Source organism: Podarcis tiliguerta (assembly GCF_965153285.1).
Source record: "Podarcis tiliguerta genome assembly, chromosome: 8".
Lineage (NCBI taxonomy): Eukaryota > Metazoa > Chordata > Lepidosauria > Squamata > Lacertidae > Podarcis > Podarcis tiliguerta.
Window position 1 is genome coordinate 23723699 of NC_139541.1, and position 117436 is coordinate 23841134.

At 47.0% G+C, this 117436-nt stretch overlaps 7 protein-coding genes across 11 annotated transcripts; 3 read left to right on the forward strand and 4 right to left on the reverse strand.

Annotated features, from left to right (window-relative positions):
* Window positions 1-4606: 4606 nt before the first annotated feature.
* On the forward strand, window positions 4607-13445 carry LOC310682926 (chymotrypsin-C-like). Its single transcript, XM_083452266.1, has 8 exons — window positions 4607-4743; window positions 5432-5520; window positions 6050-6147; window positions 7945-8067; window positions 9533-9669; window positions 10707-10852; window positions 12229-12378; window positions 13390-13445. Exons 1-8 carry the CDS (start codon window positions 4704-4706, stop codon window positions 13405-13407), a joined length of 801 nt encoding a protein of 266 aa, XP_083308392.1. The 5' UTR covers window positions 4607-4703; the 3' UTR covers window positions 13408-13445.
* Window positions 13446-14283: 838 nt separating this feature from the next.
* Window positions 14284-27891, forward strand: LOC310683520 (chymotrypsin-like elastase family member 2A; the record flags this gene model as incomplete). The annotated part of the gene is made up of 8 exons (XM_083453453.1): window positions 14284-14356; window positions 20467-20555; window positions 21113-21210; window positions 22433-22561; window positions 23439-23575; window positions 25455-25600; window positions 26601-26753; window positions 27730-27891. 8 exons carry the CDS (start codon window positions 14284-14286, stop codon window positions 27745-27747), a joined length of 843 nt encoding a protein of 280 aa, XP_083309579.1. The 3' UTR covers window positions 27748-27891.
* Window positions 27892-28340: 449 nt separating this feature from the next.
* Window positions 28341-43601, reverse strand: CASP9 (caspase 9). Of its 2 annotated transcripts, XM_083452213.1 has the most exons (10): window positions 43326-43601; window positions 42025-42238; window positions 40252-40341; window positions 39899-39936; window positions 38552-38728; window positions 37600-37689; window positions 35105-35252; window positions 32182-32340; window positions 31124-31233; window positions 28341-30184 (listed from the first exon to the last, which is right to left on the reverse strand). In XM_083452213.1, exons 1-10 carry the CDS (start codon window positions 43455-43457, stop codon window positions 30092-30094), a joined length of 1251 nt encoding a protein of 416 aa, XP_083308339.1. In that variant the 5' UTR covers window positions 43458-43601; the 3' UTR covers window positions 28341-30091. The 2 variants fall into 2 exon arrangements, with proteins under 2 accessions (XP_083308339.1, XP_083308340.1); XM_083452214.1 differs by lacking the exon at window positions 35105-35252.
* A 31-nt stretch (window positions 43602-43632) lies between these two features.
* DNAJC16 (DnaJ heat shock protein family (Hsp40) member C16) lies at window positions 43633-72876 on the forward strand. 2 transcript variants are annotated; one of them, XM_083452116.1, is made up of 15 exons: window positions 43633-44057; window positions 48273-48458; window positions 49654-49720; window positions 51530-51869; window positions 54367-54551; window positions 55568-55672; window positions 57360-57518; window positions 58370-58500; window positions 61171-61354; window positions 62589-62771; window positions 63118-63194; window positions 64275-64355; window positions 65832-65927; window positions 67005-67172; window positions 68676-72876. In XM_083452116.1, the coding sequence occupies exons 1-15, from the start codon at window positions 43648-43650 to the stop codon at window positions 69067-69069; spliced, it is 2766 nt and encodes a 921-aa protein (XP_083308242.1). In that variant the 5' UTR covers window positions 43633-43647; the 3' UTR covers window positions 69070-72876. The 2 variants fall into 2 exon arrangements, with proteins under 2 accessions (XP_083308242.1, XP_083308243.1); XM_083452117.1 differs by having other exon boundaries at window positions 43633-43898.
* Window positions 72877-73482: 606 nt separating this feature from the next.
* AGMAT (agmatinase (putative)) lies at window positions 73483-81430 on the reverse strand. Its single transcript, XM_083452186.1, has 7 exons — window positions 80874-81430; window positions 77828-78030; window positions 77065-77113; window positions 76571-76766; window positions 75523-75702; window positions 74315-74399; window positions 73483-73971 (listed from the first exon to the last, which is right to left on the reverse strand). The coding sequence occupies exons 1-7, from the start codon at window positions 81413-81415 to the stop codon at window positions 73898-73900; spliced, it is 1329 nt and encodes a 442-aa protein (XP_083308312.1). The 5' UTR covers window positions 81416-81430; the 3' UTR covers window positions 73483-73897.
* Window positions 81431-82444: 1014 nt separating this feature from the next.
* PINK1 (PTEN induced kinase 1) lies at window positions 82445-96178 on the reverse strand. Of its 2 annotated transcripts, none has more exons than XM_083452150.1 (8): window positions 95625-96178; window positions 94199-94495; window positions 92151-92254; window positions 91370-91552; window positions 89982-90145; window positions 87767-87894; window positions 86928-87164; window positions 82445-85467 (listed from the first exon to the last, which is right to left on the reverse strand). In XM_083452150.1, the coding sequence occupies exons 1-8, from the start codon at window positions 95973-95975 to the stop codon at window positions 85207-85209; spliced, it is 1725 nt and encodes a 574-aa protein (XP_083308276.1). In that variant the 5' UTR covers window positions 95976-96178; the 3' UTR covers window positions 82445-85206. The 2 variants fall into 2 exon arrangements, with proteins under 2 accessions (XP_083308276.1, XP_083308277.1); XM_083452151.1 differs by having other exon boundaries at window positions 82445-86279; window positions 86774-87164; window positions 95625-96103.
* Window positions 96179-98598: 2420 nt separating this feature from the next.
* CDA (cytidine deaminase) lies at window positions 98599-106042 on the reverse strand. 2 transcript variants are annotated; one of them, XM_083452309.1, is made up of 5 exons: window positions 105898-106042; window positions 104100-104757; window positions 102332-102443; window positions 101049-101106; window positions 98599-99505 (listed from the first exon to the last, which is right to left on the reverse strand). In XM_083452309.1, exons 2-5 carry the CDS (start codon window positions 104263-104265, stop codon window positions 99392-99394), a joined length of 450 nt encoding a protein of 149 aa, XP_083308435.1. In that variant the 5' UTR covers window positions 104266-104757; window positions 105898-106042; the 3' UTR covers window positions 98599-99391. The 2 variants fall into 2 exon arrangements, with proteins under 2 accessions (XP_083308435.1, XP_083308434.1); XM_083452308.1 differs by having other exon boundaries at window positions 104100-105100.
* Window positions 106043-117436: the final 11394 nt, after the last annotated feature.

Consider the following 117436-nt stretch of genomic DNA (forward strand, 5'->3'; position numbering starts at 1 on the left):
GATGCCGGGCCGTCGAAAAATTGACCTCCACGTGCAGCAAGCTCATGAGCTTCCTCCAGAACCTGGAAGTAAATTGTTTCCCGCGGTCCGAGACAACCCTCAAGGGGGCGCCATGCAGCCGGAAGATGTGTTCTACAAACAACTTCGCTGTTTCTTCCGCTGTGACTGCATGTGAACATGCTACAAAGTGGCACATCTTAGTTAACAGGTCCACTACTACCATGATGGCCGTCTTCCCTTTGGATTTGGGCAGATCCGTCATAAAATCTATTGATACCGCCTCCCAAGGCCGTTCTGGCGTGGGTAGTGGTTCCAATAACCCTGCCGGCGCCCTTCTTTCCCCCTTGGCCCTCTGGCATTGGTCACACCCTCTTACATACTCCTTTACATCTTCCCTCACCTTGGGCCACCAAAACTCCCTGGTGACCATCCACATGGTCTTGTGTTGTCCAAAATGTCCCGCCGTGGGACTATCATGCAACTGCTTGAGTACCCTCCCTCTCAATTCACCTTCTGGTATATACAGCGCCCCTTTGTAATACAATGCCCCATTTCTTTCTTCAAAACCCTCCGGGCTCTCACCCTCTCCCCTGAGGCCTCTGAGCTTATTTTGGGCATATTCGTCAGTTTCCGTTTCTTCTACCAGCTCTCGTCTCCCCACCAGCGCCGCCCCACACACCCAGCGGTCCTCAGGAATGACATGTCTTTCTTCGCTTGCCCCCTCCCCTTCCAAGTACTCTGGTTTGCGTGAGAGAGCGTCCGCCCTGACGTTCTCTGGGCCTGGTACATAACAAATCTCGAAGTGGAATTTGGAAAATTCCTGTGCCCATCTCACTTGTCTTTGGTTGAGTACTCGAGCTGTTCTCCAATACTCCAAATTCTTGTGGTCGGTGCACACTTGCACCTTGTGTTGTGCCCCAATCAATAAATGTCTCCACCTCCGGAACGCTTCGTGAATGGCAAGTAGTTCCTTGTCATACACCGTGTAGTTCTGCTCGGACTTATTCAGCTTCCTCGAGAAAAAGCTACACGGTCTCCACTCCGACGTATTTCTTCCCGGCTGAAGAAGCACAGCCCCCACCGCTCTGTCTGACGCGTCTGTCTCCACCCTCATGGGCTTCTGTAGGTCCACATGCAGAAGTTGTTCTTCCGAAGCGAAAGCCCTTTTCAGTTCTTCAAAAGCTCTCTCCGCTTCCGCCGTCCAAACAAATTTCTTCTTGCTACTGAGGCAGTCGGTGATGGGCGCCGTCAAGTGTGCAAAATTCTTGATGAACTTCCGATAAAAGTTCCCAAACCCCAGGAATCTTTGCACATCCTTCTTGGTTTTCGGTGTCTTCCATTCCAGCACCGCCTGGACCTTGCCTGGATCCATGGCCAATCCTTGGTTTGACAGGCGGTACCCCAGGAATTCCACCTCCTTGGCATGAAACTGGCACTTCTCCAGTTTCACCCACAGCTGATTGGCTTGCAGCCGCCCCAACACTTCTCTCACGTCCCTCACATGCTGCTCTTCATTTTCCGAATACACCAACACGTCATCCAAAAAGGCCACACAATTCTTGTAGAGCAACGGCCCCAGGACGTGGTTGATAAAACTTTGAAAACATGCGGAGCCGGCTTGGAGACCGAAGGGCATTACGAGGTATTCAAATGCTCCCAAAGGGGTGAACATGGTGGTCTTCCATTCATCCCCCTTCCTTATTCGTATCAGATTATACGCCCCCCGCAGGTCCAGTTTTGTAAAAATCTTCCCCTTCCTCACCCTGGTCAGAATGTCATCAATTCGGGGCATAGGAAAGGCCAGGGGTTCCGACACGGCGTTTAGGGCCCTGAAATCCACTACAAGTCTCGGCTTATCTGTGTTTTTTTTGTCCACAAAAAACACTGGGCTGCCCCCCACCGCTCGGGACTCTCTGATGAAACCCCTCTTCAGGTTTTTGTCAATGAACTCCCTCAGCTCCTGCATCTCCCTGTCTGACATGGCGTACAGCTTGCCCACTGGGAGTTGAGCCCCAGGGAGCAGGTTGATTTGACAGTCAAAGGGTCTATGCGGCGGCAGTTTGTCCGCTTCCCTTTCGCTAAATACGTTGCTCAGATCTGCATATTGCGGAGGCACCTTCCCTTGCTTCAATACCTCCATCCCAGCTAAGGTGAGCTTGGCTCCCCCTGGATCCTTCCCCTGCTTGCAGTGTTCCAGGCAATGCGCTGACCCGAAGGAGACCACCCTCTGGTGCCAGCCCACCAGAGGATCATGTAGTGCCAGCCAGCTCATCCCCAAAATTATGGGAGCTCCTCCCAATGTGGCCACATTAAACGCTATCCTCTCGGTGTGCCTTGCCACCCTCATTATCATAGGGACTGTCTGTTGGTTCACTTCTCCTCCCAACAGCTCTCTGCCGTCAATTGTGGTCACCTGCAGGGGTTTACTTAAGGGGAGGGTTTGTATCTGGTGCTCAGCTGCGAACTCCTTACTCATAAAATTACAGGAGCTGCCTGAATCCAGCAGGGCCTTGATCTGTAGGGGGTGTCCGTTTGGCAGCTCTAGCAACACCTCTATCACTAGAGCAGGTCTGGGAGGTTCTGGTGCGGGCACTCTCACTGCTTTTGAGCCTGGCTGCTGTGCCCCGACGGCAGCCAGGCGTTGGCTTTTACTTGCTCTGTGCTTTCCTCCTCCTCTCCCCCAACAGCTCCCGCCATGCCTTGCCATTCCTTTCTCCGTGGACAGACTCTGGCAAAGTGTCCTGGCTGTTGGCAGAGATAGCATTTCTTCCCGCCCTTTCCCTCCTTCTTCCGCCCTTCACCGATGTTTAAAACTGTGCGCGCACGCGCCGTTCCCACTTCCATCGGCTCTGCCGGCGGGAAAGGCTGCTCTGGAATGTCTGGAATGCGGAGCTCCCTCCAACGTTCTCCTTTCCCCTCCCGCTTCTCCAAAGCCCTCGCTTCCTGGCGCGCTCCTATGGCTAGCGCGGCTTTAGTCAGCTGGTCCATAGACTCTGCTCTGGGGTTCCGGGAAAGTTCATCTTTCAAGGAGGAAGACAGACCTTCTTCGAACAGCATTTGAATGGGCTCAGAAGTCAATTCCCACCCCAAACGATGAATCAACATGGTGAACTCAGTCCAGTACTCACGGACAGTCCTGTTTCCCTGTTTGCAAGCCATTAACTGCCTTCGCACCCCTCCCTGCTCAATGTCACTGGAAAACATCAGGTCCATGGCACGAAAAAACTTCCTTGTGTCCTTTAGGATCTCATTATTTGCTGCCATCAAGGGTCTAACCCAGTCCTTCGCCCCTGATTCGAGATGGCTAATTACAAAAGCCACTCGCGATTCCTCATCAGGGAAGTCATCAAATTGCAGATTGAGAGCATATTGCATCTCTGTCCTAAAGGCATGGTAGTTCCTGGGGTCCCCCCCAAATTTCTGCACCAATCCTGGCATCTTTCTGTTGAGTGGGGTGGCTTTCTCCCTCCCCCTCTCTGCATCCTGAGCCCTCCTTTCTTCCAGCCTCGCCGTCTGCAAGGCAAGCTGGATTTCCAACGTCCTATACCTTTCCTCCAGGCTTGGACCTCCTCCAGCTGCCCCTCCGGTTCCTGCTGGTTCGCTCATGATGCCTCTCCCTGGCACAAGCTAGCTGTCGATGACTTTCGGATTGCTGTGATGGGATGAAGAGCTGCTTGTGTGTAAATTGCAATCCCTCAGAGTTTGAACAGCTTCTCAAACCTCTGCCTGTGACGGAGCCCCTCCAGCATGGCTGCGTCAGTCGCTAGCAGAATCCGAAAGTGGTTGCTTTCGGAAACGTTTCCAACATAAAAGCTCCTTAACGGAAACACGTCTTCTGGCCTCTCTGCGTGACAGTTTCCGGCGAGGAACGGGTGTCCCTATAGGTGGTTCTGAGACATCCCCACTATTTTCACTGGAAGCATCTCTGAGCCATTCCTCCGACTCTCCTTCCCTTGACATTCCTGTTCGCCCCCTACTGGTTCCTTCTTCAGGTGTTACGTCTCCCTTTCCCTCAGAGAGCCTTGGCACCTCCGGTGCTGCCGATGGCAGTTCCCTGACAGGCATGTTTATATTTTATGACACCTTCATTTAAATTTCTCTCCCCTGGCAATGCCCCTCACCAGCTCGGCTTCACCCCCTCCTTGATGTTTTTCTGCCTGGCCGGAAAATGCCCCATGAACTCTGATCTTCCTTGCATAGATGAGGGGTGTGCTGAATGTGTGTAGAAAGTAGCCTTCTGCAAAGAGGTTGCATCTATATTTATTGCCCCACCCACTTTTCCTTCTGGAATGTGGACCCCAGAAGATGACCCAGAAACTAATGTGGCTCTCAGGCTTCAAAACCTTCCCTACCTCTGATTTAGATAGATAGATGAAAAATTCAGGCTCATTTCCAGAGAGAACGCCACCCTAGAGGCAATTTTTGTTGCTGCTTAAAAGAAAATGTAAGCTTAAAATAAAAGGGGGAGGTCTCAGGCCTGTGCAAAGGACTTGAACAACATCCCTGCTGTGAGATGTTTCAGCAACCAGAGTGTGGGATCCAGTCAGGGCCTTCGAGCAAGCTGTCCCCTTATTCTTTCTATTTGCAAAGCGATAACTTGGCAAGGTCAGATATAGCCTGTTATTTAAGTTTGGTTTAGGTCAAGGCTGGTTCCCATTATAAATACACTGACTTCACCCCTGGATCACCATCACTCGGTCACCATGTTCAAGTTGGTCTTCATTGCTTTGATCTTGGGCTACGGTAAGTGTCTTTGGTGCAGTTAAGTTGGGGCTGTTTGGCATGCAATTCGTCTTTTCATTGATACAAGACTCAGCCCAGCCCAAAATAGTTCTTTGGAAATGCAATGAATTCAGTTTCATGTCTCTGGTGAAGTAGCCTCTCTCTCCAAGATGAGCTTCGTCGTGGTTCGAGAGCATACAAATTTGCACAAAATGAACATAACTTTGGCACTCCCTACCTATTGATATCAGGGAACAGCTTTCACTGTACTCTTTTCGGCGCTGGCTGAAAATGTTTTGCTTAGGCAAACCTACCGAGACATGTAGACCGTTGACACCTGCTTAATCTGGTCTTTAGCTTATCATTGATTTTAATTATTATTTTTTGACAGTTTAAAATGGTTCTGCTTTTTAAATGGTGATTTCATTTTTATTCTTTTTGTAAGCTCCTTTGAGGTTGTTGTTGTTTACAATCAAGCAATATATAAATTCAGAAATAAATGAAATAAATAGCCTCTGGTAGCTTTTTTTAAAAGGATGCTTCTGCCAAAAAGCCACGAACAGATTCATTAAACCAATAATGGACAAAACCAGTGTGTCCAGCTCTGGCTCCCTTGTGGTACCCAAGATGCTCATCTCAGTCTCTGTCTCTCTCCTCCCTCTCCCTAATTTTCTCTTTCATCACCCCCACACCTGCTATCTTCTTCCAGCCCACGGCTGTGGCAAATCTGCTTATCCACCCAACATTTCCCGTGTTGTCGGAGGTGAGGACGCCAGACCCCATAGCTGGCCTTGGCAGGTAAATCCGCAATGTTTTTCCCCCATGTGTGGTGCAAGCGTCACGTTTTCTTTTTAGGAGGGGAGAAATGGCCCAGTGTCATCCTGCGAAACATCTCGCCACCAGAAGTGGTAGAAGCGACTGCAGGTTCTGAAGTTCCCAGGCCCAGCCATGGACAGGAAGATGATCACGGCCTGTTAGCAGAGTGGATGATCCAGCACGGTGGGCTGGATCTATATACTGAAGGGGAGAAATGGTTTGTCGGCTGTTGCCACTGCCTCCCATCTCCAGCTTTGGAGGAGAGACAGTCACTACCTCTCAGCCCAACCTACCTCGCAGGGTTGGTGTGTGGATGAAATGGGGAAGGCTGCAGAACCAGGCATGCTGCCTTGAATTACTAGGGGGAAAGGTGGGGATATAAATGCAGTGAATTGATATATAAGAAATGTCAAGGTGTGGGGCCAATATTGTGTCGACACATCAAAATATTTGTTCTTGACCCGTACAGCTAACAGCCATCTGCCTTGGGGGGGGGGGGTTTGCTTTTCAGGTCTCCCTCCAGTACGACAAGAACGGCGTCTGGGCTCACACATGTGGCGGAACCCTGATTGAATCCAACTGGGTCTTGACAGCTGCTCATTGCATCAGGTAAGCAGCACCCCACCAACAGCAAGGATACTGCAGAAACCCATCAGGTTGCAATGGTCCTGAGGTTGCAATGGAGCGGTCACCTAGCAATACTGGAACACCCACACTTAGGGTTGACATATTCCCCAAAGTGAAAATCTGGACAAAGTTGTTGAGCATTTTTTGAGAGGGATCTCCCCCTCCCCATTTAAGTTTTTGGACTTTTGGGGGGGTTATAAAAGCATTTAAAATAAAAAACAAAAAAATGCCCTACTTGCCACATGTACAGGTTTTCCCAGACATTTTGCCGATTCAGCAAAAACCCACCTGAACAACTTTTTGCAGCCCAATTCCCGGATGTGTCCAGGAAAACACAGACATATGGCAGCTCTACCCGCGCTACCATTCAAATTTCCTTGTTTCACATCAATGTGTTCCACTGAACCCTGAGCCGAACCTTTTAGACTTTTTTAAAAAAATAAAAATGCAAAATGGGCAAGCCAACTGCAGGAGGTCACTTTTTTGTGACATAATTTGAGAACTTGTTCAGAATGGCCACATGATTTTTCTGGATGGAAGGAGTCTATAAGGTCCCTCTGTTCAAGCTGAAAAAAATACCAACAAAATCATGCTGCACTCTCAGGCCAAGAGCGTTTTGTTTGACATGTCTGATAGAACCAAAAGCGGTTCATTCATAGCTCATCACTGCTAATGAGAATTTTGCAAATATGGGGTTGGAGATCTGGGATAGCTCACTCGGTCAAACATGGGGCTCTTAATCTCAGGGTCATGGGTTCAAAAGGGGGAGTGATACACACAATCAAATGTCTTTCAATAAAATGTTGGTTTTATTTATTTCATAAAAAATTATACACTCCATGATTGTAAAAAACAAACAAAAAGCCAACAACCTTCAAAGCAGTTTACAAAGGGGGAGGGGGACAATAAAATTTTGATTAAAAACAATGATTTAAAACATTCATAAAATTTAAATTAACAATAAACTAGATGCGGGTGGTGCTGTGGGTTAAACCACAGAGCCTAGGACTTGCCGATCAGAAGGTCGGCGGTTCGAATCCCCGTGACGGGGTGAGCTCCCGTTGCTTGGTCCCTGCTCCTGCCAACCTAGCAGTTCAAAAGCACGTCAAAGTGCAAGTAGATAAATAGGTACTGCTCCGACGGGAAGGTAAACAGCATTTCTGTCCGCTGCTCTGGTTTGCCAGAAGTAGCTTAGTCGTGCTGGCCACATGACCCGGAAGCTGTACGCCGGCTCCCTCAGCCAATAAAATGAGATGAGCGCCGCAACCCCAGAGTCGGTCACAACTGGACCTAATGGTCAGGGGTCCTTTTACCTTTACCTAAAAACAGATTAAAGCACACACCAACATTCTTCATCGCTGGGTAGGCTTGTCTCAGCAAAAATGTTTTAAGCAGGTGCTGGGAAGAGTACAGCAAAGGAACATGCCTGGTGTCAATAGGCAGGGAGTTCCACAGTGTAGGTGCTGCCACACTAAAAGATTGATCAGGTGGAACAGATATTATATGGTGCTTGTAACCGTGCCAGTTCCGTGGATCAAAGCAGTCAACTGGGTAATAAAGGCATTTTGCAGGTAAGCTAGTCCTAAACTGCTAACACCTTGAACTTGGCCCAGTAATAACACACAGACACACACCCTGCCAAAAGACCCTGCTCATTTCTAGGAAGACAAAATACTCAATGTACAAAGGAAGGAAGCTTTTCAGAAGGCATCAAGGAATCTGCATTTCTATTGATATTCATACACACACAACATCACTGCCTGTTCCTTATGTCTGTAGCTCCAGTCGGACTTACCGCGTCCTTTTGGGCAAACAAAACCTGGAAGTAGAGGAGGCCGGCTCTGTGGCTGTTGGTGTGGAAAAGATGATCGTCCACGAGAAGTGGAACTCCTTCTTGGTCATGTAAGTTGACGTGGGATCCAGAAAGTCAGGCAACAGCTGCCCAAGTCCTGATCCTGCCAAAATAATTCCTGCCGGTATCTGGTTTTGCTAGTGAGAGAAATCACATAGGAACTTGAGTGTGTTGCTGTTGTTTTGGGGTGTGTGTCTGCTTACGGGATGACCTGTTAAATTGGTTTGCCATTGCTGACAGGCAAATTACCAGCACTGCCTTAAGACATACGATGATGGCTGTGTTGGGAATATTCCATTCCACCTTAAGGAGTAGACATGGAACTGTTGCGTGTCACATGTCTGTTTACATTCCAGCACAGCTTGCTGGGAACTTCTGTTGTGTGTATAGCTTTTGCTTTTCTCTGTCTCTCTGAGAAGCCAAGAGAGAGAGAGAGAGAGAGAGAGGACATGTTTCTTTCTTTGTCCTGGTTTATGATTAATAAATCCGTAGTTGTAGTATGCTTCCACAAGCCTCACGCCTATTTTGTGTGCGCAGTTTGCTGGGCTGATATAGTGTGCCCTGGCTTTGAAGCCTGGGTCGCTGATTTACGTTAGTGCAGAGGCCGATGGGTCTTCGCAGTGGGACGGCTGGAAGGAGACGACCCACCTGGGGCTAGCCAGCTGGCCTTGCGACCCTCTGCATGCCGACAGGCTGCTGGCTTAGAAAACTTGAAAAGTGGATTTAACAAATGCAGGCAGTGTTGCAGAAATGGCGTGCCTTTTCTCCTGATGGGACGCGGGTGGCGTTGTGGGTTAAACCACAGAGCCTAGGACTTGCCGATCAGAAGGTCGGCGGTTCAAATCCCCGCAATGGGGTGAGCTCCCGTTGCTCAGTCCCTGCTCCTGCCAACCTAGCAGTTCAAAAGCACTTCAAAGTGCAAGTAGATAAATAGGGACCGCTCCGGCGGGAAGGTAAACGGCGATTCCATGCGCTGCTCTGGTTCGCCAGAAGCGGCTTAGTCATTCTGGCCACATGACCCGGAAGCTGTACGCTGGCTCCCAAGGCCAGTAAAGCGAGATGAGTGCCGCAACCCCAGAGTCGGCCACAACTGGACCTAATGGTCAGGGGCCCTTTACCTTTCTCCTGACAAGAATTGCATCTCCTGTGGGTATTCTGCTGCAGGGGTGCATACGCTCATGTCAGGTGGTACCAGTCACTTCTCTCTTTCTTCCACCCCTTTTCTCTCTCTTTTTGCCACCCTGCCCTGTCCTTTTTCCTGACACCCCCTTCTCTCTCTCTTCTTCTGTCTCTCAATCTCTCGTTCTCTCTCCCCCCCCCCCCCCAATCATTCAGCAAGCTGCCAGGGGAAGGACAGATTTCACCCTTTTGGGTTGATGGCAGTTGCAGTCCAAACATCTGGAGGGCATGAGGTTGGGGAAGGCTGGAGAATATTAAGTTTGACTCCTCTGGGTGAAAAGCTGCTTTCGAAAATGAAAACATAAACCTCTGTGCCCTCTTGGCTTCACTTTTCAGCAACGACATTGCCCTCCTCAAACTGGCTGAGCATGTGCAGTTCAGTGACACGATCCAGGCCTCTTGCCTCCCTGCCGCAGACGCTGTGCTAGCCCAGGATTACCCCTGCTACATCACTGGATGGGGACGACTCTGGAGTAAGTTGGGTGCTCTCTGTCCTGGGCATGAGCATTCTGGAAACAGCTGGACAAAAACCTTAGGGGTTGCATACAATGCCAGTCCTACTGAGAGTAGATCTATTGAAGTTCATGAACACTACTAACTTCATTGGGTCTACTCTGAGTACAACTTCAGTTGGATACAAGGTACCAAAGCTCCCCCAGAACTTCTCGAAGGATTCTTCTCTGTACACTAAGAAGGAGGCTCACTTTTTGCAGTTCAGTGTCTGTGTTGTCTGCCTTTAAGAAGATGGGAGGAATCTGTCAATTTGAGATTCTCTCAGTTTCTCATTTTTACAGTCTTAAGTTCAGTGTTCCACATTTCCGCATCAGTTTGCAAATTTCTTTTTTAAAAAATACCTATGGAAAACCATCAGCATTTTAGAGTGAATTTATCTTAAGACACACATTCTTGGATGCAATTTCCCCTTACATACACATTTATTTCTTTTACCAAACAATTTCCCCTAATAGAATATATATCTCTGTGTTGTTTTTACTAATCTATGCATTTTATGCAAACTTTCTCCTAAGATACACTTTTTTTGCACACCGCTTGTTTGGAGAACTATAATACAACTTTCAATTAAGTGTGAATACTGAAGAGTAGCTGTGTTTCAGTCTGCCTATTGATTCAGAAAAGGCAAATTGGATAAGTTTGCATTAAAATCCAAACCAAGCCAAGTTCCTCCTCATCCCTACTCTTAAGTGTCTCTCTGTTGACTGTGTGTCTGTGTGTTAAGGGTGCATGGTTGTGGGCTTTCTCGTCCTGCACACGGGAGGGGGGGCTAGTCCCACCCACTTTTGAAATGTGGTCCCCAACAGCACCCCAAGGAGTAATGTGACCTTCTATCCATGCAGAGTTGCCAGCTTTTGATTTCATAAATTCAGGTAGCCTGGCAAAGGCCAGATGGCAGATCAAAGTGGGATACGGGGGCAAGCAGGTTGTGTGTAAATGTGGTTTTGACTCTTTGGGGAAGACTCCTTACCACTTTCCTGTCTGTTCCACTCTGTAGCCAATGGCCCCATCTCTGACAACCTTCAGCAGGCCTTGCTTCCTGTGGTAGATCATCAGACTTGCACCAAATGGGACTGGTGGGGCTCCATGGTCAAGACCACAATGGTGTGCGCAGGAGGCGATGGTGTCGTTTCAGGTTGCAACGTAAGTCTCCCCAAACTCTTCCTTCCTCATAGAGCCTTCCCCACTTTCTCACTCTGAAGAACGTTGCTTGTGGTTTCATTAGTTTGCACATTTTCCTCCATGAAAACAAAGAGCGGTCCTTGCTTGAATCCCGACTCAGTCCAAGTGACCCTTGCCAAGCCACTTAGGAAGTTGTGTTAGCAGATCTTTGCAGCTTAGGTGAATTAGATTGGAATAATCACTTACCCTTTCTGGAGTTCAAAGGCTTTATTCATGCAGGAACTGTTTGTGGAATGTGTGAAGACGAGACAGAGAAAATAAGAGACATATTGTATGGAGAGAGCAACAAACAAAATGGCTCAGCTTTTAGGGGTGCAGTTAACTTAGGCATAGAAGCACAAGCTAGTTCTGGCTAGAATGCTACACAACCAGTTTCCTCTGGTGGTTAAAGTAAAACATGCATTAGCTAAAAGTGCAGGAGAAGGAAATGAATTTGCTTTTCTCCAGCATTTATAATGTGCTTTAAACGTATGGTGTATATGCAGGGATGGAGAAACAAGGTGTGTTGGACTCTTTTTAAGGGGATTTGGATAGTGGCAGGGGTGAATGGGGCCAAAGGACAGAGAGAATATATGGCAGAAATGTTGGGTGCAAACACCAACCCTGAAAGCCCTACCTACAAGTTGCATTGCAGGCAGAAATTCAAATAGTTTGGGAACTGCTGTAAGGCAGGGATGGGGAATCTGTGCCCCTCCATCACACACTAACACTCCAGATATTGTTGAATTGCCATCATACCCAGCCAGCCTGGCCAATGTTCAGGGATGATGGGGGGTGGGGTTGTGGTCCAGCAACATCTGGAGAGCCACATGTTAAAAAGGTAAAGGTACCCCTGCCCGTAGGGGCCAGTCTTGACAGACTCTAGGGTTGTGCGCCCATCTCACTCAAAGAGGCCGAGGGCCAGTGCTGTCCGAAGACACTTCCGGGTCACGTGGCCAGCGTGACATCGCTGCTCTGGCGAGCCAGAGCCACACACGGAAACACCGTTTACCTTCCCGCTAGTAAGCGGTCCCTATTTATCTACTTGCACCCAAGAGTGCTTTCAAACTGCTAGGTTGGCAGGTGCTGGGACCGAACAGCGGGAGCGCACCCCGCCGCGGGGATTCGAACCGCCGACCTTTCGATCGGCAAGCCCTAGGCGCTGAGGCTTTAACCCACAGCGCCACCCGCGTCCCCCCAGCCACATGTTAAGCCTGCATAAAACAGACACAGAGACCTATGGACCCTGTCAAGCACAAATGTGAGCTTTGCCAACCCAGGACTCCACTTCCATTTTGCCCAGCCCTTGGATCATAGTAGGGAAACAGAGGTATATGCATCCTGTTTTCTTCTGGCAGGGGGATTCTGGAGGACCCTTGAACTGCCAAGGCGGCAGCAACTGGGAAGTTCATGGCATCGTGAGCTTTGGATCAGGGTTGGGCTGCAACACCGCTAAGAAGCCGACCGTTTTCACCCGTGTATCTGCTTACGTTGATTGGATTCGTGAGGTGAGGTTCCCGTCTTTTGCCCAGCAAAGCTGCGATGGTCTGGATGGAAGGCTTAATTCGTACTTGTGCAGCTGACTTTTCTTTTTCGTGAATGCCAGTCTGGGAAACTTTAACATCTAGCGTCTGCATAATTTCTTGTTCAGAACTCAAAAGAGTTCCCAGTGTCCAAATGCTGAAATCCAGCATTTGTGTTTTGTTAGAAACTGAGAAGCATCTTTTATCATTTCATTGTGAGCAGTTTGGAAGTGGCATTCCAGCTTTAGGGCACAGTAGATGGTCCCCAGTCAAATCATCAACATTTTGGCATATTCTGGTTTTATTTTTTTATTTTTTGGGGGGAGAAAGATTCAGTCCAACTGATTAATTGCCACGCTTAATTGGGAGTAACCCCATTTGAGCTCAGCAGGGCTTGTTTTTCAGTAGACATAAGTAGGACTGTGCCAAACTTTGCAACTCCCTGCCTATTGACATCTGGCAGGCACCTTCACTGTATTCTTTTCAGCACCTGCTTAAAACATTTCTGCTTAGACAAGTCTACCCAGGTATGTAGAATGTTGACATGTCTTATAATCTGTTTTCAGTTTATTGTTGATTTTAATTAACCTTTGCATGTTTTAAATAGCTTTTTTGGGGGTTGTCCTTACTGGTGATTACCATATATTGTTTTCTTTTTTGCAAACAGCTTTAAGGCTTAAGGGTGTTTTTTTAAAAAATAAATAAACCAAGAGGGTATTTTTAAAAATATTTAATTAATTAATTGAACTTTGGTTCCATTGAACCCACTGGGATTTAAGTCAAGTCATGACTTACCGTAAGTTTTATTTTCGTCAGGGGCCAAAATCCCCACACTAAAATGCAGAAGGAGCATTTGGTCAGCCGTGGTTTAGGAACAAAGACTGAGTTCAGCAAGCTGTTTGTTTCTGGCCCATCCTGGCAATTACTGTATTCTGATACCTAAATTCTAATGCCCAAATTCACATCTATATTTTTGGTCTCTTTTTCCTCCTCTAGAAACTGAATGAGAACTGAAGGCCCACACCGTGACCTTGTGGATCAATATGAGAAAATCCAGAACTGCAACCAATAAACCATCACAACTGCTCTCGTGTCAATGCATTGTATTTTTTTCCTGCTCTCACTTGAAATGCTTGGAATCACTCACACTGTTTGGTGTGCGGAGCCTTTTTTGAGTCCAAAGGCCGCATTCCTTTCTGGGCATCATTCTGGAGGGCCACATGCCAAGGCAGGGGAGGGCCAGAGGCATAAGTGGGTGGAGCAATGGGTGCGAATTTTACCTTTGAACAGCAGGCTAGTTTCCATATGTAACGCTCTCTCCCCCGCTCCCAGAAAAGCGAGAAATATTGTCAGAGTGCATGGACACATTGCAGGCAGGCAAACACACTCTAGGAAGGCACAAAGCAGGGTGTGGCCTTGGAAGAGTTCAGAGATCCAGAGATCCAGTGGGTCACATTCAGCTCCCAGGCCTGAGGCATCCCTCCCCACCTCCCCAGTTTACACCCTTTCCAGTTCACAGGAGAAGAAGGCTCTTCTTGGGCATATACTTCAGCTGACCCTATATACCACAGTCTGTCCCTCTTTTCTCATTGACTGTATATCAACGCCATCGAATTGCAGCCAGTGAAATTATGGGGCACCTCTGAATGGCGCTAATGGAAAGCAGGGTGAACCCAGGGCAGTGACTCATCCAGAGACCCAATGGGCAGCCTCCTCTGTGACTGGATGGCGTTTCGTTCAAAGGACCATTTCTTACTTGAACACCTTGATTTCTTACAGCACACAGGGGCAGCTTCTTTTCAGCACGGCTGTCTTGCTCCAGCAAACAGCTTGGGCATTCACTGAATTGCAGAGTTGGAAGGGACCCCAAGTCTAGCCCAACTCTCTGCAATGCGGGAATCGGACGGCTTTGGAAAGTCTAAGCAAGAGGGGATGTTACTCCATAATTGTATGCGGTTGTCGGGTACAGAATCCTACCCTTTGTCCTGAAAAAAAGAGCCAATTGAAAGAGTTTCATTTGGAAGAAAGGGGAGGGAGGGAGAGAGAGAGGAAGGAAGGAAGGAAGGAAGGGGAGGATAGAGTTGTGTGCACCCAAGTATCTAAATGGCAAGAGACTCCTTGGGATGCCTGCATTTACTCAGGGTTTAGTTTCTTTGAAATAAAGGTCCCCAGAGTGATATGTTTTTAGGATACAGTGGTACCTCGCAAGACAAATGCCTCGCAAGACGATAGAGTTTTTTGTTTTTTGAGTTGCTTCGCAAGACGAATTTCCCTATGGGCTTGCTTCGCAAGACGAAAATGTCTTACGCCTTTTTCTTAAAACCGTCAATGCATTCCTATGGGAAACCGTCAATGCATTTCCTATGGGAAACCGTGCTTCGCAAGATGAAAAATTCACAAGACGAAAAAACTCGCAGAACGAATTAATTTCGTCTTGTGAGGCACCACTGTATATGGGTTTGTCTAGACATACAGTGGTACCTCTAGTTATGAACTTAATTCATTCCGGAGGTCCGTTCTTAACCTGAAACTGTTCTTAACTAGAGGCGTGCTTTCTCTAATGGGGCCTCTTGCTGTTGCAACGCCGCCACACGATTTCCGTTCTCATCCTGGGGCAAAGTTCTCAACTCGAGGTAACTCTTCCAGGTTAGTGGACTTTGTAACCTGAAGCGTTTGTAACCTGAGGCGTTTGTAACTCGAGGTACCACTGTAAATACAACCAGAGCATCAGAGGGAGGAGCTCACAGCCCTAACACCCCAACAGATTAAAACCACACTCAAGGCGGCTTACAACATGAAAAGATTTACATACTTACAAAAGCAGTCATCAGCAATAAATAAAATACATCAAAAAGTACACAACAAGATTGAAACCATTATCACATAAATCGTAAGACCTCATCATAAAGATACTGTACAAAAAAAAGAATAATATCAGTAACAGCAACAAAAATGCCGAACAAAACCACCTAAATAATAATACCCCAGCCCTGTCTATCTGTCTATCTGTCCATCTTCCAGCATCAGCCCAACTCCAGCCCTCAACTCTCTCCTACACAGCCCCCTTGGCTCGTTGCTCTCCATCCATCCAGGTGAGGTGGAAAAAGGCCCATCCATTTATCTCTATGGCAATAGAGGCACCTCTTTGGATATGGCAAATAGTGGTACTTAACTGGCCATTACCCTAACTGAGAAACTGGTTTGGCTGGTTTAGCAGCCTTTTCTACTGAATTCTAAGCATCTGGACTGACTCCCCAAACTCAGGAGAGGTAGGGAGGTTAGTAAAGCAAAGAAAGAGGTGGGTGGCGAGGGGAAGGAAGAGAAATGAAAGAAAGATTCTCTCCCTGAAGAATAGCCCATGGAATACAAGCTTCACCTCCTGCTCTGATTTGAATTTCAGACTTTGGTACTGTGTACGTTTCCCCCTCGCTGCTGAATACCTCTTCCCTTAAAAGCTACAGCTTTTAAGACAGGCTTCAGCCCCATGATCTCTCTTTACAGTAGCCGCTGCAGTTCAACAGGATTACCGTATTTTTTGCTCTATAAGACTCACTTTTTCCCTCCTAAAAAGTAAGGGGAAATGTGTGTGCATCTTATGGAGCGAATGCAGGCTGCGCAGCTATCCCAGAAGCCAGAACAGTAAGAGGGATTGCTGCTTTCACTGCACAGCGATTCCTCTTGCTGTTCTGGCTTCTGAGATTCAGAATACTTTTTTTCTTGTTTTCCTCCTCCAAAAACTAGGTGCGTCTTGTGGTCTGGTGCGTCTTATAGAGCGAAAAATACAGTAGTTCCTTCTCTAGAAAGAGGACTCTATATGTTTCTTGGAGTGCTTCCAGGCAAACTGTTTTCTCCTGTGTACACTCCATAGATGTAAAGCACACACACACACAGACACACGCACACACAGACACCAAGAATCCTGGGAACTTTAGTTTATCCATCACAGGGCTACAATTCCTATCACCCTTAATATGGCAGAATTTGTTCCTTTAAAAAAGAAAGAAAGACATGCTTTAAATGCATGCTGTGTGTGCAGAATACTGGCTATTACCTAGCTATTACCTAGCATTACCTAGCTATAATAATTCGTGCAGCTGTCAATAAATTTGGGAGCAAGTTCTTCATAGCCTGCGAACCTTCCACCCCATCATAAGTTGATAATAATGCTACCTCTGGACTTTCAGTCAGCTTTAACCTAGTGATTTCTGTTATCTCCATCTCCTTGACATCTGATGGGAGGGTGTTTCATAAGGTGGGTGCCACTACCGAAAGGTTGTCTGTCAAACCAACCATGCAACATCTGTGTGTGTGTGTGTGTGTGTGTGTGTGTGTGTGTGTAGCCAGAGACCATACAATACACTACAGGCACCCGAGGAGCTAGGTCACATCACTCCTTTCTGGCCAGGCATCTATAGAACATTATTCCCTCCTCGCTAAACAAGCAAGTGGATGAATTAGCCAATGGAAACTGAGGCTGCCTCCAGATGTAGTAGAATGTTGCACACTGTGGAATAGGTTCTTCGCAGTGTCTGAAAAACTTCGTTGTCATCAAAACCCCCTTTAGAAAATGGGCTCCAGTCCTCATGGTTCAAAACAAAGGGGCTGATTTAAACAGGAGCAGCAGAAGAAGCAGCCTACAGCATTGCTCCATCTAAGCCAGTGTTGACAGACAGTGGCTCTGCAGGATTCAGGCTGGGAATCTCTCCCATCCCTATCTAGAGATATGAGAATTGAAGCTGAGACCTTTTGTGGGCAAAGGAGACCCTCTGCCACTGAGACAGCAATTCCTTGAAAGGGGCACATCTTAATTTGGCGGTGCAGTTTTCCAAGCAAACAAGGTCTACAGAAATTTATAGATGGGTACCTTCCAGCATCTTGACTCCCCAAACCGGAACTCGCATCTTCCTATTCGACCTGCACAAGATCACAGAGCCCCAAACACGTCCTTTTTTTCAGGCTGTGCTCTCACATGTTTTGGGGCGCCGCGCGAGATTGCAGCCCCGAAAGAGTGCTTTTTCAAGGCAAAAACTTGGGGTGGAATCACGTGAGATCACAGCACTCAAAATACGGTACAAGCATTCGGCCCCCCTAATACCGGGGTTACATTCCGATTCCTTGTGTGCATAAGTGAAATCTCATAAAGTGGGGAGCACCCTCTAAAAAGCCTCTGAATGCCTATTCTTCCCTGCTCGTCAGCTCTATCAACAATCCAGACCAAAATATCTAGAGTTGAATCTCTAGGGTTGGCTGGAGGCTGGAGGTCATGTGGCTGCTTCTGCTGTGCTACCCCAGGAGTCAGCTATTAGGCAGGGAGGCTGAGCAGCATAAACAAAGCCCCACTGAGCCTCTGGTCTCTTTGGGGCTTCCTCCGCCCTCAATGACATCCTCTTTGAGTTCTGGGGAGGGTCCCTCTGTGAGCCATAAGGACTCTCCAGCTCTCTCCCACCATTTCTTGGTATGATTCTATTTATTCATTAATTTCCAGGTGTCACGTGTATACAGTGGTACCTCGGGTTAAGAACTTAATTCATTCTGGAGGTCCATTCTTAACCTGAAACTGCTCTTAACCTGAGGTACCACTTTAGCTAATGGGGCCTCCTGCTGCCGCCGCGCTGCCACTGCACAATTTCTGTTCTCATCCTGAAGCAAAGTTCTTAACCCGAGGTACTATTTCTGGGTTAGTGGAGTCTGTAACCTGAAGCGTCTGTAACCTGAGGTACCACTGTACATGATTGTGCATGAATAGAACATGTTTAAGGGGTGGGGGTGGGGTGCCTGTTCTCTAATGCAGGGATGAAGGTTCATGTGTCTGTCTAGACACTGTTGGAGTCTTACTCCCCATCCAGCATAGCCAATGCTCAGGGATGATATGGGGTGTCTTTCCACCTGTTGGGCCGCAAGATGGCTGCATTTCAGTTTGCTCCTTGTTCCAAAAAGTGCGGGTTAAAACAGGCTTGCTTTTAGAGGTGAACGGACGTCAATTGCTGCCCCATTCCCTGCCCTTGACCCTGAGTGCTATATTTAGGCCACGTTTCAAGGCTGCAGCCCTCCTTACGAAACACCCTCGCATCACTCCACCTGCGGGGTTCCCAAAAGGTGACAAGAATTCCTCGATAGTTTCTGTTTCGTTGCTGAGCTCGGCAAGGTCACAGCACACCTCCCTTTTCTTGTAGATAGGAAAGTCCTGCCATGTGTTATGTTTCCCCTGACGCTCTACCAGTGGTGTAGCATGGGGTGCCAGCACCCGGGGAAAGACATGAAAGGGATGGAAGCGTCACCATGGGGAAGGGGGCTAGCATGTCGCCATGGGTCCTCCTCCCCCATTTTTAGTGCAACCTGCGAGATGCAGGCTTTCTCGGGAGGTGCAGGACATGGATTCTCAACCGTAGCCCCTCTGTTGCCAACCTGCTCTTGTCCAGGCTCCTGAATGTACAACAGACACACACCCAATCTTCAGTACACACCAAAGCTCTGACTTGGATGGGAGAACAAGCAGCTGTGGGGGTATTTTGGCACGACCTTTGGGAGGAAGGCAATGGAAACTTTCTGATTGCCACGTCTCCCAGTGGCACACAACCAATGCAGACCTTTCCATGCCACTGATAGCATTATCAGCTGGACCTGCCACTGATAAACCTGCCCAGAATATAAGACCATTGGATGGAGAGCAAGACTCTTCTCAACAGAGATGTCCTCAGCCATGATTGGAGTCCGCTGCTCTGGCGTTGGCCTACGGGGGTATGGGTCAAACTCAGGATAAATAAGAGGATGTAATTGCCTGGTTCATAGCCACAGGGCATGGAGGTGGCAGGCCTAGACTCCTTTAGATGGCTTTCAGAAAAGGAGTATCTAGATTATGAATGAAGGAGAGCTCAGCCCAGTGCTTACTGGCCAGGAGAGCAATAATAATAGGAGAATTTCCACATGCTGAGACATTCTCTTTTGGAGGGTCTGATACTAGGAATAAACCACAGGGTTTGTCTCATTTATTCCGGCTCCTTAGGGGCCTGGAGACACATCACTGGGCAGATGGACCTCTGGACAGAATTGCAAAGCAAGTGGTGTGTTTGAATGGGAAGCCTGGAGAGCAGGTCAGAGTAGACCGTCCTTGGCAGGCTGGGGAGGTGCTCTCAAAATGCAGTGCAGAGAGATGGCAACTCAAAACCCAGTTGGAGCAATTATGGTCTAGCAATGAAGAATTGTTAACAGCAGCAGAGTAGGATTTTTTTTTTACAAGCTGCTTATATGCTGTTTGAAACTGCTGTGCACTTGTCAAGCAGATAAACAGTGATGTGGTTTTTTTAAAGACATCTGAAGAAAGCCCTGTTCAGGGAAGTTTTTAGTTTGTGAGGTTGTATTGTGCTATTTCTACTTTTTGTTGGGAGCTGCCCAGAGTGCCTGGGGCAACACAGTCATGTGGGCTGCATATTTATTATTATTATTATTAGTAGTAGTAGTAGCAGTAGTAGTATTAAGATCATGCAAGCCTCAAAACAAGATGCACAATCGATTCTACCAGGAGATGTGGAAAACCTCTTCGGATGCTTTTCTGATATGTATCAGGCACTGAAAGCCATTTTGTGGGCTCTCTATGGAGATATGGTGGGATGGGGAGGGATCTGCATTTCCAACTCACTCAGGCTGCATACACAAAATAGCTTTGAAGCACATTCAGAGCACACACACACACACACACACACACACACACACACACACCCCTGCAAAGAGTTCTGGGCACTGTCATTTGTAAGAGTTGGTGGAAACTGTGATTCCTTGAGGAGTGAACTGCTGTGCCCAGAATTCTTCAAGGGGAGAATGTGGCCTGAAGGTCTAGTGTATGTACACAGCCTGTACAGACTCAGCAAAAACTCATTTCTTTCACACACACTCTGATTTCCAGTCGCTCAGCCACCACCAACCCCCACCAAACCCTACTCTTTGCGTAGAGTCAAAGAGGGTTCTTGCAACAATATAGGCATTCTAATTTGTAGCCTGAGAATTTTGCTCCCTTGAGCATCATCCATCTGTTGCGCTGAACCTTCCAAGAGTGTCTGCACTGTGTCCTTTTTGCAGCCTTCAGTTGTGGGGTCCCGGCCTACAAGCCCAATGTAAGCAGAGTTGTTGGAGGGGAGAATGCCCGGCAGAACAGCTGGCCCTGGCAGGTAAGATACAGCCTTGCAGTCTTGTTGTCCAACTAATCGTCTGTCTCTCAGCACTGAAAAAGATTCCTTCCTTTGGCTTTCCATCATGGACTCTCTTCCTGAGAATTGGGGGTGGGGTGGGGGTTGACTCCTCCCATCCATCCCAGCTGCCATGTTCTGCTGTGTGCTCAATTTCCAAGTCTCAGAAAAACAGGATTATCTCTGTATTTTGTTGTGGGGGTGGGAGCTCCCATGCATGCCAGAGAAACAGGATTCCACCACAAATTCAAGAAATTGACCCTGTAATGAGAGAGGAAACAGCTCCAGGAAGTTGCCCCATCTCCGGTTTGTCAGCTATGAAAATGTACCAGGTATCAAAGTCAACCTGCCAAACTCCTAGTAATGAAAGGAGAGAAAAAATCAGAGTCAAAGTCATTTATTACAAAATGAACACTCAGAGCGTCTGGAAAAGGGTTTTCAGGAGCAAACTTGTTTCAGCTCTGATTTGGGTAACATTAACGGTGGTCCAGGGTTGGGCATCCTTCAAGCTCATCCTGAGACTTGCCTCTCATTCTCAGGCTTCCCTTCAATATTTGTCCGGTGGGAATTGGCATCACACATGTGGCGGGACCCTCATCGCCACCAACTGGGTCATGACAGCCGCTCACTGTATCAGGTACGTCAGCACCCCAATAAAACAGCTGCTTTCATTTAAGACTCTGGGATTCTTGGCACTCTGGGAAATTGGGCCACTCCTGGTGGTCTGTGTCCTGTTATGAGCACCACAGTTGAAGAAGGATATTGACAAGGTGGGACGTGTGCAGAGGAGGGCGACCAAGATGTTCAAAGGCCTGGAAACCAAGCCTTATGAAAAACAGTTGAGGGAAGTGGGTATCTTTAGCATGGAGGAGGCTGAGAGGGAATATGACAGCCATCTTCAGATATCTGAAGAGCTGTCACATGGAAAATTCAGCAAGTTTGTATATGCTGCTGTTCCAGAGGGTGGGACCTGAATGGATTCAAATGACAATGGACTAAACTTTAAGAAGAACTCTCTGATGATAAGAGCTGTTCAACAGTGGAACGGACTATCTTGCAGTGTGGTGACTTTCCTTCATTGGGGGTTTTTAAGCAGAGGTTTGATGTCCATCTGTCAGGGATTCTTTATTGATCCTTGCCTTCCAGTCTGCCTGGAATACTGAGAGTTCTGACCTCCCCCTGGCTTAGACCATCACATATTGGTCACTGAGAGAAGAAGATATTGGACTAGTTGGGTCTTTGGCCTGATGCAACGAGGCTCTTCTTGCAGTTGGCAAAATGAACTGTAGCCCATGAAAGTGTTTGATATGCACAAAAAACTGGGTTGTATCCATAATACAGTGGTACCTCGGGTTAAGTACTTAATTCGTTCCGGAGGTCTGTTCTTAACCTGAAACTGTTCTTAACCTGAAGCACCTCTTTAGCTAATGGGACCTCCTGCTGCTGCCGCGCTGCTGGAGCACGATTTCTGTTCTCATCCTGAAGCAAAGTTCTTAACCCGAGGTACTATTTCTGGGTTAGCAGAGTCTGTAACCTGAAGCATATGTATCCTGAAGCGTGTGTAACCTGAGGTACCATTGTAATTTAATAAGAGCTTGTGGCCCATCTAGTCTAGCATCCTGCTTTCACAGTTGCCAGCCGGATGCCTGTGAGAAGCCAGCAAGCCGGACACTCTAGTGTTAGTCTTACTCAGAGAAAGACCCACTGAAATCAAGGCAGATGACTCATTCAGGTCCATTAATTTCAATGCGTCTATTCTAAGTAGAATGTAGTTGGATACAACCCAACTCATTTGATTTTTCGTCTTCATTATGCAAAGAAACACTCTCATCCCTCACTCTTTTTCTCCATTTCTTCAGTTCTGGTCGGACTTATCGCGTCTTCCTTGGAAAGCACAGTCTCTCATCCAGCGAGAGAGGATCAGTTGCCGTTTCCCCATCAAAAATCATTGTTCACCCCCAGTGGGACGCAAGTAGACTTACCAATGGGTAATATAATAGCTTTTCATGAAGCAAGAATAGAAGAAATTATTGTGGCCAACAGTGGTGGTGGTGGTGGTGGTGGTGGAGGGGAGATAAAGTTAATTTTCTATATTATTATTTTTCAAATCAATGTTAGTATTTGGCATGCCATCAAAGTTATCCATTTATTTTTTCTGAGTAAATCTTGCATTTTCCATGTGAAAGCCAGCAGCAGCAATAACAAGCTGTGCGGTTGAATTACATTTTCTAACCAAAAAAAATGAACCCCTATTCGTCAACTGATGCATTGTTTAATCCTGCTTTCTAGCTGCAGGATCATCCCATGTCTTGTGGTTTGAGGGGGGAACAGCCTCACCAGCAAAAGTTGTGGTGGGTCACATTTAGCCTCTGGGCCAAAAGTCCCCCACCTATTGGCATGGAGGTTTGTCAGTTAATCCAGAGTCTTTGCATTCATTTGCCCAAACCCTAGGAAATGTGGGAAAAATCCTGGGCAATTTATCCGGAATCCCCTCGGCGCGGTTTTCTAGTTTCCATGCACACCATAAGCCACATTCTCACCTTACATTTTAAACCATTATAAGACTAACCAGTCATGGCTTCCCCCCAAAGAATCCTGGGCACTATAGTTAGTAAACCCTTGTTCTCCTCACAGAGCTACAATTTCCAGAGTGGTTTAACAATCAGTCCCTCTTCCCAGTAAACTCTGGGAACTGTAGCTCTGTGAGGGGAATAATGACACCCAGCACCCTTAGCAAATTACAGCTCCCAGAATGCTTAGGGGGGAAGCCATGACTGTCTAAAGAGGTATAGTAATGCTTTAAATAAACGGATGGATGTGGCCTGCTCTTCATGCCCATTTTTCCTCTTTCTCCATCAAAACCAGGAACGATATTGCACTCATTAAACTTTCTCAGCATGTCACCTTGAGCAACAGCATCCAGACAGCATGCCTCCCAAAAGCCAACAGTATCTTAGCTGCTAACTATCCTTGCTATGTAACTGGATGGGGAAGGCTGATAAGTAAGTGTCGTGGTGGATTTTTTAAATTAAAAAAATATTATTATTATACTTAATTGCAAGCAGTTTGCGACTCATTGCCCTTTTCAGGAGCATAATACGCAGCAATGCAGTGCAGTGATACATTCAAGTGCAGGGTCCTTTCATGAGAGTCACAGCTATGCCCCCGTCTAAGATTATACAGTCATCTTTATAAATATAGAATAATAACAACCATGGGTGCATTGCAATAATAAACAAAGGTCTCCATGTGTTACATTTCAGCAAGATCTACTATTTTCTGGGCACACTTCTTGGTGTTTCTCTCATGTGATTTCTCCAGGTGGACCCTTTAGTGGTTGACTCAGCACCTGGATAGCTCAGCTGGTTAGAGTGCGGTGCTGATAACACCAAGGTTTCAGGTTCGATAAGGACAGCTGCATATTCCTGCATTGCAGGGAGCTGGGCTCTACAATTCTATGAGTCAGTGGCGTAGTGTGGGTTGTCAGCACCCGGGGCAAGGCAAGTAATTTGCGCCCCCTAACCCGTGGATTTGCGCCCCCTAACCCGTGGATTTGCGCCCCCTAATCCTAACCCCCAGATGTTGTGCCCCAGTGCAGCCGGCCTCCCCTGCACCCCCCACGCTACGCCACTGCTATGAGTCGATTCCTTTCATTCTGATTGGCTCCAATCAGCACCAAGAGTGAGAAGACTTCTTCTCAGGTGCTAAAATTCTCCCCTTTCTTGCCCATTGGGCATCTCTAGGTGAAATTCTCATGCATGATGAGCAGGGTTTTTGTCACACTCACTTGACTTTTGAGGTAGCTACGTTTGAGATGTTTGTTCTGCAAACCATCTTGCTCTGCAGTTTCCCCCAGCTCCCCATGTTTCAGTTAGAAGTGCCCTGGGAACATCAGGAGGCAACACTTCTCAGGGGGCTTTTCTCAGATCAGCAAGCGTGGGCAGTCCGGGGCAGTGGGCAGGGGTGCCAACTTAAAACAAAATATTGGGGAGGCCCAGGTAAACCCCACCCCACATAATCAATCACGGGATGCATTGCATACACACCATTTGAATGGCAATGCCCATCCACTGTGGGGGCTCCCGGCCCCCTCAAATATTTTGTGGCCCCTCAGCCCCTAGAAGTTGGCTCCTATGGCAGTGGGTGGAGCTGCAGAATCCTGCAGAAATGTTTCCTGGAAAGAAAAGCACCTCCAACACTCCCTGCCGTCTCACAACCACAAGGTTACAATATAAGCAATACAGTGCTAGGGGGATGAAGACAAGGGGAACTACCAAGTAGTTTCTAAATCTTCTAAATAAAAATTAAATAAGTAAACACTGCACACACCAGATTTCTAAAGTTCCCTGACAATGAGGCAGAAAACTGGAAGTCTCTTTCACAGGAAGAGAACTTTCAAACAATGGGAGGGCTTTTTTTTTTTAAGCAAAGGACTAGGACACCTATTGTGGGGACGTGGGTGGCGCTGTGGTCTAAACCACTGAGCCTCTTGGGCTTGCCGATCAGAAGGTTGGTGGTTCGAATCCCCACGACGGGGTGAGCTCCTGTTGCTCTGCCCCAGCTCCTGCCAACCTAGCAGTTCAAAAGCATGCCAGTGCAAGTAGATAAATAGGTACTGCTCTGGCAGGAAAGTAAACAGCATTTTGGTCTCCATTGTCCCAGAAGCGGCTTAGTCATGCTGGCCACATGACCCTGAAAAACTATCTGTGGACAATCGCCGGCTCCCTCGGCCTGTAAAGCAAGATGCGCCACAATCCCAGAGTCGTCTGTGACTTTGACTTAACTGTCAGGGATCCTTGACCTTTACCTTTTTAGGACGCCTATTACTTCCTTGCTTGACATTGCTCCATCTCATAACTCTCTTGCTTTTGTCTCTTCTAGCAAATGGTCCATTGCCAGATATCCTGCAGCAGGGGCGCTTGCTTGTGGTGAATCATGCCACCTGCTCCCAGGCCAGCTGGTGGGGCAGCTCAGTCAAAACCAACATGGTCTGTGCAGGCGGCGATGGCGTGATCTCCAGCTGCAACGTGAGTGCGTGCATGCATGCAGGTGTCAGGGTAGGGGCAGCCCAATCCAGTGGCCAGAAACAACATGCCTTGCAATCGGAAGGAGATGTAGCAAAGAACCAGATTTGCAATGCATAACTCATTCTGGCATTCGCAAGGGGTGGAGGCGAAATTCAGCTGGGTTTGCATTTGAGTCACATTCCCCGAAACAATAATATGAACCATCCTTCCAGCTCAAGATAGCCTGCACTGCCTGGCAGCAGCTTCCCAAGCCAGAGGGGCAGGACTGGATTTAGGTTTGATGAGTCCCTAAGCTACTGAAGATAATGGGACCCCTTTATAGGTCCAGCTGTCCTTTGTCAACAACAAATTGTTGCTGTTTTTTGTGTTGCATATATGCTATATGGTAATTTATGGACCTAACAGGTATCTAAAGCCACTTGCACATAACAAAACATGTATTTTTTCAAAGTAATTGTTGAACTGAAATACAATTAAGAAGTATATTAATAGTGAAATAATTATTAAGCTCTAACTTAAAATGATTTTTTTACTCATAACAAACTTGATAATGCAAATACATTGGCATCTGGCAATAACAAAAGTTCCTTTAGAAACACAAGTTACAAAGACTCATAATCTAGTCTCTAGAAACTTACTATCACATGAAATAATAATTGTAGGTTTTATTTTATTTGTTTTTTATCCTATATTTTGGAAATGTACATCGTTTTTTCCCCTTTAAATTGGGGGGGGGGGCAAGAGAGTGGAGCCCTAAGCTATAGCTTGTTTAGCTTATACATAAATCTGGCAATGCTGAGGGGTCTTTCGCAGCCCTTCTGGAGCAGCCAGAGGTTGAACCTTCTGCATTCAAAGCAGGTGCTCTAAGCACTGAGCCTCAGTTTCCCCCCAATCAATTATGCCCCTGTACTTTCCCATTCCCCAGCGCAGAGCATTCAGGGTGACCAAGAGCATCTCCTTTCCCAAAAGCTCCATCAAATTTTCCTTGGCTTGTTTACAGGGGGACTCCGGTGGCCCACTCAACTGCCAAAACTCTAGTGGGAAATGGGAGGTGCACGGAGTGGTCAGTTTCGGTTCCTCTCTTGGCTGCAACTACTACCGCAAGCCGTCTGTCTTCACACGGGTCTCTGCCTTCAACAACTGGATCGCGCAGGTGAGCAGCACACCTTGAGGCCGGTCCGTCATCCTTGCCGCTTAATATGGATGCTGCGCCAAGAGTGGGCTTCAGTAGAGACAGAACACATTTGGGATGAAAGGCGGCAGGGGAAGATCTGCCTTTCGACTGAGGCTACACCCACATTTTTCTCTGGATTTCTGAAGCGTCCAATTCCCTGGCTCTGTTTCCGATGTGGATTTGGTGCATTAGGAACACACGCACCTCCCCCCCCCCCTTTTCATTTCTGCATTTGATTTCTGCAGAGTGCAGCCATAGGCATGCAATTCAAATTCATTCCACTCAAAATCATTTACAAAATATTTTGCCCCTTTGAGCCCTCCCCAAAGTAAGCACTCCCCATTCAGTCTGGAAACGGCCCTCAGATTCAGCTGCCAGTCTGGGCAGGTTTTGTACATGGAATTGGAAGTGTGTGGTTTCTGCAGAGGAGGGAGGAGATCACCTTTGCCTCAGGTAACCAAAGGTCTCTGGGCAACCTAGCAGGCATCTTTAATGCCTCTAATCTGCCCACCCTGCTTTTAGAACTCAAAGCAAGGGTGGATATGGGCGAAAGACGGCTGGAGAGATTTTAGTTTTGAAAGGGAGGGTCTTTGGCAGCCAATCCAGGTCCCCACTCATAGCCATTATATGCATCTCAAGCTCCTATCCCACCGTTCATGTGAGACAAATGGGATGAAGGGAGGGGGAAGGGGGACATGCCACAAAAAAAGCAATTTACAAGTTTTATACAAGGCTTGTTTTTTAAAAAACAACAAAAACCACCCTCTAAGTGGCTTATGTAAGAGAAGGTAAAATATGCATAGGATATGAAATCAGCAATCATCATAAAATGATCAAAATACAGATGAAACCTTTTTAAAAAATGAATACTGTATATACAAAGGCAAATAAGCCAATGCTTCTTGCTTTTTGAGACAAATGCTCACACTTCCTCTTTCTTTTGCATTGTCTGTAGGTGATGGCGCAGTATTAAGGTGAGGAGCGTTGAAACCCCGAGAGAATCGGCCAGGAACGCTGTCTTAAGAATAACATCAGTTGCGCAATAAAACAAAAGCAAACATTGCAATAATCCAAGCAAGAGTGTTCAGTCCCAGATGCTGGGAGCACCTCTTTTTTTTTTGTATCTACGATCTCCTCTTTTCAATTCTCTGCCACTTTGTCCAATCCAACATGTTAAATAGCAGTTTCCAGTTGTTCTGATGAGGGGTTACAAAATTCAACATGTGCTGCTTAGGTACATAGTGGCATCTCCTGGCTGGCTGATTTATGGTGTTTTATTCAGTTCTTATTAACACTGATTTATTATTGGCCTTCTCAACCACTGTCCCGAGGTGATTTAATAGATGAGAGAATTAAAAACAATCAGAAACACACAAATAGAAAAACTAAAACCTTTGGCAGAACCAAAGGTTACTTTCACACTGCATGCATCTGCTTCACCCACACACCAACAGAAATTTCTCCAATACATGCAAAGGCAATGACCACGTTGTCTCAACAGAGACAACCAAGGTAACTTGTCAGGAAGGGATGCATTTGCCAAAATGAAAGAACTCTCCAAGCAGCTTTAAGTCAGAAACATCATGTTTTTTATTTATATAAATTTATATACATTCTGATTGTAAATTTTTTTAAAAAAAGCAACCCTCAATGCGATTTACAAAAGAATAATGCCATAAAACCATCAGTAAAAACAGTTGAAAATTGAAAACATTTTAAAAAATAAATTAAAAACAGATTAAAACACCTGTCCACATTCTACATATCTGGGTAAGTAAAGGTAAAGGGACCCCTGACCATTAGGTCCAGTCGTGACCGACTCTGGGGTTGCGGCGCTCATCTCGCTTTATTGGCCGAGGGAGCCGGCGTACAGCTTCTGGGTCATGTGGCCAGCATGACTAAGCCGCTTCTGGCGAACCAGAGCAGCGCACGGAAACGCCGTTTACCTTCCTGCCGGAGTGGTACCTATTTATCTACTTGCACTTTGACATGCTTTTGAACTGCTAGGTTGGCAGGAGCAGGGACCGAGCAACGGGAGCTCACCCCGTCGCGGGGATTCAAATCGCCGACCTTCTGATCGGCAAGTCCTAGGCTCTGTGGTTTAACCCACAGCGCCAGACTTGCCTAAATAAAAGTTTTTTAGCATGCATCGAAAAGAGTACAGTGAACACACCAGCCCCATGTCAATAGGCAGGAAGTTCCAAAGTTGTGAGCGCAGCCACACTAAAAGATTGATTTCTTACAAATGCAGAATGAGTATTATGTGGCACCTGTATCAGTACTAGTTCCACAGAACTAAGCATCTGAGTGGGCATATTTGGTAAATTTGTCAGACAAGCACCGTAAAGATGGCTCAAGTTTCATGTAAAGCAAATTCTTGAAAGTTTCAGCAGACCTTCCAAAAATAAACTGAAACGGGCATGAACAGACACCACAAGGGCATGGAATTATCAAAATTATCAGGATGTGGGATGCTCTTCAGATCATGTTCTGTCCTTGCTCCTGCCACTGAGCAGTTTCACAGACAACAAAGTCTAAATAAGGAACAAGACAGACTGCAGAGAAATATAGATTTAATTGTGCACATACAACGTACACATCCTCTTCCCCCAACGAAGTGCTTTTTAAATTATTGGGTTGTAGCTGACCAAGTCCTACTCAGACTAGACCCGCTGAAAACAATGGATCTAAGTGAGTCATTTCCATGGATCCACTCTGAGTAGGGCTAAATTTGAAGACAGCCCTCTGTTATTCATCTGCGGCCTGTTTACACCTCCAACATGAGCTGGCTTAACAGCCGCAGCTTCCCCTCAAGCACTTTTGCAAAGGAAGACGGGCAACTGGAAGAGGTAATTTGGAATGCCTTCAATACAGACACAGGGAAAAGTAAGAAAGAGGGATCTTGAATTGCTGGAGGACACCTTGGAAGGAGGCAGGCTTTTGATGCAAACTGGTTTCCCTGGCCATTTTCTCCGGGGATCGATGGGTGATTCAGAAACCAGAAAGAGAAGAGGAATCTTTGTAGAGTGATGAAATTTGCTCTCCTGATGGCTTCAAGACGAAACAAATCCATAAGATCTGGAGATACCGCAGCTCTCTAGATATTGTTGGGACTGCAATTCCAATCATCCCAGACCACTGGCCATGCTGGCTGGGCATGATGGGAATTGTAGTCCAACAACATCTGGAGGGACACAGGCTGCCCTTCCCAGCCACAAGACAGCTGCTTCACCAGCATCTGGCTGCTTGACATCTTCTGTGAGGGGGCTGGTATCTTCCCTTGGGTTTGTTAAAGGCAAAGCTTCACCAAGGCTTCTTCATTTGGCTGTAAAGAAGAATCGCTTCCGGAGGAAGTTAAAACAGCCAGGCATCTGCTTATATTCCCCTTTTGCAGAAACGGCATTTGCTACCTGGGTGAGAGAAGGGAGAAACCATTTGCTCCACCTGTTCTTACACACAAGCATTGCATCAACAAAAGGGATGTTTCAAGCATCAGACAACAGAAAGATGGCTAGGTGGCAGGACCACAGCTCAGCCTTGGTCCGACTTTGTCCAAATTTATTTAGAATCATAGAATTGTAGAGTAGGAAGAGACCCCAAGGTTCATCTAGACCAACCCTCTGCAAGGCAGGAATCTCAGCTAAAGCATCCATGACAGATGGCCAAAGAACCTCTGCTTAAAAACCTCCGAGGAAGGAGATTCCACAACCTCCCAAAGGAGACCGTTCCACTGTCGAACAGCTCTTCCTGTCAGAAAGTTCTTCCTGATGTTTAGCCTAATCTCCTTTCTTGAACTCGAAGCCATTGCCTCAAGTCCTACCCTCCAGAGCAAGAGAAAACAAGCTTGCTCCATCTTCCATGTGACAGCCCTTGAGATATTTGAAGTTGGCTATTATACCTCTTCTCAGTCTCCTCTTTTCCAGGCTAAACTTACCCAGCTTATTCAACCATTCCTCCAAAGGCTTGGCTTCTAGACTTTAAATTAATTCTGACGTTAAGCCACAATATTTTGGGGTTTTTTTGCTTCACAGCACACGCATAATTCCACATAGAAGACTTCTGAGCCCACACACAACCAAGTTCTTACTTTTTTCAACATAATTAGTAAACAAGCTTTGAATCCAATACATTGATAGTGAGAAGCCTCATTTCCATAGGGATCAAGTTATCCAGTTATGAATCCCAAGGATCCTGCTCTGACATTGTTCTTGAGCCAACTGTGAGGAACGCTGAGGTTGCATCCTGCACTGCAGATTCTGTACTGAGAAGGAGGCTAGGGGAGATTGTAGAGTTCTTTCCAACTCTATGATCCTAAGCCAGGCCTCCCAGCTCAAACATGCAGCGCTTACCCTCAGAAGCATGTTGAGAAGGTCTTCGGAATGGGCATATTGTTCCAACACGTGATCCAGGGTTTCGACATACCAGGAGCCTGTGCACTTATTCCTCCAGGACACAAAACCTGCAAGGAAGGAATAGGGGGCAAACCTGTGAGAAGTTGTGCAGATCCCACGATCCCACAGAATTCTCTCTGTTTCTGTGTGAAACAGAGAAAGCGGAACTGGGTGCAGAAAGCCAGCTTCCTAAGAATCTCAGCAATATTTTGTTTTTAAAAAATCAAGCGTCTAGTCCTTATTGAGAATACATTCTTGAAAGCAGGGCCAATCCGTGGTGGTGAGCAACAGAAGAGCTGTTTGGCCTCGGGCCTCAACAGTAAGGGTAAAGGGAGCCCTGACCATTAGGTCCAGTCGTGGACAACTCTGGGGTTGCGGCACTCATCTCGCTTTATTGGCCGAGGGAGCTGGCGTACAGCTTCCAGATCATGTGGCCAGCATGAATAAGCCGCTTCTGGTGAACCAGAGCAGCACATGGAAACGCCATTTACCTTTCCGCAGGAGTGGTACCTATTTATCTACTTGCACTTTGACGTGCTTTCGAACTGCTAGGTTGGCAGGAGCAGGGACCGAGCAATGGGAGCTCACCCCGTCGCAGGGATTCGAACCGCCGACCTTCTGATCGGCAAGTCCTAGGCTCTGTGGTTTAACCCACAGCGCCACCCGCGTCCCGCCTCAAAATTAGACACTTGTGAATTTTTTGCTATTTGGGAAGTATCACAGACCAACACCCCTTTCACCCCTCATAGTATGCAAAGGTGCATCAGATGGATAGAGGGCTCCTTCTCTGTGGCCCATACCATCCAAAAGTTATGGGGAAGCACCTGGTTTTTTTGGGGGGGGGGCAGCTTCAGCCTACCATGTGCCGATCAACTCTGAATCTATCAGTCAGGGAGCATCTGTGATGCAAGGCAGAATCCTTACCACCACCACCCAAAAGCAAAATCTGAAAGAAAGAAACTGCAAGCACCTGCAGCTTTTTGCCTCCCTTCACTGCTGCTGCTGCTGCTGCTCACCTGGAAAAGTAGAGTAAGACACCAGGATGTCACTAGGGGTGGGCAAGCTGGCAACAGCATCTGTCTGATCAGAGCCTCCTGCAGGCACCTGGATGGGAGATGCATCCGACTCGACCGCAGAAGGGTCAGAATCCACTTCAAACCCTCGGTCCTTCTTCTCTAGAAAACCCAAGCGCACAGACCTCTCAAAAAACATCTACAATACATGAACCACACAATAGCATGTTTAAATGTTTTTTAAAAAACATTAGTATGGAAAATAATGGCCAAGAGGAAATAGGATTGGAAGACACAGAACTGGATGTGAATTAACTTCCAGTTCTTCCAATAATTAACTAATTATTGTATTCTACAATAGGCAAATAAATATGGAGTGTTGTTTTAATATATAATTACAGGGTAGACACTGTTAACAAAGACAAAAGGATTTTTTGTTTTGTTTTTCTTTTTTATTATAGTTCTTATAATGCAGCACTACTACAATGATGTGTTCAAAAACAAACAAACCATCCATTAGCAATTTAACACGACATTCAACATACATATATCCAAATATTATTATTTATTTCCCCCCTCTTTTTCCCCTGTGACTTCCCTCCACCCATGTTTGGCGTTATAAGCTTTATTACGGTATCTTTTAAATTGTGTTTAATCAGTATATTATTGCTATTGACCATGAAATCTTATCCGTTTTTCCTCTTAACTTTGTGGTTTTCAGTCTAAACATTATCAATAAATCATTTTTGGAACATCGTTTTGCCATATATTAATCTACGCCTACCCATTCTTTCTTTAAATTTTGATAAGATTGCAATCTGATTGCTGCCATCAAGACGAAAGGATTTGTTGTTTTCCAATGCAGAGGAACAGTTCCTGATGTTATTGGAGGTAAAGTTGCTATGTCGGAGTGCAGGAAGAGGACTGCTGACATTTGGACTTTTTGTGCAGAAGGGGAAATGAATGAATTTGAGACATTTGGGTCTGTAGATTGGGAAATCACTTAGCAGAAGCAGGAATAGCTGAATGTCACCCTAGAGAGAATACTTCGAATAATATTTTTATCTGTAAATGATGAGCGGAGAATCAGAAGCCCTTTTTATTTCTCACTCCCCCCACCCCCATTCTTATTATTTTTGGTGTCCTCTACTCTGGGTCATGGGACATGGGTGGTGCTGTGGGTTAAACCACAGAGCCTCGGACTTGCTGATCTGAAGGTCAGCGGTTCGAATCCCCGCAATGGGGTGAGCTCCCATTGCTCGGTTCCTGCTCCAGCTCACCTAGCAGTTCGAAAGCGCGTCAAAGTGCAAGTAGATAAATAGGTACCACTCTGGCAGGAAGGTAAACGGTGTTTCCGTGCACTGCTCTGGTTCACCAGAAGCGGTGAAGCTGTACGCCGGCTCCCTCGGCTAATAAAGTGAGATGAGTGCCGCAACCCCAGAGTCGGCCACGACTGGACCTAATGCATAGCTGCCAAGTGTCCCTTATTTGAAGGGATAGTCCCTTATTCCAGCGCCATGTCCCGCTCCTGTCCCTTATTGATAGCTCCTCTCCCTCCCTCCCTGCCGGCTTGGCTGTGTTGCTCACCCAATAAGAAGTCTAAGAACAACGGGGGGGGGGGGTGGAGCTTGCATGCCTTGTGTGTGGCTAGTTAATGCAAGCTGAGGGGTTGTTTGAATGCTGGACGCCATTTTGTTGCACGTGCTGCTGCAAACTTTGCAGTGCAAAGCCAGGCCGGGGAGCCATCTTAAGTTGAGGCTGCATAGGCCTTGTGGCGCATGTGATTCAGATTCTATTCAGTTGAACCTCTGGTTACAAAGTTGGTTGGACAGTGTTCTCGAAGCTACCAGCATGAGTTTGACGAGACTGCAGGAGGACAGGAAGACTGGAGTGCCCGGAACAGGTGAGGCCGCAGGTCCCTTATTTTGGCTGCTGGTCCCTTATTTTCAAGGCTGCTGGTCTCTTATTTTCAAATCTGTAAGTTGACAGCTATGCTAATGGTCAGGGGTCCCTTTACCTTTTACTCTGGGTCACTGTGGGGATTTTACACACCTGAAGGTGGTGCATAGTTGACAAAGGACCCTGTGTGAGAGGCAGGGAAGGGAGGATCTCCCAGGGTGGGAGGCTGGGAGAAGAAATGGAAGCTCCCAGGTGAGAGCTTAGAGGGAGATCCTCCTTCTGTGGAGACAAGGGTTAAGATCTACCTTGGAGAGAGGACTTTCTATTTCCTACCTGCCCTCTTTCTTTTTTGGGTTTTCATTTAGATTTGTTTGTTTTTTCTTGTACGGCATGATGAAAAAGTTCCATTAAAAAAAATTGGGGGTGGGGGAGAGGGTTAGACAAATTCATGGAAAGGAGGGCTATCAGTGACTACTAGCCATGATGGCTATGCCCTGTCTCCATGGCTGGAGTCAGAAAAACTTCTAAACAGCAGTTGCTGGAAACCACAGGAGGGAAGAAGGCTCTTGTGCTTGGGTCCTGCTTTAGTTTTTCCCATTGGCCTCTGTGAGAACAGAATGCTGGACTAGATGGGCCATTGGCCTACTCCAACGGACTCCTCTTAAGTTATTAACTCCCTCCTCATTCTGAAACCGCCTTCAATCTTGAACGCAACCTAGTTTCAGTGACACACTAGCCCCTTCCAGTCATTGTTTTCTGTTCTGGAAACTAGCCCTTTGTTTCCTTTGGCCTGCACACCTGTTTGTGGTCCTCTTAGAACAGCCTTTCTCAACCTGTGGGTCCCCAGATGTTGTTGAATTACAACTCCCATCACCCCTAGCTAGCAAGGCCAGAGCTCAAGGATGATGGGAGTTGTAGTCCAACAACATCTGAGGACCCACAGGTTGAGAACCACTGTCTTAGAACAACTGCCAACTCCCTCCAGGTCCTGGACTCTGAGTTCCCAGAGGCCTATCAACACACTCACCTCCTCCACAAGCTTGAATGAAGAAGAGCTTGGGTTTCCCCCTCAGGCTAGGGCAATGGGTCCCATTGAAGTAGCTGACAATCTTTTCCACAGCGATGGACCGCCCATCTGTGCCATAGATTCCACCGGGAAACTGAATGTGGCTTGCCTGCAAGGAGAGAACCGGTGGCTGGCAATGGTATCCAAAGAAATTGATGCCAACTTCCAGGTACCAAGCCTTCTCTGATGTCTCTTTCCTTGCAGGTGGCCTTAAAAGATGTCATATATTTAACAGGCTAGCAATTCCTAGACCTTCCACAATGGCTACTGCCATGCACCCTACATGGGGATGCCCTTGAAGATGGTCTGGAGGCTACAGCTACGCAAAAAACATTGTGCTGCCACCAGTGTTTCTCCTACTCAGAGTAGACCTATTGAAACTGATGGGCTTGGCTCACTTGGGTTTATAAATTTCAACAGGTCTATTCTGAGTAACATTTAGGTGGATAAAACCATTTACCTGGCTGGAGAACTGCACTGCAAAATTTGGAGAAGTGTGAATTTCAACGGATGGAATATTGTTTGGAAAGTGCCTGTTAGGTAGGTTTGCCTTTAAATGCAAACCAAATTAAATTCCTTAGTGCTCCTGTTCAGGGTTGCAGCCAGCCACACCCTTTTCCAAACTACGCTATTCCATCCTTTTTTCCTCCCTTCCTCAAACAATCAGCATTCCATGTCCACTGAGCATGCTCCATCCTGTTTTGGGGGTCCCCATCCTTATTTCTCTTCTACATTTACAGTGGTACCTCGGGTTAAAAACACCTTGGGTTACAGACTCCGCTAACCCGGAAGTAGTACCTCAGGGTAAGAACTTTACCTCAGGATGAGAACAGAAATTGCACGCTGGCGGCCCCATTAGCTAAAGTGGTATCTCAGGTTAAGAACGGTTTCAGGTTAAGAACGGACATCCGGGACAAATTAAGTTCTTAACCAGAGGTACCACTGTACTTTGGCAAACCTTGGGGTCTCCCCTGAACCCTGCCAACAGTGCCCTCATGTGGGTGAATGTTGCCATCTTGGCAACAAGAAGGATCAATTTATGAATTGCTCCCCATGGAACATTCTAAAGCAACTTAATAAAATTATAAAAGCATCAACAATAAAAACAAATTTAAAAATCTGGGGCGCAAACTAGCTTTTGCCTCATATGGAAATATATGCAGAATCATTCAATTACAGTGGTACCTCAGGTTAAATATGCTTAAGGTTACATAGGCTTCAGGTTACAGACTCCGCTAACCCAGAAATAGTACTTCGGGTTAAGAACTTTGCTTCAGGATGAAAACAGAAATCGTGCTCCAGTGGCGCGGCGGCAGCAAGAGGCCCCATTAGCTAAAGTAGTGCTTCTGGTTAAGAACAGTTTCAGGTTAAGCCCGGACCTCCAGAACGAATTAAGTACTTAACCCGAGGTACAATTGTATATAAAAATGTGGTGGTTATGTAAGAAAATACAGGTATTCTGGAAGAGTATTCATTCAGAATTGCAAAAAAATGCTAAAGATCTCTTTTAATAGAAAAGCAGAGGCCTATCTGCTGGGAGTTATAGATTTGGATATTCCGCAAAAAAGATGGCTATCTCTTTATACGCAATGGTGGCAGCAAGAGTTCTCATCGTGGCAAAATGAAACAGTATTGAAATTCCCTCTGTACATGAATGGATCCAAATGCTGACAGAATATGCCGAATTAGATGGTCTATCAGAAAAAATAAAGAATAAATCAAAACAGGAATTTGTCTCAAAATGGGGGGTTTTCAAATAATATTTGAAATATAGTAGTTTAAACTTTGTTGCAGCATTTGAGAAACTTCAGTAATAGTTGCAAGTTAGACATAAGAGTTAAGATATATTAAGAAAAAGTTAAATCATGATAAAAGTGTGTATTGGCAATAAGTAATATGAAATTGAAATGAGGAATAGATAGGAGATCAGGTCTATAGTGAATACCAACTTATGTTTTATTGTTTGTTAAGAAAAGTTTATGTTTATAGTGGTACCTCGGGTTAAGTACTTAATTCGTTCCGGAGGTCTGTTCTTAACCTGAAACTGTTCTTAACCTGAAGCACCACTTTAGCTAATGGGGCCTCCTGCTGCCGCCACACGATTTCTGTTCTCATCCTGAGGTAAAGTTCTTAACCCAAGGTATTATTTCTGGGTTAGTGTAGTCTGTAACCTGAAGTGTATGTAACCTGAAGCGTATGTAACCTGAGGTATCACTGTATTGTTATTCCTGTGTGTAATTCTGTATCTGTGTTTTCTCTTTTTTATTTTCTTCCTGTATCAATAATAATAATAATAATAATAATAACAATCATATAAAAATGGATCAACTAGAAGACAGGCGATTTAAGTTTTCTTTTAAAAAGAATTTTGAAGAGCACCATTTTACAAAGAGACAGGTCTCTGCCCCAAGGGTCTTACAATCCTAGGATGTGAATGGAGCACCAGCCTCTCTTACCTGACAGCCATGGGAAAGGAGGACGACCAGGCAACAATCGAGAGAGCTGTGGTCTCGCGTGGCCAAGCTCTGAAGCTCCGCGACAATCTCCTGCAGATATTTCCAAAGGTCTCACGTTAAAGACACCCACATCAACACAGCTGGTAACCTCAGCTCTGCCCCCTCTAGAAACCCCACCCTGGTATCAAAACTGCTGAAAGAAAGCATCAGGTCAAACCCTATGGGAAAGGACACACTCCTTAATCATGCAGGTTCTCACACTGTAGGCTGGAGATGATGGATGAGGGGGGAAGTGCCATCATCTCCTTTCCAGCTCCTGTTCCTTATTTGGGTTCCCTGTTTGGCTGTGGGGCTGGAATTCCCACTGCAAGGAAACATTCCTTGGGGGCTTGAGATTGTCAAGACTAGTGATTGCTAGGGAAATAAAGCAGAAGAGACATACTAGATCAGGCCAAAGGGATCCTATCTAGTCCAGCATCTTGTCTTTCCAGGGGCCAATATATATATTTTTAAATCTGAATCATGAAATCATTGTAACCAGCCCTGAGACATGCTGGTGAAGGGCAGGTAAATAATAATAATACAGTGGAACCTCCGAAGTCGAACAGATTCCATTCCAGAAGAACTTCCAAAATGTTCGTAAACCAAAGCGTGGCTTCTGATTGGCTGCAGGAAGCTCCTGCAGCCAATCAGAAGCCGTTGAAGCCCCGTCAGACTTTCATGTTCTAAAGAATGTTCACAAACCAGAAGAGTCACTTCCGGGTTTGTGTCGTTTGGGAGCCAAAATGTTTGACTCGCAAGGCATTTGGGATCCAAGGTACAACAATAATAATAACAACAATAATAACACATAACAACAACAACAATAATGAGACCTGAATGTGAGAAACAGCAGCCCATACAGTACTGCTCAAGGCTGTGTTGTTTTCTGCGTTGGTTCTGAAATTCTCACCTGAGCTTTAAGATCCCGTCGGGTCAAGACCTCAAAGCGTAAGGATCTAAAGCGTTTCTCCAGCTTCTCACAGTCCACATCGGACCCAGCCCGGGAGGATAAGCCAGAGGTGCAGCTGAAGTTCACATTGTTGATGATAAGGCAGTAACCATAGGGGTCCGTTCTCAGGACGTAAACCTGTCAAGCAACATTGGAGGTGGGAGCTAGAACCAGCTTGTTTGCCATCAAAAGCGTCCAGGAGAGAAAGGTGAACACAAATGGGCTGTCAATCGATGGGCCTGCCCATCAAATGTGGTCTGCGAAGCTGATCCTGGTAACAATCTGGCCCATGGAGCCAAAAAGGCTCCCCACCCCTGAGCCTAGGGAGAGCGCTGCAAGGGCCAGTTAGAGAGGCCAGGAGACATGTATTTGGGCCCTGCACCTGAGGTTGCCCACTGCTGGTTTAGCCGGAGGTGGGAGGAGACCAAGTTTCCATATATTAAACAACCCACAGGAGCAAGGCCCAAGGGTATGTCTCAGAAGGAGAGGTCAACAGCTGAGGCTCTGTGAGTGGGAGGCCCCAGAAGGCAGAGGGCCTTCTTGGTAGTGGCACCCGCGCCCTGTGGAACACCCTCCCACCAGATGTCAAGGAAATAAACAATTATCTGACTTTTAGAAGACATCTGAAGGCAGCCCTGTTTAGTGAAGTTTTTAATGTTTGATGTTTTATTGTGTTTTTAATATGCCCGGAGTGGCTGGGGAGGCCCAGCTAGATGGGCGGGATATAATAAAATTATTATTATTATTATTAATCCCAAGCATCCCCATTAGAAAGAGTTTCAAGGAGCAGTGCATTGCAAGGGGTTGAATTAGATGAGCCGGGGGGGGGGGGTGTCCCTTCCAACTCTACAATTTTTTGGTTTTAGGAAAGGCCTCTTCTTGAGGTATGTTAGGCAGTACTGTGCCATCATGGGACAAAGGCAACCTTGTTCATATGTTTGCAAAGGTTTTTATAAGTGTGTTCTAACAGACAAATGGGATACCAATAAAGAATAATAATTTTCACCCAGTTCATCATCATCATTTATATCTAACCCACCTAAGAGGCTGGGTTTCCCCAGCCACTCTGGGCGGCTTAACAACAGAAGGTTAAAAATACATTAAAACATCAGTCATAAAAAACTTCCCTAAACATGGTCACTAGTGATTCTGGCCAACGTACCACACTAGCCTAAGCACTGTATGTGGGATGCCTATGAGCTGCCACAGAAAAAATTAAGGTGCACAAAAATTAAGGGGGCTACCCATCCCCACCCACCCGCAAGCAAACCCTAAATATGCTGATTGCAGAAATGGTAATAAGCTAACCGTTTCAGTGTTCCTTCTGGTATTTTCTTCTACAGAGCCTAGAGAATGAGACAAAGATCAAAATATAAATATTTAGAAATATATTTTATATAAAGCAGTGGACCCCCCCCCCCCCCGTTTTTCAAAAGCCAAGCCATGGACACCCTACTTTTGAAAATTCTGATATCTCCATGGTAGTTTTTGTTATGTGGAGGGATACAGGTCGGAGCTAAACAGTATAAATTAAGAGCATTTGCAGATAGTTTTTGTTATGTGAATGGTGTCGCAGACCCACTGGGTGAGTTACACACCATCAACTGGGAAATCTTTGTAAGAAATCAAAATCTAACGTAAGAAATCTGATTTCTCCTTACCCCGAGTGGCCGTGATGTCACGGGATGGTTTCTGGCGTCTCTCATTTAGTTCTTGAACAGGAAAAGGCAAATTTCCAGAAGTCGTAATACCTGCAAGGATAGGGTCTGCTGTGTTTCTGCACAAGTTTCACGTGGTGCCAAGATTTGGGGTGTGCACGCATGTACTCCAAGTAATTGCTCTGTCATTATGGGTTCAATGCATTTGGGATGCATTCAGACTGCAACAATTATAGGCCAACCACAGTACAATTAAACCTGACCATTAATGATGAAACTGGTATAAAGTTTCCTATGAGCAATGCAATACAAGCAGCCAAATACTTCACTTGTAAACACTGCACAGATGCTGCATAGCAGCAAGAATTACCGTATTTTTTGCTCTATAAGACTCACTTTTTCCCTCCTAAAAAGCAAGGGGAAATGTGTGTGCGTCTTATGGAGCGAATGCAGGCTGCCAAGCTATCCCAGAAGCCAGAACAGCAAGAGGGATTGCTGCTTTCACTGCACAGCGATCCCTCTTGCTGTTCTGGCTTCTGAGATTCAGGATATTTTTTTTCTTGTTTTCCTCCTCCAAAAACTAGGTGCGTCTTGTGGTCTGGTGTGTCTTATAGAGCGAAAAATACGGTATCTACGGCAGGGGGTGGGAAACCTGGTGCCCTGCAAACGTTGATCAACTACAACTCTCATCTTCCATGACCTTTGGCCATGGGAGCTGGAGCTGATGGGAGCTGGAGTCACAGGTGAGCCACCCCTGCTTTAGAACAGCCCCCGGGACCCAGTACCATAGTGTAACTGAGCAAAAATTTGCTTAATGGAAATAACAGGATTTTCTCCTCCTCTCTAGTCCCATCCTCTTTCTCCTTCTGACATGTCCTTGCATCTGTTTTAAACTGCAACCCCTCTTGCATAGGAAGCCTGTTCTTCATAAAGCATACTGATTTATATTCTACAATAGACCCCCTGACCATTAGGTCCAGTCGTGGCTGACTCTGGGATTGTGGCACTCCTCTTGCTTTATTGGCCGAGGGAGCCGGCGTACAGCTTCCGGGTCATGTGGCAAGCATGACTAAGCCGCTTCTGGCGAACCAGAGCAGCGCACGGAAACGCCGTTTACCTTCCCACTGGAGTGGTACCTATTTATCTACTTTCACTTTGACATGCTTTCGAACTGTTAGGTTGGCAGGAGCAGGGACTGAGCAATGGGAGCCCACCCCGTCACAGGCATTCGAATCACTGACCTTCTGATTGGCAAGTCCTAGGCTCTGTGGTTTAACCCACAGTGCCACCCGTGTCCCTTTTATGTTCTACAATAGCCTTCCTCTAACAGCTTCCCATCCTAGCCAAATAAGAGGGATGTATCAAGCATGCTCAAAATAATCTGTTTGTAGAAGTTTTAAAAAAGAATAATACTGAAATATAACAATGAAAACATGCAAGCAAGGTGCCAGCCATGTCCTTTCCCAAAAAAATCCATTCCATTTACCCTGCCTCTCCTGGTTCCCTGCCCCCATGCTATATCTGCATTGACTGTTTTAAGTGTGTGAAGAGTATAAGAAAAGGAGGGTATATGGCATGGAGTGTCTTGGGAAAAGGTATGGCTGGTTGTTAGCTTGAACAGGAATGCTCTACACCGCAACACTGGGTTGCAATATTAACAACAAATGGCCTCTGTTTGTTTTTCACCCTGATTTCTATAGATACAGTTTCAGGACCATGGAGGCATGCTAAAATGAGGTTATAAAATCCCCAACAAGATCAGAGAAGAAATCATACGTGGATCCCTTGGTTCAGAACGTGGACGGATTTCAACTGGCTTTAGATCAGCTGGGTGCAACTGTGGCTGGTCACCTCCTGCATGCAGCAAAGCGGCCAGGTCATTCTGTCCACTTTCTTGGAGACACCAGATGAAAGCAGGGAACGCTCGCTTCCCACGAGTCTGCAGGTCAATGACCAGCTGCCTGGCCTGGTCTCGGCGTGTACCTGCTTTCTGAAGACAAACGAAAGTTATTCCTCCTGGCATTTGTAAACCAAAAACTTCACAAACAGTGCATGCATACTGGAGAAGAAAACGGAGGACAAAGGGCTAGGCAGCAATATTGAAATCTAGAGCAGCCTTGCAGACAGCAAGCAGTCAGCAAGTCAGGCCTTTGTTGGGGCCGGTGTTGTTCAATAACTTATATATAAAGATTTGGATGAAGGAATTGAGGGACGGCTCATCAAATTTGAAAATGACACCAAACTGGGAGGGGTAGATAGTCCCGGAGAAGGTAGAATCAGTACGACCTTAGCAGATTAGAGAACTGCGCCAAATCTAACACAACAAATTGCAATAGGGACAAGTGTATGGTTTTACAATTAGGCAGGAATAATCAAATGCACAAATATAAGATGGGGGACACCTGGCCTGACACATGAAATGGATTGAGAGATCTTAGTAGACCACAAGCTTGACATGAATCAACAGTGTGATGCAGCAGCACCTTCACCCAACCCCCACCCCATCTTGCCGGACTACATATCCCATTATCCCTGGAGTCAGAGTCCAACAACACCTGGAGAGCCACAACTTCCTCATCCCTGGCTTAAGTCACACTTTCAAAATGATGTCCATTTTCTGGGTGATAGTCTCAGTAGTCTCAGTAATGTTTTGCTGAAAACAGTTATGTTTTCAAAATTTTAAATTCTGGACTATTTGTAACTTCTGCATTTTTTTTACTGAATGCCATTCTGGACAGGCGCTGCCCCCAGAAAAGCAGCCTAAAATATTTAAGGCACCCCTGAAACTTCTCTCAGCAGCACAATCCTATCTGTGTTTACTCAGAAATAAATACTATAACAATGGATGGCGCTCACCACCAGATAAATGAAAGCAGTCCAAGAGCCAAAATAGACACAAGGCAGAGTTCAACGGGGCTTACTCTCCTGTAAATGCACATACAGGATCACAGCCTCAAATACTCCCAAGCACTTGAGGTAGGATCAGCCTTTTAGGAAGTGAAACTTGGGGAAGGCTGGAAGAGATCCCTTGAGAACAAAGGGGCCGCTTGTGCGGGGGAAGGGAGCAAAAGACACACCTGGATCTCCTCGATCATATCCGGGGTGAAGATCTCTTGGTGCAGCAGCAGATCCCAGAGGGGTTCCACTTGCAACTCCTTCACTAGGCGCAGCCGAGCCCGCCGCAGCGACTGCCTATGATCCTCCTCCATGGCACCTGCTGCGCCGCTTCTTCCGGGAAGGGAGATCCTCCCTTCGACACATCAGGGGGCTCCGCCCCCTCTGACGTCTCAATTCATATAAGGACACGAGAGACTGACTTGCTATCGCTTGCTTGGCATCCTGGGCGACGCCCCTTTAACCCTCTCACTCCCGGAGCCTTAACGAGGTTTAGGACAGGGGATGGGGCTGCGGCTTCCTACGCATGCGCATGAGTTCCCGAGCGTTCAACCTCTTTTCCCACCATGCACCGCGGCGGCACTACCAGCGCCCCACCTCCCGTCGTTTACCTCCTTCTCTCCCGCCCGTCTGTCAAGGGAGGCGGGCCTTCGCCGCGCCGGAAGTGAGGGCTCGCTGCGCCATCTCTATGGTAACGGCGGCCAGAGGCGGGGCCGCCGAGCCGGAAGTTGGGACCGGGGAGACAGGAGCCTAGGGTGGGTATCTGCGAGCGCCCTTCCTGCCCACTCCGCCCCACAGAGGCGCCCCCTTCTCTCCTCCCACCCGGCGGCGGCGGCGGCTGTCCTAAGTAGCCACGTGACTTGGGGGTTGAGAGGGAGGGATGACTCTCTAGCCCTCCCAGGCCCTTCTCTCTGGTATGGAGGACTAAAGGTGTGGGGATAATGGGGGGGGGGGAGACGAAACCGTGGGGAGGGTAGAGTCGAGTGCCGTGGCGGGGGACTGCGGGAAGCGCATAATGGGGGGCAGGAGAGAAGGGGCTTAGCCCTGGTGCGATATTGCGTGGTGACAGTTGCAGGGCGGGGGGGGGGGGGAGGTCCCCTCTTGGAGGGCAGAGGCCTGTGGAGGGGGGCACATACCTGTCTTGCATATGTCCTTTTCGAAACCGCCTCCTGCTGAATTCCCGTCCAGGCTTTTCTCGGAGGAGCTTAAGCTAAGGCGGCATTCATGGTTGTAGTGGTTAAGAGCTGTAGACTTGTAATCTGGTGAACCGGGTTCGCGTCTCTGCTCCTCCACATGCAGCCGCTGGGTGACCTTGGGCTAGTCACACTTCTCTGAAGTCTCTCAGCCTCACTCACCTCACAGAGTGTTTGTTGTGGGGGAGGAAGGGAAAGGAGAATGTTAGCTGCTTTGAGACTCCTTCGGGTAGTGATAAAGCGGGATATCAAATCCAAACGATTCTTCTTCTTCTTCTTCTTCTTCTTCTCCCTGACTTGAGTGGGGATTTGGACCTGGGTTGTCCCAGGTCTCCCCTCAACACTCTTTAACCATTTAAGTGTGATGGGGGTGCATCTGTCTTATGTGGGGGTGGGGGCTTGCTGTGTTTAGATCCTTGGTGAGGACTGTCGCACCATGATCGTTAATGGAAACCTCCGCTCTCACCCTAATTTTATTATTTCTGTTGGAGAGGCTAACAGCCTAGTTGACGAAGCGCGCACACAGTTATAAAACCCAGTACAAATGTTTTATGCAATTATTTCAGTTTTACAGAGCTATGAGTTATAGCCATTGAATACAATATGCCGTTATGAAGTGGGCGAAAATACAAATGGTCATGGGTAGCAGGAGTTCTGCAAGTCGGGATTCTCATTGAGGGGATGGGACTCTCTCTTCCGCGTCCTGCTTGTGTGTGGGAAGCTGTCTTGTTCCCAGTCTGCATTGGTTTGTGTAACTCAGTCTTGCCTATGCCAGTGTTTTTCAACCTTAGCTTGCCTGATGTTGTTGGACTGCATCACCCCTGACTATTGGCTAAGCTGGCCTAGGATAATGGGAGTTGTTGTCCAACCTAGCCTAGCCTGGTGAATAAACCTGAACCTTTCTCCACACAAAACATGTGCAACAGATGCTCCTAACACATGTAAGAAGTTTCCTTTCAATGTACCAGATCACTGGGACATCTCACTCAGTGTTGTCTACATGCTGATAGGGAGTTGCTTTGCAAAGCTTCAGACAGGGGTCTTCCTCATGCTCCCATCACACACTCACACACACATCCCTATTGATTGAATCTGGGATCTTTTGCATGCAAAGATGATTCTCCTGAGCTACAGCTCTTATGTATTTTGTTATTAACCATGATCAGGAGGGGATCTTAGATGCTGTTAGTGACAGCAACAAAGGAAGGGTCTGCTTGTGAGCTTTCCAGAGGTAACTGGCTGGCCTGGAAATGGAAGTTTGGAAGAGTATCTACCATGATAGTTTAATGGAATGGAGCAGGGATGCTTCTTAGGACTGGGTGCTGAGGGCTGTTTGCACAAGAAAACAGTTGCCTTCATGGGCTTTTTTGTGAGACTTGTAGAACCTGCTGGAAGTCAGAATGCAGGATTACATTGGTTTCTGCATGAAAAGAATGTTCTATTGATACTCGTACCGTTTTCTGTTTCCAGTTTATTCTGTAGCATAAAGTACCAAAACTGTAGCCAGACTTTTGAAACCTGTTTTGGTGGTGAGGATGTTCCAAGGGGAAAAAAACTGGAAATGTTTCCTATCTAGATTAGAGTATTTTCTGATGCCCTACAGAGTAATTTAGTTTAGCATGTTTATTTTTAGGGATTTTTTTTTGGTGGAAAAATGAAGGCCAGTGTTTATTGCTGACATCTCAAAGTGTGAAAACCCCTGCCCCAATTTGAAAAGATTATTTTCTCATACATCTATATATTTCAGTAGGAATAATAACTTCAATGCAATTGCTCGTATTTGATGACTAGTCCATAATATCTTATGCTGTATAAAATTTGTTAGTCTATGCCACAAGATTCTTTGCTATTTTTGCTGCAACATAGCTGCCACTCTATAAATCTCTTCTATGTAACACTGGCCAAACATCAATCTTCTTTGGGTTTGGGATGAATGTTTTGCCATTTCGTCTCCTGCCTGTAGTCCCTGGCTTTATGTATATTTTTGGAGTGAAATCTGTTTTAGGATCATTCTTAGAGGCAAGTCTCATTGAGTTCAGTAGGAATCATTCTGGGTAAATGTGCATAGGATTGATACTTTAGCCATCAGGTGAAATAAGTTTTTTTTCAGTGTTGTCATTTTCCTATAAAGTTTTGAACTGAAACATTTTCCGGTGTCCTGAATTAATTAGGATAAGTTTTGGCATAGTTTACTTACATTAAGTAAACAAAAATAATACACATGCCATACTCATTTTTCACACCATGTAAGTATTTCAAAAGATTTTTCAATGCCTCAAATCAGCTGTCCTCAAATATTTGTGTTTTCTTGGTGGGGAGGAGAAATCAGCAAAGCACATTTTTAATGTGGTTTTATATGTTCAAACAAATTCAGAGCTTGGGTTGGATGTTATTATTAGTGGACTGTTTGTCACTGTTTTAAGGCATGGCAACTCCTAACTTCCTTTACATTAGTTACATTTTAAGGAGACGTTGGAAATGGTTAATGCACTCCTTTTAGCAAAAGAGGTGAGAGGCTATTTATGTATGCTTCCTAGGAATAGTCACCTGAAAAATGTTAATTACAACGTTTGAAAGTGCCTGGTTTGATTGGTGTTGGCTGAGTTCACAAGCAGCCTTAAAATTATGGCTTACCAATCATGGATTTGTTCAGCCTAAATAAATCACAACCCTAGCTTTAGATATAATGCAAAGCTACTCCTTTCTTGGTTTATTGATCTGCTCCTGCCAAGGGAGAAGCAAAGGGGAAGCAGTTGGGCTGAGTGTGCTGGCACATAGTATGAACGCATTATGGTTTATTCAGCTAAAAATCTTGGCTTACTGTTATGTGCAAATGCAGTCATTGTGTCCATTCATGTATCATTCATTATAACTGGTTTGATGAAGATGCATTTCCAGAAATGGAAGTTCATCCATAGTGAAATAAAATGGTGGAAAATATTCTGATTTCTGATGCCACCAATTGCTCTCCTTAGTTACTGTTAGGTATTCACCCCCTTCCCCCTCAGTTTCCTTGACTGAGGACCATTTAAGCTCCATCCAGGTGTCTGCTTGGCAGTCCAGTCTTGCAGCTCACATGTAGCTTTGGAAAAGGGATAACCCCTGTGCTCAAAGTGAGAGAAGACAGCGATTTGGGCGGTTAGGCCAGACTCAGGTATGCCCCCTTGAAAAGAAGCAGGATGGTAATCATCATCATCATCATCATAAATTATTTATACCCCGGGCAGGTGGCTAACATCAAAATATGAAATACGTTAAAAACATAAAGTCAACCAATCAATTAAAATACAGCTTAAAATCAGATTAAGATCAAAATAAAATCTGATGGCAACCCACGAATTATAACTATAGGGGGTTGGGGACATTAAGTGCTCATCAGGCCCAACTGTTTGTGCTGGTCTTATATGGGCCGGTCGGAGGAGTTAGGGAGGCCACTTACATGCAGGGTCTTATAAAAGGATCTTATGAAAGGAGGATCTTGTAAAAGGTGGGGGGTCAGACTGGGCCCTGACCAAAAGCATGGTGGAACAGCTCTGTCTTGCAGGCCCTGCGGAAAGATGTCAAATCCCGCAGGGCCCTGATCTCTTGTGGCAGTGTGTTCCACCAGACTGGTGCCAGGGCCTGGTACCCAGCCTCACCCCACTTCAGTGGCTGGGATGGCCTCAGTCCCTCCAAATCTATCTGCGTGGGGGGTCAAAATGAGTTTTAAAAGAGGAAGTGGCAGTGTTGACATCAGGGTTCTCTGAAAGGCTGTGGGAATTGTAGGAGACTAGAATGGAATCAAAGTTTCAGGGCCACAATGGAGGTGAAAGGGAAGGTGGTGACCATTGCAGAAAGAAGCAGCCAGGCCTAAGACTTGGGACCTTGAAACACCTGTATTGCAACTTTCCAATGTCTCATCCTAGATTTTCTCCCTTTGAAATCTCTCCTGTACAGGTTACCTGCAGGGGGGGAAATGGAAATGAAACGGCTAAGCGTCTCCCTGGTTGTGGTTTTGTTCCTTGTCCTGGTCCTGCAGATCTTGTCTGCTGTCGATTTTGATCCATATCGGATCCTTGGAATCAGCAGGACAGCTAGTCAGGCGGACATTAAAAAGGCCTATAAGAAGCTTGCCCGGGAATGGTGAGTGATTCATGAAATGGAGCTGGAATCACAGTGTATCGTGCTTAGCTGCTGTGCTGAAAAACCGCCTGCCTCCTTCTTAAAGGCCTGCTAGCCTTTCTTATCATGTTGTGCACAGCTGTAGACAGCATGAAAAATGAGTGTTAGTTGGGGTAAAGAACCCAACCTGAGCCTAGAGGTCCATAGATGTTGACTTACTAGCGAGCCATTATTTTGGGTTGCTGCCAGTCCTCCACCTTCTGGCATGCACAGAGGGCTTAGGAGAACATCAGAGTTATTCCTCATTTGTGCGGGGTATGGAGGAGTTAAGAAACAGTAAGAGTCCGGCTGTTTCTTCGCTGCTGAAGAGCTTCAGCTGAAATTAGACCTTCTGGGTGTCCTGCTTGCCAGATAGCCAGATAGCTGGATGCACTTGCTCCTGTTGAGCTGCTATATTTGTGGTTGCCTGCACAAGCCCTAAGGATAGAAGCAGCTCTGTACTGGTGGTAAAAAGGGAGCCAGCAAAACAAGGTGCCTCAAGGAGGAATACTAGGGAAAGTACTAGGGACGCGGGTGGTGCTGTGGTCTAAACCACAGCCGCTTGGGCTTGCTGATTGGAAGGTCCGCGCAATGGGGTGAGCTCTTGCTGCTCTGTCCCAGCTTCTGCCAACCTAGCCGTTCAAAAACATACCAGTGCAAGCAGATAAATAGGTACCACTGTGGCGAGAAGGTAAATGGTATTTCTGTGCGCTCTGGCACTCGTCACAGTGTCCCATTGCGCTAGAAGTGGTTTAGTCATGTTGGCCACATGACCTGGAAAAGTTGTCTGTGGACGAACACCAGCATCCTCGGCCTGAAGCGAGATGAGCATCACACCTCATGGTCGCCTTTGACTGCACTTAATTGTCCAGGGGTCCTTTAACTTTATCTACCTTTCTAGGAAAAGTATGTGCTGGTGGGCAAAGACAGGGAGACCCAGGTAGCAGAGTCTGGTAACTCTGTCTTTGCATATGAAATGTTTGTGCCTTAATTAGTTCCAATTCTCTCTTCACATCAGGAATCGACCCCCTGTAGTAAACCTGTTCAAACATCAGATTAAGCCTTAGTGACATATTCTTTAATTAGTGTCAGTTCTACCTGCACAGTGCCAGGGTTGAACTAAACCCAACAGCCTTGTGATCAAACTGCTCATGGTCTTGTTTTCCTTCCATTCCAGGCATCCTGACAAAAATAAGGACCCAGGAGCAGAAGATAAGTTCATACAAATTAGCAAGGCTTATGAGGTATTGGGCACACTTTTCTAACTTTCATATTTGTTTTCATATTTGAGTATTTTCATATTTGAGTGTTTTCATATTTGAGTGTTTTCATATTTGAGTATTTAAGGCTTCTTTTTTAAATGCAGCCTTTACTGTAAGGATGGGCAGTCCTGCCTCTTCCCTGCCCTGGGTCTGGTGTTCTAATTTAATACCTGCTGCAGTTTTGCCCTGGCTTGCCACACATGTAAATCCATAAATGTTACAGTGCCCAAAGTGATCACACTTGGGAGTAAAATCTTACTGAGTTTCAATCAATCATTTTATTTTTGTACATAATTACAAAAGATACATAATTAGCAAAAGTAGTCATACACATTAAATAAAACACCAAAAAGTACACATTGAGCAATTTCCACTTAAATCATAAAAAGATGGAAAGTAAAATTAATATCAGTAACAGCAGCAACCCTTGCCTCCAACAAAACTCCCTAAACAATACCCCAGGCCAAGAGTCTGTTCAGCAGCCTCGGCTTTCGTAGCTGGAGTCAGTCAGGGCCCCTCCCTCCCAGGCCAGGTGGAAAAAAGCCTGCAGGGCAGTGAGCAGGTCTTCCAGGACTCACAGGTAAGGTGGTTCAACAGGACTTGCTTCTTAGTTAACTGGGTATAATTATGGTCTAAGGGGCAAATTAGATGACTTAACAAGAGATAAGAACAAAGGAAGATAGCTGCCATGGCAATATCCATTGATAGTCCCATCTTCCTAGGGTTTGTCTTGCCTAGGGGTAGCCAACGTGGTGCCCTCCATATGTTGGACTACACCTGTCATCATCCCTGGCTGGGGTTGATGGGAATCGAACTTCAACAACTGAACATTGGTTAACTATAGTCTAATCCCCTTTTAAAGCCATCATCTTGTGGCAATGAGTTCCATGAGTTAGTTACATCTTGTGTGAAGAACTGCTTTCTCTTGTCTGTCTTGAATCAGCTGGCAATCAACTTCTTGAGTGATACTTAAGTTTTAGTATTAGGAGGGGGTGTTCTAGCCCAGCTTTCCCAACCGTTGATGCTTTCCGGATATTTTGCACTACAGCTTCCATAATCCTGACCAGTGGCCATGCTAGCTGGGGCTGATGGGAGTTGTAGTCCAAAATATCAGGAGAGCACCATTTAGATAATGGGCCTGTTTTAGTGGTGGCGAAATTTAGCCATCTGGATAAAGTTCACCACTACCAAAACAGATCTACTTTTGCAGATTGGAAAAAAAAGAAAAAACCCCCCACAAAACTAGGATTAATATGGAAATATGGTAACTAGGATTAATATGGAGATCCTGGCATGGAATTTTCATCTTGTAATGTCTTTTGAAAAGTAGTGTTTAAAATGTTATTATCACAGCAATGATATTCCTCCAAGGAACTCAAGTTGGCGTACATGGTTTTCTCTCACCCCATGTTATCCTCACAACAACCCTGTGAGGTAGGTAGGTTAGGTAGGTGAGTGGCTGGCCCACGGTCACCCAGTGAGCTTCATGGCCAAGTGTGGATTTGAACCCTGATCTCTCTCAGGTCCTAGTCCAAACACTAACCACTATACCACACTACCTGTTCTATTTACATAAGGCCATCCAAATACATTGGGTTGGATCCAGGCTGATTTGGTTGAATTTAGACCCTGTCGAAATAGGCAGGATGCAGTCATGACTTGTTGCAGACTTATTTCATTGGGATGCTCATTCAGTTAACTTAACCTAGACCCAGCCCATCGCTCCTCAGTATTTCACAAAGCATAAACCGGTAACATACACTTAAGAGCGTTGGTGTTTGTCCCAAACAGATCCTGTCCAATGAGGAAAAGAGATTAAATTTTGACCGCTATGGCGATGTGGGGGAGAACCAGGGCTACCCCCATCAGCAACAGTCCCAGCACCGCCCGTTCCACCCCTTCCACGAGAGCTTTTATTTCGACGAATCCTTTTTCCACTTCCCGTTCAACTCGGACCGCCGCGACTCCTCCGACGAGAAGTACTTGCTGCACTTCTCACACTACATCAACGAGATTCTGCCCGACAGTTTCAGAAAACCTTACCTCATCAAGATCACGTCGGACTGGTGCTTTAGCTGCATCCACATTGAGCCTGTGTGGAAGGAGGTGGTCCAAGAACTTGAAGGGCTGGGTAAGAAGAGAAACGTGTTTGGATTAGCATCACCTGCATCCAAAGGGTTTGGGGCAGAAAAATGCATGATTCTACCCTCTCCCTGGCCAGTTTTGTGGCATTCCCAAAGCAAAGGAAGGATTAGACTCTGATTAATAGAAGACACACAGAGGCTTGACCAGCAAGACTCTGGGAGGGGTGTGTATAATTCCTGTCCACCCTCCGGCTCAAGTTGTTTTATTCCCTTTTACACAGTGTACGTAAAAATCAATTAGATTTCCTCTGAGCATTTCAAAAAAACCCCACGTGGGGACAAAGTTAAACTACAAAGCTAATTTAAGCATGCATACTTCTGGGGTAAATAAAACAGAACTAAAAAGGAGGAATGCATTCAGCAACCTCGGAGGTCATAAACAACAATAAACATGATAGGAAGGATGGCAAGGAAGATAGGGATCTTTATCACTTTCATGTGAAAAACTATTTCCTGGCCCTAAGATTAACAAAATTAAGTAAGGCTACATCAAAGAAACTGCCTACTATCTTTTATGACCCAGGATGCATGCCTGGCAAAGCAACTGGCAACTGGCCTGTGTCCTATGGTGCTTATACATTGCTTGTCAGACAGAGAAATGGGCAGTAGAGAAAATGGCCAGAAATGCAGAGGCTTGTGGGATTTCATCAGAAATTATTGTCAATGAATCGAACCCAGTGAATGCCATGCTTTCATAGCTGACACAGTGGCTTGACGCATATTTTATAATTCCTCATAATAATCCCACCTGACCCCCACACTCTGGATATTTGCACTCCTACAAGTTTGAAGCCAGTTTGCTCAATAGAAGATGCATGGACTTAGGGTTTAGCTAATCTCCAAAGGGCAAGCCCCCCGCACCCTCTTGGTTTACTCATAAGGTTGTGGTGGAACATAGTGAACAGAGGTGGCCTCATAGGGTGCTGAGCAAGGCAGCTGAGGGCTTTGCAGGACATCACCATCCATTTGTATTTGGCCTGAGTTTTTCTTTCAGAGTCTGGCTGCGTCTTCCCTGGGCTGCAGCTGCAGTAATTCAAAAGCAGTGTGCTCTGAGAGGGCCACTCCAATGTGCCTTGTGAAATAAATGAATTGAGTTACAAAAGGCTATTGTGGAGCTAGTGTGCTCACTCACGGAAAAGGTTTCCCGCTGCATGGCTGCATGACTCCCTGTTCTGGCCTTGCCTGCTTCCAGTCATCCTGTACTGAGGATTGTTAGTTTCTCTCTCTCTCTCTCTCTCTGCGCAGGTGGTAACTGGATTGTTCCATCACTCCCAATTCAGTGACAAAACAAAACAAATCCTGCCCAGAGAAGAGGCTTAATGAAACATCACTACTCTGGGGCATTCATCTAACTTCCTTGCATTACATATTCCATTAATATAAATAGTGTGGGTTGTATTTGGCTGGGTCCTACTCATATTAGACCTGCTGAAATTAATAAAACCTAACTTGGTCACATCCATTTCATATCACCTGCACAACTGACTTCCTTCTTCACTTGTTTCTGGAATTCTTACTGTAAAAGCAAAACTTTCAGGGGCAAAAGTGTGCCTTGGCTCATGGAAAATTGAGTAAACGCTGCCCTGGTTGCTGCATCAAGCCTCTGCATCAAGTCCAGTTCTGTTGGAGCTTGAGGCTTGCCAAGGAAGGAGGGAGTGCCTAGTCACTGGTCCTAGCCAAGCAGAGAGTATGCAGGACCTTGGACAGCTTCAGGGAGCCCTGCTATGGTAGCTATGATGTTAAAGCAGTGTTTCTCAATGTGGGTGACATCACACAATTTTTGTTCTTTTTGAAGAAGTTCTTTTGCAACCCATTTGGGCCATAAGCCACCATTTCTTCTCCTTTGAGGTCTCCTCTTCATATTCTTACATTTGAACAGGAATACCTACCTGTTTTGAACCTGTATAATGTGGTCTTTGAAGGTGCGCTTCCATCACCAGTCGGCAGGTTGGCACAGAAAGCGCATCTTCAGAGGAAGTTGATTTGACTGCCAGCCACCTTGCCTGCCAGACCTCCTTTGAACATTGACACATGTCAATCGCCTGCTGTCATCAGGTGACTGATAGGTGGGTGGTCCTTCCTACCTGTCAAATGGCCCACAGGGGGACTTGGACCCAGTCCCCCACCTCTGCTTTCACACAGAGCTCAGTCTTATTCATAGGAAGCTGCCTTCCATTGAGATTGGCTATTGGTTCATCTAGTTTGGTGCGTTGACTGGCAGCAGTTCAGCAGAGTTGAAGATGTTAGGAACTGGACCTTTTTTATGCAGTACTTATGCTCTACCACTGAGCTACAACCCTTCCGTTTCTGTTTCTGCTGCTGCAGAGAATGCACTAGCAGTTAATCCCTGTCCCTTGAGGCTCCTAGATGCTACAGTAAACATGTGATCACAGACTTCCGATGTTTTAGATTCCCTGAAGTTGTTAGAGACCATAGGAGAGAAGATTAATTCTTCTTTATGGTATCCTTCCTTCCCTCATTCAGGAGTGGGGATTGGCGTTGTTCATGCTGGCTATGAGAGGCGCTTGGCACATCACCTAGGAGCACACAGTACACCATCCATCCTGGGACTTATCAATGGGAAAATTACCTTTTTCCACAATGCAGTTGTTCGGGAGAATCTGCGGCTGTTTGTGGAAAGCCTACTTCCGGGTAACCTTGTTGAGAAGGTGATTATTGCCTCCTGATTTATTTTAAGCTCCTTTTTGCTGTTTTCTGTTTTTGTTTTCATTAGCATTTTATTAGAGACTTTGTAATTCCCCCCCCCCCCCCGCAAGACATGTACCACCTAACATCTTTCCCAACGCTTTCAGATCTTCTGTGGATATTTGGAGGGTCCCTTGTAGTTTTCGGAATTACTCTGTTCTCTATGCAGTTGGGGGCTACATAATAGCCAGAACAGGGAAATGGGTATTGATGATTCAGTCTCATGGGATCCTGGGTTTAAAGTGAGTTGTCGCCAAGTCTAGAAATCCCATCCTTTGGTTAACAAAGCTCCTGTAGCAACTCATTGGCCAGGTTTGTACAGAATGCGAAAACCAGGATCAGTACAGGATCAACCTCACAGATAAGCAGAGTTACCGTGGCTTGTTTTGCCTAAGGTTGGCTTTGTTTTTCTAGCCACTCTTGCTTGGCACCTCTGTAGCTGAACAAGCATTTGGGTCAGGGTGCTGGAGCAAACCAGTATAAAGTCAAAGTCATGGGTTTTGAGGTAACAAAGAACCATGGTTGAGGCAAGCCAAGTTTCTTAAGCCAGCTTCAATCCATGATTTTGTATTGTGGTTTATTGGCCACAGGCAAACCATAGTTAACTGGCTGAATAGGTTTGGATGTATAAACAAACCACAGTTGAGCTCAATAAACCATGGCTTTACAATACTGTTGTGTCATTCTGTGCTGCATTTAGTTGGCACTGACATCAGGAGGCCCATGTATCTCCTGCCACAGTATTCCCCAAATGGTGGCCTCCAGATATTTTGGACTATTCAGCCCCAGCCAATACAGCCATTGGGAGCTCCAGTCCAAAACATGAGGAGGACACCCGGTGGGGAGAGGCCATCCTAGCATATCATGTCATTTGGCCCTTAGATGCAAGTTTGCAACTTACCCTTTGAAAAAAATCTGAATCTGAAGCAGCATTCAGTGTTTGATGACTGAGACTGATCATCTCTGTTTTACGTTGAAGATTACAGATAAAAACTACGTCAGATTCCTGTCGAACTGGAAGAAGGAGAACAAACCCCATGTGCTTCTCTTTGATCACATGCCCCTTGTCCCTCTGTTATACAAGGTAAAGGCTCTGTTCTGTACCTGGTTTATCCTACTTAGTATGAAATGGGGCAGGGGAGGGGAGGTCCTTTGGCTTCCTTTGTAGGTGCGCAGCTGTATTGAGATGTTGTACCAAAAAGAAAAGAGTCTCATGGCACCGTAAAGACAAAAAGCTTACTTTGGCATAAGCCATCCTTTCCCAACTTGGTGCCCTCCAGGTATCTCGGATTACAACTCCCATCAGCCCCAGCCAGCACAGCTGGGGAAGGCTGGCAAAAGCTCTGTGGACCATTTCATTAGATCCCTCCTTTTTGCAGACCTGAAAGTGCCTGGATCCTCTGAAACAGCCTTCCAGGGGTTCAGTATTTTACAGTGGTGTGCAGCAGTGGCATACCATGGGTTGCTGGCAACCAGAGCGGGGCAAGTGTTGCACCCCCTGGTGGACCGGGCAGCTGGAGTGGAGGCGCATTCTGGGGGGCATGTGTAGAGCCCGCAAGGCACGTGGCTTCTGGCGCTGATGGTGGTGGTCATTGCATGCCTTCTTAGCTTGGCAGCTCCATCACCTTCTGGCATGGCCACCTTCACCAACCACAAGGAGAAAGGGGCGCCACCCCAGCCCTGAAGGCCTGGCCTGGGCGTGGCTTTGCTCCAAAAGGCGACAGAAGCTCAGCCACGCAGCCTTGATGAAGGAGCCTGTCATGGGGGCTCCTGGTTGCACCCCTCAGAAATACACCCAGAGCCACTGCCCCCCACCACCGGCCACCTCCACACTACACCACTGGAATAAGGGACCACAGAACAGAGGTAGAGCACATTATATGGATTCCAGAGGCCACAGGGATCAATCTCCAGCTATCAAAGTAGACAGTACTGGACTAGACGGACAGTAGAAGGCAGCTGCATATGCTTGGTTATTGCCGTGGTCAAAGAGACCCTGCCCTAGTGTCACTGGGGGCTAAGAGGTCCAGAGGAGGAAATTGTGAAAGCTTTGGAACGAACATAAAACAAGGCTACTGAATGACTGGCCCATCCAGTCCAGCATCCTGTTCTCACCATGGCCAACCAGATGCCTGTGGGAAACCCGCAAGCAGGACCTGATCACAAGAGCACTCTTAAAGCCTCAACCCACCCTGTGGTTTCCAGCAGAGCTTGGCAAATCCCTTCCTCTGCCATCAGCCCCTGGTCTGTATTCTTTTCTGTGCGGAACTGCATGCACACAACTAGCAGGCACATCTCTTTGTCATTCGCTTCCTTGAATGTGGGTATAGCTGTAGATCAATGTTGAAGCCCATAGCTGTCAACTTTCAGATTTGAAAATGAGGGATCAGCAGCCTCAAAAATAAGGGATCAGCAGCCTCACCTGCCCCGGGGAGAGTCTACAGGATATCTAAGAATCCGGGATAGCAGCAGGAAACGGTGCTGGAATAAGGAAATTTCCTGCAAAAAAAAAGGGAAGGTTGACAGCTATGTGAAGGCCCCAACTTCAATCCCTGGCATCTCCAGGTAGAACTGAGAAAAAGACACTGGAGAGCCACTGCCAGTCAGTGTAGACAGCACTGAGCTAGATAGACCAATAGCCGTGACTTAGTAGAAGGCAGCTTTCTATGTTCCTGTGTAACAGTAGAGTGAAGACAGAGTGGGTTCCTGTCTATGCATTGCACGTAATGTACCGTGTAGCCCAACTGCATCCACCTCCTCTTTCTTTCCAGCTGACGGCGTTTGCTTACAGAGATTACCTGTCCTTTGGATATGTGTACGTTGGGCTCCGAGGTACAGAAGAGCTGTCCAGCCAGTATAACATCAACGTCTACACGCCCACCATGATGGTGTTCAAAGAGCACGTCGATAAGCCTGCTGATGTCATCCAGGTATGGTATGGCAGCCGCCACGCAAGGCTGCTTATGCGAGAACTCTGGCCCTAACAGGCAGGTGGCCAACGCTCAGCCTAACTTGTTTCTACGGTGTTGATAAGGATGCTTCAGATAGCTCCATCAGTCTCCATGACAACTTACAATGTCTTGTAAGCAAAGCACAGATCCTTACCTTAAAGAAGTTGCAATCCAAATCTAGACTGTTGGGGACCTGCAACAAAAGTTTGCAGTGCAGATGGATCCCGTGTTAGTCCTACTCATAGGAGACCCACTGAAATTAATGAACATGACTAACTTAGGTTCTTTAATTTCAGTGGGTATACTCTTGTGTAGGACTAAGACTAGATACAACCCGCTCTGTTTAGGACTGCAGACCTTACTTAACTAGGGCTGCAATCCTTACCAAGTTACATGGGAGTAAGCACCATTGAATTCATTAGTACCTCTGAGCAGACATGATTAGGGTTACACTGTTTAGTCATTAAACAATTCTGAAATAAAATTAATCAGGAAGTTCATATTTAAGGGCATTCTGGCTCCCCCACCCCACCCTTTGGCCAGTTTGGTTTGGGTGTGTTTTTGTGGGACAAAGAACAATGGGGCTCGCCTTTTAAATATATATATATATATTATTTCTATCAACACATAAGTAGTTTTTGTGTTATTAAATTGTGAGTTTATCTGGCAATTCCTTCCACATCTCAAAAGGGTGTATACTTTGATGGTGGTATGTAATCTGCTGAAGTATTTTGGTAACCTGCAAATGTATTTAAATGGCACATGAATCATCAGCTGAAAATTCTGTGGTTGGTTGACAACTTGTTGGGTGTGTGTGTGTTGTTTTCCAGGCCCGAGGCATGAAGAAGCAGCTTATTGATGACTTCCTGTCTCAGAACAAGTTCCTCATGGCATCTAGGCTCACCAGCCAGAAGCTTTTTCAGGAGTTGTGTCCTGCAAAAAAGTCTCACAGGCAGCGCAAGTAAGGCTCGTGGTGGTAGTGATGCTCCTCCATAGTGTGTTTGGTTTTGTAGGGGTTATCTGGGGACTTTCAAGTCCCTTCTCAGAATGGGATACCGAGAGCTGCTGGAGAATCTAGGCCTAAAAGAATTTGCAGCTGGAAAAGCAGAACTCTGCAGCTGTAGATGCATTTCCTGAACCAGTTTCAAGTATTTTTGGGGTTGCACAGTAAAATTATTGGGCAGGTTTTGTAAGGTAAGGTGAGTTCAGAGTGACTTGACTTCCCTACCTTCCTGCCCCCGCCCTTTTAAACGTTCTGCAGAGAAGGTATTTGGGGGTTTTTTTTGCGGGGGCGGGGTAGGAATTTAATAAGAGAGATTAGCTTTCACTCTCTTTCTTCCATAAACAATTCTTTATATGAGCAGAGTCCAGATTGTCCCAGTAGCGTGCGGGAACTAAGAACTCAAATTTGCAAATCCCTGTCCTCACGTGACCTCCAACAAAGCAAGCCTTGCTCTTGCTGAATGCTGAAAGAGAGCAGAGTGCTGATGCTGTTTCAGCAACTGTCAAACTTGGACTGAGGCTTATATAGAAGCAGCAGGGTCTGTTCTGATTGCAAAGGGTTCAGCCCATTCCAGCAGTCTTACTCAGGCCGCCCAGGGAAGAATCTGGTTGTACTGGGTCTTCTGTGATGGAGTTCTTGTAAGTCAAAGAATGGCTATGTGACATCCTTAGGCCAGAGGGGCACGGGTACCATGGGCTCACTTTGTGGACCTGATTCTGGGTGTGGCCTTGTGTGCAAATCCCCTTCTGACTCAGGAATCCTCGACTTCAGCACCTGAAGAAAGACGATCTGACTCAAGGGTCATGATAATGTTGCCATTCCTCTACCAAGCCAGTAAAGCCTACAGAGGGTCCCCCACCTCGTTTCCTTAGTGCGTTCCTGTGCAGCCTTTCTGCTGCTCGGAGCAGCTCACAAAAATAAAAATACTCCAATAGTTAGCAGCAAAGATGTGTGAAAACAGCATCTGTCAAACAGCTACAAAAAGCACACAGCCTTAAGCTTAACGTGCCAGGAAGATGAACACAGCTAGTGCAGGGGTTGATGAAAGGGGAGAGGTGATCTCAAAAGAGAGAGGGGTCCCCAGGGCTTTAGAAACCAGGTTGGGCTCAGAAACATACTTGCATCCAGGGTGATGGCTACAGTCTGGGCTGAACATATGCAGGCCAGGTTCTACACTAGCGCAGGCTTCTGAGTTGTCTTCAGACCAGCATCCTGCAGAGGGCAGTGCAGTCCTCAAACCTCAAGGTTAGCATGGCTCAGCTGCGTGCAAAGTGTTTACAGAAAAAGAAGTCCCACTGCAGAGTCCCATCACATGGAGCATCCCCACAGGCAATCTACAAGATTCATTGCTCCACAAGGCCATGGGTTGCCTGAATCCACCCAGTGCTCCCCCCCCCCCCACATTGCTCCAAGGCCTTCTCTTCTCTCAAGAGTTCTCGGACTTTACCATAGTAGCTAGCCTTTGACAGAGGGGCTTGTTCTGGCTTCTTCCAGCATGGGCAAAGTAAAATTGCCTTGCAGATTCTCTTTGCTGAAGCCAGGAGCTTGCTTGAATCTCAGGGGGAGGGGAGCATATTTTCTGTTGAGGGCCACATTCCCTTGGTGGGTAATCTGATCGGGGTCACTGGCTGGCAGTAGCCGAAACCAGAACTAAAAGTGGGTGAGGCTTCTACTCTTTCTCTCTGACCCTTTTCCTATCTCTGTGTTGCCTGGGAAAGGACAGGTTTCTCTTGCCAGAGGCCTGAACTGATGGCTTGCAGAGAACTTTCAAAATTAGGCTGAGGGCTGCAGACTAGTAAAGGTAAAGGGACCCCTGACAATTAGGTCCAGTCGTGGCCGACTCTGGGGTTGCGGCGCTCATCTCGCTTTATTGGCCGAGGGAGCCGGCGTACAGCTTCCGGGTCATGTGGCCAAGCATGACAAAACCGCTTCTGGCGAACCAGAGCCGTACACGGAAACGCCGTTTACCTTCCCGCCGGAGCGGTAACTATTTATCTACTTGCACTTTGACGTGCTTTCGAAATGCTAGGTTGGCAGGAGCAGGGACTGAGCAACGGGAGCTCAACCCGTTGCGGGGATCTGAACCGCCGACCTTCTGATCGGCAAGTCCTAGGCTCTGTGGCTTAACCCACAGCGGCACCCATGTCCCATCTGCAGACTACCCGTTCCTAAAGCGGAAAGGGTTGGAGTCCAAGTTTCCTTGGTTCTGGCTGCATAGTGTTCTGGTCCCAGCCAAGTGACTTGGGAAGGAGTTTGAGCCAGTGTGGTGTAGTGGTTAAGAGCTGTAGACTCGTAATCTGGGGAACCGAGTTCACTTCCCCGCTCCTCCACATGCAGCTGCTGGGTGACCTTGGGCTAGTCACATTTCTCTGAAGTCTCTCAGCCCCACTCACCTCACAGAGTGCTTGTTGTGGGGGAGGAAGGGAAAGGAGAATGTTACCCGCTTTGAGACTCCTTCGGGTAGTGATAAAGCAGGATATCAAATCCAAACTCTTTTTCTTCTTCCCTGTGAACAGTTGCTGTCTCTTTGGGTGTGTGGGTTTGCGGGTGTTTGCCTTCAGTATTGTCAACTAGTCCTATTACGTTTCTGAGAGGGCAGTAATTATCTCTTCCCTCGTGATGCTCTAGGTACTGTGTGGTCTTGATTACCGGCGAGGGCGATAAATACACTGTGAGCTATGAAGCCTTTCTGGCTTTTGCTCTGGCCAACACGAAGGACACCCTGAGGTTTGTGCACATCTACAGCAACTACCAGCCGCAGTTTGGGCACACTTTGCTAATGGACGACGAAAGATTCCACGGGAAGTCAGCCGTGAGTGTCCTGCCTGTGTCCTCCAGCCCAGCTGCATCTTGCTGGCTCTTTCTAATTCATTGCAAAACGTTCATTCAGTCCCATGTTTCCTGGGTCAGTTAGCAGCACTTCAGGGAACCATTGTAAGAGAGCTTTATAAAAAAAAAATGATTTGAAATGTAAAAAAATTGAACCGAAAACATAAAAAAATGGCTTGAGATGAATCATAAAGCCCTAATTTCACTGCCTTGTCTGCAGGCTGGATCCGCCCAATATGACAGTTCTTTTTGGCCTAGCCAAAATGGCCTCGGAAGCCAAACGGGGAGACTTGGCAGGCCTAAGTAGGCCAGTGCCCTAGAGATTCTCCTCCCCACCACCACCATTTTCTTGTGGAAGCATTTTCTTGTAGAAGGCCAGGATGGGAACATAAAGGGGGTGGGGGTGGTTACAGGGCTGTGAAAAATAGGGATTAAGTCCATGCATCATTTTGCCACTGCCCGTTCAGGCAGAGGAACTGAGTGGGTGAGGCAATGAATCTCCAACTGCAGGTGATGGCAGAAGGCCAGGTAACTCCCACCTGGTTGTAATGGGCCAAAGACACCACTTCTTTATCTGTGCTGTGGGGCAAAGATATTGGTGTTTCGCAACTTTGACCTGTTGCAGGATCTTCGCCAGACCCAGTTGAACATAGCAGAGCATACACAGACTTCCAGAAGCAATCAGTTGCTGGAAGGAAGGAGGAAGCAGGAACAAGACGCTGCTACTAGTAACTTGGTTACTTAGATGTGTTTATTATTTAAGGCAGACTCACAAGTTACTATATACAAGAACAGAAACGGATCTTAAACTAGCTTTCTTAACAAACTCCAAACGACTCTCAGAACACCACACTGACCAACACACTACCCAGTCAGGGAAGGTCATGAGTCATCATGCCTGTGTGGAGACCTTAACCAATAGTAGAGCTATATCCATAGTCCAATATCTCTAGGCAGAATAACTCCCTCTGCTCAGTCTTCTTGGCCTTCGGCCAACTCTTAATCGCTTTGTGTGAAGCTCCATGGGCAAAATCCCAACAAAAGATTTCCTGTTGCCTGGAGCTTCAGGCTTGGGGCTCTGGGTTCAACTGAAGCCCTAAACCTGCTCCTTCTCCCCTGGCTAGGCACACTCTTGGAAGCTACGGCTGGTTTCTCTAAAGCTGTATTGAAAACTCCCCCACAGCAACTTGTGGTTTAACCCTCTGCTTCTTGCCCAGGTGGTCATCTTGGAGAGGCGCAACAATGCCGGGCGAGTAGTCTACAAAGCCCTCGACGAGCCCTGGAGCGGCAGTGAAGAGGACAACTTCATTCTTCTGGACCTCCTGGATCAGCTGAGGACAGACCCAGGCATTCTCTCTTCCGATACCATCCTGCCAGACTTGAATGATGAACTTGCTCCTGTAAGCATTGTGGATGTTTAACAGGATACAAGTGTCTCTGTGTGTGTGTGTTTGTGGGTGATGGGATCTCCATGCAAAAAGCCTTCGATTCTCTACATCGAGATGAGTAAATAGACTCACAGCCCGGTGCTAATACATTTACTTGGACATAGCTGCACATGCTTTAGGCTGCTATCCTCTGTGCACTTACCTGGGAGTAAATCCCATTGGATGCATTGAGGGTTACATCTAAGTAGACCTGCATATAGGTTTGCTGCATTTGTTTAAATGCCAGAATAATGAACTGCAGCTGTAGCTGATGGATCGGAATCACCCTTTCCCCTCTGCTCTTTCGGTGTGATCACAGGTTTTCTTCCTCCGATGGATCTACTCTGCCATCGACTATATATCAGACAGCTGGGACAGCCTCTTTCACAGCAACTGGTATGGATTCTGTATTAATAGCAGCCTTTCCTTGACTCGCATTTTTGGAGTGTCAAAACCAGGGGTAGCCTTCTAACGTTTAGGCATGTTGCGCCGATTCCCATGAAGATGGCTCAGTGGCTACTAACCCAAATGGCTGTGTTCCGCCTCCACATTCAGAGACAATAATGCTTCAGAATACCAGTTTCTGAAAACCACAGGAGGGAAAGAATATCTCCTGTGCTTGGGTCCTGCTTGCCAGTTTCCTACCAGTATCTGAGTGGGAACAGGATGCTGGACTCAATGGGGCAGTGGCCTGATCTGGCAGGGCAGGTAGAGCAGGTACTTGTTTAGAGAGGAAGGGAGCAGGTCTGAGAGCTAGCCGGGAGCCTAGGCAGCTGGCAGGGGGGAGGAGCAGTGGATATTAGAATCCAGTGGCTCTTCAGGGTCATTGGCGGTGAGGAGATCTGCTGTAGGGAGAGGGGGCTTCCAGGTTGAACCCGGACAGGTTCTCTTCTAATTCCTTCTGTTAGCACATTCTGGATCTTCATGCATTTACCACGATCCCCTATGATAAAGTGTAAAATTTGCATGGAATTAGAAGTGCTCAAGACAAAAGTGAAGACTGTCAAAGCGGTTTGGGCCAATTTTGGGTGGGTCGCTGGTCAGCGCTTTGGGTGGAGACATTCTGCTTCTTGACCACTAGGAGTTGCTCTCCCTCTCCTGAGCCATTAGTAGACCACTGTGTTTGTATTATTGCTGCTGCCACCTAATACTAATAGTGATCCCCCCCCCCCCGTAAATATATTTGATGCAGGCTATAAAGCATGCCTGAATGTGCAAAACAGTGTAATAACAATTCTAACCTTTGTAGCAAAATTCCTCTCAGACCTTGGGCCGTTGAGGGAGCACAGTACTTCCTAAAGGGCACAAGGGTGAGGGAACTGGAGAGGACAGCAAAGATGGACAGAAGGGAGCCAATTCTCGTATTGGTTCCATTTTCACCTCTCCCGGGAGGCAGCCCATTCAGAGGTGGGGGAAGAAGGCACAGGCTGCGGATTCGGTTTGACACCAGCCATCATTGGAGATCTTCTTTTGCAGGAGAGAAATGATGCCCCTCTTATCGCTGATCTTCTCAGCCCTCTTCATCCTTTTTGGGACCGTTATTGTTCAGGCTTTCAGGTAAGCAGCCGTATGTAGTAGGTAGGTAGGTATTTTTTGACCTTTGTATCCCTTCACGGCCTAAGACTCTCGTATCTACGGGACTGCCTCTCCTGGTATGCCCCACGGAGGACCTTAAGGTCCATAAACAGCAACACCCTAGAGGTCCCGGGCCCTAAGGAAGTTAGATTAGCCTCAACCAGAGCCAGGGCCTTCTCAACACTGGCTCCGGCCTGGTGGAATGCTCTGTCTCATGAGGCCAGGACCCTGCGGGATCTGATTTCTTTCCACAGAGCCTGTAAGACAAAGTTGTTCCACCTGGCCTTTGGCTTAGAATCAGTTTGATTCCCTCCCCCTCTTTCTTTTTCCTTCCTCCTCCTGTGAAGAGGCTGCATCCTAATGTTTTAATGTTGTATTTTAATCTTGTTTTTTAAATTGTATTTTAATCAACATGTTTTTATTATTTGTTGTTAGCCGCCCTGAGCCCGGTCTTGGCTGGGGAGGGCGGGGTATAAATAAAAATTATTATTATTATTATTATTATTATTATTATTATTATTATTATTATTATTTATTAATTACTTAACCACATCTAGGGCTGGCTTGCCGGCTCGCTCACAAGGCAGGCTGAGGCAGCCACCTTATGAGCCATCCTGGCACCACTGCCAATGGCAGAGAAGTGGCAGTGGCTTCTAGCGAGATCTTGCTGGAATCTGTTGCTGCTTCACGGGTGCCACCTGCAACCCATGTAAGGGAGACTTTGGCAACAGGGGATCACCTTCCCATTTTGCCTCAGGCAGCAAAATGGGATGGGCTGTCCCCCACCACATCTTCCAGGCAGTTCACAACCTGAAGACGATAAAGTACAATCATTCAACCGATGGAGGCACCAGGCGAGCTTCTCTAGGGAGAGCTTTTCAAAACCAAGGCGCCAACATTGGAAAGACCCCATTCTCTTCTCTGCTTTCCCCTTTGTTTTGTAACCTCACCACTCCCACCTCCCCCATTCCAACCTTTATTGATTTTTAATGTTTATTGACTTCATTGGGTCTTCTCTTAGTATACCAGCATTAGATAAAACCCAAGCTCTGTAGGTGGTTTACATAGAATAAAATGAAATCTTGAATAAAAACTAATTTAAAAAAATAGTGTAAACAGAAGACCTAATAAAATTATCAGGATATAGATAAAATCAAGGGGTTTTAAAGCAAATACAGTAAATGAAAAATGGAAATAACGGTGTTTCTGTGCACTGCTATGGTTCGTCAGAAGCGGCTTAGTCATGCCACATGACCTGGAAGCTGTACGCCGGCTCCCTCTCCCAGCTAAGCGAGATGAGCACCGCAGCCCCAGAGTCGGTCATGACTGGACCTAATAGTCAGGGGTCCCTTTACCTTTTTAGACACACAATAGTCACACTGCAGATGAATTGATCCGACCCTGTCCGTGATCCCCCAGCCTCTTCCCCTCCTGAAAACACAACTTGCTGTTTTTCAGTGACTCAAGCGACGAGAGAGATTCGCCTCCCGCCAAGAAGGATGAAAACCCTCCGAAGGGCGAGAAGAACGACACAAGTTTCACCAAAGATAACAGGTTTCTCCTTAGTTCAGCCTTCACCAGCCTGGAGTCCTCCAGGTGTACAGGACAACAACTCCCATCAGCCCCAGCCAAGACAGCCAGTGGTCAGGGATGGTGGGATCTGTAGTCCAGATCTATCCACAGGGCACCAGGTTGGCAAGCGCTTCCGTAGCTTAGCACTCTGCTTTCCTGGGGTTGGCCTTTGCGTCTCCTGGGCCAGAGGCAGTGGCCAGGGGTCTAGAAGCGTAGCCTTCACTAGAGGTGACAGAGATGGACTCTTGGGCCTTGTTTGCCCCTTGCCGGCAGCCAATTTCTGACCTGGGCTGCCTGTTCAACTGGGGCAATGACTCTGTCCCAGGCCCTGCTGAAACGCAAACCTTTGCATGCCTTCCACCGCAGTGTGAGTGGGCTTTGGCTCAGTGATGGAGCATCTGTTCTGCCTGCAGCAGCTCTCCAGCTCAGTCCCCAGCAAGCTCCTCTCTGAAACCCTGGAGAACCGCAGCCAGCCAGTGTGACATGATCTGCAGCAGCTTCCTCAGGCCTCCGTTGTCTCAGAGGAGACATCTGAAGGGGGTTTGGGAGGCTTGTTGGGCTGAGAAGGTTGGGTAGATATGATGAGAGCGAATGAGGATGGAAGAAAGCAGAGAACCTTCTACCTGGCTTGTCCAGGGGAAAGTGGCTGAAAGTGCATGTGCAGCTGAAACTGGGGAAAGGCTGCGAGCTCTCTGGACTGGAGCATCTGCTTTGCATAGAATTGTAGAGTGCTGGAATCTTTTTGCCCAATGTGGGGCTTGAACTCACAACCCCGAGATTAGGAGTCTCATGCTCTACTGACTGAGCCATCCCAGCATGCAGAAGGTTCAGTCAGACAGGTTCAATCAGAGATGACAGTAGCAAACTACATGGACCCAAAAGGTCCACCTTCATAGAAGGCAGCTTCCTCCAAGAAAGCCTTTTTCACAGAGGCTTTTCTCGAGGCCGTAGAGCTCTGTGGACATATAGATGCTAAAGGTCTGCTGCTTCCCCTTGCTCCCATGCAGGTGGCTCTCCTTGCTTCCTGCTGAGCCTCTTCTCTCTCCCCTTCCCTTACAGGATCCCCAAGAAGGGCTTTGTCGAAGTGACCGAGCTGACAGATATCACCTACACCAGCAACCTGGTGCGCCTGAGGCCTGGGCACATGAACGTGGTCCTGATCCTTTCCAACCCCACCAAGACGCCTCTCCTGCAGAAGTTTGCCCTGGAGGTCTACACTTTCACTGGGTGAGTGTGGGGCACCGTCACTGGCCAGAGTTATGTTGGAGGTGTGTCATGCCGTGGGAGAAAAAAAGGCATTTTCAGCCTTCCAGAGTTGAAATGGAAGAGCAGGACGCTTATTTCATTCGTGATGATTAGCCCGTTTACAGTCTTGAGTCACTCTTGCAACAGCACAGTGAAGTTGGTCAGCTTTTGGGCCCATTCTGTAGATGGGAAGCTTAAGGCTGCAAAACGGTAGTCGGGCTATGCTGAAATGGGGCTTAAAATCACCTCCTCATCCTGGTCCTCTCCATTTTTATCCCTTGGGTGTTTCCTCTGGCTTTTGGAAGGCTGGGGGAGGCTATTTTTTGAAACCCCGAAGAGCTACTGTTGGTTAGTGTCAACAGCACTGTGCTAGATGGACTGGTGGCCTGACTGTGTTTCAAGGCAGCTTTCCTATGTATCTTCCTCACTTCAGATGTCTGGGGAGGACTTGACCCTATATCCACCTCTGACTTGGATAGGAATCCCTTGCAGTTGTGTGGTTGTGGCGCCAATTTCAAATGGGAGGATGTCTCATTCCCCTGTGTCAGACATGCTGCTGGCTTGCAGGTCATAAGTAGATCCAGGAAATGAGTATTTCTCAAGGGGCTACTGGGTGATGGGCTAAGTCCCATTGTGGCCTTGATTGGGGTTCAGCAGGGTCTGGACGAATTTGAATTGCTTGAGGCGGTGGGGTGGGGTAGAGGACAGATCAATTTAATCTGCTTTGAGTCCTGAGAAGCTCTCCCTTCCCTGGTTGGAGGCATGCAGGAACCAGTGAGCCTACCCTGGCAGGCAGGGTCACATAACCAGTTCTTGAGTCTCCAGCCCAGGCCCTCCCCGACTTTGATCAAGGCAGTTGCTTTAGCTCAAGGATGCGGCTAACCATTTTTGGCCCAAGTGCCATATTCGCCCCAGCCAGCCTCAAGCAGTGTGTGTGGCCACTCCACACTAGGGGCATCCCAACCGCTCCACTTTAATTTTTCTCCTTTTTTCCACCACCAAAATTATGGGGTCTTAGAGGGCTGGAAAGCTTGGTTTGGAGGGCCAGAGCCAGGGGATTAGACGCTCCTCCTCCCAGCTCTTCTGTTGTTTTTCAGCTTCTAAGCTTACAGTGGTACCTCGGGTTACAGACGCTTCAGGTTACAGACTTCGCTAACCCAGAAATAGTACCTCGGGTTAAGAACTTTGCTTCAGGATGAATACAGAAATCGTGCAGCGGCGGCACGGTAGCAGCGGGAGGCCCCATTAGCTAAAGTGGTACCTCAAGTTAAGAACAGTTTCAGGTTAAGAACGGACCTCTGGAACAAATTAAGTTCTTAACCCGAAGTACCACTGTACTGGGTTCTGATCGGGATGCTGGAAGTAACCCCTTTAACTATCTGCCACGAATGCTTCAGCTGAGATTCCTGCATTGTGGTGGGTTGGGGTTGGGGGGTCGCTTCCAACTCTACAATGTTACAATCCCCTCCCGCATCCCTTTTCCAGGAGCAACTGCCTCCACTTCTCCTTCCTGAACCTGGACAAGCATCGGGAGTGGCTGGAGTACGTCCTGGAGTTTGCGCAAGACGCCGCCCCCATCCCCAACCAGTACGACAAGCACTTCCTGGAGCGCGACTACACGGGCTACGTCCTGGCCCTGAACGGGCACAAGAAATACTTCTGCCTCTTCAAGCCTCGCAAGTCGGAGGAGGACGGGGATGCCCCGGGGATGCCCTGTGATGAATCTGACCTGGGGGAGGTCCGTGGGAAGTCTTCCTCTTGCAGCCCGGGGGCGAGGTCGGTGAAAAACAAACTCAACAAGCTCTCCCTGTGGATGGAGCGTCTGTTGGAAGGGTCCCTGCAAAGGTTTTATATTCCCTTGTGGCCTGCGCTAGACTGAAAACACAACAGCAGCGGCATAAAATTTTGAAAAAGGAAAAAAAGAGTTTTTTCGAAAGAGAATCTCTATCTCAGCAGAGACGTTGAAAGAGGACAACTGCAAGCATCTCTCTTTCGGGAGTGTCGGAATAGACGGTAGCTTTTTAGATGAATCCTCCTAGGCCCCGTGAGTTAGAAACATCCTTCCCGCGCCTTTGACCTAGGAGCGATCGTGGCGGCGAATGCACTGGCGCCTGCTCTTCGTACCAAATGGTTTGAATGCTTGGAAGCCGTACAATCGAAACTGGTTCACAGTCGGTGCCCCTGTCCCCCACCCCACCCCACCCCCCGCTGTCCCAGCCTGCTCCAGTTCCGCCTCTGGGTTTTTCTCCAAAGCCGATGAAAGCCTTGCTGCTGTGGGAACTCTCTTCTTTGCCTATGGATGGTTTAAATGTTTTTGGTTTTCTTTTGCTGCCACTCTCCCCCCACGTAGTCTACAGAGAGCTGTAATCATCCCTACCTGTTGGTTTCCCACACATGCCCCGTTATCCTTTTTATGTACCAAATAGCTGACAGGGCAGGATGTGTATAAGGGCGGGGGGGGGGGAGGTACTAGCAACCCACTTGCATGCCCCTCTCCAGCCCTGGGTGCAATATAATCCAACAGGTAGAGTTGACCAGCTCAGCCTTCAGCAGGACAGGGAGTGGCCAGCTGAGCCGCAAACACTGTACGAGAAGCAATGAGCCATTTTAAAAATGTATGTCCCTTTCGATGCCTTCCTGCTTGCTGTCTGGTTTGTCCTCTTCTCCGAAAGACTTGTAGTTTTACAGCCATACTCTCAGAACCACATCCATAGAGCTACGGACTGCTGCTAGCCAATAGCCGTGTGTGTATGTGTGTATGTTTGTGGAAGGCAGCAACTCCTGCTTGTGAGTCGTTCCCTGGACATCCCTTTCCCTTCCGCCCTGAAACAGCAACAATACATCTGTAGGACAGTAACTGAGCGACATTTCTCTGTATCAAGGAGCTGAAATTGCCTCTCTCAGCATGGCCTCTCCCAGGATAAGGTTAGGATTCAAATGCCAAACTACTGAACTTCCGGGGTGTCTGTTCCATGGCAATGTGATTTCTTTCTTTCTTGCCTTCCTCGTAGGGCAGGGCACCCTTGCCACCCTTTTCTGAAGCAGGTTTCCAGGGGCCTGTTTGTTTACAAAGGGGCACGGCTGCCCAGCTGCTTCCCCTCCTGCCACCTCTCAGAATGTGCCGCTCACCTTGATCTGGTTGACTTTTTCCTTGGAGCCATAGGAGTGGTCACATTTTTAAACTGCGGGTTGCTTTCTAATTTAAATTTAAGCCCAAGGGTTGCATCTAATTCCAGTCCTACGCAGGGGATGCAGGCGCATCAAAGTTGATGCACATAATTATAACTTAGGTCCATTGACTCTAGGGGGATCTGCTCCGAGTAGCACTTAGTTGGATGCAACCCTACAACACAACGCACCGTGGGCCATGCGTCTTGGATGGGTTCATAGGGCGTATATTTGGAAGCTTCCCGTGCAAAAACAAAAAGAAATGAGCCGCGTAGCACATCCGAGAGAGAGAGAGATGTAGTAGAGCTCTCTCCCTAATGTGCTTGCTCTCTACTTGCAGGGAGCTCTTTTTCATTCAAAAATAGGACAGCTGAACCTCACAAGAGTGGCCCAGAACTTTGCGGTGTGTAGAACAGCTCTTGGAAATAGAATGTCTTGCTGACGTGCTAGTGGTGCCTTGCAACGGGGAATTGGGGATGGGATGTGCTTGGTGTGTTCTTTCTTAAAAAGAAAAATGAAAAACAGAGCAAGCAGTCTGCTTCTCGCAAGAGCTCTCTGAAGTGCCGGTTTGTTTGTGCTGGGTCTTCCCTCGTCACAGGAGTGACTCTGGGTGGATCCTTCCCCCCCACCCCACCCCCAAGAAATAGTGGTGCACCTGCTACCTGCCTATCAAGGCAAGCGAAAAGTCTGTCCTTTAATAGAGGAGGGTGATGTAGTTCCTGTGCCGCAGCCACCCGTCTGTCGAATACCCTTGCTGCCCATTTTGGTAAAGTGCTTCAGGACGGCCTCTGCAAGAGCGTCGGGTTTCCACGGAAGTAGGTCAGAGAGATCCTACTGACAACCGTCAGGGGTTTCGGTGCAAGGTGCCTTTAAGCGGAGCTTCTGGGGGACATTTTGAACTGTCGTCAGCTCCTCCGTAAGGATCCCCTCCGGGAACGTCCGGAAACGAATGAGAGAGAAGAGGATTAAGCAGCTGCCGCCGAGCAGATAATCGGAAGCTGCCTTGTCCCTTTGTGGGCAAATGAACTTGTGTGCCTCAGCGAGCGATTTAAGAAATACGTAGGGTGTGCTGGCAAAGGAATCAGCACTGTTTTAATGACGTGTTCTTTGTAATAAATAGCACTGGGATAAGAATTAATATACTGCCAGGTTCCAATAACGGGGAAAGCTTTGCCCGTTCTCGGGTTTCATAGGAACACCTTCACATGCAGTCGGTGGAGCTTTCTAGGTAGAAGGTCCCGGGGAAAAGTAGAGGGTGGAGCCCTCAAAGTGAGCTCTGCATCCTCAGTGGGAGTTCAGGATGCTGTGGGGTTTAGAAGCTGGGGTGGGGAGGACGCCCTAGCTTTTTCCTGCCATCTATCGCTCTGCAGTCGGCCTTGGACAACAAGTGTCCCAGCAACTACAGCTGGTGAATCAGTGGTCAAGGGTAGCTCTCGTAGCCCAGTTTTAAAACATCGACTGGGTGTATCACTCCTTCCTCTTCCACGCAGCTTGGCTCTTGTATGAAGGGGGCAATCCTCAACTCAGTGCAATTGCATGGGTGCCAAATTCATGCAAGGCTTCCCCCTCTTTCGTTGATGCTGAATTTAGCATCTGCGTGCGATTGTCATCAGCTCTGAGGACCACGCAGAGAACTTCGCCACCCGTAACGCTAAGCCCAGGCCTCTCCTTTGCCAAAAGACCCAGGTACCTTCTGCTAACTAAATTTAATCCATTAATCCTGTTAACAGAAATTGCTCTAGAATTGACAACCTTCTCTCGGAGCTTTCGGGAGAAGAATGCTTCCACTGCCTGCTTGTTGGTTCTCAAACGTGACGGTGAACCGCAAACCGTGTCTTGACGGCACACGAGCAAAATTGCGCCCATTTTGCCCCTCCCAACTCGCAGCAGGGGAAGGCAGACCACAATTTGCAGCAGAGATCTGTTCTTGCCCTACTTCTTGTGGTGTGATGGAGCCAAGCAAGCCACGACCCAACGCTAAATCAAGGGTCGCAGTTTGTTTCCTCCAAGGCATAAGTGGGAAGGGTGTGATTTGCTCGTGCACCGTAAACCATGGTTTAGGACTCCCCACGATGCACAGACACAACCATACAAAGCCTTTCTTATTCAATCTTCCTTAGAACCTGAAGCTTAATGCCTTTAGCAGGGAAGTGATAGCATATTGTCCCATCCTCCTGTGCGTTGTCGCCTTTTCCTTTGACGTTCAATGTGTTTGGTTCCCCCCACCCCAGCCTCCCTGTGACGGCCATTTTGTCTTCTGTGTTCTGTAGAAATGTTTGTCAGGAACCGATACGAATAATCCAGCCCAGGTGGAGGGATTGGTTTGAAAAGAAAGCTGAACATTTTGCACTTTTGATACTCTTGGGTTGGGTGGGTGGGGAATAATTAATTTATTGGGCAAATTGTCTCTTTTTTTTTTTTTGTATTTGTGAACAGGCCCTAATTTTATTTTGGTTTTGCTTTAAGACTCTTACAGAATCTGCAACTGAAATAAAACTATTTTAATGTGTGTTCAGAATACGGTTTGGTGCTTCCAAGTGACTCTTGATGATAAATGAATGGTGGCGGCACAGTGCAATTTGGAGCCAACTCTTACGCTGTTAAATTTCCATGGCATTGGATTGAGTTTGGTGCCTTTGGTGGGAGACCTTCCTGGGGTTTTCTCTCTTCCCTTTCTCTCTACCCTCCCCTGCCCCCCTCCCCTGCCCTTCACACAATGTAGAACTGAATTTGTGGAACTCACAGACACAAGATGTGGCCACTCAGATGGCTTTAACAGGAGATTACGATGGAGAGGTGAAATTGAGCCTCCAAGTTCAGAGGCAGTATACCTGCGAATACCAGTTAACTTTGGGACAAAGAACAGAGGAGGCTGTTGCCTTCACGCCCGGCTCGTGGACTCACTGAAGGTGTCTAGATGACTGCCAAAGGAGAGAGGACTATGTGAATTACATGGACCTCTGTTTAGATGTAGCAGAGCAGGGGAAGCATGGTGACCTTGCCATGTGGTTGGACTCCCATCAGGGATGTTGGGAGCTGCAGTTTAGAAATATACGGAGGGTACCCCATTGGCTATCCCATTTTGGCTCTGAGGCTCCCAGGGATATGTTCTCATCCGGCGCTCTTTATAATTTGTACATTCATTTATTTGCATGTGCCTTTTATGTAAACTAATACGCTCTTGGTGAAAGGCTGGCATTGCCAGGTGCTCTTAGGTATTGGGTGGCTGTGTCCTGTGCTTCATTTTTTGGTTTTTCTTCCAGCAGCAATGAGGAGTAACAACTTAATTTCCCCACAAAACCAAAGATTCCCAGAACTTGCGTTTGCTGGTTAGTGTCTCCCATTATGTCAACCCTGCACATTTTCAGCTGTCCTGGTCATTGCTGTAGATGTCAGGAAAGGGGGCTGGTAGCAGGCAGAGAGTTGTATAGACCCAGCAAAGTTAAAAATGCAACATTCTGATTCTTTGCAGTTCTGCAGGGATGTCCTTGTGCATTACGAGCACCTTTAGCGTGAATCGGAAGCTTTCCTGGAACGGTTTATGTCCTCTTGACTTGCGGGAGGGCGCACAGCATTTCAAAGAGCAGATTTGCTCCCAGGAGTGCTGTGTTACCTGTGTAAGCAAAAGGAGCAGAAAGCCAAATTAAGGAATTTGCTGCCTCTTCCAACCCTTGGCTGCTATGGAGAGAGCAATCGGCTGACTGACTACCCTTCAGGGTAGCCAGAGAAGGGAGCTGCTGTGGTGTCCCCACCCCCCCTTAAGCCTCAGTTCTCCAGTCCATAAAATGGGCTTTTAGTGTCTTACTTTCTTGGATGTGCTGCGAGAGGGTCTTCACAGAGCTTAGACATTGCTCTTGTCAAGAGGACCCAAGCAGGAGCCTGACATTTTTTGGGGGGATCAAGTACCCCCATTCAGGTTGTCGCTAAAGCGGCAGATGCCAAGATACACCACTTACCGGAAGCATCATACATCGGCGCCACTTCAACAAGGTCGCCCCCTACGATATTGAGACCTTGGCAGCCGCGAATAATCTCCAGAGCCTGTTTGAAAATCAAGAGAAGGCAAGTGGGTCAAAGGCATGGAGAAGCTCTAGAATTAAGTGACATAAATGAGTGGAGGGAAAATCCATTTTGTAGTCTGGCCCAGGAGCTGAATGTGGCCCTTCAAGCTCCTCTCTCCGGCCCTCGGGAGTCTCTTCAGTCTATGCCACCCCCCCACTAGCCAGGCCACCCCCCTCTGCCCCTGTTTTGCACACTCCAGGAATGTTTTTACCAGGCTGTGACATAGCCCTGAACCTTGCTAATACCTCTTAAGGTAAAGGTAAAGGGACCCCTGACCATTAGGTCCAGTCGTGGCCAACTCTGGGGTTGCGGCGCTCATCTCGCTTTATTGGCCGAGGGAGCCAGCGTACAGCTTCCGGGTCATGTAGCCAGCATGACTAAGCCGCTTCTGGCGAACCAGAGCAGCGCACGGAAACACTGTTTAGCTTCCCACCAGAGCGGTACCAATTTATCTACTTGCACTTTGACGTGCTTTCAAACTGCTAGGTTGGCAGGAGTAGGGACCGAGCAACGGGAGCTCACCCCGTCGCGGGGATTCGAACCGCCGACCTTCTGATCGGCAAGTCCTAGGCTCTGTGGTTTAACCCTCAGCGCCACCTGCGTCCCCGCTAATGCCTCTTGCTTGCTTACAAAGGTAAGATTTATATTTGTTGTTTGCTCCATCCCCTTCTGGCTCTGGTGCCTTCTGCCACCAGCACATGGCCTCTAAAAGATTATCCGGGAGGGAATGTGGCCTTTTTGCTTGAAAAGATTCCTCCCCAGTTTTACCGAAGGAGGTCTTTGCATATCAGGGATCCAACCAGATTGAAAAATAGGCACAAACGCCCTCAACGGAACAGACTGATGCAGCTGGTGACCTCTGAGTCAAAAGAAGGTAAAGCAAAGTCTGCAATTACTAAGGGCCTCCTGTGTCGCTGGACTCAGCTCCAAGCAGCGTAGCCAAGGATCAGGGATGATGGGAATTGTCAGCCCAGCAACATCTGGAGGGCTGCAGGGTCCCCACTTTTGTTTCAGACAAACCTCAGGCCCCTAGAAGCCAAAGCAACGCAGCAAACGTCTTGCTTAGACCTGTACTGCTTGTGTTTCTGCACACTTATTTTACCTGCGAAGGAGTTAGGCCAGCAATCTCGGGTGTCCCAGTGCCAGGGGCGTAGGCAGGGTCTATTCCATCGATGTCAAAGCTGATATAAACGGGCTTGTCTCCCATCTGCTTCCTCACCTCTGCCATCAAAGGGACTAGCGACTTCATCCAACAGTCTTCTGCTAGCACCACCCGGAAACCCTGTTAAAACACCGGCGAAAGCTTTGGAATGGAGAATCCCAGGTCTAAAGAGGGCCATCATACCGATAAGGTATCTAGCTTTGCAGCTGTGCAGGTGTAAATGCTCTCTGGCCCCACAGCTGACACCTGACAAGTTTTCTCCTATGAAAAGGAACAGAAGGTGCTTCCCCTGATTTTCTTGTCCTTTCATGAGTGCAAAAAAGGCTGTGTAGATGCAGAGAACTGATACAAAAGAAACCGGCTTCCTTAAAATCCTAGAATGATCAAGTTTCTAGTCCTTATCGAGATAGGCTTAAAAGTGTGTGAGCAATGCCTTGTGAACTTTAGAAAGCGGAAAGGGAGAATCCAAGTGAGACTCTCCATGCCTGAAGGTGGGGTTGTATTGTCTAGCGACTAGTGATATCTGGGAGGCAGGATAGAAAATGTGCATGTTCTCCCACATTTGGAAGCTGAAGAGGTAACAGGACTCAGTGAACAGGGAGATCTGTGGCAGAGAGAAGTCCAGAATCAAAGGCAGAAACCGAAGCAGAAGAGGCAGAGATGGGTCAGGCTTGCGAAGAACCACAGGCATCTCTCTCACTGGCCACAGCAAGCTCCCCTCCTTGCTGGTCTCCCAGGACCAGAAGAGGCATAAAAAGGGCAGAGGAGATCATGCAGGCATAGTCTCCAATTGCTTAAGGAAAACCCTGGAGAGGAGAGATAGACTGCTGGTGGGGAGGCAGGGACCTTTAGTCTTGGCAACTGCTACATGGGGGCAAGACCTACTGGAGATGAGCTGCTGTGCTCATTAGATCCTGTTTTGCTAATGAAGAGCTAATTCCAAACTTGTTCGCTGTGATCTACTGCTGGCTGGCTCCTGCCATCTTACCTGGTCTCGGCAATACTTGTAAGGGTCCTGAGTGTAGGAGGAGCCCCTGATTCCAATCTGAACGACCCGTTTGCAGTCCAGGAGTCCCTCGTCCACACAGCGCCGGAACGGCGTCCCATGGTAGATCTTCTCCCCCAACGCTTTGTCTCCGGTGTCCGTGTGGGCGTCTACATGTACCAGCCCCACAGGGCCGTGCCTGCAGAAGGAAGGAGAGATGCTAAGGGAGCAAGATGGCGTGACCTCACCACTACAGGGAAGGCGGGAAAGCTTTTTTTCTACCCTGAGGACCACATGTCCATCTGCCGGGGGTTGTATGCTGGTGATGGGCGGGGCCAGAGACAAAGGCGGGCGGAGCAACAGATGCAAATCACGCCTTTTGTACAGGAGGCTTGTTTATACACGCACACCCTATGCCCCTCCCTACCCTCTGCCCACAGAGTTGGCAGAAGCTGCCTGACACTGTTGGTGCCGTTTCTCAATTTAGACTCACTTACTTTTCTGCCACGGCTTGCAAGATGGGATATGTGATCGTGTGGTCTCCACCTGCAAGGACAGATAATATGGTTGATTGTGAGACTGAGCCCCCTCCCTCTTCTTTCTATACATTCTCTAATGTTACTTTAACTACTAGGACTTGCTGATCAGAAGGTCAGCGGTTCGAATCCCCGCAACGGGGTGAGCTCCCGTTGCTCGGTCCCTGCTCCTGCCAACCTAGCAGTTCGAAAGCACCTCAAAGTGCAAGTAGATAAATAGGTACCGCTCTGGTGGGAAGGTAAACAGTGTTTCCGTGCGCTGCTCTGGTTCACCAGAAGCGGCTTAGTCATGCTGGCCACATGACCCGGAAGCTGTACCCTGGCTCCCTCGGCCAATAAAGCGAGATGAGCGCCGCAACTCCAGAGTCTGTCACGACTGGACCTAATGGTCAGGGGTACCTTTACCTTTACCTAGCCAGTACATATATTAAGATTGCATGTGTTTGGGAAGCTCTGTGCTTGGTGTTGCCAGGATAAGATCTAGTTCTTTAGGCAGAATGAGACAGCTGGCTCAAGCGGCAGATTCTACTTTTGGGGGTGGGGTTCTGATCTCCTTTTTCGCTTTGGGATCTTTGGGATACCTTGCCACATCAACACATGGTGATTAGATTTCTGGAATACTACTGGCCAGGAAATTGCCAAGGGGTACCACAGCACCCCCAATTTAGCTGCCTCTTTGCGATCAGCGCTATCGCAGCCCCAGGCTGCTTGGCAACATCCTTACCCAGCGTGAGGGGCACGCAGCCCTGTGCCACTATCTTTTGAAAGGCCTCTCGGATTTGTCGGCAGCTATCCTTCAGGTTATAGAGGTTGACGTTCACATCGCCGATGTCGGCTGCCACAAGAGAATGGTAGGGATCTGCCCCAGTGCTTGGATTGAAGAATCTCACCAATGACGACTCGGCCCGGATGTGGCGAGGACCAAACCTGAGGTGGGGGAAAAGCAACATCTGTGTTTGTAGTGCTCAGCCTCCCTGTAGGGAGCCTTTGGCAGCCTGAGAGCTGCATTACTTCCTAGCATTCCTTCTGAGGGCCGCATGCTGCTGGTGGGAGGGGCCAGAGACAAATGTAGGCGGGGCAATGAATGTGCTTTTTACCTAGCCTAGTTTTTGCACACACACTGTGCCAGAAAATAGGGGGGTTGCCTTTAACAGCCTAAGTCCCCTTTTAAGGGACTCAGAGTCCCCCAAGTTTTTAATCGATCAGAGATGAGTTGAGGCAGGATTCCATGAAAGCAAGGCAGATCTTTATTATTCTGTCCCCCTACCCCGCTTCATAGGAGGTGAGGACCCAGAAACAAGGCTGTACAAGAACTTGCAAAGACTTTAGGAATTGCCCGATGCCTTAACCAAAGACCACAGAAAAAAATGTCATATACATGTCACAGAAAGAGGAAATTTGAGCATGTGGCTTAGAATTAGAGGGGGGATGGTACACACAATGGCCAGTCCTCTGGTAACCACACCCACACACCCCTCTGTCCTCCATCCAGGTAAGCTAGTGGGTTTTCTCAGAGGGAAAGGACACATCTCAGCTGGGCCCGAACACTCAAGGAGGGTGCAAAGCAAGGCTTGTGAGGTATGTGGCCGGGGGGGGGGGTCCTGAGGACCAGATAGGCCTGGGAAACTGAGGTCTCTCACCCTTACCCAAGGCCCCTGATAAACTCGCAGCCTTGATGCCCTGGAACTGGGCTTCTGGGTCATTTCCTCCACAAGACAGGGCGATGGTGCCCCAGTGAAAAAGCCACCCTGAGGGGCCCCTTTTAGGATTTCACGTGAGGCCTAGCACTGCCAATGGCCCCACTCCACACTCAGCTTGGAGCCTGGATGAGTTTTGTGAATGTCTGAGAAATGATTCTAGCTGTTCTGCCTGTTTTCCTGATCAAATGACACAAGCATTTGAACATCCCAAAGATGGACATGGACAACAAGGCCAACAATGGGAGGAAGAGAACTTTCCCAGCTCACTTAAGTTTTCTTGGCACACACCGAGGGAAACGAAGCAAATTGGTGCTGCAGGATGAGATCTCTGAGGAGGCCTGGGCAGGTGGAGGTATCCCAAGGCAGCTGAAAGGGATTCAAGACACCAGCTGGGAAACTGATCTAAAAGCACAGGTCCAGTTGGAAAGGCTGAGGGGATAGATCTCTCCCCTGGGCTGAAATGGCCTGTGATTGTCAGAGGGACCCCAAGGTGGCCTGGAAACATTTCAGATCATACCCAGGAGATTTGGATATGTTATATAGAATCATAGATAATCCCTTTTGCTGAAGGGAAATTTAGCTATGCTGGAACACACTATTATATAGAATAATAGAATTGTAGAGTTGGAAGGGACGCTAAGGATCATCCAAGTCCAACCCCCTGCAATACAAGAATATGAGGGGTTTGAACCTGCAACCTTGGCGTTTTCAGCACCACACGCTAACCAGCTGAGCTATGCAGGTCAAAGAACCATTGTTTGTGTAAAATGTTCTTCATTTGTTACAGCTGCAGAGAAATGTTGGAACATATGACTTCCCCGTGGTCTGAGGCTGACAGAAGGTCCGCCAAGGGCGCATCCTGCTTGCTGGGTTTCTCCTGTCTTGTCATGGGCCTCTGCAGCTGCAACAGCTCCACTTCAGATGGTCCTTGCCGTTGAGAGCCAATTCATGCAACTTGCACCTTTGAACTTGCAGGATGTCAAACAGGATTTTCCAAACTAAGGAACTTGCAGGATTTTCCAAACTAAGGAACTTCTTCCTGCTTGCAGTGGGAACTTAATTTGGCCCAGAAATGGAAGACACTACAGGATTAATTGTAGGACAAAAGCATGTGGACTGACTCTGGCAACTGCAGAGATAATAGCTCACAAATTACACATTTCTAAGGGTAAGGAATAACCAGAACATTTCTGCGCTGTTTGGTGAGATTTTATTTATGTGTCCAATCTATATAAACAGAATTCTCTTCCCCCACCAAACTAGATAATTTGGCTTTCACAATGTGTTTTTCTGCTTTTATTTTTCTACATTATCTGCTCCGTGTTTATTTGGAAAATACAACCTCTGTACTGCTCCTATGTTATGTTTTATAACTTCATTTTGTTGTTGATTTGTTGTAATTCTGATTTTACATTAGGAAAACAATAAGAAATTTAGAAGAAAGCCAGTTTGATTCCATTTCAAGCATAAGTTTCAAATAGACTTGAGGATCAGAATTTGATATTGAAGGGTGGGGTTTGGTCTGCTCAAAATACCTCTGGGGCAAACTCTTTTAACAGTTGAGCCCCGATTTCACTTTTGAGGCCCATCATTGGGCACCTAACACACACTGCTGTATGTGTAGTCTCTGTGCAAATGTCTTCCTGTTTTCAGAAAAATCCACACATAACAGTAGATTTCCCAATGCATCACATCACTTTTGTTTCCAAAGCACGGAGACCAGGTTGCTCAAACTCCAAGGAGAATTTTGGAGATACAACCCCAAGGTTGTTTCATTTCACTGCTAAGACTCTCAGCCAGGCCTGGACTTTGAACTTTGATTGTTGACGCAGTTAGGTAATTTCTGGTTTTTAATGAAACCTCGCCCCTTTCGATGGTCATGCAAACGCGTCAAAATGTGTGATAGTTCTGCTACTTTGGGGGACTCTCCTGCTCATTCTGCAGATTAGGGGAACCCTGGGTGACTGCCCCCCAAAGTCCTACCCTGACAGCACCGCTGTGTGGCCTCCCTCCACCCAAGCCTAGTTTGTAACGCAGCATTCAATCCCTTCCCAAAGCAAACCCACTCACCTGGCCCCAGGACGGTTGGAGGTCCCCGTGTCAAGAGGCACCCCCACAAACGCCACGTCCAGACCCTCTGCTGAATTCTGGATGGGCAGCTTGAACATGGAGCAGACCCCCACGGGTCTGGCCACAAACTCCGCACTGGGCGGCACATTGAAGCGGGCATCGGAGAGAAGGCGACGAGGGAGAAAACTCCCGGTGTAGAAACTTTCAAAGAAGGAACCGCAGGGAGTTCTGGGCAGGGAGCCAGGCCAGCCTGGGTTAGCCCTGCTGTTGCTGCTGAGCTGCTGAGCACGACATGTGCTTGTCGGGAATGTTCTGCAGGACACCTGCTTGCCAACGGCAAGTCCGGTTTGACATGCCTTCCCCTGCAACAGGGCTTTGCGCCCCAAGGAACAGAAGATTTCCATGCTGAACCCCCCAAGACAGGATACAGCTGGTAGCTTTAAAGATTTCCAGGAGAGACACTCCCACCGTAACATGCACAGCCAGTGGGCCTGCCTCTCTGCCTCCTCCCTTGCTGGGTTCAAAGGGCACAAATGAGACATAGAAGCCTGAGAAGCCTCTGCAGTCAGTGAGACTTTTTTCTCACTAGGTGGCACTGTCTCATTTCCAGTTGGGATTTCAAAAGGTTTTTTCCCCCAGGGTGGAGAGGAGAGTCGGGGATTTTTACCATGCCCAATATGTGTGTTTTAGAGTTGATGACTTATTTCCACCAGAAAGCCTTAGTTGCTTAAAAGCTGTTTAAATTCAGCGACACAACCACCTTTTTTTTAAGAAGAGGAGAGTGAGGTTATGCCAGCTTCTACTGATCTTTTATTTCTTTCTAGCCAATTCCCTCCTGCTCAAAAAAAATAATAATCCCTTGTTCTTTAGAGAGAAGCTATCAGGCCACAGATCATAAAGCCTTTTTAAACCTGTTTTTTTTTGGGGGGGGGGGCAAACGAAGTGGTCCACAAAGGGTAATCACACCCACTGGCCCCCATCCTGCCTGCAACTTCCCAACCCTGACTTGATGTTGAACCGTCCCTTGTTAAGAGGGATTCGCTCTTTGAACTGGCAGCGGACAACAGGCAAAAGGTGATGGGAATGATGGGAGGTGGAAGACATTGGCACAGAACCCAAAATCTCCTGCTCCTGTCCTTTTAAGCATTCTGCTGCCAGGCACTGTTCTGGGTTTTGACCCCTAAAACATTAACAAATCGTTCAGTAGGGAAAGAGAAAGAGAAGGGAGGGCACCTTTTAATCATTTAGACAAAGGAATGCCTGCATGTCTAAGTGAGAAATGGCCTTAAGGACTTGACTTGTTTTAAAACAAAAGCTGATATTCTCGGAAGGCTGGCTTTTGCTACAAAGGATTAAAATGTATGCTTGGGTAGCTTTTGTTGTGGAATGTATACAGGTGAACAATTAGTATCTGAAAGAATCCATCCAAACTTTTTGAGACCCTCATTCTTTCAGGACGGCTGTTCAGAATGGGGATGCCTGTCACAGACTCCCTGGAATCTGCCCTCCCTTAGTGCCACAATGGTATTTGGTCCCTGGTGCAGAACAAAAAACAGAATGTCCAAATACTCTTTTAGTGTTTAAGTAACACACACTTTATTTCACCAATACGTAACCTAATTCACTCTCCCAACTAGCAACAAACACCTCAACAGCTACCAAGTCTAACTAAACTAATTAAGAATGCTCAACACAGGCTAACTATTAACACCCCAAAGTGATTCCGTAGAACATCAACGTTTATTCATTCTGCCAAATGAGAGGTGGCTCAGTTAGCCTACTGTGATGCCAAAGCTTAGGTAGATACTTCTCTCCCCCACCCCAGCCCTTTCACCTCTCCTCTTGTTGTTCATATAAAGAGGGAATAATCCAGGGACTCTTGCAACCTCCAGCTGGGGTTTGCAAAATTCATGGGAATTGTTTTATAGTTGCAGATGTCATGTGAACCAACACCCCCCACCGCTGTTTTTAAGTCTTAAAATAGTCTCCAAAAGTGTATGTGACAGATCAGTGTGATAGTTGGTTTCTAGAAATCAACTGCATGGAGTGGTCTGGGATTCCATCAACTTCCTTTCTAGTATTGAAAAATATATATATATTTAGAAGTCCTGTGCCACTAAAGCATCCTTTAAACTGCTTGGCCTGGTCGCTATGAATGATCAGGAATTCCATGCAGGCAAACATGTGGAATCCTTGATAGGCAAGTGATTGGGATGGCAAAGCAAGGACAGAATTTTTTGTTGCCAGCTGGATCATCAAAGTGGTGTGATGCTTCTCTTTTTTAATTTAAAGAAAAGAATCAAACTTGGAATATTTGAATGTCTTAAATGCAAATGACCCTTCACTGCTCCTACCCCAATTAGCAACAAAATATATGGAAGTACTCCAGTCCAAATGGAAGGTGCTTTCTCCTCCTGATTCAAAGTCCTCCTTTCACTTTGCTTCCCTATCACATTCTTGTCCTTCACACAGACTCCCCACCCCCACTTATCTATAACAAGGATTAGGCATCTCTCGGCCCCCAGCTGTTGCTGGACTGCAGCTCCCAACCCCCCCCCCATCACTGGCCAAATGTTGCAGCCTCCAACATCCTTGGGGGCGGCGGCGGGCAAAGGTGAGCCATTATTTAGAAGATTACATCCTGCCTTTCAATCCCAAGTTTATTTACAATAGACTACAATATACACCAACATATATACTCAAACCCAAAATCCATGCCACCAGTGGCTCTTAGGCAGGGACCGGTATGTGCTTCCCTTCAGCTCTGCATTCACAAAATATACAGCTGTTCTTTCCAGCAGGTGTCTTATCTAAATGAGTTTGCTTTGTGCTCATTACAGTTCAAGTAACTGTCTCTTTGTTTAAGGACCCTTGCAAGATTTTATTGGTGCCCTGTTTAGATTAAACTTATTTATCTTTTTGGCTCTAGAATAGTTTCCTTACTTTCCTTGTTGTGCTCATTCACGGATTAATTAACAATTGAACAATTAACATGCATTTTGCCTGGGGAAGTCTAGAAGGACTAAGTAAGAAAGATCAACAGAGCATTTCTATAGAGGTTTTGTTTCAGCTGGGGTGCACAGAACTGGTAGAGGAGCCATCCCCTCCTAAGGCCCCTGCTAGCTCACAGGACAGAAGGGGGCGCGCTTTTTCCTTTACCCCACTCTCTACTGCCCTGCTCCCAATCCTGTGTTCTTCATTTCTGTAGGAAGGAACTCCAACTCCAGAAGTGATGTATCACTTTTTCTGTCAGGGAAACAGATCTTTGGATGGGTCACATACAAAAGAATCCAAAGACGGGTAAGAATTCCTTGATGCTGGGAGTGGGCTGCTTCCCTCCCTACCACCAGTTGAAGCAGTGTCATGGTAACGCTCCTCCAGAAGGTTCCCCCAGCAACTACCAGGCAGCAACTATTATCATTCCTAACCCTTGCTGGCCCTGCTGGCTACTGGGGCCAATGGGAGTTGGGAGACATCTGGAGGGTGAAAGCCTGACACGCAACAAGAGGACTAAGGGGCAGTGTGAAAATTATTTTGTGAAATAAGAGAAATAAAATCTCCTCCCCATTTTCCTAAGGCTCTGCATGAACTGCCTGGGCAAAACTCCAGTCAAAAGGGGCAGGAGAAGCTATTTCAGACCCAGTCCCTCCCCCTTCTGTCTGATGTGTTTTCCCTGGTAAAGTAGAGATGGAGGCAACTGAATTCGTAAATCCAAGGGCACTCGATTCTCCATCCCCCCCCCCCCCCGGAAAAATACTGGCATGAAACCACCCTCAAATATCTAAGCAGAGGGGGAAAAGAATGTAGTTTCATCACGTTTTTTAAATGGCAAAAAATTAACAGCTTTGAGAGAGAGAGAAAGCACACATTTTGTATCAGCCTTCCCCAATCTGCTGCCCTTTGGATGTTTTAAACTACAACTCCCATCATCCCCCTCTGAAACATCTGGAGGGCACTAAGTTGAGGAAATCTATTTTGCATCAATGCTACCTCCCCTCTCAACAGAGACTCTTAAGATGTTTGAAGCAGAGACCCAATTCTTGAAAAGGAACTATTGCAGCCAGTTACTCTGTTTTCAAAGCAACACAATCAACCTGAATTTCTTTGCTGGCCAAATGCAATGACCGCATCAGGTTTGTTTGGGTTTTTTTTTTCATCAGAACCAAACCCAATCTACCTTTACAATGAGAACACTCCAATCCCTAGAAAGTGCTTCTTACCTACAGTATTTTTTTTTTCGGCCTGCAAGGAAGAGGTAGCTTAGCCAGTTTAAATGCTTTTAGTGGAACATCAGAGGAAATGTCAGCAACAGCTGTGAGCAGCTCTGAGCCCATCACGACACTATGCTCCTCCAAGAGTGGAGCAGGGCGGCTGCCTCAAAGAGATCTTCATACTCCAGGTTTGCCAGAAAGCACCTCTTCAGCGTTGTTTCGACTTTGCTCCCATCTCCAAAGCGATCTGTCAATAAGGTGGCGAGTGATTGGTGAAGAAGCCAGCCAACCATCTTGGCAGGTCTCAGGTCCTCCAGGCTGAGAGTATCACCACCCCAGAGACTCAGGTGGAGGACGTTGGCTGCAACGCGTGCAGAGAGCCTCTGAAATAGGAAAGGAGGTGGGGAAAGTCAAAGGAATGGCAGAGTTTGCTTTCAGGCGAGGACCTCTGGTGTGCCTTTCTCTGGTTTCTGTTTGCAGACTTCCCCACTGAAATGAGGTACATTCTCTGGGGGAAGGGGGAGAATTGTAGAAAGCACTCAAACACAGGCAAGGTGCTAGTGTGCTGTTTGAGCCCAATCAACCATGGTAAACCAGCAAATCCTGGCTTATCAGGATGTGTGAACACAGGCCATGCTGGGCTAGCTAGACAAACAGTCTGATCTAGCCTCAGGCAGCTTCCTAAGTTTCCAGTTGTTTAAAATAAAATTAAAAAGTGTACAATTCAGAAGATTTGGGAAAGGTTTGTATAGTCAGCTTTGCACTCATTGATACCATTACTAAATCAAGCCTTCAGTGTCCTAGGCCCAGTCTTGTACGATGTTCTTCCAAAAGAGACTCAGTGGGTGTTCTCAGTGTTAACTTTTGGACATTTGCTGAAAACCTTCTATGCTGCCTTTTCTACATCTTTTCTACTCTTAGGTGGTGATCTGTGATTCTGGTGTGTGTGTGAGAGAGAGAGAGTGAGAGAGTGAGTGAGTGTGGGGTATATATTTATTTATTTATTTCTGTCTGTCCCCCCCCCCCCGGCCATTTATTGTCATACACCACTTTGATATTTTTAATGAAATTGGAGCATATACGTATTTACTTATAAGAGCATGCCAGCTACCCATTCTTCCTGACAAAGATTCCTGGGAGTGCCATATCCTCTATTATTGTATCAGCCACAGCTGGTCCAATGAAAGCCATTTGCCTAGACCAGGGGTCTGCAACCTGCGGCTCCGGAGCCGCATGTGGCTCTTTTACACCTTTGCCGCGGCTCCAGGGCAGATACTAGCGAGGGGAGGAGGCGCATTGTGCGCCCCGACACTCCCCACTGTGACGGGCGCTGTACTGGCTGTGACGTCGCATGGGGGCGGTGCGTGTGTTAGCCACGCACCGTCCCGACGTCACCTTCCCGCCCGCCCGCAACATTGTAAGGGGCATGTACGCTGGTCACTGCATTGAAAGGGGGCATGTACGCTGGTCACTATTTTGAAGGGGAGTGAAGAACACACACACACAAAAAGGTAACTTGTTAATTTAACGTTTATTTCTATGAGGAGGAGTAATTCTAAGGGGTCAAACAAAGAAATAATTTAAAAAAGTGACATTTTTATAATGACGAGTTTTGCGGCTCCCAGTTTTTTTTTCTTCGGAAACGGCTCCAAGTGGCTCTTTTTGTCTTAAAGGTTGCAGACCCCTGGCCTAGACTGTACTACGGTGGCAGGTGAAGCCCAGCCCTCTGGTCTCAGTCAGAGGGTCTTTTGCAGGATACTGGCTTCTGGGCTTGTATGACCATTGCTAAGCAAGATGTGGGGAGGCGTGGAAGCCCTTGTGAAAAGAAGAGAGCAACTCTCACCTTGGCCGGATCCCTCCGAAGCAGCAATCCAACCAGCTTCTTCACTTCCAGGGGTACAGTTTCTGGCAAGGGCGGCAGGTCCTTATCTTGATAGCTCCTGCTTTCCAGAGCGGCTCCCCCTTTGGCGTAGAAGGGGTTATGGGCACCAAGGATCTCATATGCCATTGCCCCAACCGCCCATGTATCTGCTTTGCTGTAGTCTATCACAACCCCAGGGCCAGGGGTAGCAGTGACCACCTGTCAGGAAACAGATACGGAAAACAAACCTTCAGACAAGGCCAGCCAAAACTTTAAATGCCTCCAAGCAGGTTTCTTTAAATGCAAATGGCTTACTGTTGTTTGGAGGAGCAGCTGATAATTAATGGGATCAGGAGAGCCATGGAGGAGAGAATTTGAAGCTGGCATATACTTTTTGGTAAAATGCCACTTTTGGCACAGCAGGGGCAGAAGGGATAACATTGCTTCTCAATACCCGCTTTGATCACATTAATTATCAGCCTAACCCAGAAGCTAACTGCATTTTTAAAATGTGCACATGTAGCGCAAAGGCACATCTAGTTTGGAGTAGTTCTTTAAAAAAATACAAATAAATTTTCAAAAAGAAAGGTTATACAAAATTCTGCAAAGGATAAGGTTATCAAATGGGATCTGGTGGCTATATACGTAGCCCATATACAATTATAGAATACTGTCAAACAAATACAGTCATAAAATAAAGCCAAAATAAATAAACCGCAGGTACATGAATGTGTAGAAGGTAGCGACTAAGACATAATGGTTAAAGTTACAAAACACAAACCCTATTATACCAAGAGAAATAGAGAGAGATAGAGAATTACCTCCGGCGCCATGAGGCAGCCGTTGCCCCCGCGATCCACATACCAGCTGGTAAAAGGGAGTTTCAAGCCAATTGTTTTGTCGGCCAAACAGCAGCCAAAATCTGAGATGACCAGCCCTGGACACCCAGCTGCAAATGACGGCAAGGGAACAGAGTTACATTCTGAACAGACACACAGCAGCCCAGCTTAGCACTCAGAATGGACAGCAGAAGCAAGTTTCTAGGGCCGTAAACCCGCCCCAGCCATGGGAAGGTTCCTTCAAGGGGCATATATGACACCACATGTGGAGCAGGTTAAGACACGGCTTGTTTGATCAGCAGCACTACAAACACAGTGCTTTGCAAATGCTGGCAGTTGATTGGGGTTTCCAGGCACAGCGCTATGCAAATATGGGCCACCTGACATCACTGTGGCATCAGATTATTGACAGGTGGGCAACCCCATCCATCCACCTGCCAAATGTGGCCCATGTGGGGTGAGGAGGATCTCGATCTGGAATGATTTCACTGATAGCAGTGGTTGGGAAGGGGTCATAAGACACTAACTGTTATAATCAACTCTAAATTGTTATACAAACCTACATAATATTTGACTGCGATAGTTGCATATGCATGGAATGTTTCTTGGGGGTAGGGATAAAGGATGTATTTTCAGAAACTGAAAAATAATGAAGGTTTTTAATGGAAAAGGTTGAGGTGGGGAGCGTTAACCCCACCAAACCAGTGCTACGCTCCCAACCTAATTCACCACCACCCTTCACCAAGTAAGCACACACTCTGCATCAGGAGATGCAAAAGCAAGGATTTCTGGTGCCACCTTTAGCTGCGTCCTTCGTTCAAGACCAAATCTTTCCCCTGCAGTTTCTGCCTCATCGTCGTGCTACAAAGCGTTTCTCAGAGGGAACAGAGCATGTGCTTCTACTGTGGATGTTAATTACTCTGCTCTGCTTGCCCTTACTTGTCTCCTGCCCACTTGAGTCTCAGTCAGGCTGAGAGTAATTAACATATCCAACGCCAGAAACTGACAGTGGGCCAAAAGCGCTCTGGGCTCTAGCAGAGCGTGAATTTGCCCTGGGATTACCTACTGCTTAACGATCCCGAAGCACTGAGTTATTAGCCTATTTGTACTTTGGGACTTCAGAAATTGCTGCTGTGCAGCCAGGCAAACCACAGATGTCCAAAATCAGGGAGTTGGAGAAAACCCATCGACCAATTTGCAACTGCGGGGCTGGAGGGCAGCCAATATGGTCAGGCCATTTTAGGTGTTCCTTTTACCACTTTGCCTACATTTAATTTTAAGGCTGGAAGAATACGTTCCTCTAGCCTAGTGCATTTCTGCCTGCGACAGCTTAAGATCCTCAGTGGATAGAGAATGGGCTCTCCCAAACTCCATTTTCCCCATTTGTTGCTGAAGTATTAGCTCAGTTGTAGAGCATCTACTCTGCAAACATACATAAAAGTCCTAGGTTCAATCCCCAGCATCTCTGGAGAGAGACCCCAGTCAGAAATGCTGAAGAGCTGCTGGAAGCCAGTGCAGCCAATATAGAGCTAGATGGAAGAAGGGAAAGACTCATTGTAAGTCAGCTTCCTAGGCTCATTAGGAACAGCCATCGCTGACTGGCAGAGCACTTGCTTCGCATGTCAAAGATTTTTAGTTCAATCTTTGGCATCTCCATTTACAGACCTCTCTTGGCCAGAGACCCTAGAGAGCCACCGCCAGTCAACACTGGCTCAACTCAATGGACCCAAAACATGGTCTGACTCAGGCAAAGGCAGCTTCCTGGGTTGCCTATAACCTAAGTGCAAGAAAGATGCATCTTCTAAGCCGGGCGACACAGCAGCACCAAGACTAGTTTGAACATCCTGTGTGACATATAATGGGGAGTGTCCCTTCCAAGAGGGCACCTGCAATTATTGTTTATGACATTTGTATGGTGACATTCCAACCAAGTTCTCTGTGTCATTTAATCATCACACCAACCCTGTGAGGTAGCCTAGGTGTGTGCCCCAGGAGTGATTCGAAGCTGGGTTTCCCCCATCCGAAGTGCTTTTTGTTGGTGATATGTGATGATGAGAAGCCTGATGCCAGGGTTTTCTACCACTGCTCTAGCATTTTGAAGATCTCTGCCTGTTTTCTCCATTCTAAGCACAATGATCCTGCTCATCACTTCTCCCTGACCAGATACACGCACAGGTTTTGCAGCTGCGCTACGTACCGGCATCAAACTCAACAAGGATGTTGTCAGACTTCAAATCCCTGTGAGCCACTCCGTGTCGAACGAGGTGGTCCACCCCTTCCAGTAGCTGCAGGATCATCATGGTGCCCAGGTGAGCAGCTGGGATCCTGTCGCAGAGATACTGGCGCAGCGTACATGGGTAGCTGGATGGAGCAAGCAAGGAAGTGGCAGCTCATTAGTGGGGTACCACAAGCAACACCTAAATCTGGCTGAAAATGGGAACATTGCTTCTCTTCATCCTTGGTGGTGTAGTGAAGTAAACATCATTTTCATGTGGGAATGAACTTGTTTTTTGGAGTTCTAGATAGCAGAGACATCTCCCATCCAACCCCTTCCTTGCTTTGGTGGTATAGGGCAACATGAGGAGCCCTGTTGGATCAGGTCAAAGACCCATCTAGTCCAGGCATCCATGGGAAGCCTGCAAGCAGGACCTGAGTAATTCTTGGGCCCACTTTCCCCCACAATGTCACCATGGAATGGGAGATGGCCATGGCATGATGCTGCTCATCAACAGCAGCAGAAAGCTTGAAAAAGCATGGGAAAGTGCCTTTGCTATGGGGTATTTGAAATAAATGCACCACATCACCAGAAAATTAAGTCAACTTTCACTAGCTAAAAGGTGTGGGTTGTTTTCTTCTCCAATATTCTCATTCATTCTCTCTCTCTCTCTCTCTCTCTCTCTCACACACACACACACACACACACACACAGAGAGAGAGAGAGAGAGAGAGAGAAACTGTTGAAATGACTCCTGAAAATTATGGCTCAGAGCAATTTGCACCCTGCACTTTTCAGAGCACACTGTCTCTTTCCTAGGACCTGTTTCCAACTACCCTTGCTTCCTGCTTCTTGACCCATCTCCCTGGTTCAGCTACAGCTCACTGTCTGGCCAGCTTCCTCCAAACTGCACCATGGCCTCTTCCTTGATGGAACTGGACATGATGTGGAGCTAATTCTGCTTTCCTCATTTTCTTTCTTTCTTTCTTTCTAAAAAATCAAGTTTCTAGTTCTTGTGGGTTAAAAATGATGAAGGCATTAACCGTAGAAAGCTCCAGTGTATTGGGGTGACAGTGGAAGTGGATTCTCTTCCTTACATTTCATCTTCCAGTCTTGCATCTTAACTAATCATTTAGCTATACCAGCCTTCCCCATCCTGCGGCCCAACAGTTGTTGGACTCCAACTCACATTTGCCCCAGCCAGCATGGCCAATGCTCAGGGATGATGAGAGCTCAGAAACCACATTTGCCACTCGATCACTATTGTTGGGAGCAGAGGATCAACTTTTGTCCCAAACCATAAACGTTAGAAGCCAGATGCACTTTGCAGCCCTACAATCCATGGACCACCCTGCTCTCTCCCAACTTACTTTTTCATCACTAGGAAGAGTGTGCGGCTGTGCCCTATTCCAGAGGGATTCAGTGTGGAGGGCAGAACATCTGGATAGTCCACCGTTGCACCAGGAAGCAGTGGGACGTGGGCCGTGAATGCTCGAAGCACCTGGACTATATTTGGATGAGGTTTCAGCCTCTTCTTACCGAAGACAAGTTGCCTATTTCAAGACAGTTTGTTACCGCTTACAACCACTTATCGTTGCTATTGCAGATTTACCGTAATTTTCGCTCCAAAACACGCACTTTTTTGCTCCTAGAAAGTAAGGGGAAATGCCTGTGCGTGTTACGGAGCGAATGCACTCGACCGGAGCCATGGCTGCCGTCAGTCAAGCAAAGCGGGAGCCGCTTGCAAGGCTTCTGTCCCGCTTTGCGCGGCTCTAGCTTTGCTTGCTTTACAGCCAGGAGGAGGGGGAGGAGCCAAGGAGGAGGGAGGGAGGGAAGGGGAGCCATGGCAGCAAAGCGGGCAGCAGCCGCTTACACGTGAGGAGGGACAGACGGGAGCCATAGCGAGCCGGAAAAGCGCCTTGTAGCCAGCAACAGCTGCTGCAGCCTCAGCTAGCAAAGGTCCGTGCGCTCTCTAAACGGAGCAATGAGGCTGCAGAGGGACGGTCTGCACCCTGAGCAGCTCACAATCTTAATTAAGCTGCATGTACTTAAAACAGCCTTCCCCAAACTGGTGTCCTTGAGATGTGTTGGATTACAACTCCCATCAGCCTCAGCTCCCTCTCCTACATCATCAAAATTAACAAATTATACCTGGGAGGAGTGATCGCACCAAATTCTCCAGATAAGGCTGAGCCACTGGCTGGAACAAGCTCCTGTGACATGGAGTTGAGGATGCCTTCGCTTGAAGAACCAGCCTGCAAGAGCCCAAACATGATTTATTTTCCTTGTGTTCAAATGAAGGCTGCCTCATCTAAATACAGTGGTACCTCAGGTTAAAGACGCTTCAGGTTACATACACTTCAGGTTACAGACTCCGCTAACCCAGAAATAGTACCTCGGGTTAAGAACTTTGCTTCAGGATGGGAACAGAAATCATGCTCCGGCGGCGCGGAGGCCCCATTAGCTAAAGTGGTGCTTCAGGTTCAGAATGGACCTCCGGAACGAATTAAGTACTGAATTCGATTTCTGCGCCACCCACCCCAATTTTGATGCAGTGTATCATAAAAAGAAGGGACGTGGGGAAATCTGGAGATAGGACTACAAAATACGTAAGGTCCCAAACACCCTCCTCTCTCCAAAAAGAAAAAAGAAGAAAAATCCCTTAGCAAGATATGGTAAATATCTTGAAGCATAAAACAGCTTTTTAAAAAGAAGGGGGTTCCAATAATGGCAACAATGATATTTATATTTGGCTTTGAGTCACATGTATTATCTCTGCAATCCTCAAAACAGCCCTATGAGGAAACCCAGTAATAACAATAATGAAGAGAGGATAGAAAATAATGGCTGGAAAGGGAGCTGTTAGGAGGCTTCTTTTCAAATTAATTGTAGGAGGGCTTTTAATGAGGCCCAGAACTCACACAAGTTTTAAACTCATCAGGGACACATTGGTGGGATAAGACGTGAACAGAACACAATTGTGCCGATTTTAATTCAATACACCTGCATTTCCAGTTCCCATTACCTGCAAGAATATCTCTCAAACACTGTTACTTTTTAAACTACATTGTGGGCAGGAGAAAGAAATTATAACCCACCTGCCTATCTTTATGGGCCACTCCCCATCTACTTGTGCCCCAGTTGTTGAATTTTACTGAAGTTTGTTTCTGCATCATATTTGATACCGTGTTTCTAATTTGTTTTTATTTTCTGTTAATCTGCCGGCCGATTCCCATTCAGTGGGATGGTCCAGGAGTAATGCCAAACTGTGGTTTCTGGTACAACATGAATGAGTCTCAGGTTCACACAATCCCTTGTGCATGGGGAATATCTACTTACTTACTACAGGGGAGGTCACAGGAAAGAGACTTTCAGTCATTTTGGAACTGAAGAACAATGACTGAAATGGCATCAGGTGGACTGGAGCTAGAATGCTTATGCCCACTGCCCTTGCTCACGTATTTTAATTTAATTTTACTATTTATACTCTGCCCATCTGACTGGGTTTCCCCAGCCACTCTGGGTAGCTCCCAACAAAATATTAACAACACTATAAAACCTCAAATATTAAAAACTTCCCTGTACAGGGCTGCTTTCAGATGTCTTCTAAGAGTCATATTTAATGAAGCCTGATGTAGAAAGCCTTAAGACAGCAATTCCCCCAGTTCTTGTCAAACAATTGTTTGCTGGGTTATCTAAACTAGTTTGCATGGTTTGGGCAACACAGCAAAGTATGTTTTGCCAAGAATACGGAACGAAGGGAGGGAATCTGAACAAGTATGGTGAAGGGATGGAAGAGGGAGTGCACAGGCAGAGTAAGGATTGGCCACTGTGGTTTGGCATTATGCTCCTCAAAGGTTTTAAAGATTTCTTTAAAAGCCAACACTGCGGGAAAAGAAGCACTCCATTTCCACCACTACTGCACACTGCATTTTCTGATGCTGCTGCTTGTGCTCACTGTGAGAGCTGCATTACTCAGGCAGAACTGTTGTTTTGTTCCCAATCAAGCTGTTCATTATGTTTTTCTTCTCCCCAGAAACCTATTACACTTTTCAGAAGAAATAATTGACACCACGGTAGCAACTGCTGGCTCTTGCAGGACATATTTTAGATTAACATCAATTACTGCTCCACTGGACTGAGGTTTCAATGCACTTTCCTTCAACACCTGAGGAGCAAACCAAACACAGGATCCTCACCGAAATGTTCCACATCATCTTGATTGCCAGCGGGAAGCCAGTTCTCCAACAACCAACTTGGCAGAGCTTTCCCCCTCCATTCTGGGCTTCTGAACCATCGCAATGATCAAAATGATCAGCTTCTGGCTCCGAACTTGCTTTGTGAGGCATGGCAAAAGGGGTTGTTGCTTCATACACAGCTGCGCTGCAGCCTTTGCCAATAGATCGTCCAATGGAATATTCTTCCAATTTGAAGCCTTGCTGGCGGAATAAGCCCAGGGGCTCTTTCTGAGGTTTGTTCCTCTGGATAAATATTGTCTGGATGGGGGAAAACAACAACAAAAGAGAAAATGCAAATCATAATATTATGCTTATGATAACAGTGCTTTTCAGTTGGCTCCAAGCAGCTCCTGCAGAAGGAGAGGCGAGACAGTGTGGCCGCATTTGGAATACTGTGTACAGTTCTAGTTGCCTCACCTTTAAAAAGGTAGGAGTTGGAAACGTTTCAGAAAAGGGCAACCAAAAGGATGGAGTCTCTCCCCTATGAGGAAATATTGCAGCTTTGGGGACTTTTTTTACTTAGAGAAAAGGCGAGTAAGAGGAGACATATGATAGAAGTTTATAAAATTATGCACAGTGCGGAGAAAGCGACAGAGAATCACTAGAAGTTGTGGACCCCCCCCCCCCCAAAAAAACCCTCTGAGATTAGTGTCCGACTAAGGATCTGGGACGCGGGTGGCGCTGTGGGTTAAACCACAGAGCTTAGGACTTGCTGATCAGAAGGTCGGCAGTTCAAATCCCCGCGACAGGGTGAGCTCCCGTTGCTCAGTCCCTGCTCCTGCCAACCTAGCAGTTTGAAAGCACGTCAAAGTGCAAGTAGATAAATAGGTACCACTCCAGTGGGAAGGTAAACGGCATTTCTGTGCGTTGCTCTGGTTCGCCAGAAGCGGCTTAGTCATGCTGGCCACATGACCCGGAAGCTGTACGTCGGCTCCCTCGGCCAATAAAGCAAGATGAGTGCCGCAACGCCACAGTCGTTCGCGACTGGACCTAACAGTCAGGGTCCCTTTACCTTTAAGGATATGGGAGGCATGGGTTCAAATTCCTTTTCAAGCCGCAAACCCCAATGGGGGAGACACTGCCTCTCAACCTAACCTACCCCACCACAAGGTGGTTGTTGGGATTAAAAGAAGAGAGGGGGAGGACCATGTATGGCACCTTCAGCTCCTCAGAGAAAAAGAGGGGCATATAAATGCAATCAATTATTATTGTTATTTACTAAATTTGTTAGTCGCTTTGTCTTGCCCAAAGCGACTTCCAACCAACCAACCACCTTAAACTCTATGGAAGGAAGTGTGGGACGGGGTTGGTATGGAAATATAAACGTCCCAAATCTATGCTGAAGGCCGCCCCCCGTTGCCATGGTAACGAGGCATAGCCTGCTTACCTGGATGCCCTTACAGGCCTCGCTCGCCTGCCTCTGCTCGGCCAGCGCCGGCTCCAGAAGCGCCAGCCCGAGGCCGAAGGCCAGCCCGAGGCGGCGGGGCCCGAGGGGGACCCGCGGCGCCATTTGCCGGAACAGCAGGAGGCCCGGTGACGGAGGCCCGCCGGTCAGGCCCAGCCGGGCCGCGGCCTCGCGCAGGAAGCCCGGGCGGGCCGGCGGCGGCTGCTGCGGGCGGCGGGCGAGAAAGGCGGCCGGCTTGGGCGGCGCAGGAGGGGGAGGCGCTCCCCCGAGCCAGCGCCACAGTAGGCCCCGGCCCAGTCGCGCGCCCCTTCCCAGCGCCTGCCGAAGCGCCATCTCCGCCCCGCTCCCCAAGACGCCCGGCCCGGGGCTGCTCTTGCTGCCGCCGCTGCCCTTGGCCTCGTCCTCACGGTTCTTGTTGTTGTTGTTGTTGCTGCTGCTGCGGCCAGGACTGTGACGCCGCGGAGGCGGGGCTGCGGCGCGACCGGGAGGGCCTGTTTATTCTTAGGCCGTGGTGGAAGGGGAAGCGGGCAAGCCTGCCCTCGGGCATGTGCAGAGTGCAGCCTGCGTTCCACATCGGTATATTTCGAGTACAGTATCTTTACTATTGCTTTTATTATTTTGAAATCAAAACGTGCGGCTTTAATCTTCCTGCTGTTATGTGGTTTGTTCTCATCCATTAATAATAATAATAATAATAATAATAATAATAATAATTTTTTAAAAAATATTTATACCCGCCCTCCCCAGCCAAGGCCGGGCTCAGGGCGGCTAACAAGCAATAATAAAAACTAATAATAATAATAATTATAAATAAATAAATAAAAATGTATAATATAATAATAATAAGAAGTAAATAATAAGAAGTAATTAAATAATTATTATATTATATATTATTACTATTTAACTATTTTTATTTATTTAGATTAATAATATATATAATTAATAATAAAATGTATAATATACTTAATAATAATAATTTAAATTAAGAAATTAAGAAATTATTATATATTATTACTATTCAACTTTATTTATTTATTTAAAATAATAATAATAATAATAATAATAATATACACACAACTGACCCTATACCTGGAAGTCTTAGGGTGGTGGTGGTTCACAGAACAAAATCAAAATATAAAACCACAAAATATTTAATAAAAATAAACCCAATACCCCCCCAAAGCCACCACATTTTCAAAGGGCATAGGATGTCAAACAAATCAACCAAAGTGAGGATCAAGGGGCAGTTTACAGTATAAAACCACAAAATGTGTAACATAATAACAAACGAAGCACAAGCACATTCAATGGGGGGAGGATTGCTCCCCCATATAATGTGCTTGTATTGGTCCTTGTGCCATTGAGCTTGTGCCAAGTGCAGCCTGTGTTACATATTGGTATGTTTTGAATGTTTTAAGGGTGTTCTTGGTTTCTTTGTTTTTTAACCTGTTGACTGTTCCTAACTTAATCTGCCCGTTGTTATTTGATTTATTGCACATTATGTAATACTGTGTATTGCTGCCACCTGCTCGTGCCAAATCATTCCTAGGCTGTGGTGAACAAGAGTACTGTTGAGCTAGTGCAGAATGCACCTACACACAGAGAGAAAGATTTTGAGTATTTTAACCTGTTGATTTTTCTGGTCTTAATCTGTGGTGGGAAAAGGTCAATAGTACTCTTTGCACCATACAGATTTTAATAGAGAGATTTGGTGTGTGAAGCAAGCCAGTGGCTGGCCAGATCTATTCAGGAAGCCCACAATTTGGGTGGGAAGGCCATAAGGAAAGGGAGCAAGCAGATTTCTCATAGCAGGGAGTTGCAAACAACAACAACAAAATGGCAAACAAGACCACCGCAATATATCTCAATGCAATCGGGCAGTACATTCGGGAGACAGTAGTCCCTTAGGTATGAGGAGTCTGACCTATTTTTGCACGCAGGAATTCGTGATGGGAACGCCTTAAGGGCTGCGCGCCTTTAAATTATGTTGCCCTCCTCTGTTACATAACTGTAGCAAAAACACAGCAATTTTGTTCCGTTTTGATTGGAGTGGAGCCATGGAATTAATGCTGGCTGAAGGTGCTTTTGTTCTCTTGCTACATTTAGAGCAGCCTGTAACTAACAGTCTTTAATTATTGGAGAATTAAGTTCATTGTGTTGCCCTTGATAGAATTTTGTGGAGTCGAAAACAGCAAACCCGTAAAGGAAAATATTGCTCTTGGGACGGATAGCACTCCTTTCTCCCCACGTGCGAGAATTAAAAACGGAGCAAATTAAAAACAAGAGTTAAGAAAAGCAGAGCCCAAATGAAGAAGAGGTGGTGGGGAACCGGGGAACAAAATCTTGATTTCCACACTACTAGTGTTGTAAACAAAAATTGCCCTTTTCCCTTATGGGGTATCCAAGAGCCCATATAGAGTCCTTACATAGGTTCCCTATTGGTAGGGGAGAATAACAGAGGCCAAACAGAGAATATTGAGAAGCAAAGCAGCTAGTAAGCTTGATCTTTATTGATCTGTTGCAACAGAGTGCTCCTCTTACCTGCAGGAGAGAGGAGGAACCCAGAAAAATGGCGTGCAAGGCCTTATAAAGACTTTTGAAATTGCCACCCTGTAGATCAAGACCACCCCCCAGAAACATCATATATACATCACAGAAGGGGTGTAACCTAAAACCCCCCCTCAGATACATCATACCTACATCACAGAAAAGGCAGTCTAAACAGAAATTTGAATGTTGTTTTTCTCCTGTCCTTGTTTATCTCCTGTCTGGCAGGTTACCGTATTTTTCGCTGTATTGGACGCAGTTTTTCCCTTCAAAAAATTGAGGGGAAATGTGTGTGCGTCCTATGGAGCGAATGCAGGCTTGTGCCATAGCCGGGCGCAACCCCTCCGGCAGTGAGAGGCTGAACAGGGCTATGGCTTCTTTAGCTCCACGCAGCCTCTCCCGGCTCTCCCTTGCAGAAGGCCCCATGTTTAATTCCTGGCATCTCCAGGTAGGGCCATCTGAAATCTTGGGACAGAGCTTGAAACAAAACTAAGCTAGATGAACCAATGTGTTCCTGTTTAAATCAACCCTTTATTGAGAACCATGAGGACCGGGATCTTTTTTTATATTTTGGAGGAGGATCATAGTTTTTCCTAAAGAAGCTATGGTAGAGCACCTTCTTGGCATGCAGAAGGTCCCAGTTTCAATCATCAGCATCTCCAAGTAGGGCTGAAAAAGTCTGAAGCTTCGGCAAGCCACGGCCAGTTAGTGTAGAGACAGGTCTGAGCTAAATAGACCAATGGTCTGATTTGGTCAAAGGCATCTTTCCGTCTTCCACCTGGAGCAGTGCATGCTAGCACTGCAGATAATGAGATGAAGCCATCTCCTTTTTTAGGGGAGAGTTCGTGGGGGAAGCCACTTCTGTAAAGCAGGGCATTAAGCTGCAAAAGGATTTCTGGAAGGGACACCAAGGGTCATCTAGTCCAACCCATCTTTCACCCAAGGTGTGGCTCGAACCCATGACCCTGCGATTAAGAGTCTCGTGCTCTACCATTCCTTGCTTTCATAAATATCACTCTTAGCCGAGTGACTTCCAAAGGAGCTCCCTCCCTGAATGTGCAGGATGGGCTAAAGGAATCGCATTTGAACTGAATATCTGAATCTGCAATAGTTTTGAAATATATAAAAGGACTCTGTCCATCATGCTGGGAACATTAAGGTCACCAAAGCCTCTGTGGGTTGATTCTTGTTTCTTGTGCTCTTCAGACCATCTTCAGGTCTTCTGGTCCAAAGGAGAAAGGCAGCAGGTCCTCCAAAGTCTTCTGAATGTGCGTCCCATCTGCCTTGGCCAAGAAGATTTCCCAATGTTTGCCGAACTAGATAAAGGTTTAAAAAAAGAAATCCCACAAGATGGTTGTCTTATAGCACAATCTGGTGCATTTGTACCCCAAAGTGTATCTTCTCACTGAGTACAGAGTTTTCCAAACTTGGGTCTTCACCTGCTTTTGGGCCACAACTCCCATCATCCCTAGCTAGCAGGACCAGTGGTCATGGATGATGGGAATTGTAGTCCAAAAACAGCTGGGGATGCAAGTTTGGGAAACAAGTGAGTTAAAGCATAAGAAGAGCACCGAAGCTGGAGAATAAACGTCATGGTGCACCTGTAGCAGCAAAATTGGATGTCTTTATCTGCTCAACTTGCAATAAAAACATTTCTCTCCCATATTGGTCTCTATAACTCTTCGGTGGCTAAACTTTACCCCCCCCCCCAAGGTGTCCTCTTCCATTGTCTCCCAAGACAGACGGATGCTAGCTTGAAACTGGATCAGCTCAAAGGCCTGTTTAGCCCAGTGTCCTGTTCTCCCAGTGGCCAGTCAGATGCCCCAATGGGAAGACCATACAGCACCTGAGTGCAGCAGCCCTCAACACCTGGTACACAGTGGTATAGAACCTCTGATACAGGAGGCATTCAGGTAATCAGCCTAGAATAGCTTGGATCCCCTTTTAAAAACTGGTGTGACGTTAGCCACTTCCCAGTTCTTAGGTATGGACTCTGATCTTTATATTAGAAGGCCTGCCCCCACTCTCCAATTTAAGACCCCCCCCCTTTAATGCAGTGATGGCCAAACTTGGCCTTCCAGCTGTTTTGGGACTACCAACTCCCATCATCCCTAGCTAACAGGACCAGTGGTCAGGGATGGTGGGAATTATAATAATAATAATATTTTTTTATTTATACCTGGCCCTTCCCGGTTCAAAAACTGTGCTCAGGGTGGCTAACAACAAATTTAAAACACTTAATTGTAAAAGCAGCATAAAATACAGTATAAAAACATGAATAACAAAAATTCAAAGTTCAGAAATCAATTTAGGGGAAATCCATCTAATAAGCATTAGATAAACCCCCAGGGCTAGCTGGCTGAATTAGTCCTACTTGGGCCAGCGAGGAGGCCAGGGGAGAATTAGCTGTGGGGTCTCAGAGTGGGTGAGGGGAAGGAAGAGAAGGGAAATAAAAGATCAGGCTGAATTCAAATTAAAGGCCAGGTGGAATAGCTCTGTCTTACAGGCCCCACGGAAGGAGGTTAAATCCTGAAGGGCCCTAGACTCATGGGACAGAGCATTCTACCAGGTCGGAGCCATCATTGAAAAGGCCCTAGCCCTGGTTGAGGATAGTCTGACTTCCTTAGGGCCCGGGACCTCTAAATGATGGTTATTCATGGACCTTAGGGTCCTCTGCGGGGCATACCAGGAGAGAATTGTGGTCCAGCAACAGCTGTAGGACTATCACTGCTTTAATGCCTCTCTGGCCTAAAGGAAACAAGCCATTTCCACAGGGGGGATCTCTTGTCCTTTGGTTCTGGTGTGTTCGTGTGACAAAGGCAAAGAAGGGTTTGGGGTTTAAAGGAGCAGTCTGTTTACCTCTCTGAGCACTTGTCTGCAAGCCCCACAGGGCACCGCGAACGTTTCTTGGCTGTTGCTGTTGGAGCAGAATAAAAGCAGAGTTCAGGAGTCTCGCTCATAGCACAGGAGGCTGTCTACAAAATATGCTAATACGGTGAAAGATTCAAGTTGAAAAAATAATGAAGTCAGAACAAGACACACTTCCCAGATCATTGGGTGGCTGGCTGGCTGGCTTCCGGACAGGTGTCCACTGACCGCAAGGTTTTTCCAGCATCCATATCACCACCACAGTGTCATCAGTTGCCAGCCCAAATCTCCCCCTGCCCCACATGGAAACCTGGTTTAATCCAGATTAAAAGAAGGATAAAATCTGATAGTTTCAAAAAGGAGCCTATTGCTCATAACCCGGTTGTAATGCCCCAGCAACCCATTTGCAAATCTGAAGGCATCTGTTATAACAATTTAATTTCTGACTCATTTATATTGTTTTTCCCCCTTTGTGTAGATCCATCCCTAGACCTCTTAGAAAAAAAGATACAGAAACCCATGTATTCCATCATTCTGCTTATTATGGAAAAAACTTTTCATTCCAATGTTATTTTCTTGCATTGCACCTTCTTGGTGTCTTTACCTGTCATGCGAAAGCACCTGAGAAGGGTACAGAGCAGGTGAGAGGGGGGTGGGGAGGGTCCTGGGGGCCAAACAGACACACCTTTGGCCCTTGGGCTTGAGTTTCTCCAGCTCTGGTCTCTTATCCCACCAGATCTCTCACCACAGGTCTCAACAAAAGGCCAGGGGAAGGGAAAGAAGGTCAAGAAATCCATAGCATTTAAGACTCAGTGTATGTAGTGAACTGTCTGGCCCCTTCTATATTCCTTATTTAAAGCAACATCAAACCACCTTAAATGGTCATGACTTTCCCCCCTGCCCTCCACCCAAGAATCTGCGAACTGTAGTTTGTTGCTTTGTGCTGAGAGTAGTTAGGAAGCTATTCCCTTCCAGAGTAACAATTCCCAGCGTAGTTCAACCATCAGTCCCTCTTCCTAGTGAATTCTGGGAATTGCAGTTCTTTGATGGGGGAATAGGGGTCACCTAATAACTCTCAGCACTCTTAATAAGCAACAGTTTCCAGCATTCTTTGGGGAAAGCCATAGCTGTTTGAAGTGGTGAGACGCTGCTTTAAATGTATAGTGCATATAAAGCCACTGGCTGATAGCAATTATTTATAGCCCACCTTCCAGGCTGCAAATCCTCCCAAGGCTGCTCGTTCACCAACGAAGCAGGATAGGAATAATACCTACCAAATAACAGCTATAGCTCGAAATTTTGTATGCCCTTCTGACACTGCCTTCTGGATTGCTGTACGTTCAGCACACACACCCAGCGGGTAACATGCATTTTCAATGTTGCAACCTGAAGAAAGCACAAGATGGGTTAAAATCTCTCGTGACGAAGCCTTAGAATCCATATCTATAGTATATTGTACTCATGGCAGCAATGCCTCATCATGGATTGGCTGAGCTGTTGTGGCATCCTAGAACATTCCATTGCTTATGAAATTGGAGAGCTTGCAGGTCAGCTTTTGCAAGGGAAAAGAACATTGTCAGTTTGACAGGAATTAAAAATTCACTAAGGGTCAAGGGCTGGGGAATGGTTCTGGGGAACTAAGGAGCCAGTTCCTGATTATATATATATATATATATATATATATATATATATATATATATATATATATATTGTTTGGATTAAAAAAAATCAAACCATTTCTGCCAATCTATCTTTGATACCTCTTACAGAAGCCACAGTTAGAACTTGAACTGGTTCATTAAGTATTGTCAAATTCATTCATTTTTCACTCTGAGTGATATCAGTGGTTCTGGTTCATTGATTATACAGTACACTGGCTACCCCCTGCAGAAGAAAAGTTCTGGTTCAAAACACATGATGATGAATCATCAGTACTGTAGGTTTATTTCCCATTTCAAACCTCACTGCCCCCAAGAACTCACAATGAGGCATTCGGCCCAACCTGTTCAGATGTAGCTGGACCATTAGCCATGCTTGCTGGGGTTGATGGGAGTTGGGAGTCCAATAGCATCCAACAGGCGGAATGATGGCTATTCTGGCAAAGCCTCAGTGCTCTTCCACCCGCAATATAAGGGATAATACTGGTGCCCTGCTTTATAGGGCTGTTGTAAAAGGTAAAGGGTAAAGGGACCTCTGACCATAAGGTACAGTCGTGACCGACTCTGGGGTTGCGGCGCTCATCTCGCTTTATTGGCCGAAGGAGCCGGCGTTTGTCCGCAGACAGCTTCCAGGTCATGTGGCCAGCATGACTAAGCCGCTTCTGGTGAACCAGAGCAGCATACAGAAATGCCATTTACCTTCCCGCTGGAGCAGTACCTATTTATCTACTTGCACTTTGATGTGCTTTTGAACTGCTAGGTTGGCAGGAGCAGGGACCGAACAATGGGAGTTCACCCCGTCACGGGGATTCGAACCGCCAACCTTCTGATCGGCAAGTCCTAGGCTCTGTGGTTTAACCCACAGCGCCACCCGCGTCCCTAGGGCTGTTGTAAGATTACTGAAATGAGGCATGCAATGTGCTTTTCGGGGGGGTGGCCATGTGTTCTACTTTACTGAAGGCATTGCTCTGTCTGAAGGCATCTTCTGTTTGAAAGGCTGTTGCCAAAACAGAGGGCAGGCAAGGGTACGCAAAATTGCAGGTGCGAATTGTAAGCATCGATGCAAATGTAGAAATAACAGCATGGATTTAAGCCAAAAATGCAGTGCACCTCGGCACAATGAGGAAGACCGGGCGACCTGCATGCCACCCCAGCCAGTTCTGAGGGTTCTTGATCTTTCAACCAGACTTGAACCAAATACCCTGCAAATACAGTGCTACCAGGCCACAGATCCAATCCCCAAAGGGTAGTGCAGGGGAAGGTTCCTCGTCTGAAGCTTTGGAGTGCCACTGCTACCCAGAGTGGACAGTACTGAGTCAGAGGGACTTCAGTAGAAGGATGCATGGCATGGCTGCCACATGGAGGAGGGTCTTCCTTCACTTACCAGAGAAGATCTTCCCATCAGAGGTCAGGAGGGCAGCCCCCACCGGGTAGTTGCTGTAGGGGCAGTAGGCAAACCGCTTGGCTTCTTTGCTTGTGGCCAAAAGGAGTTGAACCTGTTCGGGTCCCAGTGCCACGGGATTTGGAGCGCCGCCGTGCTGTTGCGCCATTGCAACGTGGAGGCAGTATCTGGCAGGGCCTGCCTCAGCAAAAGCCGCACTCCCAGGGACTGGAGTGTGTGTGCAGGCACGACCCCTGAGCTTCACCTTTCCTTTAATTCACATTAGAGGAGAATTGGGCTCTTCCTCTGACAGGTGCCACAGGCAATGCACCAGCGCGCACCTATCTGTTGCTGCAAAAGTGCCCGGCTGGGCTCTTGTCCTCTCTTGCAATGCAAAACAGCTTTCTCTGAGTGAAGTGCTTCGATCTTTGCTCTTTAGCTAGCTACACTGTTTGTGTGCAGTTGTTGGTGTGGGGGGAAAGGACTTGCCTGCCCTTTCTCAGCAAACGTTCTTTCCGGGAATCATGTTTTCCAAATTATCGCTGCTGCCAAAGGCCAACGAGGTTGGGTGGGTCAGGTCAACGTCCCCACATGCTCCTTAGCTCTCTTGACAGGCCCCTTTGTCCTCCTCTGCTCTGGCTCTGTGGTGACTTAAAGGTCCCTGCAACAGAATCAGAATGATGGTGAGATGCAACAGTCGCTGGGGAGTGACAGATGCCCATTAGATCTGGGGCTCATGCTGAAACGATGTGCTTGGCTTCCGGTGCCTCTGTTTAACCAAGTGGCTGTTGTGGGTGTTTGGAAAGGTTTAGCTGTCGCCTTGGTTCAGGGAAGCAGCGGTGTACAGCCTCCGTCTCCTGTTTCACCTCTGTGGGTGCCAAAAGTGAGTTTGTTTGCAGATTCGCTGAGCCTGGCTTCGGGAACTTGTGTGTGGACCGATGAGAAGGCAGGTCACGTGTCAAGCCACAGAACACCATAGCAACAAAGGAGATGGGTGTGGAATGCTGGTAGGAAGAAAACACCAGGGAAGAAGGAGGGAGGGAGGGACGGAGACAGTGCGTACACATAATACAGGAACCATTGGAAGCTGCCTTATACATTGTAAGACCGTTGCTCTTATCTAGTTCAGCATTGTTTACACTGAGTGGCACCAGCTCTGCAGACAGGATATGTTCCCTGGGACCTTCTGCATTCAGATCAGGTGCTCTACTGCTGAGCTACAGCCCTTGTCAAATAGGAAGCTGCCTTATTACTGACTCCATCTAACTCAATATTCTCTACACTGACTGGTAGCATCTCTTCACAACTGCAGATGGTTTTTTTTTTAAAAAAATGCAACTTTTAAAAACTATGTGTATGGACCAGAAGTCCCCTGCCCAGCCCCCCAAACTCCTACCATTGTATATAAATTAATATATGCAAATGTGAATTTCTGCCATTCCCCCCTTCCTTTAAACAACAATCCTCATCTCCAGTATTCATCTCCAGTTTCTCCTATCTCCCTTCCCCACCTTTTTGAGGACAGGGGACCATGCTTCCCCTGCTCTATATGTGAAGCTTGCAGACTAATGGAGTCATGAACCAATGGATGGCAAGAATAATAAACCCGCGTCTTCATTATGCTTTATTGAGGGACCTCCTCCCACACTGGAATCTTCCATAAATGCCTACTGGTCCACTGTCTACATAAGCTGGCAGCAGCTCTCCAGGGCTTTAAGCGGAGGTGCCTGGGACCTTGTGCGTTGAAAGCAGACCCTCTGCCACTGAGCTACATCCCGTCCGCAGTCCTGTGTCCCCTCACCTGTTCGTGGGCTTTCTCAGAGACGAGACAGGCAGAGGTTTAGAGGGAACATGGGGAGGTTCCTTTGATGCCCCTAGGACGCAGTTCACTCGACTCCAAACTCTTGAAGGCGTTTCTTGTCCTTATCAGTCTTGGACTGCAATTCTGACTCCTCACTGGTTCTGTTGCTTATGTAAGATTACACACAGTTTCCCTTTCTGGGGAAGATGGGGGCAAAACAGAAGTTGGTTTTAAGTCCCTCCTTCTCTTTGTCACCTGTTAATATTTCACCACCCTTCCTGGGCTTTTCACCACCACCCTGGACATTTCACCACTCTTCCTGGGCAGTGGCACAAGCGTTTCCTTGTCCCTATAGGTCTAATCTACTCATTTATATCTGTCCATGCTGATCCACCACTCTTCCTCCTATTTTTTTTTTTTTAATATAAAACACCAGCTCCTTGTTTAGTTTTTTGCATTGGATTGTATATGATGCTAGTCCTACCTGTTACCGGAAAAATCCGAGGGCTCCCTTGGACAAAAAGTAAAGACACCAACCAGAGTAAATTGGAGCAAATCAGCAGCCTGTAGGCTTGGCCTTTATTGTACTGTTGCAGCAGGGTGTTCCCCTCACTTGCAGGAGAGAGGAAAGACACAGAAAATGGTGTGCAAGACCTTATAAAAACTTTTGAAATTCCCATCCTCTAGGTCAAGCCCACCCCCAGAAACATCATGCATACATTACAGAAAGGAGGGGTTGAGGGAGGAGTTGTGGTGGTAACCTGAGTGTCCTGTCACCTGGCTGGTTCCCTTCTACCCCTCCCCGTGAGTCATTTTCTGAAGACAAAAGGTAGTCGCAGTTTCCTGCCCCCTGAGGGGAAATCCAATCACTGTTCTTTTGTTATAGTCCGTGTTGAATCTACTCCCATATGCAAGTTCTTTGTGACCTTGATTGCCCTCTGTCTGGGATCATCAGGGTTGGCATAGCAACTGGGCAGGGCTCCTGTGGATGTGCTGGTATGGTGAAGGGATTATGGCGCCCTGTATCAAACCTTCCTCATTTTGTAGTCTTTCCTTCATGGAGTAAAATAAAAGTGGAACATTGCAAATCCGATGTATGGTTGATTTTCTATGAATTTATAACAGAAGTGTAGCGTATGTAGTGTGTGAGTGTGAGTGTGTGTGAAGTTTGTACAAACTGAATGATGGGGGGGGGGGGTTCCTGCTACATACCCAAAGTAGGACCATCATAAGTTAACACACATGACTAGATTAGGTCCATTAATTTCAGTGGGCCTACTCTGTATCTGAGTTTGATACATCCTATAGGCTTTTTTTTTTAAAAAAAAAAGATGTCCCCCATTTTTCTTTTTCATAGGAATTATTGTTGTTGCTGCTGCTGCTGCTGTTACAAGTTATTTCCTGTCCTTCACCCCAAGGTCTCTGGGTGGCTTACAGAATTAAAACACAGTATTAAAACAGTTTAAAACAACTCCCCATTGGGGTGAGATGTTTTTAATCAGCCGATGCGGGGGGCGGGGGGGGAGGGAGGGATTAAGCCCTCCTCCTCCAGCACTGCAGGACTGATTTAGTTGCCATTGATCTTCATTTTTTTTCAATGTGGCAGATCTTAAACAAGCGTCACATACGGCTGCAGCCTAATTTTAAAGAATCAGAGAAGGAACAGAAAACACAGTACTGTAACTGGAACATGAACAAGCCACCAGATGGCACCTTTGAGCAAGTTAAGGGTTCTGTGTTGGGACCAAGAGGAGGTGAATCATTATCCATCAGCCAAGGTCAAAATGTTGAACCTGGATAGCACGCTGTTGGGGCTCATTCACATGTTCAGTGTAATGTGGCCATTACAGATCCAGTGTTAAGGTCCCCCCCCCCGGCTCCATTCCCATGATCACACAGATAAATGGCTAAGCATACAAAGAGGCTTCTGGATCAGGCCAAGGATCCTGTTCTCACAGTGGCCAACCAGATGCCAAAGCCCAGAAGCAGGAGCCGAGTGCAGCAGCCTTCTCTCTGCATGTGATTCCTATCAACTGTTCTTCAGAGGCACTTAATGTGGAGGCAGAATGTAGCCATGGATAGGCTTAGCCTCCATGAATTTGTCTAATCCACTCTTAAAGGCATCCAAGGGGAATATGATGAATAAGAACATACAAAGATCAGGCCATCTGGCTGAGTTTCCCCAGCCACTCTGGGCGGCTTCCAATCAAGTGTTAGAAACAATACAGCATTAAATATTAAAAACTTCCCTAAACAGGGCTGCCTTCAGATGTCTCTTAAAGATAAGATAGCTGCTTATTTCCTTGACATCTGAAGGGAGGGCGTTCCACAGGGTGGGCGCCACTACCGAGAAGGCCCTCTGTCTGGTTCCCTGTTACCTCACTTCTCGCAATGAGGGAACCACCAGAAGGCCCTTGGCGCTGGATCTCAGTGTCTGGGCTGAACGATGGGGGTGGAGACGCTCCTTCAGGTATACAGAACCGAGGCCCGAGAGCGACAGCACTCTCCCCTCCTATGATTTTCAGCAACTGATATTCAGAAACCAACCACCTCTGACTGTGGAGGCAGAACATGTCCACCAGGATTGAAAAACAATGCTAGCGCATGCAAAGGGGAAAGTGTCAGAGCATTTATATAACAAAGAGCTCAGTGAATGAGCATAGCCAGGATTTATGTTGGGGGGGCGGGGGCAGAAGCAAGCTAACTGCAAAGTGGTCAGTGAAGTTTGTTTGTTTATAATTTTTATTAGTTTTCAATTACAGTTCACTAATAGCCTCATTATAACAATGCCAATTTATAATACAATTTCTAATACCAATCATTCAGATAAAAAAAATATATAATTTAGGTGTTCTGTCCTCCTGCGCATGCTAGAATTGATGGTTTGATGATTTTATTTATTTCTGCTTTCCAAAATCTTATTAATTTCAATTACACTCCGGTCGAGATAGCAATCCCTTATACAACAACTGCAATATTAACAACTTCCATTCTTATTGACAAATTAAATGGTTTATGAAGCTACCAGTGAAGCACTCAAACTATATCCTTAATCTTCCTGTGTGTGGCAATTATTCTGTCTGTGAGGTTTCTTTCTTTCTTTCTTTTTATTTATTTGATTTATGGGGGCATCTCTCCCGCCCCCCATGGCTCAGTGCTATGTACAGGCATCTTCATAAACACCCTGGGAAGGTAGGCTACATTCATATTGGTTTATATTTTTCTCAAACTTAGGTCCCCAGCTGTTGTTGGACTACAGCTCCTATCATCCCTGACCACTGGGGATGATGGGAGTTGTAGTCCAACAACAGCCGGGGACCCAAGTTTGAGGAACGAGGTTTGCACATGTCTTCATCCAATCAGCAGCAAAGTAAAGGGGAAAGTGTTCCTTCCCATCAATTTAAAGCAACGTGACTTCATCTCAAAAGGACCATGCTAGCAAAGATACCCAGGCTGTGTGAATCTCCCAGGAGTTTAAAAAGGTAAAGGGACCCCTGACCATTAGATCCAGTCATGACTGACTCTGGGGTTGCGGCGGTCATCTCGCTTTATTGGCCAAGGGAGCCGGCGTACAGCTTCCGGGTCATGTGGCCAGCATGACTAAACCACTTCTGACGAACCAGAGCAGCGCACGGAAACGCTGTTTACCTTCCCACCGGAGTGGTACCTATTTATCTACTTGCACATTGACGTGCTTTCGAACTGCTAGGTTGGCAGGAGCAGGGACCAAGCAACGGAAGCTCACCCCATCACGGGGATTCGAACCGCCGACCTTCTGATCGGCAAGTCCTAGGCTCTGTGGTTTAACCCACAGCGCCATCCGCATCCCCTCCCAGGAGTTTAGCCACATTTAATTTTTGTTGAGCTGGAAGCTATGCATGGCTGCTGGCTTCCTCCAGGAAGGCAGAGAGAGGGAGAGAGTAAAGGAGGGTGGAAAAGGCCAAGGCTGCTGGGAGTCTGTTGTGTCGCTCCCATGGTAACTTGAGCTCATTTTTGGCTCAGGTTAAGCCTTTCATGAACATAAGTGAAAGTCAGTAACTGCATAGTAGTACCACAGAGGATGGCCCGAGGCTCAATACCTGCCGTCTTCAGGTACGGCTGGGAAAGAGCTGACGCTAATCAGTGTCAATCGTAGGAGGGCGCCGGTCAGTAATCACACAGTCCAAAGCTGAAGTTACATTTTATTACCAAAAACACGACCTCCACAGACTTGGTTGAGTGACAGGCCTAATGAGCAGAACAGCTCATTCCGGTGGTCTTCCTCAATGAAAATCAGTTGCTGAGACTGAAAGTCCCTGCCTCCTCACCAGGGCTTTTCCCATGCAATCAGAGACTGTGCCTGTGTGCAGCCAACCTCTCCTCTGCCCTTTCCATGCCTCTTCTGTTGCGGAGAGGAGGGTAGAGGGGAGCAGAAGGGAGAGAAACCTGTGACACTTCACCAGCTGGACTCTTGGTCTCCCTTCTCCCTTCTCTCCTGCTGCAGATTCCGAGTATGGATTTCCCCCTGCCACAGACTCTCCCGGCTCACTAACTCTGTGTTATGTACTGAGTTGAATAGGATCCAAAATGCAGCAGTCTGATCGGTCCTAGAACAATAGGATTCAGAATGCAGCAGTCTGATTGGTCCTAGAACAATAGGATTCAGAATGCAGCATCCTGATTGGTCCTAGAACAATAGGCTCCAGAATGCAGCAGTCTGATTGATCCGCAGGAGCCACCCAATCCAGCTGCAGGTGGAAGTGAATCCGCGATCTGATTGGCCTACAGTAGAATCCCGGAATTAGCCAATCATGTGGGGCCCATTGTGTAAATAATGTATATAAAGCAGACATTCTGGGGGAACTTCCATTCCTTCTCACCACTATGAGCTGAATAAAGAGCATCAAATCCACTCTCGACTCAGTATATTTCACTCTGTTACCTCTTTAGCTTCCATCACCTCCTCTTCCCCATCTTCTCCCTTTGACCACTCAATGTTGTCACACCACCACCACCCCTCTAAAGCCTTCTTCCCTTGGTGCTACCCCAGCTGGTTCCTCTCACCATTCCCCTGCTACCAACCAACCAACCAACCCCTGACAGCAGTAGACCATGCTGAGCTAGACAGTCCAACGACCTGAGTTTGCACCAGGCGGTTTCCTGTTTAAACCAACGCTTTTCCAGAGGCATGAGGACTAGAATCTTGCTTTATTGTTAAGAGGAGCACTATAGGCACAGGAGCAGAGCACCTGCTTTGCATGCTGAATCTCCAGCAGCTCCAGGTAGGGCTGGGAAAGGCTTCCTACCTGAAACCCTGGACTGCTGCTACAAGTCAATGTTGAAAATACAGAGCTTAGCGGAGAAACAGTCTGACCTGGTACAAAGCAGTTTCCTCTGCAAAGGAGGCTGGGCGACGTCTTCCTTGGGAGTAGGACTTGCTTGGCCGCCAAGCTGCAACCCTGGGGGTCTATTTTTATCTTTAATGATACCATTGCCGCGGGCAAGAGCTGCCAGAGCTCTGCTTCGTTCTCCCAAGTTTCGTTTCCCACCTTCCCTCATTTGCAGAAGCAAGACAAAAACACCGCTGTTTAAAGAGAAGGGTCATAGCTCAGTGGTGGAGCATTTGCCCTGCATGCAGAAGGTCCCAGGTTCAATCCCCAACAGCTTCTCCAGGTAGGATGGGGAATGTCCCCTGCCTGCAACCCCAGAGAGCCACTGCCAGTCTCTATAGACAAAACTAAGCTACGTAGATAGACCAATGGTCTGACTTTGTATAAGGCAGCTCCATGTCTCCCTATCTGGAAGGCCACAGGTGTTCAGAGGGCCTCCACCTGGAGTCAGGCATTTTGCTGTGCGCCATTCCAGCAAACATTTGGCAGGCACCCTCACTTAATTTTATTATTTATATTTATTAAATTTGTATACTGCCTGATACCTGCAAGTCTCACTTTTTATTTTCAGGCGCCTCTTGAAGACCTTTTGATCCAAGGAGGCCTATGCAACTATTGAATTTTTTAAAATCAACTAGTCATTTTAATGATCATTTTAAAACTGTTTTCTATTGTGTTTTCTATTTTACTGTATATATTGTTGCGCACTGCCATGTTATATTGTATTTATTTGTACGATATAAACACACACACACACACACACTAAACAAGACATTCTACGCTTCACTCACATTTTTCTTTCCTATTCTATAGCTGTCGAGATTACTCACTTTCTGAATTGCTTTTTGGTGCCTTTCATTGTAGCATCATTGTAGCATAGCTCAGTTGGTTAGAGCATGGTGCTGACAACACCAAGGTTGCAGGTTTGATCCCCATATGGGACAGCTGTAGGGCTGCCATATTTCAAGAAGTAAAAAAAAAAAGTTGGACACAAAAAAGTTGTTGAGTTTTTTTTGGAAATTTTGTCAATTTTCCAAGATCTCGCCTGGACACTAATTCCGTCATTGGAGTCCCAGAAATATCTGGGGAAATCCGGACATATAGCAATCCTAGACAGCTGCATATTCCTGCATTGCAGGGGGTTGGACTAGATGATCCTCTAAAAATTGCTATGATTCGTTTAAAAATAAATAAAAATAATCCATAGAATTGTAAAGTTGGAGAGACCCCAACAGTCTCTCCAGTCAACCTCCCTGCAGGAATCTCAACCGAAGGATCCCTGGCAGATGGCCACCCAACATCTGCTAGAAACCTCCAAGAATCAAGAGTTCAAGGACACATCACAGCTGGGCAAAAACACTCAAGGAGGTTGGGAAACAAGGCCAGTGAGAGGCATGGCCAGGGAAAGAGGGAGTGCCTGGCTAAGTGGTGTTGTCTGGGTGAGAATTGTAAAGGCCAGGTAGACCTGAAATAGACTGTCTTCTGGCAGCCTTTCAAATGCTTCCAAATAGAGGACAGCCCATAGAGCAGGAGACATGTCTGCCCTCACCTCCCCTTACCATTAAGCCCAGAGTTTAAAATTACCTGACAGCCCTGCTGCCTGTCCTAGGAGGGGTTTGTACTGTAATAAATGGAAATCTGCCCTTATTACCTTCTGGGGGACACAAGAGCCCTTATAGAGTCCTTTGTAGGTTCTCCATCGGTCGGAGAAAATAAGAGGCCAACCAGAGAATATTGAGAAGCAAAGCAGCTCGTAAGCCTGATCCTTATTGAACTGTTGCAACAGGGTGCTCCCCTCACACACAGGAAAGGAGGAGGACCCAGAACAAAGGTGTGCCCGCCCTTATATAGACCTTTTAAATTGCCTGCTCTGAAGTCCAAAACCACCCCGCAGTTACATCTTACATACATCACAGAAAGGGGTGTAGCTCAAGACCACACCACAGATACATCATACCTACATCACAGAAAGGGAGGTCTACAACAGAAATCTGAGTGCATTGTTTATCTCCTGTCTGGCAGACCTGTTAATGGTCACTTGTTTGGATACCCTGGGGAGCCTGGCCAGTCTTTTGTAATGACAAATACTTAGTTTCTGAGCCAGGTCACAGGCTCACCCTATTCATACACAGACATACCCTTAAGACAGGATTTGTGAACAAAAAGACAATGGGGAGGCTCCCCCACCCCCTCCCTCCTTGCAGAGAAAACATTTGGCCAGTTTGGGAGTCAAAATGGTTTCAGGGCTGTTTTCCTGTGCTGCTTCAGACATGTGGTTTATATAGTTATGTACGTGTTTGCTTGGTACATTTATGAACATTTATTATATAAGACCTTTTTTTTTTTTTTAATTTCAGTACACAGAGGGCAAAACAGAACCGTGTTGGCTTTGGCCTCTCCGAGGCATTGTGGTGGATTAAGTGCTGCTTCCTTTGGCCTTGGAGGCCGAGAACAAAAGCTGCCTTCATTACCCAGCCAGGTTGACCCGCTGCCACAGCACCACTCAGCAAGAGCATCTTCTTGTGGCGGTGATACGGGATGCTCCCTGTGTAAGGGTGGCAGTCTGGGCATGGCAGAGGAGCTGACGCAGAATGGGAAAGGCGAGATGCTGCAGGTGTGCCCAGGTGGCTGAGCGGTCCCCTCCCAAGAGACGGATTTTGGAGCTGTCAAGAAACCCAGCTCTCCCAGTCAAAGCAAAGCAGATCCCCAGCTCTAGACAGCCCCCTTTGCACTGTTCAAGGAGTATCTAACCCAAGGAGGGCTGGTGAGAGGGGAAAGCCTCTGCGGGCAGAGATAATGAGCCCTGGAGGGTATTATAGACGCACACACTCGAGGTTCCCACCTCTGTACCTGATATTATAATTTCAGGCATCCTCATGGTCATATAAATTCCTAGCCCGCTGGCTATCTCAGCCTCCCAGATCTGTCTCCACATCTTCAGAGTCCTCTTCCCCCAAAAGAGGTGGAGTTGCCAAAAGACCCCATCTTTCTTACAGCCAATCAACACACCAAATAAGCAAGGGCTGCCCAGTTGTGTGATCTCTGTTTCTCCACCTCTCTTTTTCTCCTCCACTGAGCTGAAACAAGCAGAATATGAAGAACCGGGTGCTTCCCTGTTAGCTTTTGCCTCGGTTTGCTTATCCGCGGAGAGGATTTATTGATCGAGCAACCAAGAACCAATATTTTACTTAGGACCATAAAGAGCGTCTTCCTAAATTAAATGGAAACTGGAAACATCCGCAGCTCGGAGGGACTTGTAGAGAGATGTCGGGGCTTCTGAGTGTTTAATGGCTGTGTTGCAGTAAGGGAAATTCCAAACAAATCCTTTCCGAGGGTGCCAAGTCGGCTTTGCTTCCAGATTGTGATTCTGGCCACGTAAGTTGCACTCCATGCTCTGGTAACTTCCAGATAGGATTATTGCAACACTCTCTACGTGGGACTGCCCTGGAAGATGACTTGGAAACTTCAGCTGGTTCAAGAGGCAGCAGCCAGGTTACTGACTCGGGTTCCATGTACAACTCAAATACAGTGGTACCTCGGGTTAAGTACTTAATTCGTCCCGGAGGTCCGTTCTTAACCTGAAACTGTTCTTAACCTGAGGTACCACTCTTGCTAATGGGGCTTCCTGCTGCTGCTGCGCCGCCAGAGCACGATTTCTGTTTTCATCCTGAAGCAAAGTTCTTAACCCGAGGTACTATTTCTGGGTTAGCAGAGTCTGTAACCTGAAGCGTATGTAACCCAAGGTACCACTGTAACCCCTGTTCTAAAAACATTGGTTGCCACGTCATTTCCTGGCCCAATTCAAGGTGAAAGTTTGCCTCCCTCCCTACAGACCCTCTTGAGTGCTAAGATTGGTAGTTCCACCACCCCCAAAAATTCTCTGGCAGGTTGCCTAGGAGAGGACATTCTTTGTAGGAGCTATTGATTTCCCTCCCCACAGAGCACCCTTTTACGCCTTGACATGCTTCCTAGGACTTACCCTTTTCCTTAATTGCAATTAGTTGGAACTTGTCTGAATACTGTATTTTTATATTGTGGTAGCATGCCCCAGGGGTTCATGGTGAAGTGTGGGTAAGAAATTGTTATGTACTGAGTTGAATAGGATCCAAAATGCAGCAGTCTGATTGGTCCTAGAACAATAGGATTCAGAATGCAGCAGTCTGATTGGTCCTAGAACAATGCAGCAGTATGATTGGTCCGCAGGAGCCATCCAATCCAGTTCCAGGTTGAAGTGAATCCGCAACCTGATTGGCCTACAGGAGAATCCCAGAATTAGCCAATCAGGTGCGGCCTATTGTGTAAATAATGTATATAAAGCAGATATTTTGGGGGAACTTTCGTTCCTCACTACTATGAGCTGAATAAAGAGCATGAAATCCACACTTGACTCCGAGTATATTTCAGAAATCTAACAACAACATCAGCAACAGGAAGAGGTGGGGGTGGTTTAACTTTTCCAACTTCTGGTCCTTCCTTTTCAAGGGCGACAAAGGTCAGACTTCATGGAGCAATGGGAAGGGCACTCAGACATTTGTAGATGCCAGAAAAAAACCTCAAGGGTACCTGGATTCTGGATGAGCATGGGAAGCAGTAATGGAGGGGGGGAGGAGTCGGTGGAAGGGGAAAACCGCTTTCGTGGACGATGGCACCATAACATGGTGATTTAAACATTGGAAGCTGCCTCAGACCAGGCCAGATATTTTGTTTCTTCTAGTGTCTGGCATGATCTATTGTTTAAATTTATTTATTTGGTTTCTCAGATTAATTTTTTTACAATCACATATCCAGCCTACAATGGGACGCGGGTGGCGCTGTGGGTTAAAGCCTCAGTGCCTAGGGCTTGCCGATCAAAAGGTCGGCGGTTCGAATCCCCGCGGCGGGGTGTGCTCCCGTTATTCGGTCCCAGCGCCTGCCAACCTAGCAGTTCGAAAGCACTCCCGGCTGCAAGTAGATAAATAGGGACCGCTTACTAGCGGGAAGGTAAACGGTGTTTCCGTGTGTGGCTCTGGCTCGCCAGAGCAGCGATGTTACACTGGCCACGTGACCCGGAAGTGTCTTCGGACAGCGCTGGCGCTTGGCCTCTTTGAGTGAGATGGGCGCACAACCCTAGAGTCTGTCAAGACTGGCCCGTACGGGCAGGGGTACCTTTACCTTTACCTTTATCCAGCCTACAACATAGAAACATGATTCCAGAGAATCTCCTGGACTTCCCTCCTCCCCTTTGTGGGTCCTATTGTTAGTCATTTCCTCCTGCATCTTTTATAATAATCCAAATCTTTTACATCTCCATTGTGTCCAAAACTCACCATTAAACTACAAGTGTTATTCCAATCCTACTAATAATTTTAACTGTTTACAATTTTACGGTTATAACTGTTTATAATTTTAAGATAATTTTCCCATTCCTTGTTAAAATTTTGGTCTTCCTGATTTCTGATTCTTCTAGTCATTTTAGACATTTTGGCATAATCCATCAACTTGATCTGCCACTTCTTCTCTGGTAGAGACTTTATCTTCTTTCCATCTCTGGGCCAATAACATCCACACAGCCGTGGTCACATACATAAATAGTCTTTTCTGCTCCCTTGGGATTTCAGTAATATCCAAAGGCAACACGATGACCAAGTCCAATAATGCGATATCAATATAAACTCTTTATATAATTAATACAGAACATTGACCAGTATGAAACACATGAAATATGCACTCTCTGCAAAACCAAATAAACAGAAATCTTGTAAATCTCTGAAAGTCACAAAATGTGCAAACAGACGTAGCGAACAGTGATTCTGGATATATCCACTGTTTCGTGGAATTCTTCTTCAGCACAGCAGAAGGATACAGAAATGCTTCATAAACTGCAAATCAATTATTGAAACGATGACCTGCAGATGCATGGTAACTTACAATAACTCAAATTATTATAAACTGTACGCATGAACTATAATGTCCTTGGAATTTCGGCACCTAGAATTCCTAAAAGGAAGACTTTTATATAGAAAAGGTTATTTTAAACATTTTTTCAACTCATTAAATATCATGGTCTACTGTGATGGATAGGGTCTCCCCAGGATCTTCTTGGGCAACGACTCCTTCCCATCACCTGATTACCTCATGCTTCTAACTGGAGATGCCAGGGACTGAACCTGGGACCTCCTGCATGTTAAGGG

What these genes read in the sequence shown, in the direction of transcription:
- LOC310682926 (XM_083452266.1), top strand. Translation starts at nt 4,704, where the DNA reads ATGTTCAAGTTGGTCTTCATTGCTTTGATCTTGGGCTACG. An exon ending in TGGATGGGGACGACTCTGGA is followed by an intron (nt 9,670 to 10,706) that starts GTAAGTTGGGTG and finishes TCCACTCTGTAG; the next exon opens with CCAATGGCCCCATCTCTGAC. An exon ending in GTGTCGTTTCAGGTTGCAAC is followed by an intron (nt 10,853 to 12,228) that starts GTAAGTCTCCCC and finishes TTCTTCTGGCAG; the next exon opens with GGGGATTCTGGAGGACCCTT.
- CASP9 (XM_083452213.1), bottom strand. Translation starts at nt 43,457, where the DNA reads ATGGAGGAGGATCATAGGCAGTCGCTGCGGCGGGCTCGGCTGCGCCTA. An exon ending in TGACATCACGGCCACTCGGG is followed by an intron (nt 39,937 to 40,251) that starts GTAAGGAGAAAT and finishes CTCATTCTCTAG; the next exon opens with GCTCTGTAGAAGAAAATACC. An exon ending in TCCTTTCCCATGGCTGTCAG is followed by an intron (nt 35,253 to 37,599) that starts GTAAGAGAGGCT and finishes CTCTCCTTGCAG; the next exon opens with GCAAGCCACATTCAGTTTCC.
- DNAJC16 (XM_083452116.1), top strand. Translation starts at nt 43,648, where the DNA reads ATGGGGCTGCGGCTTCCTACGCATGCGCATGAGTTCCCGAGCGTTCAA. An exon ending in CTCCCAGGCCCTTCTCTCTG is followed by an intron (nt 44,058 to 48,272) that starts GTATGGAGGACT and finishes TCTCCTGTACAG; the next exon opens with GTTACCTGCAGGGGGGGAAA. An exon ending in CCAAGAACTTGAAGGGCTGG is followed by an intron (nt 51,870 to 54,366) that starts GTAAGAAGAGAA and finishes TCCCTCATTCAG; the next exon opens with GAGTGGGGATTGGCGTTGTT.
- AGMAT (XM_083452186.1), bottom strand. Translation starts at nt 81,415, where the DNA reads ATGTCTCATTTGTGCCCTTTGAACCCAGCAAGGGAGGAGGCAGAGAGG. An exon ending in CTGCGTGCCCCTCACGCTGG is followed by an intron (nt 77,114 to 77,827) that starts GTAAGGATGTTG and finishes CTGTCCTTGCAG; the next exon opens with GTGGAGACCACACGATCACA. An exon ending in GCCGATGTATGATGCTTCCG is followed by an intron (nt 73,972 to 74,314) that starts GTAAGTGGTGTA and finishes TTGCTTACACAG; the next exon opens with GTAACACAGCACTCCTGGGA.
- PINK1 (XM_083452150.1), bottom strand. Translation starts at nt 95,975, where the DNA reads ATGGCGCTTCGGCAGGCGCTGGGAAGGGGCGCGCGACTGGGCCGGGGC. An exon ending in AGATGATGTGGAACATTTCG is followed by an intron (nt 92,255 to 94,198) that starts GTGAGGATCCTG and finishes GGGCTCTTGCAG; the next exon opens with GCTGGTTCTTCAAGCGAAGG. An exon ending in GCTGCCTCATGGCGCCGGAG is followed by an intron (nt 87,165 to 87,766) that starts GTAATTCTCTAT and finishes GTTTCCTGACAG; the next exon opens with GTGGTCACTGCTACCCCTGG.
- CDA (XM_083452309.1), bottom strand. Translation starts at nt 104,265, where the DNA reads ATGGCGCAACAGCACGGCGGCGCTCCAAATCCCGTGGCACTGGGACCC. An exon ending in TGATGGGAAGATCTTCTCTG is followed by an intron (nt 102,444 to 104,099) that starts GTAAGTGAAGGA and finishes TGCTTTCTTCAG; the next exon opens with GTTGCAACATTGAAAATGCA. An exon ending in CGAGCTATAGCTGTTATTTG is followed by an intron (nt 101,107 to 102,331) that starts GTAGGTATTATT and finishes CTGCTCCAACAG; the next exon opens with CAACAGCCAAGAAACGTTCG.